Source organism: Dipodomys spectabilis, unplaced genomic scaffold, assembly GCF_019054845.1.
Source record: "Dipodomys spectabilis isolate Male_0828 unplaced genomic scaffold, ASM1905484v1 ptg000106l, whole genome shotgun sequence".
Taxonomy (NCBI): Eukaryota; Metazoa; Chordata; class Mammalia; order Rodentia; family Heteromyidae; genus Dipodomys; species Dipodomys spectabilis.
The window spans coordinates 1867069-2011247 of NW_024870783.1; the positions used below are offsets into that span (position 1 = coordinate 1867069).

Sequence of the window (144179 nt, forward strand, 5' to 3'; positions counted from 1 at the left end):
AAACTTATACTTGGAGTCGGTACTACTGAAATCTAGGTTCAGTGAATGAAATCTGAAGACCAGAGTTTCTAGCAAACTGGAAAGGAATGTCTTTGATACTTTCTCCAATTAACCAGCAAAACACCTGCATGTTGAATTGTCAAATGGTAGACCTCCAGCCTTGTACAGAAAAAGCAAATGGCAACATACAGGCCCTGATATCAGTATAATCACACACACACACACACACACACACACACACACACACACACAGAAACTGCAATATTAACACCCTACACACCACTAACAATATACAATACAAATTTAATCCATAGAAAACGTCAAAAAGACATTTTGGAATATATTCATTAATATTTCTAGGGGGAAAAGCTTATTTTATAAGATATAAAGCTAAAATATTACCACTAGAGGGCAGAAAAACTCAGTAGAAAACAAGCTGGAAACTTCGTCTTGTCTCTATTCATGCCTGCTTTCTCAGCAAAATAATATTTCAGGGAAGATTCATGTCCCCCTGAGTTACGTCTACTTGGAAGAGGCCTGTAAGAAGTGAGTGAGGTGATGTGAGATCACTGGGGCTGAAGCAAACCTAGTGTCTTTAGCAGACACTAGTACTAGTGTCTTTAGCAGATGAGGCGTTGGGGATTGCTGTCTCTGTCATGGTGTCTATCTCTGTCTGTCCCTGTCTCTGATCCTCCTGGTCTGCACTTCATTAGGTAAAACACGTGTCAGCTGATACAGATGGATTGCCATAATAGTTTACACCACTTGGATATTCAGCATTTGTTGTTTGTTTTTCAAACATTCTTTTCATGAACAATCACTAATTTATTTTTCTTCACATTGTCATTTCTACCTTTTAGCACCTTGATATAGAAAACCTTCTATCAACTCTTGCCTTAGGAGAAGTTTTATGAAATATTTAATGCACTCATACATTCATAGTAGTCACAAGGTTCTTATACCAACATATTTCCTCTGCCTTATCAACTTTTTGCAGATTAAAGAGGATAATTCTCACAAATCTTTTCTTCTCTGAATTGCAAGAGTTGTACAAGAGATTATGATGTAACATGCTCATTGGAATGTCTAGGGCTTCTTGATCAGAGTCAGCCTTCTGTCATGCTATTTGAAAATAAACAGCAGAAATTATAGCATGGAAAACATCAAGTTACTTCATACAACAGAAAATATGAAGAATTATATAGGATTACTCTCACACAAATCCTCATAATTATGAGTGACCTAAATATTATTTTAGATAATAAATTGTTGTTATTTTACCAAAATTAATGTTTCAATCACAAGAATAAATTACTTTCCTATCACATTATTAAATGCGGAGACATACATATATGCATAGCTTTTTATTTAAATATTGGCAAATATTTAAACACTTTCAGATGATGTAATTTCAAATATTAAAAGATACATGAAATATTGTCTATACATTACAAAAGTCCTTCCAGAATTAGAAATACTTTACTTGTGGGCACATTCATATGAGACATAGAGCAGCAGGGAGGGAGCTGAGGAGTTGGGGTTGTGATGCCATCTTGCTGCCATTCACCCCTATGATGCTCTCAGACTCTTGTTGCTAGGAAAGCCTATGAGAGCTCTGAGCACCCAATGTTGGACCTGAGCAGCCTATGCTAAGATTCAGAGAATTAAATATTAGAACAGGGGCAGTGAGTTCTTAGGAAAAATAATGGAAAGACAGGAAAGATGCCATTACTCCTAGAAATATAAATGTATGTTTGCCAGGTATTTGTCAGCAAACTTAAATGCTTCATTTTCAGTCCTATTTCCTACAATTCTAAATATAACATGCATTTTATATCATGTACTATGCTTTTAAAAATAACATAGAGTCAATTTTAAAACAGCCTAATCAATGAAATTCTTGGTATAGAATTGCAAAACATAGTGAAACAAGTCCTTGAAACACATGAAACAGTTAATTGTTTCTAGATTGCATGAGAAGACTGCACTTTTCAGACTCTTTTTCTATTTTAATACATGTTTGATTTCTTAGATAATGAATAGGCACCCGGTCATCCAAAGCAGACTTCTTAGATTACCATCAGTGCAAACACTATCTCCAAAATGAGTTCACACATACTTATAAATCACTTGTCACTGCACCTCAAGACAGTTAGTTAAACCTATGACATCTCACAACCTACGAAATTCTTCTGTCACCATGAGATTTGAGGTGTCACAGCTCCCCCTGGGTACAAAATATGAAATACCTTTAGTTCCTCAATTCTGGTAGAACATTTACAAAAGAATGGAGAAATAGTACCATGAACACTTCTAGACATGAATATTTTGAACAAATCAAATAGAACCTCTGATCTCACAGAGCTGCTTTCATTTGAAGGCAAAGAGCAGAAATTGAACAAAAGCTTCTCATGATTCTCTAATTTCTAATACTCCCCACATGCAGCCTTCCCTTTCTCCCCTCACCACAAGTAACACAATTACTGAAAAAGATGAGCTGTGGACATCTAGGCCACATTTTGTCTCCTTACCACCTGACATGATTAGAGTTAAGAGCAGGGTGATAAGTTATATTTGACCATTTGTATTTTCTTAAAATAAAACAAAAAACAACAAAAAATCCCTCTGATGCAATTTCACTGAAGGCCATTTAATCAAACTATCTTTTGAACACACATATAAATTTTTCATTCCATCATTTATATGCAGTTGGAAATCACCAAACACACAGATCAGAGCCGTGAATTACACCTCAATCTCTATTAAATAAATCTGGATCCATTTGTAGCAGAGCATTGTTTTTGTTTTTGTGTTTGTTTTTTTACTATTTTTACCATTTCTGTTAGTGAAGAGCACCAGTCTCCCTTTGTTTTTGCTGAGTTGTTCACAAGCAAAGGGAGAGAAAGTAATTCTTGCCTATTATATAAAGTCAGTCAGATTCAAAAGGATAGTTCTTTGGAAATGTGCATTACTTTCTACCTGTAATCTTTAAATTGGCCATGGCCATTTCTGTTTGCTTTATTAATTCATCTTTTGCAACAATTTGTTACAATACATCAATTACACATGGAAGTTCTCACTCCAAATAGCTATGAATGTTTGTAGACAATTTGCTTTGTAAGATGCTGAATCTAAACCCATTGCAGTGAACATATGCAGGAAAGCTGAATAGCCTGTCTGAGAAGCCATGCCCTTGGCTGTGATCATCTCAATATTTGTCCAAGATTTGGCCTTGTCGGTCTTAGATTCATGGAGAAAAAAATGACATGGTAATGGTATATGAGAAAGAAGACTGCACATGGCTAAGAGTATACATATTCTTAGCATTAGGTAGCAACAAGCCCAAACCGTCTCCTAATACAGAAGTAGTACAAAAAGGGTAGAAGAGACAAGTAGATAAAAATCATATCTTAGTATACAAATAAGCTTCTGTATTAATTTTCCTTTGTGATTCTTCTCTGGAATTTTCCTTTGTTTCTGTATTCTTCTGTTCACTTCTTTGTAAACTGAAATCTCTGCCAACTATCAAAGAAATATTGCCAAATGATCATGGAGTTCTAATCACTGTTATTCAATAATGGAAGACTAGTTTATCTTATATCCTACGATGTTAGTAAAAAAATCCACAATGTAATTATGATTCTAATTTAATTTAATTTAATTTATTAATTTATTTTAAGCTGTAAAGCAATCTATTTTTTTAATTGTGAGAATACCATACAGAGGAGTTACAATTACATGGGCAAGATAATGAGTACATTTCTTATCAAGCATTGTTGTCTCCCCTTTGTTTCCCCTTCCCATCCCTTCCAATACTAGCCCCCTTCCCCCAATCTGATTCTCCCCCCATCCCCCACCAACATTGTAAAGTTTGTTTTTCGACATAATGACTTGTACATCTCATTGACTTATACATCTCATTGTTGCAATGGGTCCTCCTGTATCCCTAGTTAAATGATTTTATTTTAAAATAAAATTAAAAAGGAAAAGAACACAATAGAAAGAGGTCAATCCTTTAAAAAAATACCATTGATGTCTCCAAAAGCAAGATTAATAGAGAGGGTTGTTCTGATTAAAAGATGATATATAACCTGGCACCTGTGGCTCACTACTGTAATCCTAACTACTCAGGATGTTGAGATATAAGGATAATGGTTCAAAATCAGCATGCCAGGAAAGTCTGTGACACTCTTATCTCCAATTAACCACAAGAAAGGTGAAACTGGAGCTGTGGCTTAAGTGGTAGAGAGTTAGAATTGAACACAAATACTTAGGGACATTGGTCATTCCCAGAGTTCAAGCCCTAGAACCAGCAAAAAGAAACTGAAAGGAAATATGATTTATGCACAAGTGAGATACCATGGTGAAAGCCCTTGGTACAATTAATATATATATGAAACAAATGAATGACAAGAGAATGAAATAGGCTATGTTGGCATTTTATGGAGCGAGTACTATGAATGGAGGAAGTTATGAAGGTGAAGATTATTGAAGTGCTTCTCTGGAATATATGAAAAAGGCCAGCAAAACCCATGCAACTGCTTTAAGAAGGGAAATATGGGGATAAGGATGAGAGATCAAGGGTGTGAGGTTAATGGAGTACATTGTATGCCTGTGTGGAAATGTCAGAATGAAACTCTTCTCTACAGTTAATATATGCTGACAAAGACTAGTGTATGTCTAGGACAAGCAGAAATGCTCAAAAGCTATGTACCTATGACCACATAAAATGATGCTAAGCAAAATGCATCCCAAGATAGGGACACAAATGGTTTTATCTTTCTTGCTATTTTTTTAAGGAATTTATAATGTACTATGCTATTGTTTTGTTTCTTTTGTATGTTCTTCCCCCATGGTGTAACCCCTGTTTTCACTGTATTTGATTCTGGTGCCCTGCATCTTGTATATACATTTTTCTATTTTGGGGAGGGTAATATAAATAACAAAATGCTGAAATAAGGATACAGATTGCCCATTATAACAATGAGATGTACAAGATGCTATATTGAAACCAAACTTTACAACTTCATTGGGGGAGTTGTGGAAAGGGAGTAGTTGGGGAAGTGGGGAGGGAAGGGACAGTAGGGGAAAACCAAAGGAGGAGATACCAATGGTGGATAAGAAATGTACTCAATACCTTACTCATGTATCTGTAACCCCTCTGTACAGTATTTTTACTATATATATATATATATATAATAATTTAAAAAGAAATTAAATGTATTCTTATTCTGTAGCAGTATAAAAACAGTGGTCAAAAATTTTATGTGTTACTGTTTTGTTTTTTAACATATATAGCTCACTATGTCATTATATTTTCAAAAAGATCTTAGTTTGAAATCACTAAGGTTCTCTTAACCAGACATGTGAATTAAATCTTTAGTCTTAGTCACTGTACATACCATGTTTATGAACTTGTGAAGAGATGGCTGTAGATGAATGATCTCAAGACACAAAAATTCCAAAGAAAAGAATACTTTAATGGTCATGATGGCCATAATGGTTCACACCTATAGTTCAACCTCTATAGAATGGTAGGAATATGGTTCCAGTTAAGTCAGAACAAAGTAGTCAGACCACATCCCAATAATCAAGCCACCAAGGAACAGGGTTTTAGTTCAGTCTTAAATTTTGTGTTCTTATTGCTCGTGGTGAACACATACTAATCATGTGGATGAATGTCTCTCAGATTAGATTTGTGCCTTTTTCCCCTCAGAGTTCTTTCAGTAATGGATATATGTGAGCAAAGTCCAGAAGTGTTGCTATTTTCTATAAGGACATCATTACTGATGATCTTTATTTCAATTCTAGATTAAGGTGTTGGCTGTTGGATTTCTCTGTTATATAGTTGTTCTTTTTCCTTTGAAATTGTGAGGATTTGTGGAGAACTATATGGTGGTTTATGGATATCACATCCCTAGTGAAAATATCCCTACTAATCCAAGGACTTACAATTTATTTCATGGAATACTTTGGTATTTATTAAATATTCAAAAAATCTCAAAATTGGCGAGTGGGCATTCTTGTTAGCTGATTTCTCTCCACTCTTTCCTGTACATCATCCAATATGAATTTGTAGTTTGTGACAAAAAATGATCCAAACTCATCTTCCTCTTTTTCTATTTTTGAGAAAGAAATAAACTGTTGTGCAAAGGTCACTGGTTTTATTTATGAGAGAATAAATTAGGTCAATTAATGAAGGTGCTATCTGTTATTAAAATGAAAGCATCATTACTTCTAGATTAGAAAAAATTATCCACTTGTGCATCTATTCATCAATATGTATATATATTTACATGTACACATTCATATATACATATGTATACATCATACATATGTAAATTTATGGTAATTACTTCACTCATAAAAAAATTAGGTTATTATTAAATGAATTCTTAGAAAAATTTTCTGATTTTCTTTTTTCCAGAAAATATTCAGTATAAAAATCTTTGAAATATGTCACTAACATTAGATGAAATTTTCATTTAATTAGCTTACTTTTTTTTAACCTCAAGAACATAGGCTCTTATTTTCCCTCATTAATTTAGTCATATGATCAACAACTCTTCTGGGTGATATGAAACTCTTGGTGTTACTGCCACTTACATGATCAGATCATACACACCCTGCCCCCAACCCCAGATTTGTTCAGATATTCCTCAGAATGTGATAACATGGATAAGATGAGCCAACTTTGTATCCCATGCAATAGTGACTTCCTGAGCCCTGACATCTGTACAGGAAAATCCAACACATATGGATGTCCTCTTGGGTCACTCCATCTCAGCACATACAGTGGAGTCAAAAATGATGTTTCTCCCTTGCACAGAAAATCAGTTCTCCCATGTTGCCTTATCCTAATATGGATGACATTTCCATGTTCTATTGATTTCAAGATTCTGTTCAGAGATTCCAACATACTCACTTTGCTTGGGCCAAATATCTTTTACCTAGGTGTGCAGCACAGTGTTCTCTTAGGATCTAGAAGAGTCCACTGAACAGGAGACATATGTAGGTTTAGGCTACAAAATAGGCTTCAAGATAACCTGAGTTTATCCTTCTTTTTTTTTTTTTTGGGGTCCGGTCATGGGGCCTAAACTCTTGGCCTGGGCACTGTCCCTCAGCTCTTCAGCTCAAGGCTAGCGCTCTACTACTTGAGCCACAGTGCCACTTCCGGCTTTTTTCTTTTTGCTTATGTGGTGCTGAGGAATCGAACCCAGGGCCTCAGGCATGCAAGGCAACAGCTCTACCACTCAGCTACCTTCCCAGCCCGAGTTTATCCTCCCTTTTAAGGAGAATTTATCTCTGCTTCTGAACATAGTAGTTGTGGTGAAGATGATTAAAAGCCAGAAGGAATAATATGAGAACCTTCAGAATGGACATATAAATTGATACAAAATTCTAGGTCAGTAAAAATTATAAAGGCTGTTCAGACATGAAGGGAGAAAGGCTCTGAAAGGACGTGCTGGTATGGATCACCTGGGACAAATACTCAGAGATGAAGGAGATAATAAGGCTGAACAGCACAGTACAGAAGTCCAGGCATTTTCTTATCAACACAACAGCTACACTTATTCATTACAGGACCACAGTGCTGATAAATTGACACATACAGATTATCAGTGAATCAGAGCTACTGTAAAAGTTTCTGTCCTGCATAATAACAAAGAAATGCCAAATTTGTGTTGTGCAAAATTTGTTTATAAATTTCTGGCACTAACACTCCAGTGAACAAGTCTTGACTCAGTTAAAGAAATAAGATGGAAAAAAAGCTTTGATCCTCAAAGTTACCATTGTTGTGCGCACATCACAGGAAAGCAACTTGGAGATTCTCTTCTGTGTTTAAAACTTATTCTGTTGCCCGACCTAGTTCCCTTGAGACTCAGAATGCAGAGTTGCTGAGATGAGGCAGCTCGACAGCTGTGTATAACTCTGCTGCTGATTTGCATGCACCAACAGCACAGCCCAGTGTGCTCAGGACTTCTTCATAGACTGCTCACATTAGGCAGTAGTCAGTCCACGTCAGCACACAGCATGGACATGAGGACCCTTGCTCAGCTCCTGGGGATCCTGCTGCTCTGGCTTGCAGGTAAAGTAGGACAATGCTAGGGATTAACACAACTCAGTGTGATCCAGGATGCTTACTCTTCAGGGATGCCTTCTTATAACTTGAAAATTAGTGTGGATATTTGTTTTCATGTTTCTGCTTCCAGGTGCCAAGTGTGATATCCAGATGACCCAGTCTCCATCTTCACTATCTGTGTCTCTAGGAGACACTGCCACCATCACTTGCAGGGCCAGTGAGGATATTGAGTATTATTTAGCCTGGTACCAGCAGCAACCAGGGAAAGCTCCTAAACCCTTGATCTACGGTGCAGATATTTTGGAGTCCGGAGTTCCATCAAGGTTCAGTGGGAGTCAATCTGGGACAGAGTTCACTCTCAGGATCAGTGGCCTGGAGCCCGAAGATGTTGCCACTTATTACTGTCAACAGTGTAGCAGTTTCCCTCCCACAGTGATACAAGCCATAACAAAAACCTCCCAGGGAAGCTGAAGTATGAGTCTGGGCTGCCCCAGCAGCTCCTCCTGCTGCCTCCACCTGCTCAGAATGTTGTCAGAAAAGGCCAGTTAATACTTGGAGAGTCTGAATTGTATCAGTTGATATTTATGCAATAATAAAATAAATAACGGTATTTAAGCAGGAATTGCCTTTAATACAAAGAATGGATTCATTGCTTCAGATTTTATTCCCTTATTTTCTGATAGCCTATTTTTTTATTAATGTACATATCTGTAATCATTAATGGGATTCTGGGTTTCTCAGTATATGTGTATTATGTGCATTGATTATAGTCTTCCATCTTTCTTCTGTGTTCAACCTCCTGCGCTCTGATCCTGTGCCCTTGTCAGCCCCATAGTATCACTATTGCATTTTATTTTTTAAAATTTTGCTTGAGTGAGAAGGAGTATAGACAATGCTCTTTGTCTTTACTATTTTTGTTAACAAGGTGTTCTCTACGTCTATCCATCATGCTGCAGACTATATGATTCTTTATGCATGTTGTATGTATATATGTATATATATACGTATAAATACATATATATGTATTTCATACATATATATACATATATATGTACATATATACATATATATGTATTTCATGGGGCTTGAACTCTGGACACTAGACACTGTCCCTGACATTTTCATGTCATGGCTAGCGCTCACCACTTGAGCCACAGTGCCACTTCTGGTTTTCTTGTGGTTAATTGGAGATAAGATTCTCATGGACTTTTCTGCCCCAGCTGGCTTTGAACTGTGATCCTCAGATTTAAGCCTCCTGAGTAGCTAGGATTACAAGCCTGAGTCAGTGGTATCCAGCTGTTTCATTTTAAAAGACAATGTTATGTAAATGTTTTTTCTACTTATGTGTCTTGTGTTTTAGTTCATCCAGACACGAATGTAAATAAAAAATATTCAGACTTTTTAGGCACAAGTTTAATTGTGTGGGAGCTCAGTTTTGAAGTTAGGCTCCTTCAATTCTTCTGCTTGATTTAGCAATAGTAAGTCCTGATCTTCTACCGATAGTCAGCAGATCACTTCCACCCTTCATCTCACATTGCTCCACACAAATCACAAAACAACTCTTGTGTGGACTGTCTGTTCACATATTCAGAATCCATCCACCTTCCTCAAAGCAGCAGGGTTGGACCCCTGTGGATCTGGGGAATGGATGACCTGTCGTGGGATGGTCAAGAGGATAGATTTGAGGAAGAGAGCCACAGAGCCTATAAAATTTAAACTTTGAATTTTTAGTTTAAAACTTTTGTGGTCATGAGGGTAATAAAGATTGAAAAAGATGATTCTGTTTTAATTATATCTTTATTATCTTTAAGTAATAAGATAAGAAATTACCATTCAACAAGTCAGGTTTTGAGTAAAATAATGTCATTCTCTCCTGTCCCTCCAAGGAAAGTTGATATTTTTAAATTCTGTTTTATTGTCAAGATAATGTACAATGGGGATACAGTTACATGTGTAAATTAGTAAGTGCATTTCTTGTTGAACATTGTTACTCTCTTTCCCATTTTCCTCCCACTTTCCCTCCCTCATTATGTCCCACCAAGATGTAAGGTTCATTTCCAACATATTGTTTTGTGAGTATTGCTCTTGCATTATCTCTTTTTTCTTTTTTTTTCGGTTTTCCCCTATGGTTTATCCCCTGTTGTCACTGTATTTTATTTTGGTATCCTGTGTACTATATATACATTTATCTGAATTAGGGAAGGGGAGGGGAACAATAAAATGATGAAACAAAGTTGATTCTTGAATTGTCCTTTCTCTCAGAATGTCTGAAGGAGAGCTATGCCAGAGATCTAATTTCTGGTGAACAAAGGAATTTATCAAAGTGGCAATTTATACTTACTGGGTTATCAACATGGGACTGTTTGGCATGAAACTCTGATTATTGTTTTTACACTCTGAGGGCCTAATTGAAATAGAAGATGGGAACTTGAACCAAGACACTGTCCTTTACATAGAGTCCTTTTTGATCCATCAGTTCTCTTTTGACTTTCTGGTGTTCTTAGATTCCTGGCAGCACTTTTCATCTCTGCCCTCACTCTCTTCCTCTCTGTGTCTCTGAACTCAGGGTAATAACCCAGGTGATGTGATGCTTATTTTTGTCCTACATTCGTGTCATTGTTCTGAAATAGATCTGGACTAGTCTGGGGTTTTAGGGTTATCCTAAGTCTAGTTCCAATCACAGGGCCACATTACTTGGTTGGAGGAAGTAGAAGGTACATCAGTAAGAGATAACCATAGAACTACAGTAGGCACAACATAATAAAGTTTATATTTAGGTATTAAATTATATGTGTATATTCTTTGTCTACAAGTTGTTTAATTAGAAGAATCACAGGAAGTAGGTGTAATCTAGGTCCATGTTATAACTAACTACATGGAAGAATCCATCAGGGAAAGTCTCTCTCTGGATGTGTGTACCAAACATACATACTTCGTCTCATTCAGTTTTATTTAAGTCTACACAGCAAGATTTGCTGTGCATCTCATCCTGACAGGAGTATGGGAAAGTGCTTCTGGGTCACACTGAGCTCTGTCACATAACTAGTTTCTATCTAATTGTGACTACAAATACACCCCTCTGTGCAGTATTTTCACAATAAAAAAGCACCATGCCTCACTCTTCCCTGAATGTTGTGTTTCATTAGACTCAGGTCTCTTCATGGAGGGATCAAAACTGTAAAAATATGAAGTTGAGAGATCATTTGAAATTGTAAAATCTGTTGTTCACTTCTCATTAAGGTGATATTTTGATAGTATGCAATTATGAATTGAAAAGAAATTTTCCTCAAAATACATTCTTTCTCTAATTTCCAGATTTCAAGTGGAAAAGTCACATTTGAGTTGAATGTTTTCATCTTTGATTTTCAAACTTCTGCTATGTACACTGCATCATTGCTTAATGGAAAATTTTTCCTAAATTTTATAATGATATGCTAGTTCAGAGTGAAGGGATGGTGGGACAACAACAAGGGAATGGGTAACAATGATCGACAAGTAATGTACTCATCGCCTTACTCATATAACTGCAACCTCTCTGTATAGCATCTTTAAAATAAAATGAAAAAAATAAAACAGAATTGCTTAGCAAGCTCAAGGCTTTGGACTACAAGCCCTTTACAAATGTGTTTCTGTGTTGGGCATTTTGTGACCTGAATTTCTCTATGTACCTTGATCTCTAGATGTCACTTATGAACTCTAGAAGTGACTCTTTGGCCACTGAGGAAGATCAAACAAAATCCATGTCAGAGGCAAGCTGAGTGCCCTGCAACACAAGAGCTCCAGTTGGATCAACAGTCATTAAGAGTGTGAATAGTCTTGAGCGGGTGGCTCATGCCTGTGAATCCTAACTACTCAGAAGGCTGACATCTGAGGATGTCAGCTGGAAAGTCCATGAGACTCTTATCTCCAATTATCACTGGAAAACCAGAAGTGGACATGTGCCTCACAGTGGAGAGTGCTAGCCCTGAGTTCAAGCTCTATGAGTGACCAAAAAATGTATGAATTGCTGATGAATATAAGTACTTGTGTTGTATGCCAAAAAGTTTTTGAGTGGTTCATTGCACACTATTTTCATTAAAAACCAATTGCTTCACTATAGATATTTACAAAACAATCGGAAACAGGAGAAATAGAAAAATCTACAAAATATATGAATGAATAGAATACAGTTCAGTTCATTTATGGAAACATCCAAGGAATAGTTAGTACTATTACCACTATTACAGAATTATATAATATAATATACAGTAATGTGTGGTAATATATAAATGGAGCAAAGACTTTTCAAATATCATTAAGTTAATAATTAAAAAATGAGTGGCATATATCCCTATGGGCTATAGGTTTTAAAACATGCATATAGATTTATTTATTGCTGCATACATACATGTATATTGTGTAAATTTATAAATATCAAGAGAAAGATGCATCATGTGCAGATACACACACAAACACACATACACAAACACAAATTGTGAGGCATCTGATGAAAGGTAGCTTAGTTTGTCCAGAGCCTGTCCTAAAGACAGAAATGTAAGAATGTAGAGCATGGAAACCTCTGAGGAAACATATATATTGCTAACTTATATATTGCTGAATAATCTTATTTCTACACTTACCATTCTCATGAAAGTTTCAAGAAAACAGAAATACTTTGGGAACCTTTTATAGTAGTTCTGCATTGTCAAATGGGTAGGATTGCTTATAGATTAAGAAAGTGTATTTCTGAACCTGTCTGTGAGAAACTCTCTAGAGAGAATTGACTGTGAGAGGAAGATCCACCTCATAGTCCACAGTTCCTTTCAATAGGATGTGGTCTCTCATGCAATAAAAGAGCCAGGAGGAGGAAGGAGAACATTCACTCTGCTTCTTGGGTGACATGATGTGAGCTCCACTGTACTCTGCCCACATGGCAGCGTAAAATTTCTAATCTAAGATTGAAATAAAGAATTCTTCCCTTCAAGTCGCTTTTATTAAGGTCTTGTCAGCAATTAAAAGCTAAGTACACATCTTTATAACATGTTCTAACTAACTTTGACCAATGATATAAGATGGATGCTGTACTGAAGAGCATTTGGCATCACAGTCTCTGGGTTGAGAGGGATGGCTATTATTTATAGTGGAAACTTTGCCAATTTGTTAGATAACAACATGGTGAAGTAGATTTCTTTAAAGAGGGTTTATAAGTGTGTGAAACTATGTTTCTAAGCAGATGGTGTAGAACAACATCCTGAACTTATCTATTTATCCTCAAGATGATGAAATGTAGGTGTGATTAAGGCGGGAGAACTGCAGGCTAGGAGGTGGATTCAGAACACTGGTATCTGGGTGCCATATTCTTGGAGCAGGAAGGCAGTGACAGCTCTTCTCTGCAGGAGGCAAGGTGTCCCCCTACAGCTTCATGTACAACTTTAATCTTAAAACAGTTTTTAGACCCTTTGCAGGGATGGGAAGGGGGAAAAAAGCAGGAGGCAACAATGCTTGATAAGAAATGTACTTATTACCTTGCTCATGTAATTGTAACCCCTATGTATGATATTTTCACAATAAAAAAAGAAAAAAAAGACTTCTCAATAGTTTGTGAAAAAATCCACATCCCATGATAAGTCCATTGGCACTGAGTGCACTTGACATCTGTAACTAACAGTGATGAATTCACACTGAGAGTATCAGCCTGCTTTTCTTCTAATTATAATACTTTCCCAGCACATTGGTTTCAGGAAGTCAATACTAGCAACCTTGTAAGTCGTCAGGACTCAATGGCCAATAGACATAAAAGAAATGCAAATCAAAACAACACTGAGGTTCCACCTCACCACAGTTAGAATGGCTATAACCAAAAACTCTAATAACAACAGATGTTGGAGGGGATGTGGACAGAAGGGAACCCTACTGCATTGGTGGTGGGAGTGTAAACTTGTTCAACCATTTTGGAAAGTAGTATGGAGGTTCCTCAAAAGACTCCACATAGAGCTCTCCTATGACCCATCAATCCCACTTTTGGGCATTTACCCAAATATCAAAAGCAAGACCATACTAAAGCTAGCAGCACAACTATGTTTATTGCAGCATTATTTACCATAGCTAAGATATGGAACCAACCCAGTTGCCTCTCAGTAGATGAATGGATCAAGAAAATGTGGTATATATACACAATGGAATTCTATGCCTCCATGAGAAAGAATGGCATCGCCCATTTTTTAGGAAATGGAAAGATTTGGAAAAAAAAATATACTAAGTGAAGTAAGCCAGCCCCAAAGAAACATAGGTCCCATGCTTTCTCTTATTTGCAATAACTAGTATATGTCTGAGACAAGCAGAAATGGTCAGATAAGTTTATGTTAGGCGAAATGAACCCCACAATAAGGACTCAATTTTTTTTTCTTTCTTGCTATTGTTTCTAACATATTTATAATATTATTTCTTTGGGGCTGGGACGGTGGCTTAGTGGTAGAGTGCTTGCTTTGCATGCATGAGGCGCTGGGTTTGATTCCTCAGCACCACATAAGTAAAAAAAAAAAGCTGGAAGTGGCACTGTGGCTCAAGTGGTAGAGTATTAGCCTTGAGTTGAAGAGCTGAGGAACAGTGCCCAGGCCCAGAGTTCAGGCCTCGCGATTGGACCAAGAAAAAAAAATTATTTCTTTGTTGGTTTGTATGTCCCTCCGCCATGGTATAACCCCTGTTTTCACTGTATTTGATGGTATTATAACTTGTGGAGGGGAAAGGATAAAATAAATTGTTTAAATATGGATAGAGATAAACCCATTACAACAATGAGATTTACAAGACGTTATGTTGAAAAACAAACTTTACAACTCGGACGTAGGGTAGGGTTGGGGGGTGGTGACTTGGGTGGTGGAGGAGATGGGAAGGGATGGTAGGGGAAACAAAGCAGGAGGTAACAATGCTTGATAAGAAATGTACTCATTACCTTGACCATGTAATTGTAACCCCTCGTTACGATATTTTTACAATTAAAAAAGAAAAAAAAAAACTAGCTCACAGGGAAACACTGGTTCTCCCCATCTGCACCATGGCATGCATGAATAGTGATAGATTTTCCTTTACCACTTAAGCCCTCCACATGCCATGGGACCTATGTTTCTTTAGGCCTGGCTTACTTCACTTAATATAATTTTTTCCAAGCCTTTCAATTTCCTAGGAAATGGGGCAATGTCATTCTTTCTGATAGATCATAGAATTTCATTGTATATATCTACCACATTTTCTTGTTTAATTCATCTACTGAGGGTCATCGGGATTGGTTCCATATCCCAGATATGGTAAATAATGCTGTGATAAACATGGTTGTTGTGGTAGCTTTGGTATGATCTTGTTTGTGTAAATGCTCAAAAGTGGGATTGCTGGGTCATAGGTGAGCTCTATGTGAAGTCTCTTGAGGAACCTCCATACTGCTTTCCAAAGTGGTTGAACAAGTTTGCACTCCTACCAACAGTAGGGTTCCCTTCTGTTCACATCCCCTCCAGCATCTGTTGTTACTGGATTTCTTGATTATAGCTATTCTAACTGGGGTGGGGTGGAATCTCAACATTCTCTTCAATGATATTGAAAGCAAAAATTCATAATTGACACTCTTTTATATGAAGCCAGCATAACCCTCATACAATCAGGCAGGGACTCATCAAAGAAAGAGAACTATAAACCCATTTCTTTGATGTATATTGACGCAAAACTTCTCAACAAAATCTTGGCCTAAGGACTTAAACAACTCATCAAAAAATCATACACCACAATCAAACAGGAATCATTTCAGGGATGCAAAGATGGTTCAGTATATGCAAAGCAAGTTATAAAATTCAACAAGAGTAGGGATAAGAACCACACAATTATCTCAATAGATGCAGAGAAAGCATTTGACAAGATCCAACACCACTTTATGATGAAAGCTCTAGAAAAACTAGGAATCTACAGAACATTCCGCAATACAATAAAGGCTGTATATGACAAACGTACAGCCAGCATTTTACTAAATGGTGAAAAATTAAAGCCATTTCCTCTAAATTCAGGAATGAGAAGAGGTTGTCCACTCTCTCCACTCCTCCTCATCCTAGTATTAGAATGCTTAGATCATGGGCCTCAAGCCAGAACTCTCAGGGATCGTGCCCATGTCCTGCAGCCTTGCCTAGCTCCTGAGGATTTGCATGTGTCCATGCGCAGCCAAGTGCCTGAACACTTCTTCATGGTCTACTCACACCCTGTGTAGCAGTCAGTCCCAGTCAGCACACAGTATGAGTGAGAGCCCCTGTTCAGCTCAGAGGATCCTGCTGCTTTGACCCAAAGATACAGAAGGACAGTTCTAGGAATTTATGAGCCCAAGGTTAACAGTGATGCCTTACTCCTCATGGAAACTCCCAGAACATAATTAATTCTGTGGATATTTGGCGTCTGTTTTCAATATCAGGTGCTAGAGTGACATCCCCATTTCCCAGTGTCCATCCTCTCTGTGTGTATCTGTAGGAGACAGTCTCCATCACTTCCAGATCCAATCAGGGATTAGTCGTGATTCACAGTGGCATCACCAGAAACGAGGTGATGCTCCTAAACTATTGATTTATTGGGCATCACATTTAGAGTCTGGGGTGACATCCAGATTTAATGGCAATGGACGGGAGTATTGACAACCCTCTCAATGTTGTCTGTCTGTCTTCCATCAGCCTCAGGAGCACCAACCAGATAATGCTTCTCGTGTCTTATAAAAAACACAGATCTGTCATTCTGAGCCTCTGAAATATGGAATCCAGGTGGATATAATTTGCAGTTTGTCACACAAGAGGCCTTTGCCCGCCTTGTGCTCCCTTTACACTGCTGCACCCACCTGCTAATTTGCATAGTGCTCCCTAAGGAGGACTTTCCCTTTTGAGTCTGAGATGAAGGCTCAGCTTGCCCTTGTCTTGTCCTATCAGGACTCTTAAAAAAGAATTCTTTTAGTAAGCTCCTGGGCTGCTAATGCTCTGGCTCACTGGTAAGGACAGAGGGAGATGAACAATGAAATCATGTAAATCATAAGGAAATGAAAGGAACTAGATAATCATATTGAGTGACATAGGTCAGGATGCAAAAGCAAAATAGTGTTCAGTCCTACTTACTTGTGGAAGCCAGACTTAAATGATGGTAGTGATGATGGTGGTGATGGTGATGATGGCATTGATAATAATAATAATAATAATAACATAGCATGAATGCCAAAAAGGAAAATGTCTGAAGGGAGACAGGTAATGGTGAAAGAAAGGGAAAAAGCACACTAAGTGTTGAAGATGAATTGGTATATAAATACATATATATATACATATATATACACTCACATGTGCATTTGAGTTATGAAGTTCCTTTACACAGTATGAAAAATGGTGGGAGTTGGAGAGGAAGAGTATAGCAATAGAAAGAGATGGTGATTTTTTCAAAATAAGCTGCATTAAGGTAGGGATTCTCATCACAAACTAACCTCGTGTTGTTAATATATGACAATTATAATTTATCCAACAATAAAATAAGTAAAATGCCATGATTATGCATATAAAATTACTGTGAATCTGCACAACTATTAACAAAGAATCTAAAACTCCAAATGAAAACCTTGTCAGCTGCTATGTCATAAACAGGCCACTAGATGGCAAACAAATATCACAAAGAAGAACCTGAAACCTAACCTTGTCCATAGGAGCTTGAAGTCAGGGAGTTCCATCTCAGGCTTTCATGGCACATATGGCATGTAGGACCATGTTTACAGAGGGGATTGTATCTCCCCACCTCCACTTTGTAAACTGTAATCAAACCTGACAAGGATGACACACAAGTTTCTTGTAGTGAAGTCATTAAGGGCAAGTCAGAAAGGTGAGGGAAGGAGGGTGGACCCTGCAGATACGCAGCCCTGAAGGGAACATGTGCACACACCCTGTCCAGCTGTGGGAGGTGAGAGGGGGCTGCAGTGTCAGTGCTGTCCCCAGCAGTTCCCAAGAGTCCTCTGCAGTGATCAGGCCACTGATTGTCCTTAAAGGCACTGATGGTGTCCTGAGCTTCATGATGTCAGGCTAGAAATATAACTGCTCATTGTTCCTAGCATTCTTTTTCAGTGTCAGAATTTAAACTGCTGAGTTATACAATTAGAATTATATTAATTAATGCTTTAGTTTTATAGGTAATTTACTACATATGAACAATAGATATATAAATTCTACATTCATTTGTGAAGGGCTACTCTCTATTCTGAGAGGAATAGACTTTTTCTTTGGACCCAGGCCTCACTCAGGTCCATGACCCAGACCATTAACACCTTTCTTTCCTCTATGCTCTTTCTTCTTCCAGGAAGATCCTCAGAAATGTTTTCTTATGACCTGCTTGGTCTTCATCTCTTTCCTTGGTTTTCAGCCTAATCTCTCAGCCAGCTGGCTACATTCCTCACACCTCAGGGCAGTGTAAGCCTACCAGCAGCTCTGATATGAGCCTAGTATTCCAAGTCTTCCATGTATTTCAGTACCTGAAGTCTATGCAGATTTCAAATTCACAAGTCCCATGCCACATGTCCACACATGCTGAAGGCAGTCCCGGAGTGTCGATATGGAGAATGTAATGTGTTATTCCCAGAGCCTGGCTGATTTTAACCACACTCAAATAGATACATTTCAGGTCAGTCTTCCTCATCCTATTATTATGGTTCCTTGAATTTACCAGATGGCAGCCAGCTGTCTTCTCCTGGTTTTCTTTAGTACCAGCTTTGTCCTGCAGTGCATGTAAGAGACACCAGATCCTCCCAGCAAGGGCAGTAGGAGTTATTCATGGGACCATGTGATAAGATTAGAAGTGATATTTCAGAACAGTAAAGGAGGTTGGCATATCTTTTAGGGAAGCTTATAAATCATCATCAAAATTGGTGGAAAAGAGCATTGTAGAAGAACTATGTGAGCATGTGGTGCAGAGAACATTAATATTTTAAAAGATGTAGGTCATCAAATCAAGACTCAGATGGAGTTCTGGTAGTAAATGGTACTGAAGAATACACTGATTGGGTAATGATTTACACCTGTGCCATTGGTTTTGAAAGAGCAGTGTTATCTTTACACATCATCTTCATGGCCTGCCAGTGGTAAATACCATGTGATCACCCTGTTCATCTAACACCGGTATGATTGTTTAGATTGTCAAATCTACACAATGGGATGAAGTGTGTCCACATGCTAATCTCTATGTGGGGACCTTCTTCACTTCACTCTGGCTTCACTGTGAATCCCCAGGTTGAAGATGTTCTTTGGTAACTGGGTGGCTCCAGTTTCTCAACTCCACCCTTGACCTCATTACAATTTGTCATTTCTGTACCTATATGAATCACATCTCCTAAAAACAACTTGTGAAAACTGCTTTATTGGTGGTCATGCATATAATACTAGCTACAGAGGAGGCTGAGATCTGACGATTAGGGTTGGAGGTCACCTTGGACATAAAGACAATGAGTCTCTTTCACCAGTTAAACACCAAAAGGTTGGAAGTGAAGCTGTGACTCATTTGGCACACTACCACCATTGAGCATAAAAGCTCAGGGACTAAGTCAAGCACCATGCCTAGTACACAAAAAAACTGCTTGACTTAGGAACTAAAAGACATGTAACTTGAAGGACTATGCAGCTTAAGGAGCAAAATGAAGTTAAAGTATGTTGAGTCCTCAGTCTACAGAACAACTCAGCTTCTGAGAAAGAAGTGTTTCCATTAACAGATGAAACAAATGTCCTCTAAAAGTTCAGAAATATTTGTCCCATACATGCATAATACCCACAAAGCTAGATATGATTCCAGGTATTTTCCTAAAACTAAAGAAGAAATACCTGAGGTGAACTGTTCTAGAGGGAGGCGATAGGGTAGAACATTCAGAAGGGAAGCAATCCAGTCAATTATATGAGTTCACAGGACACCAATGAATGCACCAACGGATTGTCCATATACCTGTGATCAAGACACTTTATTGTACATATTTCAGTGCTACCTTCCATTAAAAACGTTGAAAACTGTTCATTTCTCTCTTTCTGTCAATGCATCCATCTCTCTTTCTACCTACATATATATTATCACTTTTATAACACATGTCTGTGTATTAATGTTTATTACTAAACAATATAACAAGGTTCAGGCAAACAACCTGAATACTCTTAAGAATTCTGTATCACAAACTCCACTGATACCAGAGTTAGGGACATTCTAAAATTAATTTCCCTTTGAAATGTTTGTCTTCGAGTGACTGATTTAAATGAAGGAAATCATACCAAGTCATGGATAAGTTGAAAATGTTAAAAATTCTATTTGGGGTTGGGAATTGAGCTCAATGGAAGAGTGCTTACCTGGAAAGTGCAAGGCCCTCGGTTCAGTCCTCAACTCTGGGGAAAAAAATCTATTCTTATCACAGGCCAACAGAATCATAATGTTTTCTTATCTCTAGAAACACATTATCTACAAGCACATTGGACATCTGGGTTCTTCAGGCGTGTGCTTTGTCACTGAGATCTGCCAGCTGAAGCTCTGACTCGCATTGCCCAAGCCATGTTGATTTGCATGTGCCCAGAGCACAGCCCACTACACTGGGAACTTCTTCATCAGCTGCTTACACTCTGTGCAGGAGAAGTTCCAGTCAGCACACAGCATGGACATAAGGGCCCTTGCTCAGCTCCTGGGGCTCCTGCTGCTCTGGGTTGCAGGTAAGGAAAGATGATACTCGGGATTATTCACCCAGTGTTCAGCTGAGCTACTTGGCTGTTCATGGAAGTACTTGGACAGCAGAATTAATTAAACTGCTAGTGGCTTTTATGTTTCCAATGTCAGGTGCCAGATGTGACATCCAGTTGACCCAGCCACCATCCCTGTCATCATCACAGGGAGACAGAGTCACCATTACTTGCCTAGCCAGTGAGGGCATTAGCACTAGTTTACATTGGTACCAGCAGAGAGCAGGGAAAGCTCCAAAGCTCCTGATCAGTTATGCAACTACTTTGCAATCTGGGTTCCCACCAAGGTTCAGTGGCAGTGGATCTTGGACAGAGTTCACTCTCGCCATCAGCAGCCTGCAGCCTGAAGATGCGGCAACATATTTCTGTCAACACAGTGATAGTTTACCTCCCACAGTGACAGAAGTCATAACAAAAACCTCCCAGAGAAGCAGAAGTGAGAGGCTGGGCTGCCCCAGCTTCTCTTCTACCTGCACAACTGCCTCTACTCTACACAACTTCTCAGAGAGACGCAAACTTTAAAGTTACTGGAAAGTATTGGGAGAGAGGTCATGGAGGCATTTGCACACCCTAACTCTCTGTCCTCCTGCGCATCCTAAGGAGCACACACTTTACAACGCCTCTTCTGACTTTAGAAATCAGTAATCTATACTCATGTTTCACTTACATTGTGCTAACAATTTGCAGCCACAAAAAGAAAGAGCCATTTTAGGTATATCAAACCAGGTTTTAAAAGCAAGACAATAGAGCTTTAGAAAATATTTTGTTTTTAGATTATAAAAAAAATCATCATTAAGTATTGAAACATAAAGCAGATTTCTTGATTAAAATGGAAAATTTCTAGTTCATTGAGTGACACATCCATTAGTTATTATATCTATATCTATATATACAGATATATATAGGTTATATGTGTATAAATGCATATATACATATATATATATATATATATATATATATATATATATATATATATATACACCCAGTAGCAATACATAAAATAGCAAGTTTACACAATCCCTGTAACAGCCATGGTCTGATTTATAACATATTTTATTCAGCTGCCATGGGCTCTCAGAATGCAGAGCAGAGCATATCTTCTGAGACCCCACTCAGCTGAGACTACAGCCCACGAAGCTCTCCCCTTGCAGGCTTGTGTTGGTTGCTCTACTTAAGAAGCATTTTTTGTTTTATTTTGTCTTGTTTTGGGTTGGTCGTGGGGCTTGAACTCTGGTCCTGGGTGCTGTTCCTCAGCTCTTCAGCTCAAGGCGAGCACTCTACCACTTGAGCTACAATGCTACTTCCAGTTTTTAACTGGGCTTTAGATATAGAAAATTCTAGATGAAATAGTCTCATCTGCTTCTACTCAGGTGAGGCCTGTTCCATTTGTCAACCAATATGCTGAATTAATGTGAAGAGAACAAGTAGTAGCTGGGCACTGGTGGCTCACGCCTGTAGTCCTAGCTACTCAGGAAGCTGAGATCTGAGGATCGAGGTTCCAAACCAGCCCGGGCAGGCAAGACCTTAAGAGTCTTACCTCTAATAAACCACATGAAAACCAGAAGTGACACTGTAGTTCAAGTGGTAGAGCCTTCTCCCTAAGCTGAAGAGATAAGGGACAGTGCCCAGGCCCAAAGTTCAAGCCCCACGACCAAACAAAAAATTAAATAAATAAAAATAAAAAACAAGCTGCAGTTAGAAAAGCCCAAATATATGGTTTATAACAAGCAACTTCTGTGAAAACTGACTCACTCCATGAGAGGAGATATAGCCCTTCTAGGACAGGACCTCCAATGATCTAATCACTTCCTACAAGGAGGCCCTTCAGATGACCATGTGGGGTCTTCTGGAGCATCAGCACCAACTTCCTTCTCCACATGTTCCTTCTTACCATGTGATATTCTACCGCATGGCAGAGTAGAATCCTTGGAGACAAGAAGTAGGGACTGAACTCTCTGTGACAAATAAGCAGAGACTGGTTAATTTAGATTGGGAATGGAGACATTAGAAGATCTTATGTTAATTTAAGATAAGCAGAATTATATATCTACATTTGCCTTTACATAGTTTAAAAAAGGGTTAAGAAACATAACGGTATAGAAGTGGAATATATCTTGATTACTTTCTCCCTTTACTCTCTAGAGGGAAGATTTAAGAAATTCTGTGAACAATTTGTTGTGCAAATACAGTGTGGAAGATTAACAAGACAGATAATGGATTATAATACTCATTACTTTGAATATATAGTCACACTTTGAAGTAAAACTTTATAACATTTATCTTTTATCCTTTTTAATTTTATTCTGTTGTAATGATACTGTAACAGTTACATAAGTAGGGTAATGAGAACTTTTCTTGTCAAATATTGTTACCCATTCCTTCATCTCCTACTATCCCTACACCCAACCTACCCACCCCGAAGTTGTAAAGTTCACTTCCAAAATAGTGTCCTGTGAGTATCACTGTTGCATTGGTCACCCTTTGTCCTTGTTTCACCATTTGGTTATTCTCCTTCCCTTCTCAAGTCATAGAAACGTGTATAAAAGATGCATGGTTCCAGAATATAAACAGTGACTACAGGGGATAAGCCAAAGGAAAATTATATATATATATAATAAAAAGAAGGAACTTGATACAGTATATAGACCACAACAAAGACAACAAAAAAGACATCTTGTTTCTATATCTTGGAGTTCATTTGGATTAGCATCATTTTATATGGTGATATGTACATAGCTATTGATCTATTGTGATCCTCTGCAAGGACTATACTAGACATATACTGATTATTACAAATGAAGGAAACTATGGAGCCTATGTTTCTTTGGATCTGCTTACTTCAGTTAATATGGTTTATTCTAAGTCTTCCCATTTTCTTGCAAGGGAATTTCTAGGGCTCCTTTATCCAGGTGAAAACTTTCTAAATAAAGATCCAGAGATACAACGAATCAAAGAATGGATGGATAAATGGTATCATATTAAGCTGCAGAGCTTCTGCAGGGCAAACGCCATAGCCAGCAAGATAAATAGAAATCTCACAGATTGGGAGAAGATGTTCACTAGCTATACAACAGACAAGGCCTCATATAAAAAATATACCTAATGCTCAATAAACACCCCTCCAAAAAATCCTCAAAGAAAAACCAGCCCATTAATCATTGGGCTAAAGAATTAAGAGTCTATTCTGGAGAGCAAATAAGAATGGCCAATAGACACCTGAAGAAATGTTCACCATCTCTGGTCATAAGAGAGATGCAATTCACTACCACATTGAGATTCCACCTCACCATAGTTACAATGGCCATTATTAAGAAAACAAATAATAATAGATGTTGGCAGGGATGAGGCCAGATACTACTCTGATGGTGGGAACATAACGTGATTCAACCATTATGGAACGCAGTATGGAGGTTCCTCAAAAGATTAAACATAGATCTCATTACAATCCAGCAATCCCACTTCTGGGTATTAACTCAAGTGACCACAAACAAGGCCATATTAATGTCACCAGCACAACTGTATTCCTTGCAGCACTATTCACGGTAGCTAAGATATGGAACCAACACTGATGCCCCTCAATAGATGAATGGATCAAGAAAATGTGATATATATATATATATATATATACATCTATATATGCATCTGTATACATCTATATCTATCTATCTATCTATCTATCTATCTATCTATCTATCTATCTATCTATCTATCTATCTATCTATCTATACTGGAATTATATGCTTCTGTCAGAAAGAGGGCATTGTCCTTTAATCTTATAAATAAATGCATTTAGATCACTACTAATAGCAGAAATTTTTGTTCTTCTTATCAATTCTTTATGTTACATTTCCTTTGGAAACAGAAGTTCTAACTCTTGTAGCTGAGATTCCTGAACATATAACTTAGTAACTATGGGCATAAGATGCCACTTTATATAGCTAAACTATTCATCTCCCTTGAGGGTCCTTGCTGCTGCTGGTGAGTACAGTGTTTTTCTCTAGCCCTTCTGCTCGAGTTTAAGGAGAGCTGGGAATTGTGCTCATTCCTTTCCTACAGACTCTCCTTGACAGGAACGTGCATACCTTTGGTCTCTGATGATGTTTTAGGGTGTCAGAGCCATGTGCACCCTATCTTCCTTCACAGTGGGGTCTTTCTTCCCAGTGCTGCAGGAATCAAGGATTTTATTGGTTGTCACCAAACACAGAGCATATTTGGTATCACTTTTCTCATAAGAGCAGGCCTTACCTTCCCCTTGGTTCTTCCTATGCTGTTGCACCCACCTGGAGATTTGCATATTGCTCCCTAAGGAGGACCTTCCTTTCTAAGATCTGAACTTGCCTTGACCTGTCAACACTCCTCATTTAACTCTTAAAAATGAAGTCCTTCTATCGACTCCTGGGGCTGTTAATGCTCTGGATCCCTGGTAAGGGCAAAGGGAGATAAGGAATGAAAGTGGGTGAAAAGGTGAGATCTAAGGGTCCAGTTGTGCCCTATCTGTGAAGATCCTGTTATCCATGTTGGGAAAGTGATACTTAGGTGTGAGAGAGTGAAGAACATTCCAGAAAGAGCTAAAACTGTGCTTGGGTGAAGATTGCTAGATGAAAATATAGTCAGTGACTCCTAGAGACCTCTTTATATTTTAGAAATATCTTTATTTATAATCTTTTATATTTTTAGATTAGTAATCAATATGAAATACGAAAACAGGCAATATATCAAAATTCAACTAATATCAACATGTCTATGCTTGTGAATAACCTTGCACTTCTGTCTTATTCTAATTTCAGGATCCAGTGGAGATGTTGTGATGACCCAGACTCCACTCTCCCTGCCTGTCACGCTGGGAGATCCAGCTTCCATCTCCGACAGGTCTAGTCAGAGCCTCCTGCATAGCAATGGAGACACTTATCTGAATTGGTAGCTGCAGAAGCCAGGCCGGTCTCCACAACTCCTGATATACACAGTTTCCAACTGATTTTCTGTGGTTCCCAACAGATTCACTGGCACTGGGTCAAGCATAGATTTAACACTGACATCAGCAAGGTAGAGCCTGAGGATGTTGGAGTTTATCACTGCTTCAAGATACACATAAGCCTCCCACAGTGATACATTCCTGAACTAAAACTTCCTTTTAGGCTGTGTGAGCTATCCTTAGGGGTTACTGGTCTGGGGAACTGCAGAGCAGACCATCTGAGTCTGTCTAGGAGGAAGATATTTTTTGGGGGGGGGTCCGGTCATGGGGCCTGAATTCTGGGCCTAGGCGCTGTCCCTCAACTCTTCAGCTCAAGGCTATCGCTCTATAACTTGAGCCACAGCACCACTTCTGGCTTTTTTCTTTTTGCTTATGTGGTGCTGAGGTATCGAACCCAGGGCCTCATACATGCAAGGCAAGCGCTCTACAACTGAGTCACCTTCCCAGCCCCAGAGGAAGATATTTTGATCAATGTAACTATGAGTGCAGATGAGGTTTGAGTGACAATATGACTACATTCAATCTACAATCATGGAACAGTAGAAAAATCATAGTAGCACAGAGGCCAGGAGACTTCAGATAAACCATGAAGTATTTATTGAACAAATTCTTTGTGTCTTAAGTAATATTATAGCTAACAGGTAATATAAGAATGAAATGTCTGGGCTAGGAGGGTGGCTCAGTGGTAGAGCACTTGCCTTGCATTCCTGAGGCCCTAAATTCGATTCCTCAGCACCACATATACAAAAAGAAAAAAGCCGGAAGTGGCATTGTGGCTCAAGTGGTAGAGCACTAGCCTTGAGCTAAAGAGCTGAGGGACAGCACCCAGGCCCAGAGTTCAGGACCTATGACCGGAACACCCCCCCCAAAAAAAAGAATGAAATGTCTTTGTGATTTTATTCCATTTATAATGAAACTTGAAATACTTCCATCAAGCACATGGTCCTGCCTCACAACTATAGCAAATGCTGTGCTTTCTGTTCACCAGTTGGAGCTATAGTTGTGCATTTCTTGCCTCTGCTCTATGTGTTCCCGAAATGCTACTTTACCTTCAAGTCCTTAGCAGAGTTTGGTCAATGTCCTTTGGTTAGATTCACCTTTCCCCAGTTACAGTACTGCACTCTGTAAACTAGTGTCTCACCTTCTTTGCCCTAGGCCCTGGCTCTATTTAAGACTGTCGAGTGTGATCAAGCCCTGTAATGGTGTCCATAGGGCCCAATAGTGCAAGACTAAGCCTTGTTCAATAGGCACAGCATTCATAGCTCTATCTGGCCAGCATTAGTGAATTGATTTGAAAAATCATGGCATGACGGCATCATTAATAGCTTAATTTTATTCTATATCCATCCCTATAATCCTAAATTTTAAACAATGAAAATGTACACCCCTAGGATTTGGGTGATATTGTGTCTTATGCCAGCATCTAGTGTGCATTTGCATCAAATGGTGTAAACTGTTTCACCATTATTTTCTCAAATCCATCTGTGAAACTAACGGTTGGACTTTGAGATGCTCTGAGCTCCAGATTTTATTATTCATTGGCAAAATAGATGACAAGAATGTATGTTAACAAAAGGGATACCTTCGATTCACTTATGAACAGTTATTGTAAAGTTTATCCTCATTTGTAGCATTCTGTAGAATGCTAGTCAGAACTACCTCAGTTCTCACCTCTGTCCTGGCAAGCATATAACCCACATACAGAGAGGCACCCTTCTGATTTCTAATTCTCACTGAGTCTCCTCACTGTGTAAGTTTGTGGGTGACCAGAAAAGAAAAAGTAAATGATCCCTGAGCTTCCAGCGTGGTGCTGACGCTGGGTGACTGATAGTCAGCTGTCATCACTACTCCCATCTCAGAAACAGTAGATTGAAGGGGCGGAGCTTACTTGGAAGTATTTCCAGATACTTTTATTGGTTCTAAGATTAGTGCAACAAATTTTCATTGTAATTTGGTAAATACAAAGAAGAAATTCCATTAAGCATTGTCAACATTTGACAGGGAGTGGAAAACCTCTCTTGAAAAGCACATAAATGGTCAAATACACATACTGAATATAACTATATACCACTCATTTACCTTAATGTATATGAATATACATTTCTTCTTAATTTTTTCCCTGAAATAAGACATATGCTTTTCATCCCTTAGCACTTGTTACAAATGCAGAATAGCTGGTCTACTTTGTTCTACTGAATGATACTCTGCGTTTTATCAAGGTAACACTTGTCCTACAATGTTTTGAAATTCATAATTTAGAAGAACTTACCTTGGCAAATGAGATCTCTTATGAAAAGCTCTTGGCAACACACCAACATTTTTGTGTAAGTAATAAAAACTAATTTTTTACTATTTGCAAGATTCAATACCTTGAAAGTCTAATGGTGTGATTGGTTATTATTAACTTGATGAACTATTAAGAAATAGTGATTTCAAAGTGTGTTTCTGTTCTGGAGATACATGGACATAAATGTATTTCTATATCTTGACCTGAAGATAGTGTTCATGACCTTAAGTGTTTAATGTCTGTTGAGTATCTGTTCCAGATCAAACAAATCAAAAAAATGGAGACAAGTCCAGTGACCCGCAACAGAACTCTCAAGTTGAGCCCGGCCTGCATTGGGCAAATCATTGTAATGGTGAACTTCTCTATGACCTAAGATACATGTTTTGTGTTAGGATCCCCTTTGTTTGGAATTTTTTACACACCATCGTTGTTGAAACAGTGACTTATTTCATGTCAAATATGCACACAGAGATGATTTTTTATCAAAACTGACTACATAACTAATCTATTTAGAAAAATTATAAAGAGAATACAGGGACAATATGAACATATGAATAAATGAAGTAGAGTGAGATATTCTCAGGAACCTTCTATCAGGAGCAGTTAATTTGCAAGAGATCCACCAACATCAATAAATATCAGACGAATTAAAAAAGGACTTAGATATAACATGTGAAAGTACTGACGATGAGAAGTTTACAACAATGTCCACATTAACAGCAAATTGTATATTTGTTCAGAGCTCAGTTGCCTGCTGCCCTCAACTCTATCCTCTGCTCTCTCAGAGATGGATGGGACTCCGTCATTCTACAGCTTTGAATCCTAAATAAGGCCCCCATTCACAGTATGGATAGGGATCTAGAGATGGAAGGGGTTCTGGGAAATGTACTTCATGCAGAAACTGTAATGAAGTTCAGAGCTGATTACCCAGTGTGGTCCTATGGCCCAACACTCAGGATTTGATCAGGAAATCATTGCCTGAGAACATTTCCATATTGCATCTAAGTGTCATCAGAAGGTTGCAATACAAGCAACAAAGTTTCATAAAGTCACACATCAATGGAAATAAAGTTTGTATATTTTATATATATGAGTCTCTTTACAAACTAAATTCTCGCTTAACAAAATAAAAACAAAATTCAACTAAATATGGAAATAATATTTTCTTTCTTATTCAGTTTTCCAGAATTCAACAATATCATCAACAACACTGGAAACATGTTGCAAATACAAAATTAGAAACTACTTGAGATCTACTGAATGTGAATCTGCATTTCAGCATGTTGGCAGGTGATCTTTACTAGGTTTAAGAAGCCATGTTTAACCCAGGAGCTGGTGGCTTACAGCTGCCTTTTTAGCTTCTCAGGAGTCTGAGATCTGAGGATTGTGGTTCAAAACCAGCCAAGGTAGGAAAGATATTAAGACACTCATCTCCACTTAACCACCAAAAATATGGACGAAATACTGTGACTGAAGGTGGCAAGGCACTAGCATTGAGCAAACAGAGTTTAAGGACACTGACCACACCCTGAGTTCAAGCCTGAAGACTGGCACAAAGAAGCAAACAGATAGAAACAAAAGAAAACCAGTTGTGTTTAGAGGATGAATATCAAGGTTGAGAGATTCTCTTTACTTCTCTATTAGCCCCAATTAAGAACATATCTAGTTAATCCACATGTTAAATACACACATGTGCATATACACACATGAATGTGCACGTGTATACATGAACATGCAAGTGCATATGCTCACATACACAGTCCATTTCCAGTTGATATAAAAAAGTAAGTCACTTTCAATAGTTTGATGCATAGACTTATTCATTCAGAGAATGATAATCAGTTTTTTCTTAGTTGACCTAAGTGAAAAAAAATGCCACAAACCTTACAAACTATACTAAAAAGAATAATATCTTTATGAAAAAATTAAATTTTTAATCCAATGTGACACCTTCATCATCATTTGTTGTCCTTTACAGAGATCATCCCATTGAATTCAACATTCAAAGCCAATGTAACTTTTACTCTTATCTCTTGTAATGGCATTAAGGCATCATATATAGCTAAATTTTCCAGAAGACATTTCAAACTTAGCTTTCTTACAGAACCAAATCTAGAAATGATTTGTTTTCTGGATGTTTTAATAAATAAAGTACTGGGTTTAATTTGGGCTTATTTACCCATGATTATATTTTATTACTTGGTTTTGGGTTAAATTATATAAAACTATATTTTCTTACTATTTATTTATTTATAACTGCTGAGTTGAACATGGAACCTTATACAAGCTTGGCTAGTCCTCTCTCCCTGAGAAATTCCTCCAGCATTCTTTGATGGTAGTTATTTAGGAGATAGGTCTTGTGACCCTTTGTGACAATGTACTGATCTTCAACCCAGATGCTCCAGATCTCAACCTCCCAAGTAGCTTGGCATACAAGCTTGATCTTTGCTTCCAGCAACAATCTGTAAATCCCTTTCCTCCAGCATTTGTTTGCTGTCCTGAGCATGTTTCAGAAGTGAAGGGATGTAGGCAAAAATGGTTCCAAAAGCTGGTTAATCTAGATTCAAATGTACTATCTATCTTCAGAAACTACTTGCACCTGAAGAAGCTAACTGTAAAGAGAACTCTGAGTAGCCAGGTTTGGTTCCAATGATGCTATGTAAGTGATCAGATGGTGAAAGAAATAAGCAAATGTGGAATCTTTTAGAAAGGAATTAAAAAATGGAGATATTGCAGCAATTGTCATTTTGAGCTTACTATATGTTAATACAATAAATGCACAGTTTTCAAGAATTTCCAGTAGTTAATTACTTTAATTATCAACTCTACTCTTTTAGTGGAAACACAGTATAAAAGGTAAATTGAGAGATACCAGAATAGGAAATTACAAAGATAACTGAAGTATTAGTTCTTGTGTTACGTCACGCAATACATTACTTTTTAATACTTTTTATTGTAAAAATACTGTACAGAGGGTTTACTGTTACATGAGCAAAGTAATGAGTACATTTCCTAACGAGCATTATTGCCTACTCCTTTGTTTTTCCCCTACCATCCCTTCCCTCCCACCTCCACAACTACCCCGCATAATCGTTGTCACTATTTATTTGTTTGGTCCTGGGCTTGAACTCAGGGCCTGGTTGTCCTTGCTGAGGTTTCCTTCCTCAAGGATAGTGTTCTACCACTTGAGCCAACACTCCACTTCCAGCAATGATTTTGAAGGGGGGGATGCCTTTGCGGAAGAGTAGTTCAGTGCATAGGACAATCTCCTGTACTTTCCTGCATGGTCTTTTTGCAATCATGGTCTTCAGATCCCAATATTCTGAGTAGCTAGTATGGCAAACCTGAGTCAGAGGTCCACCAGCTTTTCCCCTGTTTGGAAAAAAAATCTGATTACTTTCCCTTGTCCAGAGGCCCACTGAGTAACCTGTGCATGATCTGAGTCTGAGACACATACACACACCACACACACACACACACACACACATACACACACACACACATACACACATATACAAGCAAACACACACATAGATATACAAGCCAACACACACATAATATCTGTGTGTACACATATACAAGCAAACACACTCATAGACATACAAGCAAACACATACATAATATCTATGTGTGTGTGTGTGTGTGTGTGTGTGTGTGTGTGTGTGTGTGTGTGTAGTCTTTGCACTATACAGGTATTCCCTGTGATTTGAAATCCTCCGATATTATTGCACATATTCATTCATATATTGGTATAAAACTTAATTATATTGATTATGATCACGTTTGACTGCTTTCCCCTATCCACAGCCTGTCTGCACAATGTGTGCACTTTGTGGGTCTAGGTGTGGGTATATGGTGCATCTCCACACAGCTGTTCCCTGTGAATGGGAGGAAAACCCATTTCCTTCTGGAGAGTAATAAGACTTATTAATGTATATGTCTTATCAACCCAATCCACATGGAAAACCTGTTCCTTAGGACATCTTCCTTCCAGTTGTATAAGGGCAGGAGTTAAGGAGGGAGGAGTAGCCATGAGGTGCTAGGGTCCCAGGGGTAAGGTAAGAGTGGACACATTGTGAGACTGTAGGCCTGGTAGAGGCATGGGAAAGCCAGTGGGCGGTGTCCTTAGGACATCCCACCAGTGTTCCATGCCTTGGAAGCTCATCACCAGGGTAACTTGCCATTACCATAGTTGTTCTCTCAAATGGTCTTGAACATGAGCTTGGCAGTTTTCATACCAGCAGGCTTTCTGGTCTTTCCCATGGACCTGGGGACAGCCATGGTGGTGCTGGAAGGGGCACAGGCTGTTGTCTGGGCTTGGGATGAAACTTCCTTCCCCTGAGACCACCCCTGCCCTCACCCCGCCAGCACTAGCAACACTACATGCACCCCTTCCTCCTCCTATACCTCCAGCTCCTGGCTGACCAGCACTGCCCATGACACTTGGTAGGTGGGCAGAGATGTGGCCACTCCCAATGCAGGCCAGGTTGGGCTCAAGTTGACCTCCTCAGGACACTGTGGCCCTGTGTTCATGGCCCAGAAGCTAGTGCAAGAGCCAGGAGGCTTTTCTGGATGTTGGTGTAGGAGCATCTGGGCCTGTAAGCTTCTGCTCATGTTGCTTTGGGCAGCACTCATAGCTTTCAGACGCCATTTTTGGTGTTGGCAAAGCCGCAGGTACAGTTCTCACCAGGACTCGCCCTTTGTTGGTTTTTAGTCTTTGAATGCTTCTCTATGCCAGACTTGCCCCAGTTTGTCTGTACTGCTTTGGGCCAATGTCCTAGGCAGTTGTGGGGAGGAGACTTGTGGAAGATCATGCAAAGTGCATCTTGGAGACTCCTACTAGGATGTGAGGGCTTAACAGGCCTGAGACAGGGAAGGGCTTAGAGGAGGAACTGTGGGAAGAGGTGGGGCAGTCAGAGGACTATATAAGGCAGGCAGCTGGCAGGCAGAGTCACTCTGGATGCTGCCGGGCAGTGTCACGTGCCTCACAGTGACCAACCAGAGCAAGTGCTCTGAGCACGGTGAGTGACCCATGGCATCCAGGAACCCAGGTGACTGGCCCAGGCACCTATGTAAACGTGAACATGGTTGGCAAAAGGATGGAGGTGGCCAGGTGGGTGTGTGGAGCTGTGAGGCAGATTCAGGAGTGGCTGGCCTTCAGCACAGATGCCGAGGAGCTCCACAAATCCTTGAGTCTGCTTTCAATCATTCCCATCACGGCAGAAATCCTTGCCACCATGACTGTCAGAAGCATAGTGAAGAGTTTTAGGAAGCACCCACAGGCGGCCGGTTCGGCTAAAGAACTGTACAAACACTGGAAGACCTTGACTGTTCTGAGCCACAAATCAGAGGCTCTGAGCCAGGTCCCTGACCAGGATGGAGGTCTAGAGCCCAAGAAGTATGATCTTGGGCAGGGAGAGGGGCAGAGGGAGGTGGAGCATGGTGAGAGGGAGCAGGAGGACCTGTTGAAGACGTCAAATGTGGAGCTGTTCTCTCAGAGCAGGGTGAGTGAACCCCTGGATGGAGGAGTCCAGGTGTGTGGTTCCCGTGTCTCTGTAGACGTGGCCAGGGGTGGCATGGGGACGCAGACCTCTGAGTGGGTGTGGGGAGCCGTGCGGCTGCTCCAAGATTACCTGGCCTCCAGCACACATTCGGAGGAGCTCCGCAAATCCTTGAATCTGCTCTCAGTCTTGCCCATCACGGCAGAAATCCTTGGCGCCACGGGTGTCAGAGAGATGGTGAAGGGTTTTAGGAAGCACCCGCTGGTGGGCAGTATGGCAAAGGAGCTGGACACACGCTGGGAGGCCTTGGCTCTCCTGGGCTGCAACCCAGCACTTCTTTCAGCGATTCTACAGCAGGTCTCTGAACAGGATGGCTCTCCAGAGCCCAGGAAGGAGGCTCTTGTGCTGTCAGAGTCAGGGTGGGTGCAAGAGGACAAGTAGAGTCAAGTGTAGTTTGGGTCTCCGGGGAAAAGCCATGGTGCCCAGGAAGGGAGGTCCCTGCTCTGGGCCAGAGTCCCCATGGCCTGGGAAGCTGTGTGAACTCCAGGGACCTGGCAAGCAGACTGCCAGCCCTTGACCCAGTAGCAGGTGGGAGAAGCATCCCCAAGGGGGCAGCATCAGTTCTCATCATTGGTCCATGGATAGCTCCAGAGGGCCTCAGGACCACGAGCCCAATGGTACGAGGGGCATACCTGGCATCTGGCACCCTCCCAAACTGTAGGTCCAGGATTCACCAAGGTGCCCACAAGAGGGTCTCCCTTAGGAACCCCAGGGACAGAGCAGGGCCAGACCAAAAGAGGGAGGCTGATCCTCTGTGGAGGAGAAATGAGGATTAGGCCCTCTAAGGTCAGACCTATGGCCACCCAGAGAAGGTGTGGGGGCAATCACCAGAGCGAATCCCAGCAACAGCATGAATTCCTCTCACCTCCACAGTTTTTTGAGGATGCCCTCAACCAGACCTAGCTGGTGCGGAGGAGAAAGAGGACCAGGGGCAGGATTTGTGCCGCTGTCTCGGCTCTAGGAGGTCTGACAGGGAATGGCTCCCATGGCCCCAGTAGACTCTAAGATTTGGTGCATAGCTCAGTCTGGAGGGTGAGCACGGGACAACTGGCCCCAGCCCCAGCCAACTATATACAGCCAGTGTTACCAATTCCACACAAGAAGCCAGGGTGCCAATGGTTCTGCTCAGCAGTGAAACCCCTAATTTCCCTGGGTCGCAGGTCAACTCGGGTGGGCTGCCCGACCTGTAGTGGATGTACCCATTCCCTCCACCTGGGTGTGAGCATCTGTGCCTTTGGAAGTGGGAGAAAGTGAAGGAAAGAGGGAGGGGAAGGGGCAGCCTTGCCTTTGTCAGAATGTCCCTGAAGATGCCTCTGTACTGCAGACCAAAGCAAGGCTCCCTTGCTCCCTGGAGCACCCAGGAATTCCAGGGCCTCCCACAACACAGTGCTCCAGTCAATCCCAGGCCGCCCTGCATTCTCTGAGCACCGGTTTCCAGGACATATACCCCTTCTCTGCACCAGAATCAAGGTGAGAGTCACCGCAGGCCTGTGGCGCACAGGGTCTGCAAGCAGTGAGGACCAGGGTCTAATCTGCCCAAGCCAAGAAGAGCAGAGGCCAACAGGTCCAGAAGTGTCTACACCCACCTCAGAAAAGCCTCCTGGCCCTGGAGCAAGCTTCTTGGCCAGACTGTAAGGCCAGCCATGTCCTGAGGAGGCAAGGTTAGTCCAAACTGGCCCCTGCTGGGAGGTTCCACATGGCCACCCACCTAGCAAGCCTGCGGGCATTGCTGGTCAACCATGAGCTGGAGGTGCAGGAGGAGGAAGGGGTGCTGGTCGTGTTGCCATTGGTGGTGAGAGTGGAGAAATGAGTGGTCTCAGAGGCAGGATGTTTCATCCCCAAGTTCAGCCAACAGCCTGTGCCCCTTTCGGTACCACCGTGGCTGCCACCAGGCCTATGGGCAACACCAGAAAGGCCGCTGATATAAGAACCTCCCGGCTCGTGGTCAAGGCCATTCTTGAGGACAACCAAGGCAATGGCAAGTTCCCCTGGTGATGATCTTAATAAGCCTGGAACAACTGGAGATATCCAAAGGACACTGCCCACTGGTTTTCCAATGCCTCTGCCAGGGCAACAGTTTCACAATATTTCCACTCTTACCTTACCCCAGGACCCTAGCACCTCATGGCTACTCCTCCCTCCTTAACTCTTGCCCTTGTAAAACTTGAAGGTAGATGTCCTAACTAACAGGTATCTCTCACGTGGATTGGGTTTAGAAGATATATAAATTAATAAGTTTTAATACTCTTGGAGATGGAGGTGTTTTCTCCCATTCATAGGGAACAGCTGTGTGAAGATGCAGCATGTGCCCACACACAGACCCACAAAGTACGCACATTGTGCAGATTATTTGTGGATAGGGAAAACAGTCTAACATGGTCAAAATCAGTGAAATAATTTTATACTAATATATGAATAAATAAGTGCAATATTGTGGGGGGATTTCAAATCACAGGGATCATCTGTATAGAGCAAAGAATAGACACACACATGTATACAACAAACACACACAACCAGTGTGTTTGTGTGTCTCAGGCTCAAATAAAGCATAGACTACTCAATGGGCCTCTGGATAGGGAAAAGGATCCCATGTTTTCCAAAGGGAGGAAAAGATTTCAATACTAGGTACTCAGGATCTTGGGATAAGAAGACCATGATTCCAAAAAGATCAGATAGGAAAGTACAGGAGCCTGTCATTTCCACTGAACTACTCTTCCCCAAAGGCATCTCACCCTCAAAATCATTGCTGGAAGTGGAGCTTTTTTTTTTTTATAATTTATTTTATTTGTAAAAGTACTGTACACAAGAGTTACAATTACATAACCAAGATAATGCGTACATTTCTTACCAAGCATTGCAGCCTCCTCCTTTGTTTACCATTCACATCCATTTGCAGCCTCCCTCCGCCCCCCCAGTCCCAATCCTTCTCCCCCACCCCACCCTGCACCGACATTGTAAAGCTCGTTTTGGACATGACAACTTGTACTTCTCATTGTTGCAACAGGTCCACCCGTATCCTTAAACGACTTGTTTTTCCCCATCTCCTCCACAAGTTATACTGACATCAAATATAGTGAAAGCAGGGGTTATACTGTGGGGGAGGGACATACAAAGCAACAAAGAAATCATCTTATAAATGCGTTAGAAACACATGCATGAAAGAAAAAAAAATTAAAATACATATATAAGGGTTCATTTTCCTAACATCACATTATCTGACCTTTTCCGCTTGACTCATATATATACTAGATATTGCAAATAAGGAAAACCATGGGACCTATGTTTCTTTGGGCTTGGCTTACTTCGCTTAATATAATTTTTTCCAAGTCTTTCCATTTCCTAACAAAAGGGGCAATGTCATTCTTTCTGATGGAGGCATAGAATTCCATTGTGTATATATACCACATTTTCTTGATCCATTCATCTACTGAGGGGCATCTGGGTTGGTTCCAGATCTTAACTATGGTAAATAATGCTGCAATAAACATAGTTGTGCTGGTAGCTTTAGTGTGGCCTTGTTTGTAAACATTTGGGTAAATGCCAAAAAGTGGGATTGCTGGGTCATAGGGGAGTTCTATATGGAGTCTTTTGAGGAACCTCCATACTGTTTTCCAAAGTGGTTGGACAAGTTTACATTCCCACCAACAATGAAGTAAGGTTCCCTTCTGTCCACATCCCCTCCAGCATCTGTTGTTGTTAGAGTTCTTGATTTTAGCCATTCTAACTGGAGTGAGGTGGTATCTCAATGTTGTTTTGATTTGCGTTTCTTTTATGGCTAGGGAGGTTGAGCATTTCTTCATGTGTCTATTGGCCATCCTTCTTTCTTCTTCAGAGAAGTTTCTCTTTAAGGCTTTTGCCCACTTGTTTATTGGGCAGTTGTTTCTTTGAGGATTTGTTGTTGGGGGGTTTAATTTTTTGAGTTCCAAGTATATTTTAGATATGAGACCCTTGTGTGTTGTGTGGCTAGTGAAGATCTTCTCCCAATCCGTGGGCTTTCTATTGATCTTGCTAGCTATGTCCTTTGCCATGCAGAAGCTCTGCAACTTTATGCAATCCCATTTGTCCAACCTTTCTTTGATTTGTTGTGTTTCCGGGTCTCTATTCAGAAAATTCCAGCCTTTGCCAAGGAGACCTAGGGTTTCTCCTATTCCATCCTGTAATGTTTTCAGAGTGTCTGCTTTAACTTCGAGGTCTTTGATCCATTTGGAGTTGATTCTGGTGCAGGGTGATATATAAGGATCTAGCTTTAGTTTTCTACAAGTAGTTAACCAATTTTGCCAGCACCATTTACTGAAGAGGCTGTCTTTCTTCCATTCTATTGTTTTAGCTCCTTTATTGAAGATTAGATGGCTATAGGTCTGTAGGTTCATTTCTGGGTTTTCAATTCTATTCCATTGGTCCTGAGGTCTGTTCTTATGCCAATACCAAGCTGTTTTGATTACTATGGCTTTATAGTAGAGTTTGAAATTTGGTATTGATATTCTTCCAGCAGTGTTTTTTCCGTTGAGGAGCGTTTTTGCTATTCGGGGTCTTTTATTGTTCCATATGAATTTTTGGATTGCCTCTTCTATTTCCTTGAAGAATGAGGGTGGAATTTTGATAGGTATTGCGTTGAATTTGTAGATAGCCTTGGGAAGTATTGCCATTTTCATGATGTTAATCTTTCCAATCCAGAAGCATGGAAGGTTTTGCCATTTTTTAAGTTCTGTGTTGATGTTCCTTTTTCAAGATTTTAAAGTTTTCATCATAGAGGTTCTTCACTTCTTTGGTTAAGTTAATTCCTAAGTATTTTATTTTTTGTGGGGCTATTACAAATGGAGTTGCTTTCCTAATTTCAGCCACACTTTTCCCATTGTTCGCATACAGAAAGGCCATTGATTTTGGGGGGTTAATTTTATACCTGGCTACTTTGTCAAAGTTTTGAATAAGCTTGAGTAATTTGGGAGTGGAGTCTATGGGATTCTTTAAATACAAGATCATGTCGTCTGCAAAGAGGGAGAGTTTTATTTCTTCTTTCCCTATTTGGATCCCCTTTATGTATGCATCTTGCTGTAGCTAGGCATTCTAATACTAGATAGAAGAGAAGTGCAGAGAGTGGACATCCTTGTCTTGTTCCTGAGTTAAGAGGAAATGGCTTCAGTTTTTCACTATTAAGTATAATGCTGGCTGTAGGTTTGTCATATACAGCCTTTATTGTATTGAGGAATGTTCCATGGATTCCTAATTTTTCCAAAACCTTCATCATAAAGGGGTGTTGGATCTTGTCGAATGCTTTTTCTGCATCTATTGAGATAACCATGTGGTTCTTATTCTTGCTCCTGTTGATGTGATGAATAATATTATTTGATTTGCCTATATTAAACCAGCTTTGCATCCCTGAAACGAATCCTGTTTGATCATGGTGTATGATTTTTTGGATGAATTGTTGAAGTCGGTTGGCCAATATTTTGTTGAGAAGTTTTGCATCAATGTTCATCAAAGAAATGGGTCTATAATTCTCTTTCTTTGATGAGTCCCTGCCTGGTTTTGGGATGAGGGTTATGATGGCTTCATAGAATGTGTTCGGTAGTGAGCTTTCTCTTTCAATTTCATTGAAGAGTTGGAGGAGTATTGATGTGAGCTCTGCTTTGAAGGCCTTGCAGAATTCCGCTGTAAAACCATCTGGTCCTGCACTTTTCTTAGCTGGGAGGTCTCTTATTGCTGTTTCTATTTCAACGCTTGATATGGGCCTGTTAAGCTGGTTTAACTCATCTTGGTTTAGTTTTGGCATGTCAATATTTGCTAGGAAAAGGTCCATTTCTGTCAAGTTCTCAAACTTATTGGCATAAAGTTTTGAGGAGTATTCCCTTATAATGTTTTGAGTCTTGGTTGTTTCCATGCTGATGTTTCCATTCTCGTCTTTGAGTTTATTTATTTGGGTGTGTTCTCTTCTTTTTCTGATAAGACTTGCTAAGGGTCTGTCAATTTTGTTAAGTTTTTCGAAGAACCAACTCTTTGTTTTGTTGATTCTTTCTATAGTTTTTTTAGATTCTAATTCATTTAATTCTGATTTAATTTTAATTATTTCTTTCTGTCTCCTGGATTGGGGTTTATCTTGCTGCTCTTTTTCAAGGAGGTTTAGATGTGTCATTAAATTGTTGGTTTCAGATCTCTCCAATTTGTTGATGTAGGAGCTCAGAGCTATAAACTTGCCTCTGAGTACTGCTTTTGCTGTGTCCCAGAGGAGCTGGTAATTTGTGTGTTCATTTTTGTTGAATAGCATGAACATTTGAATTTCCTTTCTAATCTCTTCCATGACCGACTCGTGATTCAGCAGTGTGTTGTTCAGCCTCCATGTGATACCAGACTTTCTTTGGTGGCTTTTGGTGTTGAGTTCTACTTTTATTCCCTTGTGGTCAGAGAGAATGCAAGGTATCATTTCAATGTTCCTGAATTTGGACAAGTTTGCTTTGTGGCCTAAAATGTGGTCTATTTTAGAAAATGTTTCATGTGCTGCTGAGAAAAACGTGTATTCTGATGCAGCTGGGTGAAATGTTCGGTAGACATCTGTTAAATCTAGTTGATCTATGCAGCTGTTTAGATCCGGGGTTTCTCTGTTGAGATCTGGAACCAACCCAGATGCCCCTCAGTAGATGAATGGATCAAGAAAATGTGGTATATATACACAATGGAATTCTATGCCTCCATCAGAAAGAATGACATTTCATCATTTGTTAGGAAATGGAAAGGCTTGGAAAAAATTATATTAAGTGAAGTAAGCCAGGCCCAAAGAAACTTAGGTCCCATGGTTTCCCTTATTTGCAATATCTAGTATAGGTATGAGTCAAGCGGCAAAGGTCAGATAATGTGATGTTACGAAAAGAACCCTTAAATATGTATTTTAATGTTTTTGTTTCTTTCATGCATGTGTTTCTAACGCATTTATAAGATTATTTCTTTGTTGCTTTGTATGTCCCTCCCCCACAGTGTAACCCCCGCTTTCACTATATTTGATGTCAGTATAACATGTGGAGGAGATGGGGACAAACAAGTCGTTTAAGGATTCAGGTGGACCTGTTGCAACAATGAGAAGTACAAAATGTCATGTCAAAACCAGCTTTACAATGTCGGTGTGTGTCGGGGGAGGGAGGGTATGATTGGGTGGGGGGGAGGGGGAGGCTGGGAAGGGAGGTGAAGGGTAAACAAAGGAGGAGGCTTCAATGCTTGGTAAAAAATGTATGCATTATCCTACCCATGTAATTGTAACCCCTCTGTACATTATGTTCTCAAATAAAATAAAATAAAATTTAAAAAAAAAAAAGAAAAGAAAAAAAAATTTTTATATAAGGTACCAAAAATAAAAACTAAAAAAAAAGAAGCCGAAGAAGAGAAAAAAGAAGAAAAAAAAAAAACCCAACAAAACCAAAAAACAAAAAACTTTTTTGATTTTTTTTTGGGAGGAGTGGGAAAAATCCTGTATCTCCCTTGTGTCCGTAACCAGCCTCTTGATGGAGTCTCTGGTCTGCTTGTGGTCCTGTGGCTTGGTTGGTTTCTTAAGTCAGTTTGTTCGAACAGGCAGTAAAATGCTCTGCTTTACCCAGGATTTGGCCATCCTCCTCCCAGGCTAGTTCATTGGGAGACAGATCTGCTTTGAGTATCCCAAAAGAGGGGGATGCAGTGATGAGGCTAGGTTCTGGTTGCTTTTCCGGGGCTGGTTTGTGAAAACCTCACAGAGCCCAGCCTGGAGCCATTCTCAGGGTTTCTGTTTACTGATTTTCAATTGCTTGTCAAGGCTGCTAAAGGGAGGGGCAGCCTCTGGCTCTGATTACCCAGTGAAGAAACCCACTCCTAAGGCTGGCACCCAAGCTGGGTGACTTTTCCCTGGGTGGAGCTGAGTCTGGCAGTTCACGCCGCCGTTAAGTTCTTCTGACCTGCTAAATGACTCGTTTTATTCCAAGGCCTGAGCTGGAGCTAGCAGCTCCTCCGAGCTTTGTTGGTATCCAAGATGGAGATCTTGGGTGCTGGGGGGGGAGGGGTGGCCTTCCCTCCTCTGCTCCCTGAGAAGGAGTGAGGACGTCAGGCTTCTACTCACGCTGAGTCTTAGTTCCTGGGTCGTCTCTGGTCTGCGAACTTCAGGATGAAGATGTCTGCTCCTTGTCGGTTCTTGCTGGTGTTGAGTAGAATCTGCTCGCCTGCTGCGTCTGGCTCCTTCGTCCCTGACTCTCTGTTGCTCAGGTATGGCACCTGCGCTCACCCACCACCATCACAGCTGCCGCCGCGGCGGCGGCTGCTGGCAAGGGCTCAGACGTGTCTCCTTGCCTGGGTTTCCTTCTCTGGACTAACTCTCTGTCCTGTGATGGCTCACTTGGTGTAATTCTCTGACTTAGGACTGTTCACTGGAACTCTAAAACTGCTTTCTATGCGAGAGCTTACTTAGACTCCAGCTTCTCCTCTGCCATCTTCCCGGACTCTCTGGAAGTGGAGCTTAGTCTCAAGTAGTAGTATACAATCTTTGAGGAAGGAAACCTCAACAAGGTCAACCAGGCCATGAGTTCAAGCCCCAGGACCAGAGCCAAACAAATAAATAGTGACAATTAAAAATTTTACGAAAAATCTTGTACATTAAAAAGGGTTTAAATGTTTTTAAGAATATGCAGGTGAAAGATGATTCATGGAAAGCTGAGAGACACTGGTGGTGTCCCTCAACCTGGGCTCCAACTGTGAGGCAGCTGGAGAGGCACACTGGAGCCAAGGGGTTCATAGCCAGGCTGCTGAGAAACCAACACTTCATGTCCTAGGAAGCATTGTGTGTGAGGGCTCGGAGGCAGAGGGAAGAGGAGGAGGAAGCAGTTGAACATCACATTTACCAGCACAGGTGTGGATGGACATTATTTCCAGGTGCTTGATAAACCTGAGGCAATCACCCCTGTCCACACTACATTTTATACATCAAGAGGGAGAGGCTCCAAAAGCACTGGTCTTGCAAAGTCCCCCTTTCATTTTCCCTAGAATGCCAGAGATTGGCATGTAGGAAATAGAGAGGTATTATCTACCATTTATGTCATGCCTTCATTCAGTGGGCTCTGGTGGAAATGTGATGGCTGTCAATGACATGAGTGCAAAAAGAGGTCTAGGGTGTTTCTTGTGAGCAATGAATGATGAAGAGGCAGTAGTCTGGCTTTCATAAAGTCTGAACATCTGCAAGATTCACAGGAGTGTAATGCATTGTCTATAGCTAACAATGTCCTGTGCTGCATTGTCTGTAGCTAACAATGTCCTGTGCTGATCCCATGCAAAGAAACCTGATGCTCTGTTACTCCCCTCATTGCAGGTAAAAAGAGCTTCCAAACTGCTGTCTGCTTCAAGGGGTAGACTAGCACAGCTGCGTTTAGGAACACGTCACATGCTGTGACATGATAACAGAAGATCCATCAGGGTTTTCCCAACATGGAGCAGAGGCAGTAGAAATCCATGTTCATCAGTCAGATCTGCATTAGGAATGATCGTGTAACCATAGGAAGCAAAGACACCTGAGCCTGTGCAAGATTCTATCTTTCTCCATAACCACCAGCAGCCTTCTTGCACACTCAGTCATTAGCTAATATCCAAAAGCAGATACTGACTCTGTAACAGGGTCTGTACTGGATTATGATGTGGCTCATTCCTTTTACCTTTACCCCCCAGAAGTTTCTACACCAAATGTAACCTTGTGTCGAATATAAATTTATCTAATAATGGGGAAAAATAAAAAAGTGACCATCAGTCTAAATAGAAGGAAAGATGTTTACTATGATGTCTTATACTTCCTGGTCTTTATTCTTCTGCTTTATTGTGATGACATTAATATACACCTTTATTTTATTCTTTACATAGTTTGTATAGGTAGATTACTTATTTGCTAATTCCATGATGACAGCATTGTAACGGGGTTAAAAATCCCTTTCAATAAGGGTTTAAAGTGATAGTATTTTTATGATCATCACAAAAATAAAAATGTAATCAAACAATATATCAATACATTATTCTGATAATATAACCATCCGAATTTGAAAATAAATATGACTTGTTTATTTGGTAGGAGCTAATGCAAATATATGCCTTTCATTTAATTTCTTTTAAAATAGTGCTATATGATGAGTTCTCAATAATGCTTGACATTTCAAATATTTACATGGTATAATGAAAATAAAAGAATACTTCCATCACCATGGTAAGATAAAGAAGACTTCAGTCAAGAGAGTAAATTAGTTTAGAGAAATATTTAAAGATAATGGCAATTCCTATTAACTTTAATTGAGAAGAACTGGAATTTGACATTAGAGCTTCCTGAATTCAATGGTATTAACAATCATCTGGTCCTTACACTAGCAAAACACTAGGGGTCATTCAAGTCATATATGTACAGACATTTTTCTCTTTACAACTTATGGACTAAATTTTTCAGACTCCATTCAAAGGATAGGTGGATAATAACAAAGGAGAGTCTAATAATGCTCGACAAGAAATGTACTCATTACATTACTCATGTAACTATAACCCCATCTACACAGCATCTTTGCAATAAAATAAAATTTTAAAAGACATCAATGGCTCCCACTTCAAATTCTACCTAACTGAGGGTTGAGAATATGTGGTTTGAAGGCCATCCTGGACTAAAAAGTTCACAAGACCCCTTTTAAGCTGATAGAGCTGGACACAGCGGTGTGTACATTTTATCCTAAGCTATGCAAGGGTGTGAGGTTTGGAGGATTACATTGACAATTGGGTTATTTTAAACTCATATTCACCTTTTGCTGCCACCTTACTGGGACTCCAAGATGTGGTGTTTAGCTGCTTCTTTCCTTGAAAGTAGAGACAGGTCTTCAACCACTGAATAGGATGCATAGCCCTTCTTGCTGGCTAATCATGGAGCACAGGAGTGAGCTACAGAGCAAAATACTATCTTTAAACTGGATTCAGATGCAGAGAAGACTGTTAAGAAATGTCTACTTGGGAGATAAGAGATTTCAAACTCAGAAGCTATTAAGAAAAAACAGGCAGATACAATTCTACATGCCCTGACATTCAAGGATCTACTCCATCCACACAGATTTTGGAGTAATGTTGTGTGATTTGTGACTAGACATCACTTTTATATTAAGGAAACACTCCCCATTTCATCAGAAAGAACATCCATTTCAGCCTTGGAAGGGAACTGTTTCTGTGTGAATTAATCTGTTCTCAAACAGTAAGGGATGGGCTGTGTGTGATGACAGAGACTACAGGACAGTGTGCAGAACCTGTGGTCCAATCATGCTCCTTAACTCGCCAACATTGGTCTCCAGGGATGGTAAAGAGTTTCCTCAACAAGTAGTTTTCCAAGGCACAGGATGTGCAGCAGCCAGACAGTGTCGTGTCCCCAAACAATAGCACTTTGCAACACAATGGACATTACAAGGCAGTGCACCTGCCTCAGTCTTTTCCTTAATGGTGGCCAGATCTTAGGCACTTGGGGACACCTACTTCGACAAAAAAAAAAACAAAAAAAACAGGATTAGGAATTTGAAGCATGTCAGAGGCTACATTGTAAAAATAGTACTTTCTATTTTTTATTTTTTAAATTTAATTTTATTATAAAGATGCTGTACAACGGGGTTATATTTACATGAGTAAATCAATGAGTACATTTCTTGTCAAGCATTGTTATCCTTTCTCTTATTGTTCTCCCACAATCCCTTCCTAGTTTGTATTATTTATCTTTTTATCCTCATGCTTGTTCAGCTTCCTTGCTTGTCTGGTCCTCTATAAAATGAGCCACACTTTCAGTCCACCTTCTTGAATGTTAGTTGGGATTTGATCATGATCCTTGAGATCTCCATACTCCTGTATGGTTAGGAATATATTCATGAGATACTGATATCTGACAAATGTTTTCATGATTATATTTTGATTCTATGAGCTCATGACATAATTTCTACTGATTCTTCATTTTGCCTCAATCCAAGTTTCCATATTGGATAATTACAGTATTAATCGTTGGGACAACCATAACAACATTTCACAATTTTAGTGTTTAGAGTAGCAGATAGAAATTGTTTTGTCATATATTTGATTGCTGGAAGGGGAAATAATGTGTCTGTGTAGCTCTGACAAAGCATCCTGTTCTTCAGCAGGTTTTGATGAAGGTCCAGTGAAATTTCAGCCATTGCATTGAGAAAAATACAGTGGATTTACTCTTGTGTTTTAATCTGGGAAATCTACATTTCAAATATGGACTCCTTGGTGTGGGTGCTCTACATATAGCCTGGGATGAGATGAAGTAAGGTTCTCACTAAGAGCTATAAACCTTGACAGGATCACATTTTGCTCATCAGAAAATTAGTCATTGTTCCATTGTACATAGACAAATAGAAAGAAATATGTGATTTAATGCCCAATTATCATGGAGAAATAATGTAGGTTTACTAATTAGATTTTAAAATAATTCCGTGAAGTTTTATATTCACATATTTAGGTGTAAACATCTCTGCTGTTATCCAATTTATTTTCTTTTGGTTGGTTGTGGGGCCTGAACTTTGGGCCTGGGCACTGTCCCTCAGTTCTTCAGCTCATGGCTAGTCCTCTACCACTTGAGCCACAGCTCCACTTCTGTTTTTTTCTGCTTATGTGGTGCTGAGGAATTGAACCCAGGGCCTCACGCATGCAAGGCAAGCACACTACCACTGAGCCACCTTCCCAGACCTCCAATTTATTTTTTAAATGTTATGAGCTCATTGACTGTAAGAAAGGCCGTTTTTTTCCTGTGTCCATTTTTTTCAGCCATGATCACTCTGATTAGTTTATTAGATCCAATAACTATTATTTTTCGTAAATTCTATTTTATTGTAAAAATGCTGTACTGAAGGGTTACATTTACATGAGGAAGCCAGTGAGAACATTTCCTGTCAAGCATTGTTACACTTTCCCTAGTTATTCTCCTTCCATCCCTTTCCTCCCCCACCACCCTCACCCCTTCCCCCTCCCCTTTACCCCTCCACCCCCACCTTCCCTGAAGTTATAAAGTTCATATCCAATATACTCTCTTGTGGATATGTTGCAGTGTGTCATCCTATGTCTTTGTTTCACAGTTTTGTTAATCCTCTTCCCCTCCCCAATTAGACAAATGTATATACAAGATGCAGGGTATCAAAATCAAGTACAGTAACAACAGGGGATATACTGTAGGGGGAAGAACATACAGAGGAAACAAAATAATCACATAGTACATTAAAAATAACAACAATAAAGAAAGACCTCTTGTGTCCATATCTTGGGGTTCATTTCACTTAGCATCATGTTATATGGTCATATGTACATACCTTTTGAGCTTTTTCTGCTCATCTGATAAAATTGTCCTATACATACACTAGTTATTGTAAATGAAGGAAACGATGGGACTTTTATTTCCTTGGGTCTGGCTTACTCCACCTTAGGTCTCTGGGACTGTCTTTTTTTCCAGTCCTGTACTTGAACTCAGGGCCTGGATGCTATCCCTGAGGCTCTTTGTGCTCAAGGTTAGTGCTCTACCACTTGAGTCACAGCACCACTTCTGGCTTTTTCTGTGTATGTGGTACTGAGGAATTGAACCGAGGAATTCATGCATACTAGGCAAGCACTCTACCACTAAGCCACATTCCCAGCCCAGGACTGACTGTCTTATTTCACAATTAGTCAGGTGATTCTTACTCCATCCTCATATCCACTTCTCTTCCACCTGCAACTGAGAGCTATTCCTCTAACTGTTCTTCTCTCAAACCCATGTCAGAGGAATGATAATCAGGAGACCTTGTCTGCACCAGGAGTGCATGTTTACCATAAACCAGGTCCAGCATCAAAGCTCTATTCATTATGTGGAGGGGGAAGAGGAAAACAAGAATTTATTTCTATACTCTGCTTTGCTCCAATAGTGTGTGAAATACTTCAGTTAACAGGGTTGCTATAGGAACCTGTCATGTAGGGCCTGGTACAGATGGACTCTGACTTTGGCAATGCCTGGTCTGTGAGCTACTGGCCTTTGGGGGAGCATTGCTATCTTTGTCCACCTGCAGCAACAGCTTGGAGTCACAATAAGATGGTGGATTCATTGTCAAGCAAATGTCCTGTCCGTGTCTTTTCAGTTGTGACATCCAGCACTAGGGTAAAGAGCTTCCTCACATGCTGGACTCCAGGTGGGAGCCTTCCTCATTGTACTCTGGATTTATCACCTGTGGCATTTTCCCTTGTCTTCTCTGGGCTTTGCATCTCTGGTGTCCCACTTCACACTTCACTATGCTACATGTCATCCTTTCAGGGCTTGCTTATATCATAAACTCTAAATTCAATCACTGAAAACTTCATTAATTACAATACCCTGGTATGTTTTTTTGTATCTGGGACATCATGTCTTGACTGAGATACTGAAATATGGCATGTTGGTACAGCTGTGCTGGCCCCTTCCAACCCCTACTTATTTGCATGTGCCCAGAACACAGCCCACTACCCTGAGCAGTTCTTGAAAGCTGCTCACATCCTGTGCAGGAGTCAGTCCTAGTCAGCACACAGCATGGACATGAAGGCCCCTGCTCATTTCCTGGGGTTCCTGCTGCTCTGGATTACAGGTAAGGAAAGACTACGTTGAGGATCTCCTCAGTTTGCTGTAGTCAGTGATGCTTGGCTGTTTATGAAGCTTTCTTATAATATGCTTGATTCTATGTATATTTATTACTTTTCCAATGCCAGGTACCAGATGTGACATCCAGATGACTCAGTCTCCATCCACTTTGTCTGCATCTCCTGGAGACAGAGTTTCCATCACTTGCCGGGCCAGTCAGGGCATTAGCAATGCCTTAAACTGGTACCAGCAGAAACCAGGGGGAGCTCCAAAGCTCCTGATCTATGATGCAAAGTATTTACAATCCGGCATCCCCTCCAGATTTAGTGGCAGTGGATCTGGGACAGAGTACACTCTCACCATCAGTAGCCTGCAGCCTGAAGACATTGCTAATTATTACTGTCAACAGTATTATAATAACCCACCCACAGTGATACAAGCCATAACATAAACCTCCAGGAAGCAGAAGTGTGAGCCTGGGCTGTCCCAGCTGCTTTCTTCATGCTTCCTCTTGCCAGAGCTGTCCTAGAATCATAGGACAGGAATCCTGCCCAGGCTAACCTGGACCAGTGAGCTTCTATATCTCAATCTTTGGAATAAGTGTAATTATAGATGTGCGATACTGGCACTGTGCTAAATGTTGAAATATTAATATTACATTCCAGACTATAAACATGGAAATACTCTGACTTTATCCAGGTTATTTTATTCTTGAATAGATATTCACAATGTGCACAAAGACACTTCCAATTTATTTCAAAACTTTTATTTTGAGAATTTTCAATACTTTATGCATGAATTTCATCAGCAAGTAAAGACAGTTTGCCACTTCCTTTTTCTGCTTCAGGTCTTTTGTGCTTTTTTTCCAATTAGTTTTAGCTTTTCTTATTGCATTTGGAGAACCTCAGTACAATTTTAGGTACTGAAAGTAATAGTGAACATTTCATAGTTTAATGCAGCTTGAGTGGTAAAATGCTAAATAACCATATCAATGAGTACAAAGTTTGTTGTAGAGTTTGCCTACTTATTAAAACAGGTATTTTCCATTATTCCTGACCTGCTGATACGTAATGGATAGCTGTTGATGCTATTAGAAATATTGTTTCACATAAATGTAGACAGTTATAGTTTTTCTCTTTAACTCAAGCAGAATGATGAAATGCAGAGATCAGTTATCTAATTTTAAAAGAGATTTCTACTTGTGGAACATATTCGACTTGATCAACAAACATTGCCTGAGAAAAATAAGGAATGTGAGAGAGAGAGAGAGAGAGAGAAAAGCAAAGTAGGAGATGGAGATGAGTGGAAGGAGAGAAAGGGGGGGGGGTGAAAGGAGGATAAATTTAGTTTATTTCTATTTTCTAAATCACAGTTCCACTTATCAACCAAGCTGAAATTATCAAGAGAAACACTGAATACAAACAACACTGTTGCCATTCTGTGCTCTCCCCTGCAAGGTTCACTGAAGGTGAGATGTTTCTTGAGCTTAGTCCCTCTGTCCTCCAGACCAGTTCCCATCAAGAATCACAGCAGTGTTCCTAGCTCACTGAATCTTCTCTGTTTTAATCTCAAGAATCAAGGAATCTTTGACAGTCAGAGGAACAACACTGACGTCTTTTATTTATAAAAAGAAAAATGGAGAAACCTCAAGATAAAGCAGATCTTCCTTAAGTCAGAAGCCCTCTGATTCTCAGATTGACAAGTGAACATATGCATACAATTTATGTATCATATTTATGTATATATACCTAATGTATGAGATACAGTATATAATAATTAAATATATATTATATAAAATATATTATGTGTTATTTTGTATATATGATTTATTATTAGATATTAGTCTATGATTTTTCTGATTTTCCCTATTTTATTGTTTTCACATTTTTTGTAAAGTTGATATGTACAGGGGTTACAATTACAAATGTAAGGTAATGAATAGATTTCTTTTTGAATAGTGTTCCCCTCTCCCTCACTATCTCCAATGTCTACCTTGCCAACTACTCCCCAAGCCCAAGTTGTAAAGTTCATTTCCAATATATTGTCTAATAAGTATTATTGTCACATTGTTTTGTTATTATATGTTATGTCATTTATGTATCTTCTTAAGATTTAACAAATTTTTTAAACAATGTATAGGTGAACTCTTCTATTTTACAAAATATTGTCCTACTGATTATAACTTTACCTGGAAATATATCCAACTAATCATAAGGAATAACTTGAGGGAAAAACTCACTCTGAAAGAGTTTCTATGGTAGGTATTGAAGTTTTCACTAAATATCATTAGTTAAGTATTAGGGAAAAGGTATACAAAAAGGTGAATTAACAGCAAGTTAACCCTGCTTTCACTATATTTGATGTCAGTATAACTTGTAGAGGAGATGGGGAAAAACAAGTCAATTAAGGATACAGGTGGCCCTGTTACAACAATGAGAAGTACAAGTTGGCATGTCGAAAACGAGGTTTACAATGTTGTGGGGGGGTGGGGGGGTAGTGGGGGAAGGCGGGGAGGATTGGGTGGGGGGGGGGGAGGCTGGGAAGGGATGTGAAGGGTAAACAAAGGAGGAGGCTGCAATGCTTGATAAGAAATGTATGCATTAACCTGCCCATGTAATTGTAACCCCTCTGTACAGTGTGTTCACAAAAAAAAAGAGCAAGTTAAAATGACAAATTTAGGGCATCTCTCTTTTATAGGCAATGTTTTAACAGTGGATGTAGGAGGAAATGTGTTGAGGAGTTGGAGATGTACTTCAGGGGTTTGTTGCCATTGAAGAAAATACTAAGGATTATGAAATATATGATCCTATGAGTGAAAATAGCCAAGGGAAAAATTGGTCCATGGATGGGAGAAGTTAAAATCCCAGAGAAAGATACAGAAAAGTGTTCAACACTACTGTAACGGTTACACAAATGAGGATGCTGAAGCAGAGAATTAAGGAACTTAACAGCTGCCACACTCCATAAAGCATGCAAGGCCGGGGACACCAGGGCACATTGTTTGACCTCAGGCTCACAGGATAGCAGCTGGATTGTGTCTATGGATGTGCATTTTACCTTGAGTCTGCAGAGACATACATGGAATAGAGTGGCACAGATCAAAATGCTTTCTTGAGACACATCTTGCAGATGGAAAAGGACAGGTTAATTTTTATTGGGGAACTAGAGGACAGACAGGGAGGACATTCAGAGCCAGAGAACTTAAGCCAAAGTAAGGAGAGGATCACACTGTCAGTCAAGACATGCATGGTTGAAGACCAGCCATCCAATGAGCACAACTTGAAGGAGCAGGAAAAACCTAAGGTGGATTTAGGTAGACCTGATTTTCTTTTTCTTTTTCTTTTTTTTTAGTATTCCACAATCTTTATTTTTTAATTGTGAACATACTGTACAGAGCGGTTACAACTACATAGGCAAGATAATGAGTATATTTCTTATCAACCATTGTAGCCTCCTCCTTTGTTTACCCTTCCCATCCCTTTCCCAGCCTCCCCCACCCCCCACCAAAGTTGTAAAGTTCGTTTTCGACATGACAACTTGTACTTCTCATTGCTGCATCTGGTCCACCTTATTTAAACAACTTGTTTTTCCTCTTCCCCTCCACAAATTATACCGAAATCAAATACAGTGATAACAGTGGTTATACTGTGGGGGAGGGACATACAAAGCAACAAAGAAATAACCTTATAAATGTGTTAGAAACAATCCATGAAAGAAATAAAAACATTTGAATACGTATCTTAGGGTTCCTTTCCCTAATATCACCTTATCTGACCTTTTCGCCTTGACTCATACATATACTAGATATTGCAAATAAGGGAAACCATGGGACCTATGTTTCTTTGGGCTTGGTTTACTTCACTTAATAAAACTTTTTCCAAGTCTTAACATTTCCTAACAAATGGGGCAATGTCATTCTTTCTGATGGAGGCATAGAATTCCATTGTGTATATATACCACATTTTCTTGATCCATTCATCTACTGAGGAGCATCTGGGTTGGTTCTGTATCTTAGGTATGGTAAATAATGCTTTATTCAACACATGTGCTAGTAGCATTAGTATTGTGTACACAAGAGATCTTTATGTTCATGATTCCTACCTGAGGCTCAGGGCATAACAGTCTTATTACACAAATTGTGAAGTGGTTGATCTCCGCTCTCATATCCACTCTTCTTTCCTCCTGAATCATAGCCATTCCTAAAATGTCTTGGTCTCAAAGCCAGGTGTGGGGGGACGTTATATGTACCAGGAGTGTATCAAAAGACAGGTCCACCTTCAAAGTTCTACTCATTAAATGCTGGTAAATAGAAAGGCATGAGTTTTACAGTTTCATTATAGCTTCCTTTGGCTTCAGAAGTGTGATATTTCAGGTCACAGATACATCATAACAAGGGTCGAAGTTGGTGAATCTCTCAAATCCAGATCCACATGCAGTTCATTTAGTGAAGGATGATGAAGAGAACTCTGACTTTGGCAGGGACTTTCCCTGTGTGTGAGTTTCTGACTGTGAGGAGCAGTGTTATTTTGTGTGCCTGGATAGGTTCTGGAGTCAATTGCATACCTTAACTTTCTGTCCTCCTGCTCACCCCAAGCAGCACACACCTGCCACTGCTTCTTCTGTGGCTTACAAAGAACACTGCTCTGTACTCATGCATGGTCCAGTCTGTCCTAAAATTCTGCAGTCAGTCAATAACGAAGCCATTCTAGATATGTCAGGGCAAGTTTTTAAAGGCAAGGAAAAATACCTTGTGAAAACATTTTAAAAACAATTTTTTGAAGAAAAATTTTCGTTAAAATTTATTTGAAATCAATTTTAGATTACCATGGAATAATTTTATTTGAAGTAGAATATGATGTTTGCTAAATAATGAAATAAACATGTGAGTTTAGTAATTTAAACATTTATCAATTTCTTGTCTGGGAATTTTTTTCAGCAAATGTTTTTTTAAATACTCATTTCAACTTTCAGGTTAAAATATCCATCATTTTAATCTAGTTCTCAGAAAATTATTTTATTTTGATACCGAGTAACATATTATTGTTTTACACTACTGTTGTCCAAACCATAGAAAGTAGAGTGGAAAAATAAGTTTTTAAATAACTTCAGGAAATATCAAGAAAAAATTAACTAAAACTTTGTATCATGTTTTGGAAGGTTTGAACATGTTTTGGAAGGTCTGAACATTTTTTTTTTCTGGAGCTTGACCTTAGAGCAGATATTCAAAGCACCCTTGGCTTCTGGCCTAGTTCAAATAAATCCAAACTGTAGAATGGAAATAAATATATGTGAATAAATCAAATACATTTAAGACACTTGTGGGAAGTGGCGCTGTAGCTCAAGTGGTAGGGCGCAAGCCATGAGCTGAAGAGCTGACTGACAGCGCTAAGACCCAGAGTTCAAGGCCCACGACCGACACAAAAAAAAAAAAAAGAATTAAGACACTTGTGGAGTCATGCACTAGGTACAGTTACACACATATTATATCTATATTTATCAGAGTAATCAGAAGTGACTTCCATATATCATAGAGACATAATTAGAGTCATAAATTCACATTTAGTAATTAACATGTATTCTTACACATGGAAATTTATATGGAAGAACAGAGCTGGATTGGGAGGGATGGTTCAGAATGATGGTTCAGAATGATAGGTAAAGATGAATTGTGTTTATAACCTTGCATGTTTAATGGACATCATTTTGTACAGCTACTGATTGATATTAAACATAGAATTTAAGACAATTGATGTGTATGGAGTTCTCACTTGTCCACACTCTCACCTCTGTCCATGTTCCTTGCATATTGTGGATCGATAGGATTGAGTTCCTTCCACCTTCCAATCTTATATGTGATTATAAGATGTCCCATCTCATTCAGAATATAAACAGGAAAGCAGAGAGGGAGAGGAGTGCTGGGAAATGTATTTCCTGAAGAGACTATGCTGATGGGAGCCCACAGCTGATGACCAGTGAAGTCACCACCCAACTCTCAGACTATATCATTGAGGCCATTGTCCAAGACCAGGTACACACATGCCTCTTCCTACTAGCAACTTGTAACCATAGCAAGAGTTTCAGGAAGTCTCAGTTCATGGAAAATGAGATATTATCATGAAATATGTGAGGGACCATTCTCAAATAGAAACATTTCTTGACAAAAAGGAAGCAAACACAACTAAACATGTATGTAGTATTATTTTCTTTCCTACTCAGAATGTGTCCAGAATTCAGGATCATCAAAAGCATCCCTGAAAGCATGTTACGAATACAATATCACAAAACCACTTCACATCTACTGAGTGTGAATCTGACTTTCAGCAAGTTAACAAGTAATCTCTGTAATGTTTGGGAAGTCATATTCATAAGAAGAAGAGTATCACCCGTAGAGAGATGCTTTTTACTCCTCAATTACCCTATTAAGAGCACTTCTATTTAAACCACATTTGTCTCTCTCACACAAACATGTGTTTGGACACACACACACACACACAAACATGACACACCTGTGTCAGTCATTTTCTATAACAAAGTAACTGACCTAAAATCTGAATAAAGAAGAGTTGGTTTACCTCAGTTTTAGATCCAGAAAATCCCCAATGCCGAATCTTCATCTGTCTGTTCTCTGGTGAGGCCTGTCTTGCACATGGTACAATATGTTGTGTTAATAAAGAGAGATCCAGTTGTAATTTGAGGTGGCCAAGCCTATGGTTGTCTTCATTTGATAGCAGGTAACTATTATGAGAACTGCTTCACTGCATGAGAGTATCTTTTACCCTCTGGTGAGCAGTGGTATAACCTCCAATCCCATAATACAATCACTTCCCACAAGTCACCTTTTCCATTGGCCAGGTTCATCCATTGGGGCATCAGTACAAACATCCTGCATGTGCGCTTCCTTCCTTCAGGTGAAGTAGAGACTGAAATCTCTGAGACAAATAAACAGAGACTGGTTAAATTGGATTGGGACTGGAGACATTTGGAGATTTTATGTTAATTTAAGATAATCAAAATTATATGTATATATATATGTATATCTATATATACACACACACACACACACACACACACACATCTATATCATTTCAACTAGTTACACAAAATGGACTCACCTCTGTATGTCAACTGATAAGTACACTATATTTTGATCCTTTCACCCTAGCAGTACTCTCCAGAGGAAACTTTAACAAATCCTTTGATTAATTTGCTGTACAAATACATTGTGGAAGAATGATAAGATATTTAGTGAATTTACAAAACTGTTACATTGAATTCATACTTTCAAGTGCAATAATTTCTCTCATTAGGTTAAAAGACCATTAGGGTACTTACTACCTGTAAGAGAAAATTTTGTCATCCTTGTCAATTCTATACCCTACATCTTAATATGAAGATCCTGGCAAATAGAGGTGCTAGCATCCCAAAGAGATAACTTGGTAACTATGGTATGCCTCTTCATCTAGCTCAACTCTGTGCTTTTATTGTTCAACTATTTTGAGAATCAGTGCTGCTGATGCTTGACACTGTGTCTTTCTCTAGACTAGATGAGGGAGGAATGGAGGACCCAGGCACAATGTCCATTCCTTTCCTAGAGTCTCTCCTGGACATAAAGCTGCATATCATTGGGCCTCTGATGCTGTTTTAGGGTGGTGGGGTGATGTGCACCCTGTTTTTCCTCAATTCCAGATATTATCAGTGGAGTCATTCTTTCCATGCTGCAGGCATCATGGATTTTATTGGTTGTCACCAAATATAGAACACATCTGCTTGTACTTTTCTCAGAAGAGCAAGCCTTACCTCCCCTTGACTCTTCTCACACTGTTGCCCCAAGCTGGCTATTTGCATACCCTAAGGAGGACCTTCCTTTCTAAGTCTGAGATAAAGGCTCAGATCAGAACTTGCCTTGACCTGCCAAAACTCCTCATTTCAGTCCTAAAAAATGAAGACCTTGTCTCAGCTCCTGTGGCTGTTAATGCTCTGTATCCCTGGTAACAGCAAAGGAGGATGAGAAATGAGAGTGGGGTGGCAGGGTGAGATCTGAGATTCCAGTTGTGCCCTATCCATGTGTTAGATGTGCAGGTCTTGTTAATCATGATGGGGTACGTGAGGATTAGGTCTGCAGAAGGAGTGAAAACCTATGTTTTGTGAGAAAAATGTATTATGCCTAGAGACCTATTTATGCTTAAAATTGCCTCTCTTTTTTCACGTTAATGAGCATGGAAGATAGAGAGATGCCTTTTCCTTCTTAATTAAATCATTTAAGATCATTTCTACTCAAATACTCCATTTCTCTCTCCCCCGCATATAATCTGTACTAGTTCATTAGTAAAACAAATTTCTTGTCACAAGCTATGAATAAAGAGTTTTAACTCACAATTTTAGATCCAAAATGTTTTTACATTATAAGTCAAATCATGTAATATTAATTATAGGTGATACATCAAAATAAAAATAAAAAGCATGTCTCTGTATGTTGTGTATAACTTTGAACTTCTATCTTATTCTAATTTCAGAATCAAGCGAAGATGTTGTGATGACCCAGACTCCACTCTCCCTGCCTGTCACCCTAGGAGAGCCGGCCTCCATCTCCTGCAGGTCTAGTCAGAACTTTCTATATAGCAATGGAAACACATATTTGAAATGGTTCCTGCAGAAGCCAGTGAAGTCTCCACAACTCCTGATCTAAGAGGTTTCCAACAGAGAATCTGGGATCTCAGAAAGATTCAGTGTCAGTGGGTCAGGCACAGATTGCACATTGAAAGTTAGCACTGTGAAGGCTGAGGCTGTTGGGGTGTATTACTGCTGTCAAGCTACACATGATCCTCCCACAGTGATACATCCCTGAACTAGAACCTCTCCTCTGGCTGGGTGAGCAGCCCTCATGTGTTGCTTGTCTGGGAAGCAGCGGAGAGGATTGTCTGAATGAGCTGATGAGGAAGACATTGTGATCAATGTGACTGGGTGGACGTGAAGAGTATTTGATAATTGGATGACTTGCAAACTACAAAGAGCAGGAGAAAATCATGAAAGCATAAAGACCAGAGACTTTAGGTAAACAATGAAGTATATATGTAAAAAATATATTTGTCTCTTAAGTTGTACTATAGACAATCAGTGATATAAGCATCAAGTATCTTCTATGATTTTATTCCCTTCATAAGGAAACTTATAAAACTTCCATCATGAGCATGGTTTTGGCCCATACATACAGTCTATGTTACGTTTTCTGTTCAGAAGCTGGAAGCCCAGTTGTACTTTGTCTAGCATCTTCTCTGTTTGTCCCAAACCCGAATGAATATCAAGCCCTTCACAGAGTTCTTTCACTGGTTCCTGATTGAATCAAGCTTGGGTTGATACAGTACTGGAATCTCCACAGTGGTCTCTGTTCTGGGGCTTGCTCTACTTAAGAGAGTGGAGTGTGATGAAGTCCTGTAATAGTGTTCATAGGTCACAGAAGTCTGAGTCTGAGCCCTTGTTCAATGGGCATAGAATCAAGATCCATTTCTGGTCAGATTGTATGATTTTTTTCTTGAAAAATTATTGTATAGGGGTGTCTTTCATATTTAATTCTGTCTTGTATCTGTGTCTAGATTCTATTGACATGTTATAGGTCTCAAGCATTGTGTCTCTTTTAGTGTCTCTAAGACAGAATATCTCCATCATTTGATGGGCAGAAACAATCCTAGAAGAGTCTGAATTTTTCTCACATGCTATGTCAACCTGGATGCAATACATCCTCCAGCTGGGTTCAGACCTGTGGGATAGACCTTTGATTTTCAAGTACCAGCATGGTTGTTCTAGTAATAAGGCTTGTGATCATGATCCCGAACTATGCTGTCAGCCCATCAATGTAAGTGTAAGAGGATCGGACACATGCATCCATGGGACCAGGCAGAGGCAAGGAAGCATAGGAGAAAGAATATTGTAAGGTTTATTAGAGAAGTCGTATTTCCCCCAAATGGTAGCACATGGCCTCCATCACCATCCAGATAGCAAGAGGGTGTGAGGGATAGGAAGTGAGGTAAATGGGAGTTCAGGTGGGTCTGGGCAGAGAGAGGGAGGAGCCAAAGTATGGAGGGAACTCCAGGATGGGAGGAGGGCCCAGTTCTGGTTGGAGCTGAGGAACAAAGGTGAGCATAACACTAACACTAACTACACAGAAGTATATTAAAACTCAATTTTTAGTCCTTCAGGGACCATAGGTACATTCCCAATGTTGATGAGGGAGGTGCTGAGTGCATTTGGTTTACTTGTCATTTGAGATACATTTCTTTCCTTTGTAACAAAAAAAAAAAGTCTGAGCATCTTCTGTGAGAAAAAAAAAGTGAGATTGCAATATGGTGTCAGAATGCAAATGTGGATTGAGGGAGAAACAGCCCCTGGGTCCACAAAGCCTACATATCCTCATGTGACCAACATGGGAATATAGTCAACACAAGCATTGCTGCAAGCCACAAGGCCAGGCCTCTGGTTCCTGTAGGCAGGGCTGTGAGCCTCCTGTGGCTAGAGTGACAGGAGAAGCTGTCTTCTTTGTAGGTCATAGCCTGAAAGTTGAGCCACAGGTATGAGGGACCCTCCAGAGGCTCTATCAGCAGTGGCATTATTGAAACAGGTAGTAGTTTGTTGCTTGAGGATTCCCAATAGTTTGTAATTCAGTATTCCAGAATGTAACATTTTCTGATTCCCAATAGTTTGTAATTCAGTATTCTAGAATGTAACATTTTCTGATTCGCAATAGGTTGTAATTCAGTATTCCAGAATGTAACATGTTCAGATTCCCAATAGTTTGTAATTCAGTATTCCAGAATGTAATATTTTCTGCTTCTTAGACTTTGATATTTGAAACCAAAATAATAACTAGTCCACCAGATAGTATCAACAATGTTTGTTTGTTGTTTCTATCATATTCTGACACTAGATTTGTAAGAGGAGGCCAATATGAACAACCTTCCAGGCCTTCACACTGAAGTCAAACAAGAACAGGGGAGACTAATTCCTCCATCTGCAGTCACATAGTACAAATAGAGAAAAAAGGACAATTTTCCTTCAGTGAACCAGTTTTTTGTTATTCAGTGAAATTCATGTTTTCTTCTTACTCATGTTGTTCTCTGTTCTGTTGAAAACTAGCAGAGACCTGGTCTCTCTGGGTGTAGCTTAGTCCCCTCTGTTTACTTCACACTCTTGTATTTGTGTGTTTATTCACCCCCTTGATAGGTTAACAATAGGGTGGTATTATGGGAAGTGTGAAAAGCATGGGGAGGGACTTGGAGGAAATACATCTCTTGTGGGCAAGTCCTTGGGGCTATATCTTGCCCTTACCACTTCCTGTGTTTTTTTTTTTTTTCCCCCTTTGGATTCTAATGTGCCTTGAGTTGAGCAGCCTCTGCTAGATGGTCCCACCACCTGATCTTGGGCCTCACCACAGGCCAAGGAAGCCGAGGATTGTCTAGTGAAACTTTCCTTCCCTGTTGTTCTTGTCATGTACTTGGTTTTACACATGTTATGGGTTAAAGAGTCCACGATTCAGATACAGCCTCATGTAAATATATGACTTCATTGGGGAAGTGGATTGCTGACCTGCCAGGGAGGTAGCACAGACTTGGCAACTGATACTGCCACCCTGAATGGCCCACAAGCTAGGGTTCTTAAAGGCAAAATTCATGTGGTCAATCCTGCCTAGACACAGGTGGCCAACGATATTGTAGCGCACACACAAAGATTGTGTTTTTATGTCAGTGGCCAATGGGGTTACAGTCTGTCTCATAGTATCTGTTTGAACTAACCTATCATTCTGGTTTGAATTGGCACACAAATTTTGGGGTCCCCACACAAAGCAGGTGGATATTCTCACTCATGGGAGGAGACATAAGGTTGCTCCTTTCTGGAAGAGCAAAGGTGGCTGGGTTGTTTTACTGTTGATAACCAAACAGGGCTGCAGATCCTGTCTGGACTATTGAGATCCTGTCTGGGCTATTGATAAGCAAACAGGGCTACACATCACACAACCTGATCACAATAATCATAAGGGCTTTCCAGTTTCCACATTTCCTTGGGTCTCAATAAGCAGCATATTTGCTGACCCTGGGGGCTTGTAAGAATCCAGTATTTTGATTCTCAGGGGTGTGGGGGTAACTCCTGGTATATTAAAAATGGAGTTAGTTTTGGCTCACCCCAACAACACACACAAAATTTATGAACACACCCATACCTACTGCATAGCAATCTGTACTTTAAGCAGGTAACAAGGATCAATACAAGGTTTTAGAAACTAGGCTTTAGGAGAGATCTATTTTTGCTAAGGATATCTTCACTTGGCAAAATTACTTAGACACACACAAATATTTATCAATTATAAGGTCTCAGCCTGAGAATAATAATGATATGTCAAGATTAAATATGACTCAAAATATTGTCGATAATACTCATAATTTGGAGAAGTAAAGAAGTGGATTCAAGATGAGGTTATACTGGCCAATTGTTATCAAGAAGCTATCTCCAAAGAAATCTAGGCATTGGGGTATTCTCCTATAGTCATGGTTACCAAGGAGGTACAGATAATGTGGTACATGGCCTTGTCTGTATCTCCTAAACAAAACTAAAATGAAAAAGTTTAGGAGTAGTGCTCATTTTAGAGGACTTGCTTAGCAAGCTCAAAGCAGTGTTGAATGTTCAGAATACAAACCCTTTAAAAATGTGTTTCTTTGTTGGATATTTTGTGACCGGAATTTCTCTATGTACCTTGACCTCTAGATGTTGTTCATGATCTCTATAATTCTCTGCCTCTTTAGTCACTGTGGAAAATCAAACATAATCCAATTTAAAGGCCAGCTGAGTGATCTGCAGCACAACAGTTAAAGGAGCTCCAGCAAGATCATCACCTACTCAAAGCATGATTTACTGATATACATAACTGTTAGTAGTTGTGTACCAGTGGTTCATTGCATACTATTGTTGAAAAAACCAATTGCATAACTATGGATATGTAAAAAACAATGGAGAAAAGGAAAAATAAAAAATATGCAAAATATATTAATATATAGAATATATTATAATTCACTTGTAGAAACATGTAAGGAACAATTAGCATTTACTTTATCCATATTACAGTAATATATGATGTAATATACAATACTATATAGCAATGCATAAGTAGAGAAATAAAATGATATTTTAATAGGTAGTACAGATTTAACAAATATGAGTAATTCACAGTTAACAAACAGGCATACATATACATATATAGATGTGTATATATGTACATATAAATGTTCAAATGTAGCTGGATAAACATGCAGCTACAATACACACACAGAGAAATTATCAGGGATCCAATGAAACATAGTTTATCCTTTGCAGAGACTGTCTTAAAGAAAGATATGTATGAACACACAGCATGTAGACTTTAGAGGAAACCATGTATATATGGCTCAATATTCTTCTTTCTATACTCACTATTTTCTTTGAAAGGTTTAAGGAAACAGAAAAATTCTGATGAAATTTTATGATGGTTCTCTAGGTTGGATTGCTTGGAGATGAAAAAATATACTTCTGGACCTGGCTGTGAGAGATTCTCTAGAGAGAATTTCCTAAGAGAGAAGGCCCACCTTATTATACACAGCCCCTTACAAAAGGCTAGGATCTCATCAAATGAAAAGGGAAGCAAGATATAGCCACCAGGTAGAACATTTCCTCTGTTTCTTGGGTACCATGTTGTGATCTTCACCAAACTGCCCACATGGTAGACTAGACTTTATGATCTAAGAGTTGCAATCAAGTACTCTGCCCTTTATATTGCTTTTACTGAGGTCTTAGCCACAATAAGGGAAAGCTAAGTAACACATCTTCCTAACTTAGGCCCTAGCTTACTTTCTAACCAATGATGGAAGATGAATTAGGCACCAGAAGCATTTGGGGTCCCAAGCACTGACTTGAGAGAAATGGCTATTAGTTGTAGTGGTAACAATATGTTGAGGTAGATTTTTTTAAGTCAGAGTTTAAATGTGGGAATGTATGTATTATTGAAGCAAAGTCATTAAAAATGAATCAGTTCATGAACACATGGATTGGATTTATCCTCAGGAGTGTGAAATGTGGATGTAAACAGCACAAGAGGAGCTGCAGGCCAGGAGGTGGATTCTGAGCACTCATGTCTGGGTGCTATAATCTCAGAGCAGGAGGAAAGGGACAGCTCTTCTCTGCAAGAGATCACTGAATAGAGAATCCCAGTAGCCAGTGCTCATCCTACTGGCTCCATCTTCAACTCCACTCTTGGAAAGGGTGCCAGAACTTCTGCCTTGACTTCTCAAAGTTTGTGAACAAATCCATATCCTGAGATAAATCATCTTGTGCTGAGCACACTTGACAACTGTGATTAAGAACAGTGACAAATCCACAGGGAGAGCAACAGGCTCCTTTCCTTCCAATTAGAATACTTTCCCAGCAGACAGAGTCCAGGAAGCCAAAATTAGCTACTCAGTACTCAAGCCACACAAGCACAAGGTGAGCCATTGATTCTCCCCACCTGTACCATGTCATGCAACAAATAGTGATAAATATTTCCTCACCACTTCAGCCCTCCACATGCAGTCAGTGATTCATACTTAGTAAATTACCTGAGTTTGGAACGGAGACATTTGGGGATCTCTGTGCAGCTTTTGCCTCTTTTTTCTCTATCTTCACCTGTGTGGACTTACTAGCTCTTAATCTTCAACTTATCACTGGCAAACCACTGACACACACACACAAGCACACAAACACATATACACACTCAGATACAGACAGAGATATATTCACACACCACAAACACAAAACTCCCATCTTATCTGAATTTAATCCATAGAAAAGTTAAAAACACATCTCAAAATGTAATTTATATCTCTTCCTGAAAAAAGAATGCTGGGGTCCATTTAGTTTAGCATCATCTTAGATGGTCATATGTACATAGTTTTTTAAGCTTTTCTGCTTTTCTGATAAAAAATATCCTAGATGTATCCTAATTATTGCAAATGAGGGAAACCTGAATCCTAAGATATAGACACAAGAGGTCTTTCTTTGTTGTTGTTTTTAATGTACTATATGATTTTTTTTTCTTTTGTACGTTCTTCCCCCTATGGTATATACCCTGTTTTCACTGTACTGAATTTGTTACCCTGAATTTTGTATATACATTTGTCTAATTTGGGGAGGGGAAAGGGAATAACAAAACGCTGAACAAGGACACAGGATGACCCATTGCAATGATGATATCCACAAGACTCTATATTGGAAATGAACTTTACAACTTTGTGGGGGAGGTCTGAGGGAGGGAAGGGATAGTAGGAGAAAATCAAAGGAGGGAGTAACAATGCTTGACAAGAAATGTACTCATTACCTTACTCATGTAAATGTAACCCCTTTGTACAGCATTTTTACAATAAAGTCAAATTAAAATTTAATTAATAAAAAATTTTAAAAAATCCTGATTTTAAAACATTTAATGTTAGAATAATACCACTAGATGGCAGTGAAATCCCACAGTATATATTAAAAGAGCTATCTAGCTAAGTTTTCTATGGAAATCACAGAGTTTAGTGTTTTATCATCAACAAAGAGTCTCCAGGCTTGGGTATTTGACTAAGACCAGGGACACTCAGAAGGAGCTGTCATCAGGCTGAATTGTGGGGGAATGTCTTCTGTTTTTGGAATTTAGAGACTGGAAGCTTGGCTTTGCCTCTTTTTCTTGCCTTATTTATCAGCAAAGGCCACCTTTCAAGGAGATGTGTCCTTGGAGAACTCTGTAACAGTGAGTGAGGTGATGTGAGGTCCCTGAGACTGTAGCAAGTCCTGTAGTGCTAGTGTCTTGAGGAGATGTGGCCCTGGATGGCCCTGTCTGTGTCTCTGTCACAGACATCAAAGTCCTTGTGAGGTCATTACAAGAAAGTGAACAGTCAGGAAGAGAGTCTAAAACAGATGACACTCTAGACTTCCCGGCTTCCAGAACTTTGATTTTATAACTATTCCATAAATTTTTCTACCAGCGCAAGATATCTGTGTTCTCCATGGCATTGCAGGGAAACTAAGTCACCAAACCAGCTCTCCCTGAGCAGGATCAGCCTTAGGAATTGACATGTAGTTTGGACATGTAGTTGCAGACTTGCTTCTCTTCTTCCTGCTTTTCCAGCCATGGTGAGGAAGCAGGACTCAGGCTCCATTCTCAGTGAGCTTGAATTCAAGAATGTTGCCTATCAGGTGAAGGTGTAACCCTGCTTAGTTTATGGATCAGAATCAAAAAAACATCAACTAAATTGGATGCATTTCTGGTATTGTTTGTAGATGTACATACACTTTTTCTTCTGTAAGCGACTGAGAAGATCCTGTTTATCCTAACATTCTTTTCTCTACACGGCCCTCAGCTCAGACTTTATCATGCCTCTCCTGACTTGTAAATGACATATCTATATACTCTGGGGTGTCAGGGTTGTGCCATTACTTTGGATTCACATAGGAAAGAGAAGGCTGTCTAGGTAAAATAAAAAAGCTCTATGTATGTATGCATTTGTGCATTTCATTTATTTTTATTATAATAGTTTTCCTTTTAGAGATGTTTCATCTCCTGGTTATGCTTATGTATTCTTACTTTTGAGGAAATACTTTCATAATTTCAGTTTTCCTCATTTAGTATAATGTTGAAAATAGTTTTGCTTCATATTTTGGGGGGGGGGGCTGAGGTAATTTTTTTCTTTCCCTGGTCAATTGAGAGATAATTTATCAATCACTCTTCTCCAATTCATGACATTTTAACTTATTATCTTTTTATATTTCCTGGTGCTTCGCTGCATCCAACTTGCCAAAAACAATGACCACTACTGAGCCTCTACAAGTGCACAACACCTGGGAAGAGCAGACCATCACCTGGTGTGCAGTTGAGGGCAAATGTTCAGCAGGACTGATCAGCAACTTCACAATGTTCCAAGCCTGAGAATGAAACCCTACCATGCCTGGTTGTGTGGCAAGGAGAGCTATACTTTGTCCTGTTTTGAGAAGTATAAATTCAAATCCTGGTGTTCTACATGGCTTATGTATCTACAAGAGGCCAGTGCGGGTGGCTCATGCCTGAAAAGCTACCTAAACAGAAGGCTGAGACCTGCTGATCCCAGTTCAAAGTGAGCCAAGGAAAGGAAAGTACAAGAGAATATTTCCTCCAGTTAACCAACAATTACAGAAATGGAGATGTGGCTCAGGTGGTAGAGTGCTGACCTTGAGTACAAAAGCTCAGGGCCATGGACCAGACCCTGAGTTCAAGTCCCAAGACACGCACACACACACACACACACACACACACACACACACACACACACACACACACACACACAAACACACACAAAGTCAAAAAATGCACAAAAATTTAGTCATATATGAGTCTTCTTATGGTTGCTCATCCTTGGGGTGGGGGAAATAAAAGGTTTTTTTTGATGTATATCATTTTGATTTATATCATTTCTTTTGATCTATATCATTTATAACTCATATACACGATTGAAGTTACAACCTAATGGGAAATTACCTGTGTTAGTCATTTCCCCTTCCATGTGATTGGCATTTAATTTCTGTTTGGAACTTTCTTTCAGTCCTGGTATCTCAAAAAGTATGCTCATTCTCTTTGCATAAGCAAGCAGCAAAGGAATAAATGAAATAATTTACAAATAACATACTTACAAGATGATTTCTTTGTTGCTTTGTATGTCACTCCCCTATGGTGTAACCCATGTTTTCACTGTATTTGGTGTTGGTATAATTTAGGGAGGAGAAGGGAAAAAACAAATTGTTTAAATAGGGATACATGTGCCCCCACTGCAATAATGAGATGTACAAGACGTTTTGTCGAAAAATGAACTTTGCAACTTTGGTGCTGAGGGGGAATAAGGTGGGTGGGTTGGAGGGGGGAAAGTGGAGGAGAAGGGAATGGATGGGAAGAGGAAACAAAGGAGGAGGCAACAATGCTTGACAAGAAATGTACTCATTACCTTGCTCATACCCTCTGTATGGTGTTTTTAAAATAAAAAACATATTTAAGGGCTGGGAAGGTGGCTCAGTGGTAGAGCACTTTCCTTGCAAGCCAGAGGCCCTGGGTGCGATTCCTCAGCACCACATAAGCAAAAAGAAAAACGCCGGAAGTGGCTCTGTGGCTTGAGTGGTAGAGTGCTAGCCTTGAGCTGAAGAGCTGAGGGACAGCGCCCAGGCCCAGAGTTTAAGCCCCACGACCGGACCCCAAAAAAAAAAACATATTTAAAAATAATATATACCACATGTATGGTATATATGTGCACATCAGAAGGAAACTAGGAGGATGACAGAGAAACAGAGAGAAACAGGGAAAACATACAACAGTGGGATCTATCAGCTGCAATTGACATTGATCAAAGCGAACTAAGCAACTCAATGGAAGCAATGGTAGGGAGGGAATGAGCAGCAAAGAGGGAAAAGCTGACACTAAGCAAAAGGAAAGACATGTATATATCACCCCATGTGGAAGAAATAATTGTATTGTCAGAGCTCATAGAATTAACAAACTTTATGAACAATGATAAAGATAATTTATCCCACACATTCTTGTGTTTGTGACTATAAGTATCACTTACTTTGTGACTGTAAGTATTACCATCCTGTGAAATTTGTGAAATTTATTTAATCACTTAATCACAATAAAAATTTGCTACAAAATAAGTTTAATAGAAAAAACTTTTTGTGAAACCCATAAGAAAATGTCACAGTGGCCAAAGCAACAGATATGTTTGTTCTTCAGACTCTGGATGGTGTAAGTGGAATATGAATTCCTCTGTACAAGTCTGAACCAGCATTCAGTTTCTTAGTAGCTTATTATGAAGCTTTAGGGAAGACTTAATCTTGAGTGTTTGTTATACAGAGACATGAAAACAGTTCTTGCTGGGTCATGCTATGAGGTGTGGAGTCCTGGCTGTGGCTGTCCACATGGAATGCAGGCAGGACAAGGAGGGTCTCATAAAGAGTTAATAACTTTTCCAGGAGCAGACTCTGCAGAAAGATTAAAAAAATAGATGTTGCAATAGTCTTACTAACTGACTGAAAGTAACTGGCATTCTTGTCCATTCTGTCTTATAGAAGAGAGAGAAATATTAAGAATGCTGCTGTTAGTCTGGTGAAGAGTTATGCTGAAGAAGTGTCATTCCATATTTATTGATTGTGAAATGGACTATGGAAAATTTGGTTTTCTCTGTCATTTTTCTCTTTCATTTAGAAATGTTATTAGCAGGATTTTATGCTCTGGGTTATTTTGTTTTGACACAAGTGATCATAATAACTTAATTTATTAGGCCTATATGAAGGACCTTTTTTTTTTATCACTTGTAGAGATTGAACTCAGGACGTGGGTGCTGATCTTGAGCTCTTTTGCCCAAAGCTAACACTCTACCACTTTCAGCCACAGCACCACCTCCAATTTCTGAATGATTAATTGGAGATAAGAGTCACAAAGGGAACTTTCAGCCTGGACTGGCTTTGAACCATGTGTTCAGAACTCAGCCTCCACGAACATGAGCTACCAGTGTCTGGCTTATAAAGAACATCTCTAACAGTTGTTGATAACTTGCTAATCATAAGTTAACTTTGTTTCAGTGATGTCAGATTAACTCAAGCATGTATTTGATTTCCTTACCTAGTTGTAACCACATTGTTATTGGATAGAAGTTTTGAGAAAACAATGGCAAATAAAATCTGTGTACAGTATCTTTCTCTAGAATAACCAGAAGAGGGCCAATCAAATTGACCCTTCAGCAAGACTCTCCTGGACACACATTTCAATTGAATTGGGCCTCTAGTGTTTCAAGTTGACAGGGTCAAGTACACCACATCCTCCCTGCAGATCCAAGCATCAGGGGAGATGGGTCCTTCTAGACACTGCTGGAGCCAGCCTGGTATTTGTGGGTCTTTTCTTCAAACACAGAAGAAATTTAAGTCACTTTCTTCACCAGAGAGATGCCCTTGCCCTCTGCTTTGTTCTTCTCACACTGCTGCACCCACCTGCTGATTTGCATAGTGCTCCCCAAGGAGGTCTTTCCAGTCCTAGTTTGACATAAAGGCTCATCATGACCTTGACTTCACTGATCAAATCTCCTGGATTCCCAGCTAAAATGAGGCTCTGTTCTTGTGTTCTGGGTCTCCTAATGCTCTGGATCACTGGTAAGGGCAGAGGGAGATGAGGATGGAAAAGGGGGTTGAGGGTAAGCCCTCAGGGCCACTGCTTCTTGTTTGTATTCTGTTCATGGATTAGATGAGTAGAACTTGTCCTCTAGAATGGGGCAGGTGAAGTTTGAACATTCTAGATGGAACCAGTTCCTGAGCTTTGTTGACAACTATGACAAGTGTGTAGAGGGTAGAATACATGAGATCTAGAACCTCATTTTTGCTTTTTAATATTTGTATATATTTTGAAATATTGAATGGTTTTAGGATAGAAGGAAAAACCATGAAAAGGATTGGGAATTAATATATAATCACAGAAAAAATTATATACCACATATAACCTTGTACTTTTCATTTATTTTAATTTCAGGGTCCAGTGGCGATATTGTAATGACTCAGACTCCACTCTCCCTGGCTGTCACCCTGGGAGAGACGGTCTCCCTCTCCTGCAGGTCTAGTGAGAGCCTCATAGATAGTGATGGAGATAGCCTTTTATCTTGGTACTTGCATAAGCCTGGCCATTCTCCAAAACTGCTGATCTATGAGGCTTCCATCCAAGCATCTGGGGTCCCAGACAGATTCAGTGGCAGTGGGTCAGGCACAGATTTCACACTGCAAATCAGCAGGGTTGAGGCTGAAGATATTGGGGTTTATTACTGCATGCAAGATATAGATACTCCTCCCACAGTGATACAGTCCTTAACAAAAACATCTCTGTAGGGCTTGGCCCAGCTGTCCTATTTCAAAGCTTGTCTGGGGAGCAGCATAGCAAATTCTCTGAACCTAAGCAGTAGTCTAAGTTTGGAGGACTTGACAGAAGATGTCATACCAGAGACCTTGTCCAAGTGGGACCTTGGATTACTTCAACTTCCAGGGACTCTCAAAACCAGAATTTATAATGTTACTGCAGAAGTCAATTTATCACTTATTCCCAAATGTGAAAGACAAAGACAAAAACATCTACCAGCAGCATGCCATTTCTATAGTTTGGAGAGAATTACAGAGTCTAATCCCATGCAGAATGACTCAAGAAGCAGTAGTAGCTAGCAATTGAAGAATGAGTCACAAAGCTAAGCTTAAAATGAGACGGATTTTTAAAAATAGGAATGTTACTGAATATCACTAAATAAATAGAATATGTTTGTTAAATATAAAGCAAATTAATTATATGACTCAGATGTTAAAACCTTGTTGCTTAATCAACCCACGATTCTGAAAGTCCCATTAGTATTACTTTTTAATTGTGAAAATACCATACAGAGGGGTTACAATTATATGAGCAAGGTAATGAGTGCATTTCTTATCAAGCATTGTTGCCTCATCCCTTGTTTTCCCTTCCCTTCCCTGCCATCCCATCTTCACCCCAGACCATAGTTATAAAGTTGATTGTTCCACATAACGTCTTGTACATCTCATTGTTGTAATGGGTCCCCCTATTTCCCTATTTATACAATTTCTTTTTTCTCTTCCCCTTCCCAATTTATACCGACATCTAATAGTGAAAACAGAGGCTTCCTTGGCACAGGTCCATTTTTTTTAAACAAGGTACAAATTGAAGTATGACTCTGAATAATACTTTGTTCCATGGCCGTTTCCTCCAGTCTTCCTCTAATGTTGGCTCTTTCTCACCATCCTCTTACAGCTTAGAACAATATGTTCTCCCCTCCGAAAAACCTACCATTAGATGGCAAACAAGCCTCACAATGAGCAAAGGCTTCCACTGAGACTTGAGTGTGTATTGGATTTTCTCTCAGAAAATGCACAGTCCACTCAGACATCCAAAGCAGACCCTTGCTATTTCCCTCAGCACAACCATCATCTTAGGAAAGGACCATCCTTACCAGTTTCTCTATTACATTTAAGTTCTCCTAATCCCTCTGTCACTGATAGATCTAAAATATCTCAACTTCCCCTGGTGGTAAAACAGGAAATAGCCTCATAGCCACAGCTATGCTGGGAGAAGTTCTATACTTACTGATTCCTAAACAGACAGAAAACATATATAAGATTATCCACTGACTATATCATGAGCTTTAGTAGGGAAGCATTTGAATATCTAAAAGAACCACAAACCACACAGAGAGTTGGTTTTAGTGCCAGGGGCAGACAAATCTATTGAACAAATGCTATTTCTGCCAATGTTCCCTTTCTGCTCCTGCCAACACCACTCCATGAAGCAAGGTTATGTCAGGTGAGACAGGGCTTATCCATGTGTGTCCTGATTGACCTGAAACTCTCCATAGTCCTTCCTGTGTCCCCCTGAGTGATTAGGATTACACCTAGGCAGTGTCTGTGGTAGAAACAGTCCTTTCATCTCAAATAGCTTATGTTCGTATTTCACAGAATGTCACCATCTATCTATCTTATACCTTGCATCTTAAATAAGAATACTACTTTTAAACAGATCTTTGAAGGCATTTTAGGAACACAAATCAACACAAAACATTTTGCTCTGGTTTACATGGCAGCTAGCCTGTGAGACATCAGTGACACAGTGACCCTGAGATCCCTGTGTGCAGATCAGTTTCTCACTCTATGCACACAACAGATCTTTTCTTTTTAAATAAGATTTTTCTTATTGTGAAAATACTGTGCAGAGGGGTTTCAATCACATGAGCAAGGTAATGAGTACATTTCTTATCAAGCATTGTTGTCTCCTCCTTTGTTTTTCCCTACCATCCCTGCCTTCCCCGTTTCCACAACTACATTTCCCTCTCCCCTCCCCCACCACACTCCCCAAATTATACCAACATCAAATACAGTGAAAACAGGTGTTATACTGTGGGAGAGGGACATATAAACCAACAAAAAATTATGTGGTACCTTATAAATACATTAGAAACAATTGCAAGAAAGAAAGAAAACACTTGTGTTCCAATCTTGGGGTTCATTTCGCTTAACATCATCTTATCTGACCTTTTCTGCTTGTCTCAGATATACACTAGTTATTGCAAATAAGGGAAACCATGGGACCTATGTTTCTTTGGGCCTGGCTTACTTCAATTAATAGAATTTTGCCCAAGTCTTTCCATTTCCTAACAAATGGGGCAATTTCATTCTTTCTGAAGGAGGCATAGAATTCCATTGCCTATATATACCGCATTTTATTGATCCATTCATCTATTGAGGGGCATTTGGGTTGGGTACCTATCTTAGCTATGGTAAGTAATGCTGCAATAAACATAGTTGTTAAATTAATTATTAGGTATTTTATTTTTTGTGGGACTATTACAAATGGAGTTGTTTTCCTAATTTCAGCTCCACTTTTCTCATTGTTGGCATACAGAAAAGCCATTGATTTGGGGGGTTAATTTTATACTCTGCTACTTTGCCAAAGTTTTGAATCAGCTTGAGTAATTTGGGAGTGGTGTCTATGGGATTCTTTAAATATAAGATCATGTCATCTGCAAAGAAGGAGAGTTTTATTTCTTCTTTCCCTATTTGGATCCCCTTTATGTCTGCATCTTGTCTCATTGCTGTAGATAGGCATTCTAATACTAGATTGAAGAGAAGTGGAGAGAGTGGACATCCTTGTCTTGTTCCTGATTTATAAGGAAATGGCTTTAGTTTTTCACCATTATGTATAATGCTGGCTGTAGGTTTGTCATATACAGCCTTTATTGTATTGAGGAATGTTCCATGGATTCCTAATTTTTCCAAAACCTTCATCATAAAGGGGTGTTGGATCTTGTCGAATGCTTTTTCTGCATCTATTGAGATAACCATGTGGTTCTTACTCTTGCTCCTGTTCATGTGATGAATAATATTAATTGATATGCGTATATTGAACCAGCTTTGCATCCCTAAAATGAATCCTGTCTGATCGTGGTGTATGATTTTTTGGATGAATTGTTGAAGGCGATTGGCCAAAATTTTGTTGAGAAGTTTTACATCAACATTCATCAAAGGGATGGGTCTGTAATTCTCTTTCTTTGATGAGTCCCTGCCTGGTTTTGGGATGAGGATTATGATGGCTTCATAGAATGTGTTCGGTAGTGAACTTTCTCTTTCAATTTCATTGAAGAGTTGGAGGAGTATTGGTGTGAGCTCTGCTTTGAAGGCCTTGTAGAATTCCCCTGTAAAACCATCTGGTCCAGGACTTTTCTTAGCTGGGAGGTCTCTTATTGCTATTTCTATTTCAATGCTTGATATGGGCCTGTTTAGATGGTTTAACTCATCTTGGTTTAGTTTTGGCATGTCAATATTTGCTAGGAAAAGGTCCATTTCTGTCAAGTTCTCAAACTTATTAACATAAAGTTTTAAGAAGTATTCCCTTATAATGTTCTGAATCTTGGTTGTTTCCTTGGTGATGTTTCTATTCTCCTCTCTGAGTTTATTTGGGTGTGTTCTCTTCTTTTTCTGATAAGATTTGCTAAGGGTCTGTCAATTTTGTTAAGTTTTTCGAAGAACCAACTCTTTGTTTTGTTCATTCTTTCTATAGTGTATTTGGATTCTAATACATTTAATTCTGATTTAATTTTAATTATTTCTTTCCATCTACTGGATTGGACTTTATCTTGCTGCTCTTTTTCAAGGAGGTTCAGATGTCTCATTAAATAGTTGGTTTCAGATCTCTCCAATTTGTTGATGTAGGAACTCAGAGCTATAAACTTGCCTCTGAGTACTGCCTTTGCTGTGTCCCAGAGGAGACGGTAATTTGTGTGCTGATTTTTGTTGAATAACATGAACATTTGAATTGCCTTTCTAATCTCTTCCTTGACCCACTCGTGATTCAACAGTGTGTTGTTCAGCCTCCATGTGTTACCGGACTTTCTTTGGTGGCTTTTGGTGTTGAGTTCTAATTTTATTCCCTTGTGGTCTGAGAGAATGCAAGGAATAACTTCAATGTTTCTGAATTTGGACAAGTTTGCTTTGTGGCCTAAAATGTGGTCTATTTTAGAAAATGTTCCATGTGCTGCTGAGAAAAGGGTGTATTCTGATGCTGCTGGGTGAAATATTCGGTAGACATCTGTTAAATCTAGTTGATCTATGCAGTTGTTTAGATCTGCACTTTCTTTGTTGAGTTTTTGCTGAGTTGATCTATCTAGTGGGGAGAGTGGTGTGTTAAAATCCCCAACAATTAATGTCTTTGGATCTTTGTGGAATTTGAGGGAAAGTAGTGTTTCTTGGATAAATTTGGGTGCTCTGTTGTTTGGCGCATAGATATTTAGAATTGTAATATCCTCCTGAAGGAGAGATCCCTTAATTAGTATGTAGCGACCTTCTTTATCTCTTCTCAGGAGTTTTAATTTGAAGTCTATTTTATGTGATATTAGGATTGCAACTCTTGCCTGTTTATTGGGGCTGTTTGCTTGGTAGATTCTGTTCCAGACTTTTCTATTGAACATATGTTTGTTTTTATGGGCAAGATGTGACTCCTGGAGACAACAGATACAAGGATGGTGTTTTTTAATCCAACTAGACAGTCTATGTCACTTAATTGGAGAGTTAAGTCCGTAAATGTTAAGAGATAGAACTGAGAGGTATTTGAGAGTTCCTGCCATGTTATCCACCTTCTTGGGTGCTGTGAAAACTGGGTTCTTCCTATGGTTCTTGGATTCTCAGTTTCGGTGCTGTTTCTTGGCTTTTATTGTGGTCTTGTTGGTTTTCTATGTGTAGGTAATCTTTAAGAATCTTTTGTAGGGCAGGTTTGGTGGAGATGTACTGTTTCAATTTTTCAATTTTTAATATGGAAGGTTTTTATTTGGCCTTCAGTTATTAAGGAGAGTTTAGCTGGGTACAGTATTCTTGGTTGATAGTTGTTTGTTTGTAGGGCATGGCATACATCATTCCAGGCTCTTCTTGCTTTGATTGTCTCTGCTGAGAAATCTGAGGTGATTCTAATTGGTTTCCCTTTATAGGTGATTAATCTTTTCTCCTTGACAGCTTTAAGGATCTTTTCCTTGGTCTGAATTGATCCTGTGTGGATTATAATGTGATGGTGGGATGTCCTATTCTGGTCTGGTCTATTTGTAGTTCTAAAAGCTTCTTGTATTTGAATAGGCCTATCTTTTTGCATGTTTGGGAAGTTCGTTCTATGCTAGGATCCTGTTAAACTAATTTCCTAGACCATTAATTTCTTTTTCTAGGTGCTCCTCTACACCCATTATCCTTAGATTAGGCCTTCTGATGGTGTCTTCCAAGTATTGGATAGATCTATCATATTTCTTGGACTTGTCTTGAATGGTTGTATGTTCATTCTCTATAATATCTAGCCTGTCTTCAATCCCCGAGATTTGATCCTCTGCATGGTCTAACCTGCTGTCAAGACTTTCTTTTTTTTGTGGGGGGGTTTGGTCTTGGGGCCTGAACTCTGGGCCTGGGCGCTGCCCCTCAGCTCTTCAGCTCAATGCTAGCAATCTAACTCTTCAGCTCAAGGCTATCACTTGAGACACCGTGCCACTTTCGGCTTTTTTCTTTTTGCTTATGTGGTGCTGAGGAATCAATCCCAGGGCCTAATGCAAGCGCTTTACCACTGAGCTACCTTCCCAGCCCCTGGTGTCAAGACTTTCTACTTTGTTTTTCAATTCTTTCCCTTCAAGTTGGTCAGCTTTGATGGCTTCAAATTCTTTGTTGAAGCTTTGTTTTAGATCTTGTATGAACTTCTTTACTTCTTTAATTTGGTGTTCAGTATTTATTCTCAAATCACTTAGTTGATTGGTTATGGTTTCCTTGGACTCCCATTCCTTCTGTTGGGTTCCATTCAGCATTCCCTTTATGGTCTCCCTGACTTCCTTCAGCTCTTTGTTAATGGATCCCATGAATGCCTTTAGTGATCTTTGTGTATTCTCATCCTGCTCTCTCAATTCCTGTATTACTCTTTGCTTAGCTTCCTCCCATTCGTGGGATTCCTGTAGTTCTCTTTGAGTGTTCTAAACCTGCTCTTGCCATTCCTGCCTTTCTCTTTGAGTATTCTCAAGCTGCTTACGCAAATCCCGTATCAGTTTTTGAGTAGCTTCCTCACGCTTATGATATTCCTGTATAAACCTTTGGATTGCCTCCACTCTCTCCCTATCATGCTCCTAGAGAGTTCTTTGTATTTTTTCAATCTTTTCATTTATCATGTTTGCTAGCAGTGTTTGTAGAGCTATTTGGGAACTCTCCTCTGGATTATTCATTATCTGTTCTGTCCCCGGATTATCATGAGTGGGAGTTGAGATACCCGGACTTGCCATTTTTCTTGTGTTTTTCCAGCTTACTCTGCCCATTTGGGATGAAAATAACACAAGTTTTGTGCTAGAACACTAACTTAGGGTAAGCATCAACCAATGTCTCTATTTGCACAGTCAATAGTCTGCAGATACAATCTAGTTCAACAGATACATCTATTCAACATCAAACAACTGTATATTAATGTGCTACGAACCGCAAAGAAGAATTTGGTAAACCAGAAATTATTAGGTTTAGGAAGAGATGTGAGTAGAAAATAGGAATAGAGTGATGTGCGAAGGCACAGGGAGAGTTAAGTTAACTAAGTCCTAATCTCAAAGCAGAAAATAGGTTAGATAGGTTAAAAGGAGAGAGAGAGAAAAAAGAAGAATGAGAAAGGGAACAAAAAGAGACCAGAAAAAATAGAAAAGTAATAATTAAAAATATTATACAGACGCAAAAACAAACTATTCAGAGAAGGACATGAATATAGTGAGAGAAGGGGAAGGATATAAAGGAGATGTGAAAAACTTAAAAATAAAAATACTTAAAATATTATATAGGTATAAAAAGGTAGTACTGCTATTAAGGAATTTAATTCTAAGACGTTTTGGATTGAATAATAAATTTGTGGATTAAGTGTGTACACAATGAGGGATAAGGTCTAATAATCGACTATGGGTTTATCTGATGATGCACAGAAAAACAATTAAGTCACATAAAGAAGAATGAAAGAGAAGAAAAGTTGAAAAGGATAAGAAAGAAAGAAAAAAAGATCAGAAGTTCAGTAGAGATAAATCAAAAAGAAAAAAGAAAAAAAGAAAGAAAAACGCACACACACATATACTCCTAAAATAAAATTCTAAGAGGAAAAAAAAAAGTTACTAGAAAACAATTGTTTTTTTCAAAGAAAGGTAAACGTTAAAGATTTAAAAAAAAATTTTAGAAATTCTTTTTTGTTTTTTTATAAAACGTACAAAAAAAAAAGTTCTTTGTTTTGGGAGGGTTGGGGTGGGAAAAATCCTTTATCTCCCTTATGACTCTAACCAGCCTCTTGTTGGAGCGTCTGGTCTGCTTGTGTTCCTGTGGCTTGGTTGGTTTCTTAAGTCAGTTTGTTTGAACAGGCAGAAAAATGCTCTGCTTTACCCAGGGTTTTGCGATCCTCCTCCTAGGTTAGTTCAATGGGAGGCAGATATGCTTTGAGTATCACAAAAGAGGGAGATGGCTTTTTCCACAAGTTTGGAGATGCTGTGGTGAGGCTAGGTTCTGGGTAGAGTTGAGGCCTTTCAGCAAACAGTAGCTTTTCCTGGGGAGTGGTTTGTGAGAGACTCATAGAGCCCAGCCTGGAGCCATTCTCAGGGTTTATGTTTACTAAATTTCAATTGATTGTCAAGGCTGCTAAAGGGAGGGGCAGCCTCTGGCTCTGATTACCCGGTGAAGAAAGCCACTCCTAGGGCTGGTGCCCCAGCTGGGTGATTTTTCCCTGGGTGGAGCTGAGTCTGGCAGGTCAGGTAAGGCTCTTTTGACCTGCTAGATGACTCTAGATTTATTCCAGGGCCTGAGTTGGAGCTAGCAGCTCAGCCGAGCTTTGTTGGTATCCAAGATGGAGATCTCCGGTACTGGGGGGGGGAGGGGTGGCCTTCCCTCCTCTGCTCCCTGAGAAGGAGTGAGGACATCAGGCTTCTACTCATGCCGAGTCTTGGTTCCTGGGTCGTCTCTGGTCTGGGAACTGCAGGATGAGGATGTCTGCTCCTTGTCAGTTCTTGCTGGTGTTGAGTAGAATCCGCTCGCCTGCCGCATCTGGCTCCTTTGTCCCGGACTGTCTGTGATTCAGGTATGGCGACTGCAGCCGCCACCACCGCTGCCACCACCACGGCAGCTGCTAGCAAGTGCTCAGAGCTGTCTCCTTGCATGGATTTTCCCTCTCTGGCCTAACTCTCTGTCCTGTGAAGGCACTCTTGGTGTGATTCTCTGGCTTAAGATTGTTCACTGGAACTCTAAAACTGCTTTCTATGCGAGAGCTTGTTTAGCCTCCAGCTTCTTCTCCACCATCTTCCCTTCAAATTCTTTAAGACATTATAATTTCCCTAATTTCACAGTATTGTGAAATAGTGATGCTAGTTAAAGTCACAAACACATTCTAACTTTCATGGGACAAATTGTCTGTCGTGGTCAATAACATTCATGAGTTCTATGAGCTTTGACAATACAGTATTTCTTACACATTGGGTGATATGTACCTTTCTTTTGTTTTGCATAGAGTCAGCTGTTCCCTCTTTCCCACTTGTTCCCTCCCTCTCATCGCTGCCATTGAGTTGCTTAGTTCATTTTGATCAATGACCAGTATAGCTGATGGGTCCAGTTGTTTTATGTTTTTCCCTGATTCCCTCTAGTTCTATGTCTTCCTCTTGGTTTCCCTCTGGTGTGCACATATATACAATAAGTGTGATCAGCAGCATAGTTTTATTTAGTAGTGATTTGACCAAATGAGTGGAATTCCTTTGTTTCCTTTTTTTTGTTCTTCTTAATATGATATTTATTTTGAATTTTTTTTAAATTGTGAGTCCTTTGTTTCTTAAGCCTTGTCAACTTTGTCATATCACCTTTAAGTTTTGGATTTAACATCCACTTATCAGGGAGTCCATGTGCTATTTGTCTCTTTGCTTACCTCCCTCAACATGATTTCTTCTACCTCCAACCATTTCCCTGCAAATATCATTATTTTGTCCTTTCTAATGGCTGCATAATGTTATATTGTGAATAGATACCACAGTTTTTGGATCCATTCATCTGTGGTGGGACATCTGGGTTGCTTCCATATCCTGGCTATTGGGAACAGTGCTGCAATATACATGGAAGTGCATGTGTCCTTTTATACTGGTGCCTGTTGTTCAGGATAGATGACTAGAAGTGCTATGGCTGGGCCATAGCAGAGGTCAATATTTAGCTTTCTGAGGACACTCCAGACTGATTTCTAAAGTGGTTGTATAAGTGTACATTCCCACCAGCAGTTCCTCTTTCTCTGTATCCCCTCCAGCATTTGTAGTTGGCTGACTTGAGGATGTGGGTCATTCTGATTGGGGAAAGGTGATATCTCATGGGTGTCTTTATTTGCATTTCCTTTACAACCAGGGATGGTGAACATTTCCTCATGTGTTTCTTTGCCATTTTTAATCTCATCTTCTAAGAAGTCTCTCTTTACTTTCCTTACCCATTTAGAAATTGGGTTGTTAGGTTTGGGAGGGATTAATTTCTTGTGTCCCTTGTATATACTGGATATTAACCCCATGTCTTATATATTGCTGGTAAATATTTTTTCTCAGTTAGTTGGTTGTCTTTCTAGCTTGGTTGCTATAGCTTTAGATGTGCAGAAACTTCTTAGTTTGTGGTAGTTCCATTTGTCCAGTCTCTGTCAAATTTGTTGTGACCCTGGGACTCTGTTCAGGAACTTCCTGCCTGTGCCTATAAATTCAAGAGTCTCTCATACTCTGTCCTGCAGTAGTTTCAGAGATTCAGGTTTGGTGTTAAGGTCTTTAATCCATTTTCAGTTGATGTTGGTGCATGGTGATAGGCTGGTGTCCACTTTTAATTTTCTGCATGTAGCCTCCCAGTTTTCCCAGCACCAGTAGTTGAAGAAGCTGTTTCTTCCACTGTATGTCTTTGGCTCCTTTGTCAAATATCAACTGACTATAGGCATGTGATGTTATTTCTGGATCTTTTATTCTATTCCATTGGTCTTTGGGTCTGTTTTTGTGCCAGTACCATGCTGTCTTTGTTAGTATGGCTCTATAGTAGAGTTTGAAGTCTGGTATCAAGATCCCTCCCATGTTGTCTTTTTTGAATAGAATTGTTTTAGATATTCTAAGTCTTTTGTTGTTACATATGAATTTTTGGACCGTTTTCTGTATTTCAGAAATGTACATCATTGGGTTTCTAACAGGATTTGCATTGAATTTGTGTATCAATTTTGGCAGTATGTCCATTTTCATTATGTTAATTCTGCTATCTAAGAGCATGGAAGATCTTTCCATTTCTTTTTTTTTATCAGGCAGGAGAATAAGTTTATTTACCTAACTGCTGCCCCACCCCCAACCCCATGCGTGGTGCAGAAGCATGGCTGAAAAAGAAGGTGGGGGGGCGCAACCCACCTCTGGGCCAGGACTTATCTGGGCCAGGGAGAGGAAGAGGTGTAGCCAGGACGGGGGAAATGTATGCCACACTGGATCTGGATGTGACCTCAGGGTCTGGGACCCTCCTAAGGTCAGATGGGAGGCATGTGACCAGAGGTGGCCCAGGATTTGTCCTAGCAGGAGAGGAAGGTGACTGCTTCCAGGTCTGCCAGTTACGTCGGTAATAGATACTGGGTGGAGACTTAGTCAAGAGGGAGGGAGGTGTCCCTGTTCAGACCTTACATTCCAGCCTTTCATAATTATGAAAATGGGCAAAGATTCTCTCTGGCTACTTCCTGCTGGCAAGGGGCATCAGCAGTAGGGGTATTAGGATGAGATGTGGTCCCCTCTGGGAGAAGGCAGCAGGCAGCAGCTGTCATTTGGTAGGTGTGAGTCCTTAGATGATGTCTGGAGGAGGCAAATCTCTTGGATGAAGTCTGGAGGATCTCATGAGGGAGAGAGGGGCATGGAGTAGGTAGTCAGGATGGTCTAGGCAGGAGTGAGTCCTGTCTTCCAGGCTGGAAGAGATGAACAGGATCTGGACTGCAGGTAGATTGGCTAGTACTGAAACACAAATCCAAACTGAACAAACTTCTCCCATGATGCCAAGATGGTGCATCCACCACATGGTCAATGCTAGAGACAGCAGAGTAGAAAAGTGGTGTGGATGTGGATGTGAAGGCCAGCCATGTTGTTGGTGAAAAGTCTCCTGTGATGTCTCCAGGCAGTTTGGTTTGCAGAAAAGGGGTGGTTAGGAAATTGTAACATTTCCAACTCAAAAACCCCATCTGAGTCAAGGCACCATATGTAAGGTATATTAAATAGGTAAGTTTCATTACATATCCAATGAAGAGAACACCACAAGCTATTTAGGCAGAAGTTTATTTCCTGAATTGATGCCCTGCCATGCATGGTGGAAGGCATGGCTGTAAAGGAAGTGTGTGCGGGGAGGATCTTTCCATTTCTTAGTGTCCTCTATAATTTTTTTACGTTTTTATAGTTCTCATTAAACAGTTCTTTTACATCTTTTGTTCGGTTAAGTCCTAAATATTTTATTTTTGGGGGTGTTATTGTGAATGTGATTGCTTCCTTTATTTCCCTCTCTGCTTGTACATTGTTGGTGTACAGGAAGGCGACTGATTTTGTGGGTTGTTTTTGTATTCTGCTACTTTGCTGAAGTAGTTTATAATTTCTAAGAGTTTGGGGATGGAGTTTTTGGGATCCTGAAGTTAGATTATCATCTCATCTGCAAAAAGGGATAGTTTAACTTCTTCCTTCCCTATGTGGATCCCTTTAATGTCTTTTTCTTGCCTTATTGCTGGCAAAGGGTTTCAGGAATATATTGAAGAGGAGTGTAGACAGTGGGCATCCTTGCATTGTTCCTGATTTTAGGAGAATTGGTTTTAGTTTTTCCCCATTAAGTATAATATTCAACCAACAGTTTTTTAAACCAAAAATTTTTAAACGAAACTAGGCAGAAAAAAGAGTTCTTCAATTTTTTTTGAGGGGTGGAATCTTGTGTATCCCCTGTGTCTGTAAACAGTTTCTTGGTGGAGTCTCTGCTTTGCTTGTGGTGTTTGGTTTTCCTGTGGTTTGTTTAGTTTCTTAAATCAGCTTGTTTGAGCAGGCAAAATGAAGCTCTGCCTTACCCGAGTCTTTATGACAATCTTCTCAGGCTGGTTCAGTGGGAGGGTAATCTTCTTTGACTATCACAAAAGAGGGATGTGGTTATTTTCCCCACCTTAGAGTTGCTGCACAGGAGGTAGGCTGTAGGCAGCACTGTGGAAAGTCAGCAATCAGTAGCTTTCTCCCGGATGGACTAGCTGCTGAGAGAGTCAAGCAGGCCAGCCTGGAGCTATTCTCAGGATTTACGTGTAACAAGTTTCTAATTGTTTTACTTTTACCCTCCAGCAGCTGGAGTTGCTGCCTATGCTGCATGAGTAGGTTAGCCTCTGGGTCTATTTACTCACTGAGGAGAGTTTGCCCTGCCCAGGTGGAGCTCCCTCTCCTTGGGAAGGACAACTTTTCCCAGGGGTGGAGCTGAGCCCCACAGGTCAGTCTCCTATGACCTGTTGAATGGCTCCTACTGACTTATTCTAAGGCCTTAGTTAGATGTTAGCTGCTCTGGCCTGGTCTTTCAAAATATCAAAGATAGAGTTCTTCTCCAGGGATGAGGGATGAGCTACCATTCCACTGCTGCTCTATGAGAAGGAGTGAGGATGTCTTGAGGATACTAGCATCTTTCCCTTGGTTTCTGGGCCATCTATGGTATGTGACTATCTATGGTCAGCAGGATGAAGCTTTTCACTCTTTGTCAGTTTTTACTTGTGGTGAGTAGAATCTGCTTTTACACTGCCTCTGGTGCCTTTGTCCTGGACTCCTTCTGTGGATATGGTGGCCACAGTAGCAGCTGCTGCTGTCACTGCCATAGACCCTAGAGTGCTTGAATCTGTCTCTGGAACCAAGCTGCCTGAAGTTTTCCTCTCTGGCCAAACTCTTTGTACTATGACGGCATACTTGGTGTGACTCTAGCCTTAGATTTGCTTCTGGAACAGTAAAACTTGTTTCTACCTGAGAGCTTATTTAGCCCCCATGTTCTCCTCTGCCATCTTCTCCAGACTCTTTTGGTTTACGTCTTAACCTGTAACAACTTTTTCAAAAGTTAATGCAAAGAATAGAAATAACGATAGAGAGAACATCTGAAGAAACAATTCTAAAAATGATAAATAAAACATGACAAAATCTACAAAGCAGCATGATTTTATCATTTAACATATACCCCATATATTGCAAAAAAATGTCCTTGAAGATAAACTTCTCGACCCTAGGAAAAATATTGGCAACAAATAAAATACATGTACGTAAGGTGTGACTGAACAATCATCTCACTCTCGCTCTCTCTTTCTCTCTGATCACATACACACACACCTGTACACACACACATGCACATAGACACACATACATAGACACACACACACAATGGATTTTTTTCCACTGTAAAAGAAGGATGGTTTCTGTGAACGGAAATGAAATGATACAAGTATATATTGTTAATAAATTGAATAATTATTTGGAATATATTTCATATAAAGTAGAAGAAAAACGATTTGGTATTCTAATATAACTGGGGAAAACACCCTAAACTACAAGTATAAAGGAAGAGAATGTGCTACCCAGTAGCTGTGATACCCAGCAATGTGACAGATGGATTAGAGATGTGATTTTTCTTTGAGCAGGACTTCCTTCATTTGGTTAATTCTCACTTGGGGTACAATATCAAACTTACACATATACAAAAGGAAAAGATGATGAGGAAAAATAAAGGAAGGTGAAATTATGATTCTTTAAGAGTAAAAGGAAAATGTGAAAGTCAGAGAGAATATCTTTGAATAAGAATACACTCTCCTGAATGATTAGCTAGCCATATAGTCAGGTCAGTAGGTAATTTATTAAAAATAATATACAACTGTAATTCTTGAATATCCAGGTGAACATAATTTGATATATTGAAGTTTGGACTTTTATTTCTCAAATAATGAATTAAAATTATAAATTAAAGAAGCACCAATCATAAAGTTTTCATCTACAAGACCCCAAATCTCTGTGACCAGAAATGTAATTGAGGAAGAAGAGCTGAGACATTAAATAGTACATCATAAGAACACTGAAGAATTCCTAAAACATTTTGTATTCTTTCATTTTTTTGGAACCAGGAAGCAACATAGTATGTCAAGCACCATTGTCATCTTCATACGTAGTGCTCATCTCATGACAATAGAAAGGGCTTTCTTTTTATTCAAATAAGATCATGAAAGTACATGATTTAGGAAATCAATGGTTTAGGGAAGATAACAGGGCATCTCCTTCCTCTATGATCATGAAGCAGGTGTTTCCCAGATCCCAGGAAATTAACAATTGAAGAAGATGAGATCCAACTGGAACTGAGAATTTGAAGACAAGCTTTCCTCTTTGACTATCATTTCTTTCTACCCAATACATCCCAACAATGACCAGGGAAGACATTAGCCAGAAAAAGAGATACTGCCTGTTAAAGCTTTTGGAATTCAGTCTCTGTGAAATCAAATGGATTATTGAGTCATGACACATAACAAAAGAAAAACATCACATCCTAGGATAAGTTCCTATATCCACCAGTGACAATATTGAATAGAAGTAGGACCATTTCTCTCGGGATCTAAACACCAAGAGCATTTTTGTCAGCCTTCACGAAAAGTTCTTGCAATAATTCTATATTAGCTAGAAATGAGACAAGTTACATTGTATATACGGAGGTCAAGTGTGGCTGTTTGTAAACAATGTATTTGGTGTTTAGGGATTGAATGGGGTTAGCAGTCTATAAATTCATTGTTACTAAAGATTTCTAATTTATGTGTGGGTGGCTACTCAGGTTTTAGTATTTCAATTAACTTTCAGAAAGCTCTTGTCAAACTTGAATTCTTTGGGCCTTTAACTTTTAAGTGATTAACCTCCCTTATCTCTCCCTTCTCTTTCTTCCAGCTTTCAAAATTTAGGATGATTGTTTTTATCATCCATCAGAAACAAAGAGTAAACAGAAAGTCTAGCACAATAAAGACTAACTGAATCTCTGGAGCCCCAAGTCCAGTGACATTGAAGTGCAACCTAGGGAGCATTGGCACGGAGGATTTCCAGGCCTTCGAATGACAGAAATGCTGGTGGAGTTCCAGTTCAGAGTCACTAACATCTAACTGAAGACTACATCTCACTAACTCATTTAGCCATAGTCCTAGATTATTCAAAATAAAAACATTCAAGAATTTTATGTCTAGAAAAGAATGACATCCATAGAAGATGATTGAAAAATTATATCCCTCTAATCTATATTGTGTCCCTCCAATGCTCTTACAAGGAGGAAGGAAGTATTCAGGTTACTTCTTCCCACTTGACCACAAGAATGGACACATTTTCCCAAGGATTGCTCATGTGTTTGGGATGTTTGCTTATGTATCAAAATTATTTCGGTGGTTTAAACTATCACTCATTTTTTTGTTAAGTTATTTCTTTCTCTCAAAAGAGTTTCTATGTTGTTGTGTTTCCAAAGTTTGGTCCCCTGAATTCACAAAGCTAATTCACAAAAAAATGACAGCAGTATGTTGAAGAAAATAAAATAAGGCTTATTATTTGTCACATGTCAAATGAGAAGAATAGTGAAGATTTGAAATCAATGCTCTATTATCCTACTAATCAGAGAAAAGGACCCAGTTTTAAGAGGCTGCTCAAGGTGTCTGCTCCAGGCTACATGAAAGATGTCCATCCCAAGACTAAATGGTAGCACAATTGGTTCTTATCTCTTGGTTTACTGTTGTCACATCTCTTTTGTTCTGTGTTTGTCTGACAGAGATTTAATAACTTCCTGTGTTGGAGAGATGAGAGGTGATTGTCCGTTTGGGTTGAAAGTAAGTTAAACTTGTTTTCCCCATCCTGGGCATGCAAGAGAGAAAGGGGAAACAAATGCAAGTTTGAATTTTTAAACATACAAATTTGGCCTAGGAACAATAAGGAGAAGGGAGAGGAAAGGTAGAGGAGAAGTAAGGCAAAAATTTACATTGGTGTAAAAACCAGTTTTGGGAATTCTAGAACCCAATGGAACAATGCACTAAATAGATATGTTATGACTTGATTATGGCAGAAGAATCAATGAATATACTACAATATAAGTTTTTTAGTAAAAAAAATCAATGAACAAATGAACAGATAATTCCTCAGGGAATTATAGGTTAATTTAGTGATTACTATGGTAAGACTGTGTATAAAAATCTATAAAGGAAAAGATATAAATAAGCTAAAAATATTTGAAAAATAACTCAAAATGAGATTTACTTTTGCATTAAAGAGATGTACTTAATCACAATCAGGTAAACACATATAAAAAGCTGTTATACAGGAAAAGAGAATCTTGAAGAAAATTATGCCTATTTGCACAGGAAAATTCAATAAAGTCCTGGATTAATTTTATCATTAACATTTGAGGTTAGACTATAGTAGAATGGCATATGTGACAATCAAGAGAAAAGAAAAGCCAACCAAGAATACTGTATTCATGATCCCATACCTTAAAATTGAAGGCAAAAAAAAAAACATTGTTTTTCTAACTGCAAATGAAGGGAAATTGGTATCTGTAGACATACTCTGGCAGAACAAGAAGCCATTTAGAACCAAAGGAAGTGATAGGAAGGGCGCTGAACCTATGAGGGGAAAAGACCTCAAAAGTATTTCAGAAACAAGAAGCTGAAACCAAATAAAAGTTCTCTCTTCAACTCATGTGATGGTCAAGTCTAGGAAAAAAACTATAATGCCACATGTTGGGAATGTCACCTAGGGATACTACAGCCTCTGGTATGTACTGGAGGAGGGGCCTTTGAGTAACTTGATACTGAATTCCATGGTTTGTCTGAATTGTGTATCTGTGCTAAACATTGCACATTTATTTTTTGCTCTCTACATTACATGTAGTTTATACTAAGCAAAATAAAATGACCAGACCTAAACTTTAAAACAAATGTCTAGAAAATAAATAAGAATGACTCAATATTAATGGAAATGCATCCTTATCAAGAAAACTGTAAAACATACCAGACATGGTTGAAGAATTAGGCAGCAGACAAGAGCAGGAGGAATCATGAAGGCATTCCCTTTCCAGGGAACACACATTAGATTTCTCTTGCTTTACTTGGTCCCAGTTAATGTCATTTGCTCACAAGAGAGTCCCCAACCTCCCAGTGTCTGTTTCCATTTCACCTGACAGTTTGTCTCTCACCATTGCACCCACCAGGACATTTGCATATTGCTCCTTAGGGAGGAGCTCCCTTGCAAGTCCAACATAAAAGCTCAGCTCTAAGTTTGCTTGGACTGACCAGCACTGCTTACTCTCAAAATGAGGTGCCCTGTTCAGCTCCTGGGGCTGCTCTTGCTCTGGGTATCAGGTAAGAACACACTAGAGCTGAGGAAGGAGATGGGAGGGGCTGAGCTCTGCTCCCCATGTGTGTTATGTCCACTCCTGCATATTTGCTCTCTTGAATGGAAATGTGGAATATGTATCTTTGAGAGTGAGGAAGATTCCAAAAGGAACAAAGACCCACGCTGTTTTACAAATTCTGATGTGTGTGTGTGTGTGTGTGTGTGTATGTGTGTGTGTGTGTGTGTTCATCATGTATTTAATGAACATTTTGTTGGATGAAACAAAAATAAAAAAAATACAGCCTGCAATAAGATAATTGTGAAAATGGCTCATGATGCTGGTAACTAACCCTGTCCACTTTTCTAATTATTTTAGGATCCAGTGGAGATGCTATATTGACTCAGACTCCACTCTCTCTGCCTGTCACCCTGGGAGAGCCAGTCTCCATCTCCTGTAGGTCGAGTCAGAGTCTCTTATATAGTGATGGAAACACCTATTTGTACTGGTTCCTACAGAAACCAGGCCAGTCTCCACAAGCCCTAATCTACTTGGTTTCCAACCAATATTCTGGGGTCCCACACAGATTCAGTGGCAGTGGGTCAGGCACAGATTTTACATTGAAAATCAGCAGGAGGCTGAGGATGTTGGCGTTTATTACTACTTTCAACATACACATGTTCCTCCCACACTGATAGAGCCCTGAACAAAAACCACCCTGCCTGGTGTAGCAGAACTGTCACGTGTAGCCTTTGTTAGGAGCAGCACAACAGCTTTTCTGAGTGAATATGAGAGCAAGAAGCTAGAGAAGTCAGGATACTAAGACACTGTTGTGCTCTCTGAACCAAGCATTTCTGATACCCTTTAGGATAGTGCAGCAAAAGCCATGGAATTGCACAGGCAGCCATATGGCTCCTTTGGCTGATGGGATGATAATACATCATATGGTTTAATAAATACTCATTCTGATTCCATTTTCTTCTCTATCATTTGTCCACTGGATTTGAACACTACAAATTGGATAGTTAATATTAGAAATTAGTGCTTTTCAAATAATTCTCATCTTTGGCTGTGGTGGTGGGATTTACCAGCTCAGTATTAGCTTAAGCTATATTGTGACTTCCAGAGCTAAAGGGAACATGTGCACACAGCATGTCCAGTTGTGGGAGATGAGAGAGGACTGCAGGATCAGTGCTGTCCCCAGCAGGTCACCAGAGTCCTCTGCAGTGAGCAGGTCACTGCTTGTGCTCAAGGGCACAGACTGTGTCCTAAGCTTCATCATGCCCAGGCTAAGAGTGAGGGAAGGACAGCAGAGTGACTGTCCATTATTCCCTAGATTTCCTTCTCAATTTCAGAATTTAAAATGATAAGTTATACAATTAAATATTAGTTTACCAATCAATTAATACCTAATTTACTATGTATAAACAATAGACATATAGCTTTTGCATTCATGCATTTATGAAGTGTTCCTCGATGTTCTGATAAGAACAGACTCCAGTGGATTTAAGACTCTGTTCTTAGGACTCTGCTGACTCTCCTCATTATCCCAGTCCCTCAGAAGCAGTGAGAAGGGCCCTTGAGCATCCTTCCAACACAGTCCTGGCTCGGGAGCTTTTTCCAGGGCCAGGAGGCTTTTCTGGAGGTAGGTTTAAGAGCTTTGCGCCCTTTGGCCTTGGCTCTTCTTGACTTGGGCAGGCGCTCGCTGCTTGCACAAGCTGCTCTTGGTCTTGGCGAAGCCGCAGGTACAGCTCTCGCCAGGACTCGCCCTCTGCTGGTTTTTCATCCTTGAATGCTTTGCAACAGCGGATTTGCCACAGCCTGTCTGTGCCACTGTGCGCCACTGTCCTTGAATGAGTGTTCCCTTGAGGCTGGTGTGCAGAAGGGGTAGAAGTCTGGGAAATGGGTGCTAGGAGAATGCAGGGTGGCCTGGGAGTGGCTGGAGTGCTGTGTTGCGGGAGCCCACGGACATCCTGGGGGCACCAGGGAGCCAGGGAGTAGCGCTTTGGTCCAGAGTACAGTGGCATCTTCAGGGACTTTCTGACAAAAGGCAAGGCCATCTCTTCCCCTCCCTCTCCCTGTGCCCCTTTGCCTTCTGCTCCCCTTCCCCCTTCCCTTTCATTTCCATTTACCCCTTCCTCAACACCTCCTCCTTCCCCTTCTCCTTCCCTTTCCCTTTTTCCCACTTCCCAGGGCACAGAGGCTCCCGGCCTAGATGAAGAGAAGGAGGGCATCCTTTTCATGTCAGGCAGCTGATCCGAATAGGCCTGCAGCCCAGGAAAATTAGAGGTTTCAGTGTTGAGCTGCACCATTGGCACCCTGACTGCTTCTGTGGAATTGACGGGACTGGCTGGATAGGCGGCTGAGGTTGGCGCCAGCTGTCCTGCCTGGTTTTCCTGGACCTTGCTTGCCCTTGGGACTGAGCTGTGCATGGAATCCGAGGGTCTTCTGGGGGCGCTGGAGCCATTCCTTTTCAGGTCTCCTTGAGCCAAGGCAGCAGCACGAATCCTGCCCTTGGTCCTCTGTCTCCTCGGCAGCAGCTGGGTCTGGTTGAGGGCATCCTCGAAAGACTGTGGAGGTGCGCGGAATTCATGCTGTTGCTGGGATTCGCTCTGGTGATTGCGCCCGCGCAGCTTCGCTGCCTGCGTCTCTGGCTTGCCAGAGGTCTGCTTGACCTTAGAGGGCAGGGGGCCTGAACCTCTCTTCCCCTCTTCAGAGGATCGGCACCCATCTTTCGGTCTGACACCAGCCTGTCCCTGGGGTTCCCAAGGGAGACCTTCTTGTGGGAGCCCTGGTGGATCCTGAGACTGCGGGACCGGACGGCATGTGTTGCCAGGCATGTCCCGGATATCAGTGGGCCCAGGGTCCCGCGAGACTCCAGAGCTGTCCACAGCCCAACGATGAGACCTGCTGCTGCCCCCAGAGGACTCTGGGTCCACTCGGGGACGCTTCTCCTGCCTGCTCCTGGGACAAGGGCTGGCAGACCGCTTGCTAGATCCCTGGAACTCACACAGCTCCCGGGGCCGTGGGGGCTCTGGCCCAGAATTGGGGCCTCCCCTCCTGGCTGCCGTTTCTTTCCCCCCGGAGACCCAAACCACACTTGACTCTTTCAACTTGTCCTCTTGCACCCACCCTGACTCTGACAGCCCAAGAGCCTCCTTCCTGGGCTCTTGAGTGCCATCCTGTTCAGAGACCTGCTGTAGAATCGCAGAAAGAAGCGCTGGGTTGCAGCCCAGGAGAGCCAAGGTCTCCCAGCGTGTGTCCAGCTCCTTTGCCATACTGCCCACCAGCGGGTGCTTCCTAAAATCCTTCACCATCTCTCTGACACCCGTGGCGCCAAGGATTTCTGCCGTGATGGGCAAGACGGAGAGCAGACTCAAGGATTTGCGGAGCTCCTCCGAATGTGTGCTGGAGGCCAGGTGCTCTTGGAGCAGCTGCACGGCTCCCCACACCCACTCGGCGGTCTGCGTCCCCATGCCACCCCTGGCCATGTCTACAGAGACACGGGAACCACACAGCTGGACTCCTCCATCCAGGGGTTCACTCGCCCTGCTCTGAGAGGACAGATCCACATTTGATGCCTCCAACAGGTCCTCCTGCTCCCTCTCACCATCCTCCACCTCCCTCTGCCCCTCCCCCTGCCGAAGATAGTACTTCCTGGGCTCTAGACCTCCATCCTGGCCAGGGACCTGGCTCAGAGCCTCTGATTTGTGGCTCAGAACAGCCAAGGTCTTCCAGTGTTTGTCCAGTTCCTTGGCCAAAGCAGCCACCTGTGGGTGCTTCCTAAAACTCTTCACCACCCTTCTGACACCCGAGGTGGCAAGGATTTCTGCCGTGATGGGAATGACTGAGAGCAGCCTCAGGGAATTAAGAATCTCGTCTGTGTCTGTACTGGAGGCTAGGCGCTCCTGGAGCTGCCGCACAACTCCGCACACAGACTCGGCATTCTGCATCCCGATGTCACCCTCCACCATGTCTACAGAGATGCTGGACCCATTCGCCTGTGTTCCTGGATCCTGCGGGTCACTCGCCCTTCTCTGAGAGAACGCATCCACATTTGAGGACTTCAACATGTCCTCCGTCTCCGGCTTCCTCATCATCCTTCTCCACTCCCCCTCTCCCAGATCATCCTTCCTGGGTTCTTCACCGCCATCCTGCTCAGGAACCCGGCTCAGAGCCTCTGATTTGCGCCTCAGCACAGGCAAGGTCTTCCAGCGCTTGGCCAGCTCCTTGGCCAAAATGCCCACCTGCTGGTACTTCCTAAAACCCTTCACTGTCTCTCTGACACCCGTGGTGGCAAGGATTTCTGTCGTGATGGGCATGACTGAGAGCAGCCTCAAGGATTTGTATAGCTGGTTAGCATCTGTGCTGGAGGCCAGGCGCTCCTGAATCTGCCTCACGGCTCTGCACTCCCACTGGGCTGCCTCCATCCTTCTGCCAACCCCGTCTATGTCTACAGAGATACCCAGGACACTCACCTGGCTTCCTGAATGCCGTGGGTCACTCACCGTGCTCTGGGACTCTTGTTCTGGTCGATCGCTGTGAGGCACGTAGGCTTCCTCCTGGTCCTCTCTGCAGCCGCGTCCAGAATGATCCTGCCCACCAGCTGCCTGCTTTATATAAACTCTTACTGCCCCACCTCTTCCCACAATTCCTCCTGTAAGCCCCTCCCTGTCTCAAGCCTGTCACACCCTTACATCCTAGCAGGGGGTCTCCCATGATACACCTTGCCTGACCTTCCACAAGTCCCCTCCCTACAACTCCCAAGGCCAAGTGTCGGCTCTGCCCTTCTTGTCTGGAACTCCTGCATCAAGAGATCCCCCACTATTCCTCTGACCTGGGGGACCAGAGGATGGTGCAACTGGCAACTTCCACTAACACTCCCTTTGTCTCCATCCTGTTTACAGGATCCTCTCTATCTGGCCCTGTATTATTTTCCACCTTTAAAGATAACCCATAACCCTAGACATACTTTTTTAGTTGCTCCACAAACTCCAGGGCTATTGTTGCCGATTTGATCTCAGTGTCCTTCATCACCTGATGTGCGTTGGCACTTCTAGGATTGGACACTTGCTGAGGGAATCGCTGATCCCGCCTGCACCAATCCAGCTAAAGGCAGTGGCCATTTGCCTGGTCAAGTTTAATAAATATATAAATGAATAAATAAATATGTATTTATGTGTGTATGTGTGTATTTTAACCTATGTATATGTGCAAACATATATACATACATATATATTCACAAGCATATATAGTTATATATAATTATATATATACATATATATACATTTGTATGCAAATCTGTACTGGCCAGTGTCTTTTCCTAGTGTTTCCTTCCTCTTTTGTTGTTCCTGTTGGGGTTGTGTGCTGCTGGCTTGCTAAGGAACTGTTTTGTTTGCTTGCTTTGTTTCAGAGACAGGGTCACACTGGGAAGACCAAATTGGACTGGCAATTTGAAACCTCATGATTCTGCTGCCTGTAGGCTGAGCACAGGTGTGGACCATCAACACTGAGCTCCTACCCCCTGTGGTTAGGGTGTGTTTTGATCTGAGCTTGTTGCTTCTGTTATGGTAGGAAGCAGGTTGGGTAGACGGGGGAGTGCCTTGATCTCCTCCATCACAAGATGTGTATTGGCAGTTCCCAGGTTGGATACTTGTTTAGGGAATTGCTGCTCACGCTTGAAGTAATCTAACTGAAGACAGTGGCTGTTGGTCTTCTAGAGATAAGTGTATATATAAGTATATTTTCCCTTGTGTATGTATGTGTATATGCATACATATATACACATATATGTACATACACATATGCAGAAACCTATACAAATGTACATATATTGCATATATACATATGTGTGTGTGTGTGTGTGTGTGTGTGTGTGTGTGTGTGTACAGTGTGTACAGCCTTTCTTGCCTCTTTCTAGGTTCTTTGTAGTGTTGTGAGACTTCTGGCTTGGTGGGAACCATTTTATTTGCTTGCTGGGTTTCAGTGACAGGGTTCCACTGGGAAGACCAGTGGAAGACTTGAGCTTTGGAACCCGGTGAGTTGGCCTCCTGTAGACTGTCCCACAGGTGTGGATCATCAACACTGATCTTCTAACCCTCCCTGCTGTTAGGGTGTGTTCTGATCTTAGCTTCTTACTTCTGGTTTAGTGGGAAGTAGGTTGGGTAGATGGGAGAGAGTTCCTCAATATCTTTCATCACCTGATGTGAGTTTTCATTTCTCAGGTTGGATAATTGTTTAGGGAACTGCTGATCACTTCTGCACCAATCCAACTGCAGCCAGTGGCCATTTGTCTTGTCCATATATATATGTATATATATATATATATATATATAATTTATACAGTTATACTTATATATATTTACGTTTATCTATGTATATGTGTGATATCTATTTAGCTATCTATATCCCAAACTTGAAATATGTTATCAAACCACATTTAGCAGAAGGCTTTAGGATCTTATTTTTAACTCTCTTGCTCTGAAATTACTTATTCTCCATCCTCCACATTTCTATTGTTAGAAAATTTCTTCAAATATAATCATTCCCCATAGTTTATTTGTTCAAAATCCTTACTAAAAAGAGAAATCATATTCCAAATTAACCACTTCTTCTGTTTCATTGTCTCTCTTTCTCTCTTTTCTAGTCTCTTTTCTGGAGTATTTTCTTTCTTTATTTGGGGAGTAATTCTTCATTTTGTTTCTTTCTTTTAATTTAATTGTGAAAATAACATACAGAGGGGTTACAGTTACATGGGCAAGGTAATGAGTACATTTCTTATCAAGAATTGCTGCCTGCTCCTGGGAGTATTTTCTTGAGGTTACATATATGGGGCCCCATACTTGGTTTTCTGTAAGACTTCTTATGTTTGCTGAAGAATGTAGTCAACATTATCAACAATTTAAGATCTAGAGGTCTCTCTGTCTTCAGAGTTTGAACATGGTCTTACTATTCATCATAACCTGGTGTGTTCCTTAGGTTAATGTTTCAGTGTTTATAGGACTCTTCACAGATTCTAAAGGATGTCTGAAGGACAAAATCCTAACATGCTCTATCTCAATTTTTCTTCCCATAACTATGAACCCATCCTCTTACATACACAAAAATTCTTCAAACCTGCTTATGGACAAGGACAAGTTGATTGCACCCAGAAGGTAAATAAGAGGATTTCAAGCAGCCGTGGAAACAAACCAATTAAGGAAATGGAGAAAGAATGCTGTCCTCCATGCTTTCCCATCCAAAGGGTGCCAATCTCTATCCAGACAGAAAATGAACACCTTCCTGCAGTCAGCAGAGAAAAGATTCACTCTCTGGCACACCTTTCAGCTCCATAACACAAAGCTAATTTAAATATGTACCAAAAAGTCTGAGGGATTTCTGTATTTATCAGAACCCTTATTCTTTGTTGTCACACAGAAGTTTAGTGTTTAATATAGATCATCGTTTCCAGTAAATGATAGCCAAAACATCATTTCATAATAAATTAGAATGCTAGTTAAATATTTATTGATTATACACTATAGTCAAATGAGAATCTTGGATATAGATGTATTATTTACTGACAAATAATAAAATGAATATCATTTACTGACTACCTGGCCTAAGAAATAACATTCTCAGTAACATTGAAGTCTGGATTTCTCCCTTTAAGAAAGCTTGTTCAGAATAATAGTATTAGCATCTTCTTTGTTTTTCTTTAGGGTGACAGAAATACAAATAATGCATCTTCTATGTTTATAAAAATGGGATTATACTTCCTAGATTTTTCAGTGGTTTTTTGAACCTCAACATTATGTTTCTCAGATTCTCCTGCATTAATGCATATGGCTGTAGTTCATTTTTGTTTCTTAGAGCATTGCATTTCTGTGAATTCAGGACAGTTTATTTCTCCTGGGCTAGACCCTGAGATGTTTCCAGTGTCTTCTGTTTCTGGATGATGGCTGTTGTTTCCCTCTTCTAGAGATGATGAGCAAGGTGTTTCATGTATACCCAGGAGAGGAGGTGTTGTGTGGCAGCCCATTTACAAATGGTACATCTCCCACTTTACCCCGCAGCCTTGGTTTCTTCCAAGGTCCTCAAGCCAATTTTCACTTCTCACCAGCACTCTAGGAAAATACCCATCACTTCACAGACTTGCCAACCCTGAGTCCTGGCACATTATGTATGTCTTCAAGTCCTCTGGGGTTTGAATTTCCTGATTACCAGTGAGATCATCTGTCTTTTATAAGTTTATTGAACTTCATGTTTCCTTTGACCTTCACTTATACTTTTCTTTGAAACGCCCCACTGTGCCCTTGGGTGGACAGTTCTTTCCAAACTGGCTCATTAGAATTTTTTTTATGTTCACGTAATTAATCTTTTCTTTATTATTATTATTTTTTGTGAAAATACCTATAGAGGGGTTACAATTACATGGGGAAGGTAATGAGTACATTTCTTATCAAGTATTGTTGCCTCCTCCTCTGTTTCCCTTTCCTATTCCTTCCCATTTCTCTACCCTAACCCCCCAATTCCCGGGCCAAAGTTGTATAGTTCTTTTTTCGACATAATGACTTGTACATCTCATTGTTGCAATGGGTCCACCTGTATCCCTATTTAAATTATTTGTTTTTTCCCTTCCCCTCCACAAATTATACTGACCTCAAATACAGTGAAAGCAGGGGTTATACTGTGGGGAAGGGACATACAAAGCAACAAAGAAATAATGCTATAAATGTGTTAGAAACAGTCGCATGAAAGAAAAAAAAACATTTGAATATATATCTTAGGGCTCATTTCCCTAACATCACCTTATCTGACCTTTTCTGCTTGATTCAGACATATACTATATATTGCAAATAAGGGAAGCCATGGGACCTATGTTTCTTTGGGCCTGGCTTACTTCACTTAATATAATTTAGGCAAAGGAATCTTATCCTTTGTCTGCTATTCAGAACCTTCACCCTTTTGATTCCTTTGCTGATGAAAGTAAGGGTGATGACCTGTTTCCTGCTCTCTCCAAGGATTATATCTAAGTGTTTTTTTCTTTCTTGCTTGCTATTGTTTCTAATGTATTTATAATGTACCACATTTTTTTGTCTGTTTTTTGCTTTGTATGTCCCTCCTCCACGGTATAACCCCTGTTTTCACTCTATTTGATGTTGGTATAATTTGGGAAGCAGAAGGGAAAAAAAACAAATTGTTTAAGTAGGGGTACAGGTGGACACATTTCACAATGAGGTGCACAAGACGCTATTGGGGGGAGGAATGTAGTTGTGGAGATCGGAGGGAAGGGATGGAAGGGGAAAAAGAGGAGCAGGCAACAATGCTTGATAAGAAATGTACTCATTACCTTGCTCATGTAATTGTAACCCCTCTGTACAGTATTTTCACAATAAAAACATTTAAAAAAAATAAAGAATTCAATAGAGAAATGGCAGGAAGACCCTTACTACTGTCCAAGGGATCACTGACTATTATGATAAAAAGAAACTACTGAAGTTGTTTAAGAAGAAATTTGCCTGCAATGGTACTGTAATTAAGCATCCAGAATATGGAGAAGTAATTCAGCTACAGGGTGACCAGCACAAGAACATATGTCAGTTCCTGGTAGAGCCTGGACAGGCTAAGGACGATCAGTTGAAGGTTCATGTGTTTTAAGTGCTTATGGCTCACTAAAGCTTAAGTGAGGATTTCCTTGCAATGAGTAGAATTTCCCTCCTTTCCCTTGTCACAAGTTAAAAACCTCACAGCTTGCATAATGTAACCATTTGGGGTCCACTTTTAACTTGGACTAGTATAACTCCTTCATGCAATAAACTGAAAAGAGCCATCCTTTCTAGTCTTGAAGTCCCTTATTTAAACTGAGGTCAGGCAACAGGCACCTGGCAGTGTCCAGCCTGCAACAAAGCAATTATGTGATGTTTCAGTTAAGCCCAGAGCCCCAGGATCACAGGTGGCTATGTCTGGTCAGAAGCTCCCTCTGCAGCTTCCCCTGCCCTAAGAGAATGCTGCTATTTGAACTACCCATGGTACTCCAGAGAGAATGGGTAAGTCATCAAGCAACAGCTGTGCCACTAGGGGGAGCCTTGAGCTGGCCACACATGGTCTAAGTAGGGGGTGTCCAAAAAATGAGACCAGCCTAATAACAATTAAACTTTTGACAAGGGAACAAACATCAGAGTCATCTCTCATGTAGCTAGCTGTAGAGTTTGCAACTTAAGTAACAGCTACTCAGTGCCATGTGAAGTAATGGACTGGCTTTTGGTTTTACTTCTCCCAGTTTTAATGTTATATCATTTATTTATTCTTAAATGAAAAAGAATCAATCTTTTTTCCCATTATCAGAGAGGAACCTGTATAGAGGCAAATTTGCCATATGGTGTCCTTAAGTCTCTATTTGGTCACTGAGATCTGACATCCTGCAGTTGGCCTGCCCCTGCTGATTTGCATCTTCCCCAGAGCAAGGTCCAAGGACTTGATAAGCTGCTTACACACTGTTCAATAGAATGTTCCAGTCAGCACACAGCATGAACATGAGGAGCCCTGCTCAACTCCTGGGGCTTCTGATGCTCTGGCTCCCAGGTAAGGATGGACAATGCTAAGGATTAGTTGGCTCTTCTTGGAAAGCATAATTTACTAAATGGCTACTGGATTTTATGTTTCCATTGTCAGGTGCCAAATGTGATGTTCAGTTGACCCAGTTGCCATCCATGTCTGCATCTCTTGGAGAGAGAGTCTCCATCCCTTGCAGGGCCAGTCAGGGCATTGGCAGTAATTTACATTGGTACCAGCAGAAACCAGGGAATGCTCCTAAGCTCCTGATTTATTTTGCCACTAGTTTGCAATCTGGGACCACATCCAGGTTCAGTGGTGGTGGATGAAATGTCTCCTTTTTCTTGCTCTATTTATATATTACCATACATTATATTATATAATACTGCAATATGGATAATATTAGTGCTGTGTTCCTCAGATATTTCAATAAATAAACTAAAATGTATTATATTTGTTAATATATCTTGTAGATGTTTTCTCTTTCCTGCCTGATTGTTTTTATAAAGATTCATAGTTAATCAACTGGTTTTTAACAAAAATAGAGCACAGTGAACCACCCCAAAACTTTTTTTCGGTCGTTCTTTAGGATTGAACTCTGGATCTGGGTGTTGTCCCTCAGATCTTCAGCTCAAGGCTAGTGCTCTACACTTGATCCATGGTGCCACTTCCAGTTTTGTGGTGGTTTATTGGAGCTAAGAATCTCATGGACTTTCCTGCCCTGGCTGGCTTTGAATCTTGATCCTCAGATTTCATCTCCCTTAGTAGCTAAAATTACAGATGTGAGCCACCAGCACCCAGCTACCCTAAACCTTTTTGGCATACAACCCCAAGCACTTATATTCATCAGCTACTCGTGCATTTTTGTTGGTCTTAGGGCTTGAACTCACGGCCTGGCCACTGCCCCTGAGTTATTTTGTTTAAGACTAGGTCTCTACTACTTTGAATTACAGTTTCTCTTCTGGTATTCCAGTGATTATAGCTGGTGATAGAGTCTCATGGACTTTCCTGCCCAAGTTGGTTTTGAACTGAGAGCCTCAGATCTCAGGTTCCTCAGTAGCTAGGATTTTAAATGAATAGCGGGGACCAGGTGGCTCACAGTGTTGCCCAGTCAATAGGTGGCATATTCATACATATATGGGTATGTTTCTCTATGGATCATATATTTTAAAAACATGCACAAATATTTATTTATTACTGCACATATATGTATATATATAAATATTCAGAGAAAAATACATCATGTGAAGATACACACACACACACACACACACACACACACACACACACACAATGAGGGATCTGATGAAAGGTTTTTCCAGAGCCTTTTCTAGAGAAAGATACGTAAGAATGCAGAACATGGAGACTTTGGAGTAAACATATATACACTGCTAAGTAATTTTCCTAAACTTATTATTTTCATGAAAGGTTTAAGAAAACAGAAGTAATTTTGATGACTTCTCAGGTGGTTCTGCATTGTCACATTGGTTGGATTACTTGTAGGTTAAGTACACTTCTGCACCTGTCTGTGAAAGTTTCTCTAGAGACAATTGACTAAGAGAGAAAGATGAACACCATTGTCCACAGCCCCTTCCAATAGGCTGGTGTCTCTTCTGCAAGAAAAGGGGAAGGAGGAGGAAGTAGAATATCCACTCTTATTTTTGGGGGTCATGATGTGAACTCCACTACACTGTGCTCACATGGCAGACTACAATTTCTAATGTAAGATTGAAGTAAAGAATTCTGCCCTTCAAGTTGCTTTCAGTAAGATCTTAGTCACAGCAATGGAAAGTTAACCTATCTTTATAACATGTTCTAGCTTACTTTGACTATGATAGAAGATGGATGCTGATCTGAGAGCATTTAGACTCACTATCACTTAGTTGAAAGGGACAGCTCTTATTTGTAGTGGAAACTTTGTTAGCTTGTTAGGCAACAATATGTAGATATAGATTTTTAAGAGACTTTAAATGAGCAAAAATAATTATGAGTGAAAAAAAATAAGCTGAATGTGTAGAAAAACTTCTTGCATTCATAGATTTAACCTCCGGAGGGTGAGATGTGGATATAAAAGCACAGGACAGCTGCAGGACAGCAGATGGGTTGTGAACACTGGTGTCTGGGTACAGTATTTCTGGAGCAGGATGAGAGGGGCAGTTCTTCTCTGCAGGAGGCAAGTGAGTACAGAGCCTCAGACAGCTGGGGTTCCCCCTACAGCTCCACTCTTAGTGTGGTTTCCAGAACCTTTGATTTAAGAATTCAGTAGTTTGTGTCAAAAATATACCTCATAAGTCCATTGGTGCTGAAGGCACTTGACATCTTTAACTAAGAACAGTGACAACCCACATGAAGAGCAACAGGTTCTTTTTTGTGGAATTATCATACTTTTCCAGCACACTGACTTCAGGAAGCCAACACAAGCAACCTTGTAAGACATCATGACTCAAGTCAGACAAGCACAGGGGAGCCACTGGTTCTCCTCACACGCACCTGTTGTGCACCAAAGAGAGTTAGATTTTCCTTTATCACTTCAGCTCTCCACATGCAGTTAGTGATTCATATTTTGTAGAATCCCAGGGGTGACTTGAAGAGATTCTGGGATCTCTGTGCAGCTTTTATCTCTCATTTTTCTGTCTTCAACTTTGTGGACTTCCTAGCTCTATTCTTCAACTTCCTACTGGCAAATCAGGTAATACTCTCTTTCTCTCTGTCTCTCTCTGTCTCTCTCTATCTCTCTCTCCATTCTCTCTCTCTCTGTCTCTCTCTCTCTCTCTTACAAACACACATACTACTGGAAAAAAGAGGAATTTTATCTCAGTAAACATTTCTCATGTTAAACAAAGCAATATCCATTCAGTTTGAAGCCACAACTCTATAATGTAATACCAGGGACTAAAACTTTGAGTGTAGAATCACTGAGGAAGAAGAGGACAACCTAAAATACAAACAGAAGATATAGACTCCAATAGGAATAGAATATTCTTAATAAACTGTGAACAAATCAAATAGGAAAAATAATGAAAGCTGCTGCCATGATGGCAGACATATCTTATCTAAAACATATTCATTTTCCTAATTATTACTACCAGAAAAAATAAGATAGGTTATAATGCAACTCCTGATGTGGTATACTGACAGTATTCTTTCTGCATTACTTTTCTCAAAAAGTATACAATCTAATCCAGGTACTACTGATAAGATCTGAGATCAGAGTTCAAAGAAACTTGGGAAGGAAAGACTTTGAGACCCTGTCTCTGATTAACCAGCGAAAAAGGTTTAAGTGGAGTTATCCAGATGTAGAGCAACTGAGCTAAGGGCAGCACCTAGTCCTTGACTTCCAGTACTTCCATAAAGACACGAACACACACACACACACACACACACCAATCAAACAATCTGAATTTAATCTATAGAAAAGGATAAAAAGACATTTTAAAATGTAATTCATAATTAATTCTTCCTATAAAAAATTCTGGTTTTGTGAGATGTAATATTAAAAAAATACCACTAGATGGAGGAGAAACAATAAACAATAAACAAAAATGCTGTTTAGCAGTCATAAGGAAGCCATAGAATTAGTGTTTTATCATCAATGAAGAGGCTCTGAGCTTGGGCATTTGACTATGATAAGGGACACTCAGGAGGAGCTGCCTGCAGGCTGAATTGTGGGGAAAAGTCTTCTGTCTTTGGTATTTGGAGACTGGAAGCTGGGCCTGTCTCTATTTCCTGCTTTCTTTCTCAGCAAAGGCCATCTTTTAAGAATTGATTCATATTATCCAGAGATATGTGTCCTTGGCAAAGAGGCCTTTAAGAAGTGTGTGAGGTCATGTGAGGTCAATGGAGCTGTAGCAAACCCCGTAGTACTAATACCATTAGGAGATGAGGCATTGGTTGCTCTGTCTCTGTCTCTGTCTCTGTGTCTGTCAAAGGTATCAAGGCCTCAGAATGTTCCAAGAAGTTGAACAGTTAGAAAGACCAAATAAGATGATAGCTCCTGACTTTGCAACTTTAGAATTTTGGTTTAAAAAATACTTTGCTTTGTCTGCCCAGACTAAGATATTTATGTTCTTCATGGCAATGCAGGCAGAGTAAGGCACCAAACCAACTCTCTCTGAACAGGATCAGCCTCCCTCAGGAGTTGACTTCTGGACATGGAGTCACAGCCTTGCTTCTCTTCTCTCTGCTCTGACCTTGGGGAGGAAGCAGGACTGAGGCTTCATCCTGAGGATGCTTGCATTCAACGAGAACATTTCCTTGAAAATAAAAGTGTGAGCCTGCTTCGTTTTCTGATCAGAATCAGAAAAAATGACTATATGCAAAGTTTCATTGGTTTTGTTCGTAGATGCATATGCATTTTTTTTCTCCTGCTCAGATGCCAGTGAACACCTTATAAGGACATGGTCTCAAGACTCCTTCCTGTGTCCTAACAAGAATATAAAGAGCATCCCAGACAGAAATCAGCAGAAACCAAGCCTGAATCCTGAACTCCTGCTCACTCCCTGCCTGGTCATCAAGTCTACTAGAGTTAGGCTGGGGTCTGGACATAGGTCACTCTAGCCATCAGCAGCTCATTGCCTTTGAGGCACATGAACTTCCTCCTGTCACCACTAGAAGGGGCAATCTCACAGTAGCTGCTGCCCTGCAGGGGGCAGCTGGGAGCCTGGGAACTTCTTTAAGAACAGGTGTTGGAGTGGAGTGGAGGCTGAGGGATGAGGGTTCAGCTCTGAAATGACATCAAGACCCTCTCCCACATCCTTCTGTTTCTCATACAAGGACACCTCCAATGATTCTGCTCTGCATTTCTGAATGAGGACTTCTCAGTTTTCTCACCCCACTTGCCTCTTACACTATGCTCACAAGCCAATTCTTCCCTACTTCTCACATAGCTGTTCTTGAGTTGAGCTTCAGTTCTTTCTCCAGATCTTGGACTCTGGCTTACTACTGTCTCTACAGTACTTTAAGAATCTTCCTTGGTTAATTGTGGTTATTGACAAACTTCCAAGGAAGTGATATATAGATAGAGGATTACATATGGAGAAGTTGTAGCCTTTCAGGAACAGATTCCTAGGTGAGCAGAGAAACCCTCATTGCTGCAGGTCAGAGAGGAGGCTGACAGTGGTCTGTGTGGTTCTTTGTTCTGTGCCGACCTAGATCCTACCAAGGTATATGCCCTGAGTGATATGAAATCCACGGGAAGTAAATTCATTGTAAATTCCTCACCCATAGCTTCTCTGAACATGGATCCTTGATATCCTGAGGTTCCAGAGCATCTGGTTTTCTGTGTCTTAGATCCATTTAGAGAACCTTTCATTCTCAAAAATGCAAAACAAATTTCTCCATTAGCAGGAATACAGGAGGAGTTTCTTGGTGTTTGAAGGTCTTGGCTGTGGAGAAGACCATGAGAATGCTCAGTCAGTGTTGGTTTTATGTCCCCAAGGCAAGTTACCAAAAAATAAAGTCATATATTACCTTAGACAGGAAAATTTTATCTCAGTGTATCCAAATATTGTGAATATTGAACCATGGTGTATTTATAGGATTTCACATCCTGTGTAAGAGTCAGTCCCAATCAGCACACAGCATGGACCTGAGGGCCCCTGCTCAGCTCCTGGGGCTTCTGCTCCTCTGACTCCCAGGTAAGGAAGAAAAATGTTGGGCCAGTGTGGCCAGTACTGGTCATTATCAGGGAACTTAAATAAGAGTAATGTTGTTAATTTTTTTATAGTGAAAATACTGTAGGGGTTATAATTACATGGGCAAGATAATGAGTACATTTCTTATCAATCATTGTTGTCTCCTCTTTTGTTTCCCCTTCCCATTCCTTCCCATCAAAGTTGTAAAGTTCGTTTTTTGACATACCGATTTGTACATCTCATTGTTACATTGGGTCCACCTGTATCCCTAGTTAAACTACTTGTTTTTTCCCTTCTCCTCCATAGATTATACCAACATCAAATACAGTGAAAGCAGGGGTTATGCAGTGGGGGAGGGATATACAAAGCCACAAAGAAATCATCTTATAAATATGTTAGAAACAATTGCATGAAAGCAAAAATATTTGAATACTTATTTTGGGGTTCATTTCACCTAACATTAACTTATCTGACCTTTTCTGCTTGTCTCAGACATATACTAGTTATTGAAAATAAGGAAAACAATAGGACCTATGTGTCCTTGGGTTTGGCTTACTTCACTTAATATGATTTTTCCAAGTCTTTCTATTTCCTAACAAATAGGGTGATGTCATTCTTTCTGATGGAAACATAGAATTCCATTGTGTATATAAACCACATTTTCTTGATCTATTCATCTACTGAGGGGCATCTGGGTTGGTTCCATACTTTAACTATGGTAAATAATGCTTTAATAAACATAGTTGTGCTGGCAGTTTTAGTATGGTCTTGTTTGTGATCATTTGGGTAAATGCTTAAAAGTGGGATTGCTGGGTCTTAGGGGAGATGTATGTGGGGTCTTTTGAGGAACCTCTATACTATTTTCCAAAGTGGTGGAACAAGTTAAAATTCCCACCAACAATGCAGTAAGGTTCACTTCTGTCCACATCCCCTCCAGCATCTGTTGTTATTAGAGTTCTTGATTATAGCCATTCTAACTGGGGTGAGGTGGTACCTCAATGTTGTTTTGATTTGCATTTCTTTTATGGCTAGAGAGGTTGAGCATTTCTGCATGTTTCTATTGGCCATCCTTCTTTCCTCTTCAGAGAAGTTTCTCTTTAAGTCTTTAGCCCAATTTTTTATTGGGATGATGTTATCTTTGTTGTTATGTTTCCAATGTCAGATGCAAGATGTGACATTCAGATGACCCAGTTTTCATCCTTCCTGTCTGCATCTCAAGAGCTAGTCTCCATCACTTGTAGGACCAGTATGAGTCATGGTACCAATTTAACCTGGTATCAGCACAAACCAGGGAAAGCTCCTATGTTCCTGATCTAATATGCAATGTGTTTACAATTTGGGGTTCCATTCAAGTTCTGTGGCAGTCAATTTTGGACAGGGTTCACTTGGAACAGCAGCAGCCTGCAGCCTGAAGATGTCACAAGTTATTATTATCAACATGGTACTGGTTTTCCTCCCACATAACAAAATCCTATTTACCTGTATAACTGGCAACAGCAAATTTTATCCTTTTGTGAAAAATCCCAGGGGCTCATATCCTTATTAGAGACAGTATTCTTCACACATCAGCCTACCTGGGATGATTGTCAGCAACATTTACAGGTGCTTTTAACCTGGGAGGAAAGAGAGTGAATCCAGCACAGTGCCTTGAAGGCAGTCCAGGTACCAGATGGTTTCCCCACTGATGACCCAGTCCATTTGGAGCAAATCTTTCCTCAGACTTGCCCAAGCGGGGACTACAAAATTGATTGAGATAAGGAGACATTTTTCAATTATCACCACTGTGTTAGCAGAGATACAGGCAGTGGCTAGGAAACCAACTAATTTATCTATGTGAGTGAGACTGTACAGCTCCCCAGTGAGTCCCCTAATGCTTTTCTGGAATGGCTCCTAGAAGCCCCTAGGACCTATACGGCTATCGATCCTGAGGCCCTGGAGTATTGAAGAGCACTAAATATGGCCTTTGTTACCCAATCAGCCCCATATATTTGAAGAAAGCTGCAAAAGTTAGAAGGTTTTGAAGGAAAGGAGTTATCTGCATTGGTAGTGGTTGCTCAGTGGGTGTTTGACAATAGAGATACCCTGGAAGAAAATAGTCTAAGAAGGAACTTCGAGTTTGGGTAGCAGCACCAGGATTATAGATTAAGAAACCCTTGGTGAAAACAGTAAAATTCATTTGCAATGGCAGTAGGGAACTTCTAGGAGGAGATCAGTGTGCTTACTGCAAGCCAAAGGACAATGTGATGTAACTGTGGAGATGATGTCAAAAAGCGATAGTTATGGTACAATGGCATGTCTGACCTCAACTGTCCTTAATTCAAAATGATGATATGGTTACCCAAAGATACTCTAATGTCCCAAGGCCATGTGTTATTTCAAAGGTGTTAAGAGGTCGTAATAGGTTTAGGATGTCACAATGGCAATGTGACTCACAAAGGGTTGGTGTTGTCACAGTGGTGATGAGGTCTCCATTGGATAGTGATGTCACGACTAATTTGTAATATCACCATCACATGTCCAATTTCAATTGCTACAAGATCACAATGAAAATACCATTTCAAGGAAAGAGCTATAAGTCAGAAAGGCCATGAATTTTCTAAAATATTATGAGGACATAATGGGTTTGTGAAAACACAATGGGACAGTGATATTACATTGACAATGTAATGTTACAATATCATGTCATAATAACATTTTGATGTCATAATTAGTTGGTGATTCCATACCAGTGAGGAGGTCACAATAGGCTTGTTATGTTGTGATGGGTTGATGATGTCATTTCATAATGCTATGATGTCATTGTAGTTTGGTGAAGTCACAATGAGCTGATAGTGTCATAATGACAATGTAATGTCACAGTGGTGATGATATCACAAAGGGTTTATGATGTTAAAATGGCATGATTGATCTCAATTGTTATTAGTTTACACTATTGTCATACAAAGAGACTAGGTTTTTTCCCAAACCTATTATGAACTCATAACCTTTTAGAAAATTCCTGGACTTTGGCACTTCTAGCTCCTACCTTGAACTTATATGCTAATTGTGAACTAGTAACAATTGAAATTGGACATGCCATTGTGATATTACAAACTCATTAGTACATTACAAATCCATTGTGACCTCAAAAACAGTGTGAAATCACAAAACTATTAGGACCTCAGAAAATTTGAAAAATACCTGGCCTTTGTGACATCACAGTCCCTTTTTGTACCCATACCCCATTGTGAACTAATGACAATTGAGATCAGACATGTCATTGTAACATCACAAACCCTTTGTGGCATCATCAGGAGTGTGACATCACAGTGTCATTGTAACACTTACAACTCATTTTGACATCACACAAAAAATGACATAATAGCATTATGATATCACATTGTCACAGTGATGTCATATACACATTTGAATGCCTATTCTGATTTCATTTTATTCCAATGTGGCATGCGTGTTGATATCAGAAACCTATTTTGACCTCATGAACATTGTGACATTGCAATCCCTTTTGACATCACGTTGCCATTGTGCTATCACTAACCCACTGTGACTTCACCAACCTGTTCTAATCTCGTAACTGTTTGACATGATAACATTGTGATATCTTAGGCCTGTTGTGGGCTCACAGTCTGTTTTTGACCTATTTCAGGTAAGATATGTGATATCAGGAATCCACTGTGACATCATGACCATTGTGACATCTCACTGTCAGATATCATGACCATCGTGTCACATATGTGCCAACACCTACATTTTGAGACATCATAATCCCTTTGTGAACTCACATATTCATTGTGAATTTATGACAATTGAGACCTGACATTCAATTTTGACTTCACCCACCCATTGTGACATCACAAACCTATAGTGACCTCATCACAAGTATGACATAAGTAACACATTGTGATATCAAAATATTATTATGACATGATATTGTGAGATCACATTGCCATTGTGATATACATCTCATGGTGTTTTCACTAACTTATTGTGACCTCTTAATATTTTAGAAAATTCATATCCTTTAGGAATTCAAGTTCTTTCTGTGAACTTGTATCCTCATTGGTAACTAGTAGCAGTGGAAATGGGGCATGTCATTGTGATAATAGAAACTTGTTGTGACATCCCAAACCCCTTGTGACCTCATCACAGCTGTGACATCAAATCCTTTGTGACATCACATTCCCATTGTGAAATCACAGTCACATTGTGACAGAGCAAATATATTTTGACCTCTTAGCTTCTTTGAGAAAACATGGCTTTTGTGACATCACAGTCCCTTTGTGAACCCATATCCTCATTGTGAACAAATGACAATTGATATCAGACATGCCATTGTATCATCACATCGTATCATACCATTGTGACATCACATTGCCATTGTAACATAATGATTATATTGTGACATTCCAAATCTTTTATGACATCTTAGCACTTTTGAAAAAGTATATGGCCTTTGTGACATCACAGTCCCTTTGTGTGCCAATTTTTTGAACTAATGACCCTTGAGATCACAAACCCTTTGTGACATCACCAGTGTGATATCACATTGTTGTTCTGATACAAACAGCTCATTTTAACATAATAAAACTACAATATCATCACACCACTAGGACATCACATTGTTATTGGATGTCATAGACACATTATGAATGCCTGTTCTGTGATTTCATGCTATTTCAAATGAGGCATGTTGATGTTCAGAAACATTGTGACCTCCTAACCATTGTGACATCACATTGCATGGTGATATCACTAACTCGCTGTGACATCACAAACCTGTCCTGTCCTCATAACTTTTGTGACGTGCTGCCATTGTGATATCTTAGGCTCTTTGTGAGCTCATAATCTGTATCCAACCTCATAATATTTCAGGTATGACATGTGATATCAAAAATTCACTGTGACATCATGAAAATTCTGACATCATATTGGCAGATATCATGAGCATTGTGTCACACTGGGACATCAAAAACCTGTTAGGACTTCATCACATTTGTGAAAACATATACCTTTGCAGACATCACAGTCCCTTTGTGAACTCATATACTCATTTTGAATGAATGACAATTGTGATCCAGTATGGCATTGTGACATTTCCAATTCATTGTAACATCTCAAACCTATTGTGACCCCATCACCAATATAGCATCACTTAATAATTGTGACATCAAAACATTATTATGTCATAATATTGTGACACACATTACCATTGTGATATTACTGTTCCATTGTGTTTTCACAAACCCAGTATGACCTCATTACATTCAAGAAAATTCATGGCCTTTGGGACTTTAAGTATCTTCTGTGAATTTGCATCCCCATTGGGAAGTAGCAGGAATTAAAATTAGACATGTGGTTGTGATATTACAAACTCATGACATCACAAACCTATTGTGATCTCATCACCACTTTGACCTCAAAAACCACTGTAAAATCACATTTTCCATGATTTCACAATCACATTGTGACATCCAAATCCTATTATGATCTTTTAGAACCTTTCAAAAACACATGGTCTTTGTGACGTTGCAGTCACTTTGTGTACCAATATCCTCGTTGTAAAATAAGGAAATTGAGGTCAGACCTGCCATTGTAACATCACAGGGACATCATCATTAATGTGACATTATATAGTCATTAAGATATTATCAACTCATTTTGACAACACCAACCTACAATGACATCATAGCATTATGACATCATACTATCACTGTGATGTCATAAACAGTTTTGAATGCCTATTCTGTGATTTCATTTTATTTCAAATGTGGCACGTGGGTTAATATCAGAAACGCATTGTGAACTCATAGTCATTGTGATATCACAATCTCTTTGTGACATCACATTGCCATTATGATACCACTAATCCACTGTGACAACACAAACCTGTCCAGTCCTCATAACTTTTGTGACATGCTGCCATTGTAATATATTAGGCCCTTTCTGAGCTCATATTCTTTTTGGACCTCATAATACTTCAGATATGAAATGTGATATCAGAATCCACTAGGACTTCATGACCCTTGTGACATCAAACTACCAGATGTCATGACCATTGTGTCATGGTTTGTGACATCACAAACCTTCACAGTTTCTGTGTGGCATGGAGTGAGATCCTTTCATATTTTCAAGTTAATGTGAAGGACTCTATAGAAATCTATAAGCAAATGTTTGATGCTTTGCTAGTGCTAAGTGTTGGCTATTTGGAAGCAAAACACGGAACAGCCAGGGTTCACTGATTCCTGTCAATGATGAAACCATTCAATCACTGAGCTCTTCTCTGAACCCTCACTCCATGTGTGAATGACAGAGACCCAAGAGAGGCCATGAGCAAAGGGACTTGATGTGACCTGGCTGCAGTTTGAATGCAGTCTCAAAACTGGGAGAAGTAGGATGAACTTTCAGCGTGTAAGAAACCTGACCCATGGCTGGTACTTTCATGCTATGTAGATAGAGGTCAGCCATTAACAATTCAAACAATACATTGAAATAAAAAGTGAAAAAAATTCAATGACATCAGTATTCAAATACCAAATCGCAAGATGATGGCAAGTGAAATGAACTCCAACACATGGACACAAAAGGTTTCTCTTTGTTGTAGTTTTTAATGTACTACATGATTTCTTTTTCCTTTTGTGTCTTTAGTTCCCCATATAGTTTATCCCCTGCTGTCACTGTAGTTGATTTTGGTATCCTGGGTATTGTATGTATGTTTGTCTGAATTAGGGAAGAGAAGGGGAACAAAAAATGCTGAGACAAAGGACAAAGGGGGAATGAATGCAACAGTGATACTCACAAGACAATATGTTGGAAATGTTCTGTACAACTTGGGGTGGTTTGTTGTTGGAGGGAAAATGGGAGAAAAATGGGGGAGAGGGTAACATGCTTGGCAAGGATTGTACTCACTACATAACTTATGTAATTAACTGTAACCTCTATATAGATCAACTTGACAAAAAATTAAAATTTAAACAGAAATGAGAAGTGGACTGTTGGTATCATGGACCACACTGTCTCCTCATCTCTTAGCATTAGAAGGAAAAGAATAGGAAAAAGTTACAATTGAACTCTGAAGCAATATCACTGATTAACCAAATCATCTTTTGATCAAAGATGTTAGTTATTCATTCCATCATGTCCCTCTAATTAGAAATTCCCTGAGAAACAGTTTAATGTCATGAACAGACTCTGATACTCTAAGTAATCATACTTGGAGACACAAGTAGTACAGTATCATTGACCATTTTCAACATTCCTGTCAGTGAAGACAACCTTAATTTGTTTTAGGTGTTTTGAACATAGGCAAAGGAGAGAATGTTATCTATCATGTCCATAGAATTCATAATGATAGTTCCTTGGAACTCTGACTACCCTTTTTTTCCCTAATATTTAACTCACAGCCTTGTTCACAGATGGAAGAATGGACAATGTTTTTTTTCTCTTCTAATGCATCTATTATACCTATTACAATACACCTATTACACATTGGGGTTCTTATTCCAAATAGCTATTGTTGATTGTAGAGTGTTTGCTTTTAAGGATTATAAATCTAAACCCTTTGCAAAGACAATGGGCAGAAAAGAAGATTGGGCTTTCTGAGAAACCATGTCCTTGGCTACTTAAGGCTTGGCCTTACCTAGCTTGACTTCATATTGAGAAATTGAGTGGTATGTCAGGAAAGAAGCTTGTACATGCCAAGGATAATAGGATTGATTAGCAACAAGGCAAATTCTTCTCCTAATAAAGAAATAGCACACAAGAAGGCAGAGCACAGAGGTAGGGAAAAATCATATTTTAGTATACAAATGAGCTTCTGGGGAACCTTACTGCATTGTTGGTGGAAGTGTAAACTTGTTCAACCACTTTGGAAAGCAGTATGGAGGTTCCTGAAAAGACTTCACATAGACCTCCCCTATGACCCAGCAATCCCACTTTTGGGCATTTAACCAAATGTTTACAAACAAGACCACACTAAAGCTACCAGCACGACTATGTTTATTGTAGCATTATTTACCATATCTAAGATCTGGAACCAACCCAGATGCCCCTCAGTAGATGAATGGATCAAGAAAATGTGGGATATATACACAATGGAATTCTATGCCTCCACCAGAAAGAATGAAATTGCCCCATTTGTTAGGAAATGGAAAGACTTGGAAAAAATTATATTATGAAGCAAGCCAGGCCCAAAGAAACAGGTCCCATGGTTTCCCTTATTTGCAATAACTAGTATATGTTTGAGTCAAGCAGAAAAGGTCATTTAAGTTGATGATAGGGAAATGAACCGTAAGATATGTATTCAATTTTTTTTCTTTCATGCTATTGTTTCTAACACAATTATAAGATTATTTCTTTGTTGCTTTGTATGTCCCTCCCCCATGGTATAACACCTGCTTTCACGCTACTTGATGTTGTTATAATTTGTGGAGGGGAAGGGGAAAAACAAATCGTTTAAATAGGGATACAGGTGGACCCATTGCAACTATGAGATGTACAAGTCCTTATGTTGAAAATGAACTTTACAACTTTGGTGGTGGGTGGGGGGAGGGTTGGGTAGGAGGTGGGGGAGGCTTGGAAGGGATGGGAAGGGGAAACAAAGGAGGAGGCTACAATGCTTGATAAGAAATGTACTCATTATCTTGCCCATGTAATTGTAACCCCTCTGTACAGTATTTTGACAATAAAAAAAACAAAGAAAGAAAGAAAAAAACAAATGAGCTTCTGAATCAATTTGTTTGAACTTCCTTTGTAGCATTTTCTTTTGTGTCTCTACTATTCACTGCATTGTAAACAGAAATCTCTGCCAACTCTACTTTAAATTTTGTCAAATGATCTATGAATTCTAATGGATATTTTTCAATAATGGAAGAATATTTCTTTCTTACATCTTACTATGCAAGTATAAATATCTAACTATATTTCAATTTAAATTGATTTTAAATAAAATTAAGAAGGAAAGAAATACAATGGAAGTTTGTGAATCCTTTCTTAAAAATTAACTTTGATGGCTCTAAAAGAAAGGCTAACGAATGGGTAATTCGGATTAGAATATGATGTGAGAGCTGGGTGCTGGTGGTAAACCTAGCTACTTAGGAAGCTGAAATCTGAGGGTAGTATTTAAAAGCTATCCTCGGAAGGAATTTGTGTCTTTCTCCAATTAATCACAAAAAATAACTGGAAGCAGAGCTGTGGCTCATGTAGTGGATGGATAGCCTTGAACACAAAAATTTAGAGCTATAGACCAGGCCCAGAGTTCATGCCCAGGACCAGCAAAAAGAAAAGAAAGTGAACAAAAGAGAAGATAAAAGAAAAGGCAAGAAATATGAGACATGCACAGGTGAGATATCATGGTGAAAGCCCTTCATGTATTTAATATATACTAAATAAATGAATGAAAAGAAGATAAAATAGGCTCTATGGGTTTCTGGGAAGAAATGACAGAGAAGGAAGGAGAGGAAATGAAGGTGAATATGATTTAAGTGCTTTAATGGCATATGTAAAATAGAACAGTGAATCCTGTTGAAATGTTTTAAGAAGGGAAAGGTGGGGATAATGAATAGGGATCAATGGCATGAAGTTGATGATATACATTGTATGCACGAGTGAAAAAGTCACAATGAAACACTTTTTGTACAACTTTTACATGCTGAAAAACAAACAAATTCATTCTTATTTTCTAGCAGTACAAAAGCAGTGGTCAAAAACTGTATATGTTGCTATTTTCTACAGAAAAATGTCACTTTCTCTTTATGCTGTCAAAATTTCTCAGCTCAAAGTCATGCAAATTCCGTTACCTAGACAGGTAAATTCAAGTTTTAATCTAAGTCACAATATATACAATAGTCATGAACTTGTTAAGAAATGATTGTAGAAAGTGAATGATTTCAAAACACACAGGGAAATTGATGAATTAATGCCATATTGGGCATAATGGCTGATACCTGAAGTTCAGACTCCTAAGGAAACAGAGAATGTTAGGAATGTGCTTCTAGGTCAGTCAGGGAAAATTCGTAAGGCCATACCTCATTCATTAGGCCACCAGAGAACAGTTTCTTTTTTTTAATAAGTATTTTATTGTGAAAATACTGTACAGAGAGGTTACAGTTACAAGATAAGGATTCAAATGGCTTTTTCTTTCTTGCGATTGTTTCCAACATATTTCTAAGATGATTTCTTTGTTGTTTGTATGTACCTCCCCCATGGTATAAGCCCTGCTTTCACTATATTTGATGCTGATATAATTTGTGGAGGGGAAGGGAAAAAACAAATTGTTTAAATAGGGTTACAGGTGGACCCATTAATGAGATTTACAAGATGTTATGTCGAAAAAAGAGAACAGTTTCTTTAGTCTGGCCTCCAATTTTGTGATCTTATCACTATCGGTGACCAAAAGTAACCATGTTGCTGAATGTCTCTCAGATTAGATTTGTACTTGTTTTCTCACAGGTTTATATTCAGTGGTGCATATATGTGACTAAAGTCCAGAAGTGCTGCTGTGCTCTTTTGGTGGTGTCTCTTAGGAGGTTCATGTTTTGAATTACCATTACTAGCAGTCTTCCTTCCAGTTCTAGACTAAGGAGATAGCTGGTAGATTGCTCTGCTCAGTTATTCTTTCCCCTTGGTAATTTGTGAGAATGCACGGAGAACTTTTTGATATCTTACAAATAGCCTGTTCCTTATTGAAATATCATTATGAATTCAAGGATTTACAATTTCTTTAACGGATGTGATATCCAAATTCATCAGTGAATAGCACTTGATAGCTCATTTCTTTTCTCTTATTAGTTTAGCTCAAGCTAACTTTGTATCCCACACAGTAGTGACTCCTTGGGTTCTGACACCTGCACAGGCCAATCCCAAACATCAGGATGTCCTCTTGTGTCACTCCATCTCAGCACACAAAAATTAGGGAGCCAGTGAAAGACAGTTTATTCTTTCCAGAGGCTGCCTTAGAGAAAAACTTGTAAGAACCCAGAACCTGGAGACTTCTGAAGAAACATGTATATACTGTTCAATAATATTCTTTTTTCACTCACTATTCTCTTGGAAGCTTTAGGAAAATAGAAGTACTTTTGATGATGGTTTGTGATGGTTTATCTGCATTGTCAAATTAGTTGGATTGCTGCAAGATGAACAAACTATACTTGTTGACATATCTGTGAGAGTTCCTGTAGAGAGAATTGGCTAAGAGAGGAAAATCTACGCCATTGTACACAGCCCCTTCCAAAATGCCAGGGCCTCTTTTGAAGTTAAAAAGGAAGGTGGAGTAAGCAAATCAATGTGTTACTTGGCTGCCATTATATGAGCACTCTGCCCATATGGTACACTAAAGTTTCTAATCTATGAGCTGAAACAAAGAATTCTGCTATTTCAGGTGTTTTTACTAAGGACTTAGTCACAGAAATGACAAGTTAAGTAATACATCTTTATAACTTAGGTTCTAGCTTACTTTCTGATCAATGATGGAAGATGGATGCTACACTGAGAGCATTTGGTGTCCCCATCACTGGGTTGAGAAGGATGATACTTATTTTCAGTGGAAACTGGTAATTTGTTTCAGAAGATTTTTTCAAAGTGAGAGTTTAAATGTGGGAAAACATTTATCAGTGAAGGAAAGCTGTAATGCAGAGGGAGTAGAATAAGTTCCTGAACACATGGATTTATGCTTAGGAAGATGAGATGTGGAAGTGAACATCACAGAAGAGCTGCAGGCCAGGCAGTGGGTTCTGAGACCTGGTGACTGGGTGCTGTGCTACTTGGAGCAGAATGGTAGGGGCAGCACTTCTCTGCTGGAGGCAACTGGGTATAGAGCCTCAGACAATCAGGACTACACCAACTACAACCCCCCCCACATCTCCAACTCCAGAAGCTTTGCCTTAAGACTTCTGAATAGTTTAAGAACACGTCCATATTTTAAGTCCTTTATAAGCACATTTGACATCTGTAACTAAGAACAGTGACCAATCCTCACAGAGTGCAACAGCCTGTTTTCTTCTAATTATAACCCTTACCCAGCATACTGGCTCCAGGTAGCCAGCAACTAGCAACTTTGTAAGTCATCAGGACTCAAGGCAGAGAAGCAGAAGGGGAGCCACTGGTTCTTTCCACCTGCACTATGCCATGAACCAAATACTGATGGATTTCCTTTACCAGTTCAGCCCTCTACATGCTTTCAGTGATTCATATTTGGTAAAATGCGGGGTGTCAAATGGAGGGATTCAGGGATCTCTGTGCAGCTTTTTTCACTTGTTTCTGTGTCCTGCCCTGTGTGGACTTACTTCCTCCTCCTCCTCCTCCTCCTCCTCCTCCTCCTCCTCCTCCTCCTCCTCCTCCTCCTCCTCCTCCTCCTCCTCCTCCTCCTCCTCCTCCTCCTCCTCCTCCTCCTCCTCCTCCTCCTCCTCCTCCTCCTCCTCCTCCTCCTCCTCCTCCTCCCCCCCCACCCCCTCCTCCTACTTCTCCCCCTCCTCCCCTCCCCCTTCTTTTCTCCTTCTCCTTCTCCTTCTCCTTCTTCTTCTTCTTTTTCCGTCCTGGGGCTTGAACTCTGGGCTTGGGTGCTGTCCCTGCGCACTTCAGCTCAGGACAAGCGCTCAACCGCTTGAGCAACAGCACCACTTCCAGTTTTCTAGTGGTTTATTGGAGATAAGAGTCTCACGGAGTTTCCTGCCAGGGCTGGCTTTGAACCGAGATCCTCAGATCTCAGCCTCCTTAGTAGCTAGATAACAAGCGTGAGCCACTGGCGCCTGGCTTAGGTCTTCTTTTTCAACATAATACTGGACACCCTCCTCACCATCCCATAAAAAAGGGTAGAATTTTATCTCACAAATTACTCCTCAGGTTGAACAAAGTGGTATTCAATCAATTTGAAACCACAGCTCTCTACAATGTAAGGCGGTGAATAACAGTTGAGTATAGAATCCCTAAGGAAAAAGAGGAAGACCTAAGTAAAGACAGGATCCAATTGGGATAGAATATTCCTAATATTCCTAATAAACTGTGCATAATACCAAATGGGAAGAATTATGAAAGCAGCTGTCATGGTGCTCTTCTAAAGAGTTAATTTTGCCAGAGGGGCTTCTTTTTCCATATGAATTTATTACTACCAGAAATAATAAGATAGGTTGAAGTTATATAACTCCTGAAGTAGTGCACTGAGAATGAATATTCTTTCTATAATGCCTTGCTGAGAAAACTTATACTTGGAGTCAGTACTACTGAAATCTAGGTTCAGTGAATGAAATCTAAGACCAGAGTTTCTAGCAAACTGGAAAGGAATGTCTTTGATACTTTCTCCAATTAACCAGCAAAACACCTGCATGTTGAATTGTCGAATGGTAGACCTCCAGCCTTGTACAGAAAAAGCTAATGGCAACATACAGGCCCTGATATCAGTATAATCACACACACACACACACACACACACACACACACACACACACACACACACAGAGAAACTGCAATATTAACCCCCCCCCCCCACACACACCACCAACAATATACAATACAAATTTAATCCATAGAAAACATCAAAAAGACATTTTGGAATATATTCATTAATATTTCTAGGGGGAAAAGCTTACTTTATAAGATATAAAGCTAAAATATTACCACTAGAGGGCAGAAAAACTCAGTAGAAAACAAGCTGGAAACTTCGTCTTGTCTCTATTCATGCCTGCTTTCTCAGCAAAATAATATTTCAGGGAAGATTCATGTCCCCCTGAGTTATGTTTACTTGGAAGAGGCCTGTAAGAAGTGAGTGAGGTGATGTGAGATCACTGGGGCTGAAGCAAACCCTATAGTACTAGTGTCTTTAGCAGATGAGGCATTGGGAATTGCTGTCTCTGTCATGGTGTCTATCTCTGTCTGTCCCTGTCTCTGATCCTCCTGGTCTGCACTTCATTAGGTAAAACACGTGGTCAGCTGATACAGATGGATTGCCATAATAGTTTACACCACTTGGATATTCAGCATTTGTTGTTTGTTTTTCAAACATTCTTTTCATGAATAATCACTAATTTATTTTTCTTCACATTGTCATTTCTACCTTTTAGAACCTTGATATAGAAAACCTTCTATCAACTCTTGCCTTAGGAGAAGTTTTATGAAATATTTAATGCACTCATACATTCATAGTAGTCACAAGGTTCTTATACCAACATATTTCCTCTGCCTTATCAACTTTTTGCAGATTAAAGAGGATAATTCTCACAAATCTTTTCTTCTCTGAATTGCAAGAGTTGTACAAGAGATTATGATGTAACATGCTCATTGGAATGTCTAGGGCTTCTTGATCAGAGTTAGCCTTCTGTCATGCTATTTGAAAATAAACAGCAGAAATTATAGCATGGAAAACATCAAGTTACTTCATACAACAGAAAAGATGAAGAATTATATAGGATTTCTCTCACACAAATCCTCATAATTATGAGTGACCTAAATATTATTTTAGATAATAAATTGTTGTTATTTTACCAAAATCAATGTTTCAATCACAAGAATAAATTACTTTCCTATCACATTATTAAATGCTGAGACATACATATATGCATAGCTTTTTATTTAAATATTGACAAATATTTAAACACTTTCAGATGATCTAATTTCAAATATTAAAAGATACATGAAATATTATCTATACATTACAAAAGTCCTTCCAGCATTAGAAATACTTTACTTGTGTGCACATTCATATGAGACATAGAGCAGCAGGGAGGGAGCTGAGGAGTTGGGGTTGTGATGCCATCTTGCTGCCATTCACCCGTATGATGCTCTCAGACTCTTGTTGCTAGGAAAGCCTATGAGAGCTCTGAGCACCCAATGTTGGACCTGAGCAGCCTATGCTAAGATTCAGAGAATTAAATATTAGAACAGGGGCAGTGAGTTCTTAGGAAAAATAATGGAAAGACAGGAAAGATGCCATTACTCCTAGAAATATAAATGTATGTTTGCCAGGTATTTGTCAGCAAACTTAAATGCTTCATTTTCAGTCCTAGTTCCTACAATTCTAAATATAACATGCATTTTATATCATGTACTATGCTTTTAAAAATAACATAGAGTCAATTTTAAAACATTGCTTTATGTAGCCTAATCAATGAAATTCTTGGTATAGAATTGCAAAACATGGTGAAACAAGTCCTTGAAACACATGAAACAGTTAATTGTTTCTAGATTGCATGAGAAGACTGCACTTTCCAGACTCTTTTTCTATTTTAATACGTGTTTGATTTCTTAGATAATGAATAGGCACCCGGTCATCCAAAGCAGACTTCTTAGATTACCATCAGTGCGAACACTATCTCCAAAATGAGTTCACACATACTTAGAAATCACTTGTCACTGCACCTCAGGACAGTTAGTTAAACCTATGACATCTCACAACCTACGAAATTCTTCTGTCACCATGAGATTTGAGGTGTCACAGCTCCCCCTGGGTACAAAATATGAAATACCTTTAGTTCCTCAATTCTGGTAGAACTTTTTTTTTATTCTTACTCTAAATACAAAGAACCACATTTACAAAAGAATGGAGAAATAGTACCATGAACACTTCTAGACATGAATATTTTGAACAAATCAAATAGAACCTCTGATCTCACAGAGCTGCTTTCATTTGAAGGCAAAGAGCAGAAATTGAACAAAAGCTTCTCATGATTCTCTAATTTCTGATACTCCCCACATGCAGCCTTCCCTTTCTCCCCTCACCAAAAGTAACACAATTACTGAAAAAGATGAGCTGTGAACATCTAAGTCCACATTTTGTCTCCTTACCACCTGACATGATTAGAGTTAAGAGCAGGGTGATAAGTTACATTTGACCATTTGTATTTTCTTAAAACAAAACAACCAAAATAATCCCTCTGATGCAATTTCACTGAAGGCCATATAATCAAACTATCTTTTGAACACACATATAAATTTTTCATTCCATCATTTATATGCAGTTGGAAATCACCAAACACACAGATCAGAGCCATGAATTACACCTCAATCTCTATTAAATAAATCTGGATCCATTTGTAGCAGAACATTGTTTTTGTTTTTGTTTTTTACTATTTTTACCATTTCTGTTAGTGAAGAGCACCAGTCTCCCTTTGTTTTTGCTGAGTTGTTCACAAGCAAAGGGAGAGAAAGTAATTCTTGCCTATTATATAAAGTCAGTCAGATTCAAAATGATAGTTCTTTGGAACTGTGCATTACTTTCTACCTGTAATCTTTAAATTGGCCATGGCCATTTCTGTTTGCTTTATTAATTCATCTTTTGCAACAATTTGTTACAATACATCAATTACACATGGAAGTTCTCACTCCAAATAGCTATGAATGTTTGTAGACAATTTGCTTTGTAAGATGCTGAATCTAAACCCATTGCAGTGAACATATGCAGGAAAGCTGAATAGCCTGTCTGAGAAGCCATGCCCTTGGCTGTGATCATCTCAATATTTGTCCAAGATTTGGCCTTGTCGGTCTTAGATTCATGGAGAAAAAAATGACATGGTAATGGTATATGAGAAAGAAGACTGCACATGGCTAAGAGTATACATATTCTTAGCATTAGGTAGCAACAAGCCCAAACCGTCTCCTAATACAGAAGTAGTACAAAAAGGGTAGAAGAGACAAGTAGATAAAAATCATATCTTAGTATACAAATAAGCTTCTGTATTAACTTTTGTTTGTGATTCTTCTCTGGAATTTCCCTTTGTTTCTGTATTCTTCTGTTCACTTCTTTGTAAACTGAAATCTCTGACAACTATCAAAGAAATATTCCCAAATGATCATGGAGTTCTAATCACTGTTATTCAGTAATGGAAGACTAGTTTATCTTATATCCTACGATGTTAGTAAAAAAATCCACAATGTAATTATGATTCAAATTTAATTTAATTTAATTAATTTATTTATTTTAAACTGTAAAGCATTCTATTTTTTTTAATTGTGAGAATACCATACAGAGGAGTTACAATTACATGGGCAAGATAATGAGTACATTTCTTATCAAGCATTGTTGTCTCCCCTTTGTTTCCCCTTCCCATCCCTTCCAATACTAGCCCCCTTCCCCCCATCTGATTCTCCCCCCATCCCCCACCAACATTGTAAAGTTTGTTTTTCGACATAATGACTTGTACATCTCATTGACTTATACATCTCATTGTTGCAATTGGTCCTCCTGTATCCCTAGTTGAACGATTTTATTTTAAAATAAAATTAAAAAGGAAAAGAACACAATGGAAAGAGGTCAATCCTTTAAAAAATACAATTGATGTCTCCAAAAGCAAGATTAATAGAGAGGGTTGTTCTGATTAAAAGATGATATGTAACCTGGCACCTGTGGCTCACTACTGTAATCCTAACTACTCAGGATGCTGAGATATAAGGATAATGGTTCAAAATCAGCATGCCAGGAAAGTCTGTGACACTCTTATCTCCAATTAACCACAAGAAAGGTGAAACTGGAGCTGTGGTGTAAGTGGTAGAGAGATAGAATTGAACACAAATACTTAGGGACATTGGTCATTCCCAGAGTTCAAGCTCTAGAACCAGCAAAAAGAAACAGAAAGGAAATATGATTTATGCACAAGTGAGATACCATGGTGAAAGCCCTTGGTACAATTAATATATATATGAAACAAATGAATGACAAGAGAATGAAATAGGCTATGTTGGCATTTTATGGAGCGAGTACTATGAATGGAGGAAGTTATATGAACGTGAAGATTATTGAAGTGCTTCTCTGGAATATATGAAAAAGGCCAGCAAAACCCATGCAACTGCTTTAAGAAGGGAAATATGGGGATAAGGATGAGAGATCAAGGGTGTGAGGTTAATGGAGTACATTGTATGCCTGTGTGGAAATGTCACAATGAAACTCTTCTTGTACAGTTAATATATGCTGACAAAGACTAGTGTATGTCTAGGACAAACAGAAAAGCTCAAAAGCTATGTACCTATGACCACATAAAATGATGCTAAGCAAAATGCATCCCAAGATAGGGACACAAATGGTTTTATCTTTCTTGCTGTTTTTTTAAGGTATTTATAATGTACTGTGTGATTGTTTTGTTTCTTTTGTATGTTCTTCCCCCATGGTGTAACCCCTGTTTTCACTGTACTTGATTCTGGTGCCCTGCATCTTGTATATACATTTTTCTATTTTGGGGAGGGTAATATAGCAAAATGCTGAAATAAGGATACAGATTGCCCTTTATAACAATGAGATGTACAAGATGCTATATTGAAACCAAACTTTACAACTTCATTGGGGGAGTTGTGGGAAGGGAGTAGTTGGGGAAGTGGAGAGGGAAGGGACAGAAGGGGAAAACCAAAGGAGGAGATACCAATGCTGGATAAGAAATGTACTCAATACCTTACTCATGTATCTGTAACCCCTCTGTACAGTATTTTTACAAAATATATATATATATATAATTTAAAAAGAAATTAAATATATTCTTATTCTGTAGCAGTATAAAAACAGTGGTCAAAAATTGTATGTGTTACTGTTTTGTTTTTTAACATATATAGCTCCCTATGTCATTATATTTTCAAAAAGATCTTAGTTTGAAATCACTGAGGTTCCCTTAACCAGACATGTGAATTCAATCTTTAGTCTTAGTCACTGTACATACCATGTTTATGAACTTGTGAAGAAATGGCTGTAGATGAATGATCTCAAGACACAAAAATTCCAAACAAAAGAATACTTTAATGGTCATGATGGCCATAATGGTTCACACCTATAGTTCAACCTCTAGAGAATGGTAGGAATATGGTTCCAGTTAAGTCAGAACAAAGTAGTCAGACCACATCCCAATAATCAAGCCACCAAGGAACAGGGTTTTAGTTCAGTCTTAAATTTTGTGTTCTTATTGCTCGTGGTGAACACATACTAATCATGTGGATGAATGTCTCTCAGATTAGATTTGTGCCTTTTTCCCCTCAGAGTTCTTTCAGTAATGGATATATGTGAGCAAAGTCTAGAAGTGTTGCTATGTTCTATAAGGACATCATTACTGATGATCTTTATTTCAATTCTAGATTAAGGGGTTGGCTATTGGATTTCTCTGCTATATAGTTGTTCTTTTTCCTTTGAAATTGTGAGGATTTGTGGAGAAATATATAGTGGTTTATGGATATCACATCCCTAGTGAAAATATCACTACTAATCCAAGGACTTACAATTTATTTCATGGAATACTTTGGTATTTATTCAATATTCAAAAACGCTCAAATCGGCGAGTGGGCATTCTTGTTAGCTGATTTCTCTCCACTCTTTCCTGTACATCATCCAATATGAATTTGTAGTTTGTGACAAAAAATGATCCAAACTCATCTTCCTCTTTTTCTATTTTTGAGAAAGAAATAAACTGTTGTGCAAAGGTCACTGGTTTTATTTATGAGAGAATAAATGAGGTCAATTAATGAAGGTGCTATCTGTTATTAAAATGAAAGCATCATTACTTCTAGATTAGAAAAAATTATCCACTTGTGCATCTATTCATCAATATGTATATATATATTTACATGTACACATTCATATATACATATGTATACATCATACATATGTAAATTTATGGTAATTACTTCACTCACATCAAAAAATTAGGTTATTATTAAATGAATTCTTAGAAAAATTTTCTGATTTTCTTTTTTCCAGAAAATATTCAGTATAAAAATCTTTGAAATATGTCACTAACATTAGATGAAATTTTCATTTAATTAGCTTACTTTTTTTACCTCAAGAACATTGGCTCTAATTTTCCCTCATTAATTTAGTCATATGATCAACAACTCTTCTGGGTGATATGAAACTCTTGGTGTTACTGCCACTTATATGATCAGATCATACACACCCTGCCCCCAACCCCAGATTTGTTCAGATATTCCTCAGAATGTGATAACATGGATAAGATGAGCCAACTTTGTATCCCATGCAATAGTGACTTCCTGAGCCCTGACATCTGTACAGGAAAATCGAACACATATGGATGTCCTCTTGGATCACTCCATCTCAGCACCTACAATGGAGTAAAAAATGATGTTTCTCCCTTGCACAGAAAATCAGTTCTCCCATGTTGCCTTATCCTAATATGGATGACATTTCCATGTTCTATTGATTTCAAGATTCTGTTCAGAGATTTCAACATACTCACTTTGCATGGGCCCAATACCTTTTACCCAGGTGTGCAGCACAGTGTTCTCTTAGGATCTAGAAGAGTCCACTGAACAGGAGACATATGTAGGTTTAGGCCACAAAATAGGCTTCAAGATAACCTAAGTTTATCCTTCTTTTTTTTTTTTTTTTTTGGGTCCGGTCATGGGGCCTAAACTCTTGGCCTGGGCGCTGCCCCTCAGCTCTTCAGCTCAAGGCTAGCGCTCTACTACTTGAGCCACAGTGCCACTTCCGGCTTTTTTCTTTTTGCTTATGTGGTGCTGAGGAATCGAACCCAGGGCCTCAGGCATGCAAGGCAAGCTCTCTACCACTCAGCTACCTTCCCAGACCGAGTTTATCCTCCCTTTTAAGGAGAATTTATCTCTGCTTCTGAACATAGTAGTTGTGGTGAAGATGATTAAAAGCCAGAAGGAATAATATGAGAACCTTCAGAATGGACATATAAAATGATACAAAATTCTAGGTCAGTAAAAATTGTAAAGGCTGTTCAGACATGAAGGGAGAAAGGCTCTGAAAGGACGCGCTTGTACGGATCACCTGGGACAAAATCTCAGAGATGAAGGAGATAATAAGGCTCAACAGCACAGTACAGAAGTCCAGGCATTTTCTTATCAACACAACAGCTACACTTATTCATTACAGGACAACAGTGCTGATAAATTGACACATACAGATTATCAGTGAATCAGAGCTACTGTAAAAGTTTCTGTCCTGCATAATAACAAAGAAATGCCAAATTTGTGTTCTGCAAAATTTGTTTATAAATTTCTGGCACTAACACTCCAGTGAACAAGTCTTGACTCAGTTAAAGAAATAAGATGGAAAAAAAGCTTTGATCCTCAAAGTTACCATTGTTGTGTGCACATCACAGGAAAGCAACTTGGAGATTCTCTTCTGTGTTTAAAACTTACTCTGTTGCCCGACCTAGTTCCCTTGAGACTCAGAATGCAGAGTTGCTGAGATGAGGCAGCTGGACAGCTGTGTATAACTCTGCTGCTGATTTGCATGCACCAACAGCACAGCCCAGTGTGCTCAGGACTTCTTCATAGGCTGCTCACATTAGGCAGTAGTCAGACCACGTCAGCACACAGCATGGACATGAGGACCCTTGCTCAGCTCCTGGGGATCCTGCTGCTCTGGCTTGCAGGTAAAGTAGGACAATGCTAGGGATTAACACAGCTCAGTGTGATCCAGGATGTTTACTCTTCAGGGATGCCTTCTTATAACTTGATAATTAGTGTGGATATTTGTTTTCATGTTTCTGCTTCCAGGTGCCAAGTGTGATATCCAGATGACCCAGTCTCCATCTTCACTGTCTGTGTCTCTAGGAGACACTGCCACCATCACTTGCAGGGCCAGTGAGGACATTGAGTATTATTTAGCCTGGTACCAGCAGCAACCAGGGAAAGCTCCTAAACCCTTGATCTACGGTGCAGATATTTTGGAGTCCGGAGTTCCATCAAGGTTCAGTGGGACAGAGTTCACTCTCAGGATCAGTGGCTTGGAGCCTGAAGATGTTGCCACTTATTACTGTCAACAGCATAGCAGTTTCCCTCCCACAGTGATACAAGCCATAACAAAAACCTCCCAGGGAAGCTGAAGTGTGAGTCTGGGCTGCCCCAGCTGCTCCTCCTGCTGCCTCCACCTGCTCAGAATGTTGTCAGAAAAGGCCAGTTAATACTTGGAGAGTCTGAATTGTATCAGTTGATATTTATGCAATAATAAAATAAATAACGGTATTTAAGCAGGAATTGCCTTTAATACAAAGAATGGATTCATTGCTTCAGATTTTATTCCCTTATTTTCTGATAGCCTATTTTTTTTATTAATGTACATATCTGTAATCATTAATGGGATTCTGGGTTTCTCAGTATATGTGTATTATGTGCATTGATCATAGTCTTCCATCTTTCTTCTGTGTTCAACCTCCTGCACTCTGATCCTGTGCCCTTGTCAGCCCCATAGTATCACTATTGCATTTTATTTTTTAAAATTTTGCTTGAGTGAGAAGGAGTATAGACAATGCTCTTTGTCTTTACTATTTTTGTTAACAAGGTATTCTCTACTTCTATCCATCATGCTGCAGACTATATGATTCTTTATGCATGTTGTATGTATATATATATATGTATAAATACATATATATGTATTTCATACATATATATACATATATATGTACATATATACATATATATGTATTTCATGGGGCTTGAACTCTGGACACTAGACACTGTCCCTGACATTTTCATGTCATGGCTAGCGCTCACCACTTGAGCCACAGTGCCACTTCTGGTTTTCTTGTGGTTAATTGGAGATAAGATTCTCATGGACTTTTCTGCCCCAGCTGGCTTTGAACTGTGATCCTCAGATTTAAGCCTCCTGAGTAGCTAGGATTACAAGCCTGAGTTAGTGGTGTCCAGCTGTTTCATTTTAAAAGACAATGTTATGTAAATGTTTTTTCTACTCATGTGTCTTGTGTTTTAGTTCATCCAGACATGAATGTAAATAAACAATATTCAGACTTTTTAGGCACAAATTTAATTGTGTGGGAGCTCAGTTTTGAAGTTAGGCTCCTTCAATTCTTCTGCTTGATTTAGCAATAGTAAGTCCTGATCTTCAACTGATAGTCAGCAGATCACTTCCACCCTTCATCTCACATTGCTCCACACAAATCACAAAACAACTCTTGTGTGGACTGTCTGTTCACATATTCAGAATCCATCCACCTTCCTCAAAGCAGCAGGGTTGGACGCCTGTGGATCTGGGGAATGGATGACCTGTCATGGAATGATGGTCAAGAGGATAGATTTGAGGAAGAGAGCCACAGAGCCTATAAAATTTAAGCTCTGAATTTTTAGTTTAAAACTTTTGTGGTCATGAGGGTAATAAAGATTGAAAAAGATGATTCTGTTTTAATTATATCTTTATTATCTTTAAGTAATAAGATAAGAAATTACCATTCAACAAGTCAGATTTGAGTAAAATAATATCATTCTCTCCTGTCCCTCCAAGGACAGTTGATATTTTTAAATTCTATTTTATTGTCAAGATAATGTACAATGGGGATACAGTTACATATGTAAATTAGTAAGTACATTTCTTGTCGAACATTGTTACTCTCTTTCCCATTTTCCTCCCACTTTCCCTTCCTCATTATGTCCCACCAAGATGTAAGGTTCATTTCCAACATATTGTTTTGTGAGTATTGCTCTTGCATTATCTCTTTTTTCTTTTTTTTTCTGGTTTTCCCTTACGGTTTATCCCCTGTTGTCACTGTATTTTATTTTGGTGCCCTGTGTACTATATATACATTTATCTGAATTAGGGAAGGGAAGGGGAACAACAAAATGATGAAACAAAGTTGATTCTTGAATTGTCCTTTCTCTCAGAATGTCTGAAGGAGAGCTATGCCAGAGATCTAATTTCTGGTGAACAAAGGAATTTATCAAAGTGGCAATTTATACTTACTGGATTATCAACATGGGACTGTTTGGCATGAAACTCTGATTATTGTTGTTACACTCTGTGGGCCTAATTGAAATAGAGGATGGGAACTTGAACCAAGACACTGTCCTTTACATAGAGTCCTTTTTGATCCATCAGTTCTCTTTTGACTTTCTGGTGTTCTTAGATTCCTGGCAGCACTTTTCATCTCTGCCCTCACTCTCTTCCTCTCTGTGTCTCTGAACTCAGGGTAATAACCCAGGTCATGTGATGCTGATTTTTGTCTTACATTTGTGTCATTGTTCTGAAATAGATCTGAACTAGTGTGGGGTTTTAGGGTTATCCTAAGTCTAGTTCCATTCACAGGGCCAGGTTGCTTGTTTGGAGGAAGTAGAAGGTTCATCATAAGAGATAACCATAGAACTACAGTAGGCACAACATAAAGTTTATATTTAGGTATTAAATTATATGTGTATATTCTTTGTCTACAAGTTGTATAATTAAAAGAATCACAGGAAGTAGGTGTAATCTAGGTCCATGATATAACTAACTACATGGAAGAATCCATCAGGGAAAGTCTCTCTCTGGATGTGTGTACCAAACATACATACTTCGTCTCATTCAATTTTATTTAAGTCTACACAGCAAGATTTGCTGTGCATTTCATCCTGACAGGAGTATGGGAAAATGCTTCTGGGGTCACATAGAACCCAATCACATAACTAGTTTATATCTAATTGTGACTACAAAAACACCCCTCTGTGTAGTATTTTCACAATAAAAAAGCACCATGCCTCACTCGTTCCTGAATATTGTGTTTCATTAGACACAGCTGCTCTTCATAGAGGGATCAATACTGTAAAAACAGGAAGTTAAGAGATCACTTGAAATTGTAAAATCTGTTGTTCACTTCTCATTAAGATGATATTTTGATAGTATGCAATTATGAATTGAAAAGAAATTTTCCTCAAAATACATTGTTTCTCCAATTTCCAGATTTCAAGTGGAAAAGTCACATTTGAGTTGAATGTTTTCATCTTTGATTTTCAAACTTCTGCTATGTACACTGCATCATTGCTTAATGGAAAATTTTTCCTAAATTTTATAATGATATGCTAGTTCAGACAAATCTCTAACAATTTTACTGAGCACTAAAAGGGATTTCTCAATCCACATGTGGAGTCTCTAAGCATATGACAAAGGCAAAACCCTATACTATTATCCTTGCTAATTATTTCTTAATTCTGAATTGTTTATATGTAGAAATAGTGACATCATTTAGTAGCTATAGAATTCCTAACAGAAACGAAGACGCAACTTTCTATGATCAATTTTTATTACTCCTTTGGTAACATTTTTGATTTTATGATTATTTGGTTGTCTTGAGACACAGAAATTCCCCACACCTCTTGCACTTCACAAATGAGTTGCAGATGAGTCTCCATGTGTTCACCATTCAAGAGATGGAACAAGGTTAGAGCCGACTTCCAGATGTTGAATGTCATTGCCATGTAGTGTCTATTATATAAATATAGCACAATTAATCTGCTCTTGGTTATGCTGTTTTAGCTATGGATCTTATATAGAAAAAAGCTGTGATGGGAACAATTATTTTCATTGGCTTTTTGGAGCTCAGTTCAGGCACAGGATTCTATCTTTTTTTTAATTCTATTTTTAAAATGTTTCTTTTGGTATTTTAGTTTACAATTCTGAACAACATGCATTTAGTGATATTTATTTAATAATTCATCAACATGTTTAGATATTAGATATCTAATATATAAATTTTCTAAACATGACAGAGATTTAGTGGTACAAAAACCTGCAAAAATCCACAGACACACACATCCAATGAAGACTTCCCCTGCTGGATTCTTCCATGTAGGCTTAGTTATACTATGGATCTAGACTATACCTACTTCCTGTCATGCTTTTTATTATCAACGTGTACACAAAGAACATATAATATATAATACATAATATAATACTTAAATATAAGCTTTACTGTGTTGTGCCTACTGTAGTTCTATGGGCACAAATACAGAGTGTCAGATATCTCTTACTTATGGGCATTCAGCAGTCTACTTCCATGTAAAGTATTCAGACATTTCTGCCACTAGAATGAAGGAGTTAGAAAGTTTCTTGTTTCTTTTTTCTTTTTGCTTATGTGGTGCTGAGGAATCGAACCCAGGGCCTCAGGCATGCAAGGCAAGTGCTCTACCACTGAGCCACAAAGGAGGAGGCTACAATGCTTGATAAGAAATGTACTCATTATCTTGCCCATCTAATTGTAACCATTCTTTACAGTATTTTCACAATAAAAAATAAATAAAAATTAAAAAAAGAAAGTTCCTTGTTTCATTGTTTTTTGATTTTTTTCCCCACTGAGAAATTACAAGCTTTGGAATAAGAAAACTATTATATGTTCTTTTTATTTATTTTCAAATAATTATAAATGTCCATAAAGTTGTGAAGAAAATTACTAGGAGGTTTTTTGCATCCATCCCCCAGACTATCCCAGTACCAACATCTTTGTATAACTGTGCTGCATTATTTAAACCAGGAAATTGACATTGGTTCAATCCATATAGATACTACAGTAGTCACTTGCACACTTTGGTGTTTGTTCATGTGCAGATGTGTGTGCATTGGGTTTGCTTATCACATGAGCAGCCCACATGTAAGTGTGAATGTTGAGAATATATAGGTACCCCATATTTGGGTTTCTCTGTTGTCAACACCATCATGGAGGAACTGTTCCCTACCAATGCCACAGACTCCTGGGGCTGTCCATGAGCCACAGAATTCCCTTTTTCCAATCCCTCAGCCCTGGCCAACACTTCATAAAAAGAAAATATATAAAAGTCCTGTTTTAAGATTGGCTGTATTATTCAGTATAGCTTTCTTATGGTTCATCCAGACAATGTATATGATAGTTTAGCTCCTGTTTATATTGAATAGAATGCCTTGGTTGAAGAAACACATATTCTTTTATTTTTTTATCAGTTAATAGTTGGGAAGATTCTTAGTTTTACTACTGATAAGGATTCTAAGACTATTTCTTTAAAAGTTTCTATGTGAAAATTAAATGCATTACTCTGGGATAAATGCCCCACCATTTTTTTTGGAAATGTATTTTAATAGAGCTTTCAAGTTTAGAAAGCACTGTCCAATTTCATATTTTTTATTGTCATCATGATGTACAGAGGGGTTATAGTTACATAAACAAGGTAATAATTACACTTTTTGTCAAACTTGTTACCCGATTTCAAGGTCATTTTAACATTGCTGTAGCATTTTAAATTCCATTCAGCAATGGATGACTATTCAGCTCCCCACCATGTTTAGCATAGTTCCTGTTATCTTTATCCTTTTTCATTTTATTTCCTCTCGAAAGTTTATGTAGCTTTTCTTCTGATGATATAGAAACTTGTGCCAGACCTCATTCAGGTTCATGGCCCAGACCATAAACACTTTCCTTCTGAACTGCACTTCCTTCTCCCAGGAAGATCCATAGGAAAGTCTTCCAGTATCCTCCTTCCCATGAGTCCGCAGCCTCATCTGTCAGGCAGAAACTCACAACCCATGAAGTGTAAGCCTGCCCATAGCTCTGGTTTGAGATCATTATTCCAAATTCTATCATGGATTCTGGTGCCTGAGTCTGTGTGGACTGGAAATTCACAAGCCACATGGCCACATTTGCTGAAGCCAGCCCTGGAGCAGATACATCATGAAAATTTCAGGGGTTATCCTTAGAATCTGGCTTCTTTCAACCCTACTTGTGTCAATGCTTTTGTGACCTCTCTTTGTCAATCTATTAATGTGTCCCCTAAGTTTACCAAGTGGCTTTCACACCTACACAGCACCCAGCTTCCTTCACCTTGTTTTATTTAGTACCAGTTTTGTCTATCCTGCAGTTCACATGATAAAGGAAGAATAAAACAATGATTTTATAGTAACTTGAGGAAATACAAAGGAGAAATAATATAAATTTGTACCTTGTTTTAGAATGATTGGACATTTTTTTCTATTTTTTATTCAGAGTTTAGATGGTCAAAGCACCCTTGGCTTGTGGCCCAGTTAAATAAATACACACATAGAAAAAAGTATGAAAAATGCAAATAAATAAAATACATTTAGAACACTTATGAGACTGTATAACAAGTACATATAAAATAGTGACCCATATAACTTCAGTATTTCCAAGGGTAATATGAAAAGGGTCTTCCATGTACCATACATATATAGAGCCATAAATTCATATTTAATAATCTAATATGTATTTTATACATGGAAATGTTTCTGGAGGGAGAGGGGTTGGATAGAGTAGGGCAGAGTAGAAAGATAAAAGAGTGACATTATTCAAGATGAATTGTATTTATAAACTGACATGTTTAATGGTAACAGTTTTTTTTGCACAACTACAGAGAGATAATAAAAGTACAACTGAAAATAAGAAATGTGTATGAAGTTCTAAATTTCTTCTTTTCATGGGCACAGAACCTGGCATTTATTACAGGGGGAGTTAGGGATGCTCATTCAGTCCAGCGGTGGCCGCAGTGCACACGTTGTACAGGCGCATGGCATCCTCAGCCCGGGCACTGTGTGACTGGAAGAACACTGCCTCCTTGTGGCCACACTTCTGGCATGGGTGGTCTTCGGTCCACGGCAAAGTGGGGTCCTGGGACACGTCAGCGATGATCTGGGTCAGCTAGTGCACTTCGTGCTTGATTTTGTGGACATTAGATGTAGCTGTTGTCTGCTTCCTGCTGGTAGTCACAGTTCCGGCACGCACACAGCAGGATGCGGTTCTGCTTTTCTTCCTTGGGGTACAGCATGTTGTTGCATTCCTGGCAGAAGCGAATGCCTACAGAGCCCGGCTCGTAGTACCATCGGGTTCTATAGTTACACACTGACGCCCAGCCTCCCCAGCTTGCGCAGACTGAAGCTCTAAATTTCTTCACTCTCCTCTCTGTCTTTCTGTTTCTTTGAAGGTTATATTTGAATAAGATTGAATCTTTTAAGGCTTCTAATCGAGATTAGAAGTGATCTCATTAGTGTTGGGAAATGTACTTCCAGAAGAGACTGTGATGAGAGGAGTTCACAGCTGATGACCCAGTGAAGTCGTGGTCCAACTCACTGAATATATACAGGAAGGCACTTTGCATAGCAAGAGTTTCAGTCAAACTCAGTCAATGTAAAATGAAGTATTTATAGCATATATAAGGAACACTTCTCCAACAAAACTCCTTCTTGACACGTAGGAAGCAACACAACTAAATATAGATGCAATATTATTTTCTTTTCTACTCAGCATTTGTCCAGAAATCAGAATCATCAGCAGAATCCCTGAGAACATGCTACAAATTCAAAATGACAAAATCACCTCAGATCTACTGAATATATGCCAGCAAGTTAACAATGATCCATGTTAGGTTTAGGAATTGTATTCAGATTAGTAACAGTACTACAGATATGATTTTTACTCCTCAACACATTTAAAAGCATTTTCATTTAAACCATAGTTCTCAGAATTTCTTTGTTTCTCTATCTCAGTCTCTGTCTTTCTCTGTCTCTGTCTTTGTGTCTCTCTCTTACACATGCAGATAAATGCACATACACACACACACACACACACACACACACACACACACACACACACAGAGCCCTGCACCAGTCCTTTATTATAACAGAGGAATTGACCTAAGCTCTGAATGAAGAAGAGTTTTGTACTCAGGCAAGGCCAGTTCTGTCTATGTCACAATAATATTCATAAATAGAAAACCAGATGCAAGTTGAGATGGGCAAGCACATGGCTGTCTTCACTTTATAACAAGTGAATATAATGTGACTCATTTCATGAGAACAGTTTTAATACTCTCAAGGAATGGACAGCCAATGGTCTAATAATTTCCCACAAGGCACCTCTTTGCAGGGCTAAATTGGGTACATTGTGGCATCAGCACAAGCCTTCTTCTCTATTTGCTCCTAATTGCCAGGTGATGTTCTCCCTTACAACAAGTCCAGAATCTTTGGAGACAGGAACTGGAGACTGAAATCTCTGAGACAAATAAGCAGAAACAGGTTGTTTTGGATTGAGACTGAAGACCTTTAAAGATTGTATGTTAGCAACAATGAAATGTGCAAGTCGTTATGTCGAAAAACGAACTTAACAACTTTGGTGGGGAGTGGGGGGAGGATGGGGTGAGGGGAGGGGAGGAGTATGGGAAGGGATGGGAAGGGGAAAGAATGAGGAGACAACAATACTTGATAAGAAATGTACTCATCTTTCCCATGTAATTGTAACTCCTTTGTATGGTATTCTCACAATAAAAAATAAATTAAATAAATTTAAAAATAGATTATATGTTAGTTTAAAATAAGCACAATTATATATATATGTATATATATACACACACTCATCATGTGTATATGTATATAATTATATACAAGTATTTACACTAGGGCATTTCAAGTCAACATGTCAGTATGTGAGTGCAGTACATCTTCATCAATTTCACATTTCCATTACTCCAAAGAGAAAATTTTAAAGAATTATTAGATTAATTTGCTATAGAAATATAGTGTGGAAGAATGACAGGATATTAGTGGATACAAAAATTGTTACATTGAACATATATTCACACTTTCATGTATAAACATTTCTATCATTTTCCTTTTCCATTATAAAGGCCATCAGGATAATACCTGTAAGAGAAAATTTTGTCCTCCCTGTCAATTCTTTATCCTAAGTCTGAATAGGAAGTTCCCAGGAATCAAGAGTTTCTAACACTCATAGTAAACATCCCTGAACAGATGTGAACTATGGTATCAGATGCATCTTCAGGTAGCTCAACTCTGTGCACTGATTGGTCAACTCCCTTGAGGATTAGTGCTGCTGGTGGTGACACTGTCTTTTTATGGACTAGCTGAATTAGGTTCAGGGGAGATCAGCCTCAAATCTATTCCTTTCCTAGAGACTATGCTAGACATAAACTTAACTATCACTGGGTCTCTGATGCTGAATTAGGGTGGTAGGTGCATATGTCTCTTCAAAACCATACTTCCACCGTGGGTCCTTCTTCCCGGTGCTGCAAGCATCATGGGTTTTTATTGGTTATTACCAAGCGATGTCACTTTTCTCAGAAGAGCAGGTCTTACCCTATCCATCTGGCTATTTGCATATTGCTCCCAAAGGACAGCCTTCCTTTCTAAGTCTGAAATAAAAACTTAGCTCTGAACTTGCCTTGACCTGTCAAGACTCCTCATCTCACTCCTAAACTGAAGTCCTTCTCTCAGCTCCTGTGGCTGTAAATGCTGTGGATCCCTGGTAAGAGCAAGGGGAGATGAGGGATGAGAGTGGGTTGAAGGGTGTGTTCTCAGGGCTCAGTTTCGACCTATGCAAGTGTTAGATGTTCAGTTCTTGTTATCTATGGTGGGGCAATTGAGATTTAGTTCTGGGAAATAGAGAAATATTTCAGAAGGATCTAAAACTTACGCTTTTGTGAAGATTCTTCTTGGTTAGAATAATGTAGTTGACTCCTGGATACTCATTTATATTTAAAAAATACCTTTATTTCTAATATGAAATATATTGTAAGCCAAACCATGAAATATAAACAATAGGTAATATATCAAAATACAAATAAAAAGCATGCTTTTCTATGTTTGTACATAACCTTGCACTTCTGTCTTATTCTAATTTCAGGATCCAGTGGAGATGTTGTGCTGACCCAGACTCCACTTTCCCTGCCTGGCACTCTGGGAGAGCCAGCATCCATCTCCTGCAGGTCGAGTCAGAGCCTCTTGCATAGCAATAGAAAAACTTATTTGGATTAGTTCCTGCAGAAACCAGGCCAGTCTCTACAACTCCTGATCTATTTTCTGAGGTTCCGGAGATTTGGCCAGTGAGGTGGGGGGGAAGGTCAGGCAAAGATTTCACATGAAAACAGGGTGGAGGCAGAAAATGTTGGAGTTTATTGCTGCTTTCAACATACACATGTCCTCCCACAGTGATACAGCCCTGAACTAAAAACTTCCTTCTCGCTATTTGAGCTGCCTTAAACATTGCTGGACTTGGGGGCACTAGAGAAGATTGTCTGGGTTGCTTTGTATGTTCCTCCCCTATGGTATAACCCTTGTTTTCACTGTAATTAATGTTGGTATAATTTGTGGAGGGGAAGGGAAAAAACAAATTGTTTAAATAGGGATACAGGTGGACTCATCGCAACAATGAGATGTTCAAGATGTTATGTCAAAAAATGAACTTTACAACTTTGGCGGGGTGAGGGGCTGTGCTGGGGGCAGGAGGGTGGAGATGGGAGGGCAGGGATGGTAAGGGGAAACAAAGGAGGTGGCAATAAGAAATGTACTCATTACCTTGCTCATGTAATTGTAACCCCTCTCTCTGTATGGTATTTTCACAATAAAAAAAGAAAAAAGAGAGAGAACTGGAAACAGCACATGTCTTGGAGCTCACTTTGATAAGAATCATTTTATATGCTCATATGCACAAGCTGGTACAAAAGAGCAGACAGGGGAATTTTCCCTCAGCCAATCAGCTTTTCTTTCTTCAGCCAAACGCATGGTTTCTCTCATTCATATTGATCAGCAGTCTGTGGAAAAGTAGCAAAGAACTGGGCTCTCTCAGTTAGCTCTGTCCTCTCTGCTTACTTCACACTCCTGGATTCTGTGCTTACTCATCACTTGATGGGTTAACAATGGGGTGGTGTTACTGGTAGGATGTAAAAGCTCCTAGTTGGAGGAAATACATTTGTGGGACTGTCCTTAGGCCTAAATCTTGCCCTCACTTCTTCCTATATAATTTTGGATTCGTGTTTGCCATGAGTTGAATAGCCTGTAGTAGATGGTCCCACATCATGAAGTTCTGCCTCTTCATAGGCCAAGGAAGCTAAGGATTGTAAACTGAAATCTCTGACAAAATGAGCCCAAATGAATACTTTCTTTCTTCTGTTAGGTTGTTCTTGTCAGTACTTGGGTTCAGACACAAATATTAGGAACTCACCTAAATATTCTGACTAGCAATCTGTACTTTAATCAGGTAACAAGGATCCATGCAAAATTTCAGAAACTAGGCTGTAGCACATGCCTATTTTGGATAAGAAGATCTTAAGTTGGAAATAATTATTTAGATATACACAACTACTTATCAATACCATGATCTCAGGCCTCAAAATAATAATGGTTTTAGAAACTTGAGGATATATAAAGACTAAACAATTACTAAACATTTTGCCTATAATCCCCAAAGGTCACAGAAGGAAATAAGTGGATTGAAGTTGAGGCTATATTGGCAAATCATTATCACAAAGCTCTCTGCATGAAATCTAGGCATTGTGCTACTATTTTATACTAATGGCTATAAGGGAGGTACAGATAGATGGAACATGGTCTTACCTCTATCTGATAGACAAAACTAAAACAGAAAAGGCTAGGTGTATGGCTCATGGAGTGTGGGTGGTTGGGGAGGAAGGGATGGTGGGACAACAACAAGGGAATGGGTAACAATGATGGACAAGTAATGTACTCATCGCCTTCCTCATGAAAGTGCAACCCCTCTGTATAGCATCTTTAAAATAAAATGAAATAAAAATAAAACAGAATTGCTTAGCAAGCTCAAGGCTTTGGACTACAAGCCCTTTACAAATGTGTTTCTGTGTTGGGCATTTTGTGACCTGAATTTCTCTATGTACCTTGATCTCTAGATGTTGCTTATGAACTCTAGAAGTGACTCTTTGGCCACTGAGGAAGATCAAACAAAATCCATGTCAGAGGCAAAATGAGTGATCTGCAATACAAGAGCTCCAGTCAGATCAACAGCCATTAAGAGTGTGAATAGTCTTGAGCAGGTGGCTCATTCCTGTGAATCCTAACTACTCAGAAGGCTGACATCTGAGGATGTCAGCTGGAAAGTCCATGAGACTCTTATGTCCAATTGTCACTGGAAAACCAGAAATGGACATGTGCCTCAAAGTTGAGAGTGCTAGCCCTGAGTTCAAGCTCCATGAGTGACCAAAAAAAGTATGAATTGCTGATGAATATAAGTACTTATGTTGTATGCCAAAAAGTTTTTGAGTGGTTCATTGCACACTATTTTTGTTAAAAACCAATTGCTTCACTATAGATATTTACAAAACAATCGGAAACAGGAGAAATAAAAAAATCTACAAAATATATGAATGAATAGAATACATTTTAGTTCATTTATGGTAACATCCAAGGAATAGTTAGTACTATTACCAATATTACAGAATTATATAATGTAATATACAGTAATGTGTGGTAATATATAAATGGAGCCATAAAATGTCACTTTATATGTACAATAAAGACTTTTCAAATATCATTAAGTTCACAGTTAAAAAATGAGTGGCATATATCCCTATGGGCTATAGGTTTTAAAACATGCATATAGATTTATTTACTGCTACATACATACATGTATATGTGTGTGTATTTATAAATATCAAGAGAAAGATGCATCATGTGCAGATACACACACAAACACACATACACAAACACAAATTATGAGGCATCTGATGAAATGTAGCTTAATTTCTCCAGAGTCTGTCCTAAAGACAGAAATGCAAGAATGTAGAGCATGGAGACTTCTGAGGAAACATATATATTGCTAAACTACATATTGCTAAATAATCTTATTTCTACACTTACTAGTCTCATGAAAGTTTCAAGAAAACAGAAATACTTTGGGAACCTTTTATAGTAGTTCTGCATTGTCAAATGGGTAGGATTGCTTGCAGATTAAGAAAGTGTATTTCTGAACCTGTCTGTGAGAAACTCTCTAGAGAGAATTGACTGTGAGAGGAAGATCCACCTCATAGTCCACAGTTCCTTTCAATAGGATGCAGTCTCTTGTGCAATAAAAGAGCCAGGAGGAGGAAGGAGAACATTCACTGTGCTTCTTGGGTGACATGATGTGAGCTCCACTGTACTCTGCCCACATGGCAGAGCAAAATTTCTAATCTAAGATTGAAATAAAGAATTCTTCCCGTCAAGTTGCTTTTATTAAGGTCTTGTCACAGCAATTAAAAGCTAAGTACACATCTTTATAACATGTTCTAACTAACTTTGACCAATGATATAAGATGGATGCTGTACTGAAGAGCATTTGGCATCACAGTCTCTGGGTTGAGAGGGATGGCTATTATTTATAGTGGAAACTTTGCCAATTTGTTAGATAACAATATGGTGAGGTAGATTTCTTTAAAGAGGGTTTATAAGTGAGGGAAACTATGTTTCTAAGCAGATGGTGTAGAACAACATCCTGAACTTATCTATTTAGCCTCAGGATGATCAAATGTAGGTGTGATTAAGGCAGGAGAGCTGCAGGCTAGGAGGTGGATTCAGAACACTGGTATCTGGGTGCCATATTCTTGGAGCAGGAAGGAAGTGACAGCTCTTCTCTGCAGGAGGCAAGGTGTCCCCCTACAGGCTCCATGTACAACTTTAATCTTAAAACAGTTTTGACCCTTTGCAGGGATGGGAAGGGGAAAAAAAGGAGGAGGCAACAATGCTTGATAAGAAATGTACTCATTACCTTGCTCATGTAATTGTAACCCCTATGAATGGTATTTTCACAATAAAAAAGGGAAAAATAGAAAAAAAAAGACTTCTCAATAGTTTGTGAACAAATCCACATCTCATGATAAGTCCATTGGCACTGAGTGCACTTGACATCTGTAACTAACAGTGATGAATTCACACTGAGAGTATCAGCCTGCTTTTCTTCTAATTATAATACTTTCCCAGCACATTGGTTTCAAGAAGTCAATACTAGCAACCTTGTAAATTGTCAGGACTCAATGGCCAATAGACATAAAAGAAATGCAAATCAAAACAACACTGAGGTTCCACCTCACCACAGTTAGAATGGCTATAACCAAAATCTCTAATAACATGTTGGAGGAGATGTGGACAAAAGGGGACCCTACTGCATTGGTGGTGGGAGTGTAAACTTGTTCAACCACTTTGGAAAGAAGTATGGAGGTTCCTCAAAGACTCCACATAGAGCTCCCCTATGACCCAGCAATCCCGCTTTTGGGCATTTACCCAAATGATCAGAAGCAAGACCATACTAAAGCTACCAGCACAACTATGTTTATTGCAGCATTATTTACCTTAGCTAAGATATAGAACCAACCCAGATGCCCCTCAGTAGATGAATGGATCAAGAAAATGAGATATATATACACAATGGAATTTTATGCCTCCATGAGAAAGAATGGCATCGCCCATTTTTTAGGAAATGGAAATATTTGGAAAAAAAATATATTAAGTGAAATAAGCCAAGCCCAAAGAAACATAGGTCCCAAGTTTTCTCTTATTTGCAATAACTAGTATATGTCTGAGACAAGCAAAAATGGTCAGATAAGTTTATGTTAGGTGAAATGAACCCCACAATAAGGACTCAAATATTTTTTTTTCTTTCTTGCTATTGTTTCTAACATATTTATAAGATTATTTCTTTGAGGCTGAGACGGTGGCTTAGTGGTAGAGTGCTTGCTTTGCATGCATGAGGTGCTGGGTTCGATTCCTCAGCACCACATAAGTAGAAAAAAAAGCTGGAAGTGGCACTGTTGCTCAAGTGGTAGAGTGCTAGCCTTGAGCTGAAGAGCTGAGGGACAGTGCCCAGGCCCAGAGTTCAGGCCCCTTGATTGGACCAAGAAAAAAAAAGATTATTTCTTTGTTGGTTTGTATGTCCCTCCGCCATGGTATAACCCCTGTTTTCACTGTATTTGATGGTATTATAACTTGTGGAGGGGAAAGGATAAAACAATTTGTTTAAATATGGATACAGATAAACCCATTGCAACAATGAGATTTAAAAGACGTTATGTTGAAAAACGAACTTTACAACTCGGACGTAGGGTGGGGTTGGGGAGTGGTGACTTGGGTGGTGGAGGAGATGGGAAGGGATCGTAGGGGAAACAAAGCAGGAGGTAACAATGCTTGATAAGAAATGTACTCATTACCTTGACCATGTAATTGTAACCCCTCTGTATGATATTTTTACAATTAAAAAAGAAAAAAAAAAACTAGCTCACAGGGAAACACTGGTTCTCCCCATCTGCACCATGGCATGCATGAATAGTGATAGATTTTCCTTTACCACTTAAGCCCTCTACATGCCATGGGACCTATGTTTCTTTAGGCCTGGCTTACTTCACTTAATATAATTTTTTCCAAGCCTTTCAATTTCCTAGGAAATGGGGCAATGTCATTCTTTCTGATGGAGGCATAGAATTTCATTGTATATATGTACCACATTTTCTTGATTCATTCATCTACTGAAGGGCATAAGGATTGGTTCCATATCCTAGCTATAGTAAATAATGCTGTGATAAACATGGTTGTTGTGGTAGCTTTGGTATGATCTTGTTTGTGTAAATCCTCAAAAGTGGGATTGCTGTGTCATAGGGGAGCTCTACGTGAAGTCTTTTGAGGAACCTCCATACTGCTTTCCAAAGTGGTTGAACAAGTTTACACTCCTAACAACAGTAGGGTTCCCTTCTGTTCACATCCCCTCCAGCATTTGTTGTTACTGGATTTCTAGATTATATCTATTCTAACTGGGGTGGGGTGGAATCTCAATATTCTCTTCAATGATATTGAAAGCAAAAATTCACTATCACACTCTTTTATATGAAGCCAGCATAACCCTCATACAAACCAGGCAGGGATTCATCAAAGAAAGAGAACTGTAAACCCATTTCTTTGATGAATATTGACGCAAAACTTCTCAACAAAATCTTGGCCTAAGGACTTCAACAACTCATCAAAAAAATTATACACCACAATCAAACAGGAATCATTTCAGGGATGCAAAGATGGTTCAATATATGCAAATCAAGTTATAAAATTCAACACGAGTAAGGATAAGAACCACACAATTATCTCAATAGATGCAGAGAAAGCATTTGACAAGATCCAACACCCCTTTATGATGAAAGCTCTGGAAAAACTAGGAATCTACAGAACATTCCGCAATACAATAAAGGCTGTATATGACAAATGTACAGCCAGCATTTTACTAAATGGTGAAAAATTAAAGCCATTTCCTCTAAATTCAAGAATGAGAAGAGGATGCCCACTCTCTCCACTCCTCCTCATCCTAGTATTAGAATGCCTAGATCATGGACCTCAAGCCAGAAATCTCAGGGATCATGCCCATGTCCTGCTGCCTTGCCTAGCTCCTGAGGATTTGCATGTGTCCATGCACAGCCAAGTGCCTGAACCCTTCTTCATGGTCTGCTCACACCCTGTGTAGCAGTCAGTCCCAGTCAGCACACAGTATGAGTAAGAGCCCCTGTTCAGCTCAGAGGATCCTGCTGCTTTGACCCAAAGATACAGAAGGATAGTACTAGGAATTTATTGAGCCCAAGGTTAACAGTGATGCCTCACTCCTCATGGAAACTCCCAGAACATAATTAATTCTGTGGATATTTGGTGTCTGTTTTCAATATCAGGTGCTAGAGTGACATCCCCATTTCCCAGTGTCCATCCTCTCTGTGTGCATCTGTAGGAGACAGTCTCCATCACTTCCAGATCCAATCAGGGATTGGTCGTGATTCACAGTGGCATCACCAGAAACGAGGTGATGCTCCTAAACTCTTGATTTATTGGGCATCACATTTACAGTCTGGGGTGACATCCAGATTTAATGGCAATGGACAGGAGTATTGACAACCCTCTCAATGTTGTCTGTCTGTCTTCCATCAGCCTCAGGAGCGCCAACCAGATAATGCTTCTTGTGTCTTATAAAAAACACAGATCTGTCATTCTGAGCCTCTGAAATATGGTATCCAGGTGGATATAATTTGCAGTTTGTCACACAAGAGGCCTTTGCCCGCCTTGTGCTCCCTTTACACTGCTGCACCCACCTGCTAATTTGCATAGTGCTCCCTAAGGAGGACTTTCCCTTTTGAGTCTGAGATGAAGACTCAGCTTGCCCTTGTCTTGTCCTATCAGGACTCTTAAAAGAGAATTCTTTTAGTAAGCTCCTGGGCTGCTAATGCTCTGGCTCACTGGTAAGGACAGAGGGAGATGAACAATGAAATCATGTAAATCGCAAGAAAATGAAAGGAACTAGATCATCATATTGAGTGACATAGGTCAGGATGCAAAAACAAAATAGTATTCGGTCCTACTCACTTGTGGAACCCAGACTTAAATGATGGTAATGATGATGGTGGTGATGGTGATGATGGCATTGATGATGATGATAATAATAATAATATAATATAATTTAACATGAATGCCAAAATGGAAAATATGTGAAGGGAGACAGGTGAAGGTGAAAGAAAGGGACAAAAAGCACACTAAGTGTAGAAGAAGAATTGGTATATAAATAAATATATACATTCATATACTCACGTGTGCATTCGAGTTATGACGTTCCTTTACACAGTATGAAAAATGGGAGTTCCGGGAAGATGGCGGAGGAGAAGCTGGAATCTGAACAAGCTCTTGCATAGAAAGCAGGTTTAGAGTTCCAGTGAACAGTCCTAAGCCAGAGAATCACACCAAGTGTGCCATCACAGGACAGAGAGTTAGACAAGAGAGGGGAAGCCAAGACAAGGAGACACATCTGAGCGCCTGCCAGCAGCCGCGGCGGCGGCGGCAGGGTCGCGGCGGCGACCGCTGCCGCGGCCATACCTGAGCGCTCACACAGAGAGTCCGGGACGAAGGAGCCAGACGCAGCGGGTGAGAGGATTCTACTCAACACCAGCAAGAACCGACAAGGAGCGGACATCTTCATCCTGCAGTTTGCAGACCAGAGACGACCCAGGATCCAAGACTCGGCGTGAGTAGAAGCCCGACATCCTCACTCCTTCTCCGGGAGCAGAGGAGGGAAGGCCACCCCTCCCCCCGCAGCACCGGTGATCTCCATCTTGGATACCAACAAAGCTCGGAGGAGCTGCTAGCTCCAACTCAGGCCTTGGAATAAAACGAGTCATATAACAGGTCACAAGAACTTAACGGCAAAGTGACCTGCCAGACTCAGCTCCATCCAGGGAAAAGTCACCCAGCTCAGGCACCAGCCATTGGAGTGGCTTTCCTCACTGGGTAACCAGAGCCAGAGGCTGCCCCTCCCTCTAGCAGCCTCCACAATCAATTTATAAACAGAAACCCTGAGAATGGCTCCAGGGTGGGTGCTGTGAATTTTTCACAAAATAGCCCCAGGGAAAAGCTACTGTTTGTTGAAAGGCCTCAACTCTACCAGAACCTAGCCTCATCACCCCTCTTTTGTGATTCTCAAAGCAGATCACCCTCCCATTAAACTAACCTGGGAGGGGGATCTCAAAATCTTGGGTAAAGCAGAGCATTTTTCTGCCTGTTTGAACAAACTGACTCAAGAAACCAATCAAGCCACAGGACCTCAAGCTGACCAGAGACTCCAACAAGAGGCTGGTTACAGACAAAAGGGAGATACAGGATTCTTCCCACCCCTCCCAAAAAAATAAAAAAAAAAAAAAAATCAAAGAACTTTTTTTTCTTCTTTTCTTTTTTCTTTTTTTTTTGGTACCTTATATATATATAATTTTTTTTCCTTTTCTAAAACTTTTATTAATCTTTAATTTTTGCCTTTTTTGAAAAAATAATTGTTTTCCAGTAACTTTTTTTTCCCTCTTATAATTTTTATTTTAGGAATACGTGAATGTACGTTTTCCTTTCTTTTCTTGTCTTCTCTCTCTTTTTCTTTCTTTCTTAATTATCTTTTTGTTTTTTGTCTAGCTCTACTGAACTTCTGATCTTTTTTTTTCTCCCTTTCTTATCCTTTTCACCTTTTCCTTTCTTTTGTTCTTCTGTATGTGACTTAACTCTTGTCCTGCACATCCTCAGATAAACCCATAGTTAACTAGTAGACCCTATCCCCCATTGTGTACACACTTAATCCACAAATTTATTACTCAATCCAAAACCTCTGAGACTTAAATTCCTTAATAGCAGTACTACCTCTTTATACCTATATAATATTTTAAGCATTTTTTAAGTTTTTCACATCTCCTCTATCTCCCTCCTGTTTTCTCATTATATTCACATTCCTCACTAAATAGATGGTCTTTCAATCTCCATAACTATATTGATTTTTACGTTTCTAATTTTTTTTCTGGTCTCTTTTCATTTCCCTTTCCCTTTCTTCTTTTTCTCTCCCTCTCTACTTGCATCCTACCCAACCTATTTCCTGCATTGAGATTAGGACATAGTTACCTCTCCCTGTGCCTCCCCACACCAATCTATTCCTATTTTTTACCCACATCTCTCCCTAACCCTAAAAATTTCTGGTTTTCCAAATTCTTCTCTGCGGTTTGAAGCCCATTAACATATAGTTGTTTGATGTCGAATAGATGTATCTGTTGAACTAGATTGTATTTGTAGACTATTGACTGTATAAATGCAAACGTTGGTTGATGGTTGCCTTAAGATAGTGTTCTAGCACAAAACTGGTGCTATTTTCATCTCAAATGGGCAGAGTAAGCCGGAAAAACACAAGAAAAATGGCAAATCCGGGTATCTCAATTCCCAATCTTGATAATCAGGGGTCAGATCAGATAATGAACAATCCAGAGGAGAGTTCCCAAATAGCTCTACAAACACTGGTGGCAAACATGATAAATGAGAAGTTTGACAACGTACAAAGGACTCTGTATGAGCGTGATAGGGAGAGAGAGGAGGCATCCCAAAAGTTTATACAAG

The 144179-nt window shown here is 39.6% G+C and overlaps 3 pseudogenes and 4 gene segments (V, D, J or C); 6 read left to right on the plus strand and 1 right to left on the minus strand.

Moving 5' to 3' along the window:
* Positions 1 to 7984: 7984 nt before the first annotated feature.
* On the plus strand, positions 7985 to 21928 carry LOC122114184. The segment is given in 4 exon segments: positions 7985 to 8089; positions 8214 to 8515; positions 21124 to 21244; positions 21870 to 21928. Coding segments are annotated over 4 exon segments (537 nt in total).
* Positions 21929 to 25182: 3254 nt separating this feature from the next.
* On the plus strand, positions 25183 to 69131 carry LOC122114185. The segment is given in 5 exon segments: positions 25183 to 25231; positions 25596 to 25601; positions 35882 to 35887; positions 56741 to 56810; positions 68864 to 69131. Coding segments are annotated over 5 exon segments (399 nt in total).
* Positions 48112 to 49557, plus strand: LOC122114133. The segment is given in 2 exon segments: positions 48112 to 48222; positions 48344 to 49557. Coding segments are annotated over 2 exon segments (378 nt in total).
* A 17416-nt stretch (positions 69132 to 86547) lies between the features above and the next one.
* On the plus strand, positions 86548 to 87384 carry LOC122114131 (annotated as a pseudogene).
* Positions 87385 to 93685: 6301 nt separating this feature from the next.
* Positions 93686 to 96438, plus strand: LOC122114186 (annotated as a pseudogene).
* A 27618-nt stretch (positions 96439 to 124056) lies between these two features.
* LOC122114116 lies at positions 124057 to 124733 on the plus strand. The segment is given in 2 exon segments: positions 124057 to 124143; positions 124268 to 124733. Coding segments are annotated over 2 exon segments (384 nt in total).
* Positions 124734 to 130975: 6242 nt separating this feature from the next.
* On the minus strand, positions 130976 to 133610 carry LOC122114187 (annotated as a pseudogene).
* Positions 133611 to 144179: the final 10569 nt, after the last annotated feature.